At 39.0% G+C, this 104,625-nt stretch overlaps 1 protein-coding gene across 5 annotated transcripts; it reads left to right on the top strand.

Annotated features, from left to right (window-relative positions):
• The first annotated feature begins 235 nt into the window (after positions 1–235).
• coro2ba (coronin, actin binding protein, 2Ba) lies at positions 236–102,745 on the top strand. Of its 5 annotated transcripts, none has more exons than XM_049470975.1 (12): positions 236–416; positions 59,263–59,463; positions 87,223–87,339; positions 88,790–88,939; positions 90,266–90,430; positions 93,213–93,329; positions 95,441–95,545; positions 95,627–95,723; positions 97,139–97,251; positions 98,671–98,761; positions 100,289–100,428; positions 101,229–102,745. In XM_049470975.1, the coding sequence occupies exons 1-12, from the start codon at positions 402–404 to the stop codon at positions 101,394–101,396; spliced, it is 1,479 nt and encodes a 492-aa protein (XP_049326932.1). In that variant the 5' UTR covers positions 236–401; the 3' UTR covers positions 101,397–102,745. The 5 variants fall into 5 exon arrangements, with proteins under 5 accessions (XP_049326932.1, XP_049326931.1, XP_049326929.1 ...); XM_049470974.1 differs by lacking the exon at positions 236–416 and adding an exon at positions 34,864–35,038; XM_049470971.1 differs by lacking the exon at positions 236–416 and adding an exon at positions 35,322–35,399.
• The last annotated feature ends 1,880 nt before the right edge of the window (positions 102,746–104,625 follow it).

Raw genomic sequence — 104,625 nt, 5'->3', positions numbered from 1 at the left:
GAGAAAGAAGGAGAGATATGCATAAAGACAGAGAGTGATGAAGAGGAGTGTGTGTGTGTGTGTGTGTGTGTGTGTGTGTGTGTGTGTGTGTGTTTAGTGACTGCAGTGCTTTAGTGTAGAGCCAGAGCACCTGATAGGCTCCTTCCCATCCCATCCAGACAGCAGAGCAGCAGCAGATCCCGCCCCATTCCTCTCTCACCCACCCACTCTCTCTCTCTCTCTCTCTCTCTCTCTGCATCTACTGCTCACTCTGCTGCTCAAGAGGCTGTAGAGCACTCACACACACACACACCATACACACACACACACACACTCTCACTCTCCTCTCACACACTCTCACACTCAGATCCACTCAGTGCAGATTCCGGGGACAGCGCCGGGAACTCTCACCCAGTCTCTGCATGACTGTCACAAAGGTAAGAGTGCTGCAGAGGGGCGGGGAGAGGCTCCACTGCAGTGGGGTGATGCTGCTGGGGCTGCTGTGCTGTGTTAATCTGTGTGTGTGTGTGTGTGTGTGTGTGGGGTTGGCCCATGTGTCCACGCATGTCTATAGGTAGGAGTAGCTGTATGTCATGATGCTGCACAGAAGTAGATAACTTTACAGGTGGACCAACTTTGTGTGTAGCGGTGGTTCAATATATCAATATTATGATATATTGTATGATTTTTTTTTAATTTGCGATATAACTGATAACTGATGCATGGCATCTAAGACAGCTCTGAAAAAAAAAATTAAGAGACCACTTCAGTTTCTAAATCAATTTCTCTGATTTTGCTATTTATAGGTTTATGTTTGAGTAAAATGAACATTGTTGTTTTATTCTATAAACTACGAACAACATTTTATTCAGACCTCAAATAATGCAAAAGAACCAAGTTTATATTTATAAAGTTTTAAGAGCTCAGAAATCAATATTTGGTGGAATAATCCTGTTTTTTAATCACAGTTTTCATGCATCTTGGCATCATGTTCTCCTCCACCAGCCTTACACACTGCTTTTGGATAACTTTATGCCACTACTGGTGGTGCAAAAAAATTAAAGCAGCTTTTAGTTCAGCTTGGTTTGATGGCTCTTTAAGACTCGCCCCCCAATTAAACGTTCTAAAGTTCTTGCTTTTGGTTTCAAATTATTTGAAACTGACACCAATAAATCCATAATTCCTGGTATTTGCTTATTTAGGAGTATTTTAATCCTCCTTAGTAACTCAGATGCTGTTAAAAGTATCATACAGAATTGTCTTGTGATATATCGAGTATATAACAGTAGAACAACAGCATTGTGGGCAATATATCATGATAATATCATATCATAAGGTGCCCTATGATTCCCACACCTGTTTGTATTTATATTTGTATATTTGTGTATAAATATATAGAGTATGTGTTATGTACAGGGCTTTATCTTGGCAAGATCTCAGCAATACGAACTTAAAGTATAAAAACACTATTGAATCTGAATAAAAGTAAACTAGACTTTTCATCCAATCCAATCAGACAGAGTGCAACACTGCCACCTAGTGGGCGGGGCTTAAACACAACACAAAATGAACCCCTGTCTGACTGACACCAATCTTTACATCTACACTAATAAACAAATTAATACTGTGTTTCATAATATAGATACAATTTTCTGATACTTCGATATATCAGTATTTTCTAATGTTGCTTTACATTCCTTCTAATGAATGGGTTATTCAGCTACTATAAGTTGCGCAGATTGCTGAAACAGATGTGCAAATGCACCCACAAACACACAGCTCGTCTAGTTCTTAGAGAGAAGTTGTGCCAGTACAATAGGACCATCTGCAGTAGATAAACATTAATCTATGCCAGATGACATAACACATGACACCATGCCTAATGCCAGGCATGGGCAAGAGTATAAGGGCTTAAGAGCTGGTATAATTATATTGAATCTGCATGATATTGTATATTTGAATTAAATGTAGCATATTTATGTAATCAAATGTATTTATTTAAAGGTATAATTATAAAGGTGCTTTATGTATGCTGTGCTCACAGTTGCTGTACAACTAAAAACAGAAAAAGACACATTTTTTTCTTATTTAAAAACAAATCCTCAGAAATACATATTTAGGCCAAAGATGAAAAATCTAGTAGAAAATCTGTGATTTCTATAAAATCTAAAACTTAAATCTGAAAATACATAAAAAATACATACAAAATATAAATGTATGAATTTACCATTAATCATTAAATGTTTAATCAAATCAATAATAGATAAATAGATATACAAAATGTAAAAAAAAAACAGCTTTTATGCTCTGTAGCGTTGAAGCTTTTAGAGTAGTGGAGGAACTGTGTTCTCTGGAATGATGGTGCTCCATCCAATACTTGTGGATGGGATGAGATCCCAATACTTTTGTCCATACAGTGTACATGTATATATTTATATATAGCTGATCTCTCTCTCTCAAGGTATTGATTGCACTAGATTTTTTTATGGATTTCAGAGTGAAGGGATCTGAATACTTTTCCACATCACGCGTTTCAGATTTTTATTTGAGTTGCAGTTATGTGCTACTTAAAATCTTACTAAAATACATTTACAAGTTTGTGGTTGTAAGGGGACAAAATGTAAAACAAATGCGAGGGGTGTGAATACTTTTGCAAGCCATTGTGTATATACAGTCTGTAGAGCAGGCTAATGTGACTCGGGTCAACACTTTACATGTGAGTGTGTAGTCGGATTGCGTATCAGTGGTTTAACACACTGATTACAGCACAAGCTCTTAATCCAGCGCTGCCCCGTATACAGACTGAACTGTGTGTGTGTGTGTGTGTGACTGAGAGTGTATATATACAGTGTATGAGTGTGTATGATTAAAGTTATCGATACAACTTTAAAATAAGACTACCTTTATAAAGGGTTTATACATTGTTTTTAATTAGTTTATTAATGGTTACTAATTAGGTTGTAAATGCCTTAAAAATCATTAATAATCAGTTATAACACATATGTAAAAAGGTCAACAATGACCTGTTGTTTGCCAAATAGTGAACCCACAGCCATCTATATTGTTGCACTTTCTATGTATGTGTTATAACTGATTATTACTGATTTTAACAACCTAATTAGTAACCATTAATAAACTAATTGTAAATCATTTATACACCCTTTATAAAGGTAGTCTTATTTTAAAGCGGTACCAAGTTATCTGTGTATAGAAAGTTAGTTTAAAGAGGTGTATTTGGTGGGATGTTTATGTGTGTGTGTGGGGGGGGGGGTGGGTGGGGGTGTATGTTTGTGAGTGTGTGTGTGTGTGTGTGTGTGTGTGTCTGACACAGCATGAGCCCATATGAGCCCTGAACCTAGCCAGTGTGTGTGTTTATGTATGTTTGTGAGTATATGTGTGTGCATGTGTGTGTGTGTTTATGTGTGTGTGTGTGTGTTTATATGTGTGTGTGTGTGTGTGTGTGTGTGTGTGTGTGTGTGTTTGTGTATAACCTGTGTGATAAAGCTAATATCCAGACTTATCCCTCAGCATAAACCATCTTAATTAATTAAGGGAGCAGAAGATTAGCTCTGCCAGATACAGCAGTGCTGCTGGAGTTCTTAAACACCTCAGTCCTAGTCCACCAACAGTGTTCTGTGACCACTGATGAAGAACCAGATTCAGAGCTTCTGTCTCTAATTTTACTTTATCTACAGTGTGGAGCAGCCGTAGGTAAGAGTGCCCACACTGTTTAAGAACTCCAGCAGCACTGCTGCTGTGTCTGATCCACTCACTGTACCAGCAGCACAACTAATCACTGCAGTGCTGAGAATAATGACCACCCACCACCCAAATAATAATAATAATAATAATAATAATAATAATAATAATAATAATTATTATTATTATTATTATAGCTGCTCTGTGGTGGTTTTCTGTGAAAAGAGGATAATAATAACTAGAAAAGGTAAAGTTCGTGAACGAACTTTAGGTTGGCTTGGAAAAGAACACTAATAACGTTAAAAAGTTAAAATGGTTGCTAAGCTTTTTCCGTCTGAAGAGTGTGAAGAGTCATTGATATGCTGTTAACTTTTGGCTAAACGCTAAATGCCAAAAACGCTGAAATCTAAAAACATTTGATTAAACGCTGAAATCTAATAACGTTTGATTAAACGCTGAAATCTAAAAACGTTTGATTAAACGCTGAAATCTAAAAACGTTTGGTTAAACGCTGAAATCTAAAAACGCTTGTTTAAATGCTGAAATCGTAAAACTTTTGGTTAAACTTTTGATTGCTAATGTGTTGCTAGGCGGTTGCTATCATTTCTGAAGTGGTTGCTAAGCTGTTGCTAGGCAGTTGCTAATGTTTTCCAGGTGGTTGCTAAGCTGTTGCTAACTGGTTGCTAGGCAATTGCTAACATATACCAGGTGGTTGCTAGGTGGTTACTAGGGTGTTGCTAGGTTGTTGCTAAGGTGTTGCTATGGTATCTGGGGTGGTTGCTAAGATGTTGCTAGGTGGTTGCTAGGGTGTTGCTAGGTGGTTGCTAAGGTGTTGCTATGGTATCTGGGGTGGTTGCTAAGGTGTTGCTAGGTGGTTGCTAGGGTGTTGCTAGGTGGTTGCTAGGTGGTTGCTAAGGTGTTGCTATGGTATCTGGGGTGGTTGCTAAGGTGTTGCTAGGTGGTTGCTATGTGGTTGCTAAGGTGTTGCTATGCGGTTGCTAAGGTGTTGCTATGGTATCTGGGGTGGTTGCTAAGGTGTTGCTAGGTGGTTGCTATGTGGTTGCTAAGGTGTTGCTATGCGGTTGCTAAGGTGTTTCTAAAGTGGTTGCTAGGCAGTTGCTTACGTTTTCCATGTGGTTGCTAAGTGGTTGCTTAGTGGTTGCTAGGCAGTTTCTATCATTTCTAAAGTGGTTGCTAGGCAGTTGCTAACATATTCCACGTGGTTACTAAGTGGTTGCTAGGCAGTTGCTGTCATTTCTAAAGTGGTTGCTAAGCTGTTGCTAGGCAGTTGCTAACATTTTCCAGTTGGTTGCTAAGGTGTTGCTAAGTGGTTGCTAAGCAGTTACGATCATTTCTAAATTGGTTGCTAAGTGGTTGCTAGGCAGTTGCTAACATATTCCACGTGATTGCTAGGTGGTTGCTAGGCAGTTGCTAACATATTCCACATCATTGCTAAGTGGTTGCTAGGCAGTTGCTAACGTTTTTCAGGTGGTTGCTAAGCTGTTGCTGTTTGGTTGCTAGGCAGTTGCTAGCATTTCTAGAGTGGTTGCTAAGTGGTTGCTATGCAGTTGATAACGTTTTCCAGGTGGTTGCTAAGGTGTAGCTAACTGGTTGCTAGGCAGTTGCTAACGTATTCCAGGTTGTTGCTAAGTGGTTGCTAGGCAGTTGATATAATTTCTAAAGTGGTGGCTAAGCAGTTGCTAATGTTTTCCTAGTGGTTGTTAAGGTGTTGCTAAGTGGTTGCTAGGCAGTTGCTATGGTTTCTAAAGTGGTTGCTAAGTGGTTGCTAAGTGGTTGCTAGGCAGTTGCTTTCATTTCTAAAGTGGTTGCTAAGCTGTTGCTAGGCAGTTTCTAACGTTTTCCTGGTGGTTGCTAAGGTGTTACTAACTGGTTGCTAGGCAGTTGCTATAATTTCTAAAGTGGTTGCTAAGTGGTTGCTAGGAAGTTGCTAATGTATTCCAGGTGGTTACTAAGTGGTTGCTAGGCAGTTGCTAACATTTTCCAGGTGGTTGCTAAGCTGTTGCTAAGTGGTTGCTAGGCAGTTGCTATCATTTCTAGAATGGTTGCTAAGTGGTTGCTATGCAGTTGATAACGTTTTCCAGGTGGTTGCTAAGTGGTTGCTAGGCAGTTGCTATCATTTCTAAAGTGGTTGCTAAGTGGTTGCTCGGCAGTTGCTAACGTTTTCCTAGTGGCTGTTAACACATGTGGTTTTCCATGTGGTTGCTAAGTGGTTGCTAGGCAGTTGCTATCATTTATAAAGTGGTTGCTAAGTGGTTGCTAGGCAGTTGCTATAATTTCTAAAGTGGTTGCTAAGTGGTTGCTAGGCAGTTGCTAACGTTTTCCATGTGGTTGCTAAGGTGTTGGTAACTGGTTGCTAGGCAGTTGCTATCATTTCTAAAGTGGTTGCTAAGTGGTTGCTAGGCAGTTGCTAACGTTTTCCATGTGGTGGCTAAGTGGTTGCTAGGCAGTTGCTATCATTTCTAAAGTGGTTGCTAGGCAATTGCTAACGTTTTAGATGTGGTTGCTAAGTGGTTGCTAAGTGGTTGCTAGGCAGTTGCTATCATTTCTAAAGTGGTTGCTAAGTGGTTGTTAGGCAGTTGCTAACGTATTCAATGTGGTTGCTAACTGGTTGCTAGGCAGTTGCCAATGTTTTCTAGGTGGTTGCTAAGGTGTTGCTAACTGGTTGCTAGGCAGTTGCTATCATTTCTAAAGTGTTTGCTAAGTGGTTGCTAGGCAGTTGCTATCATTTCTAAAGTGTTTGGTAAGTGGTTGCTAGGCAGTTGCTATCATTCCTAAAGTGGTTGCTGAGTGGTTGCTAGGCAGTTGCTAACGTTTTCTACGTGGTTGCTAGGCAGTTGCTATCATTTGTAAAGTGGTTGCTAAGTGGTTGTTAGGCAGTTGCTAACGTATTCCATGTGGTTACTAAGTGGTTGCTAGGCAGTTGCTGTCATTTCTAAAGTGGTTGCTAAGCTGTTGCTAGGCAGTTGCTAACGTTTTCCAGGTGGTTGCTAAGGTGGTTGCTAGAGTGTGTAGGGTGTGGTGTGGATGTGTGGTGTGGTTTGAGTGGTGTGGGGTATGTGTGGTGTGGATTGTGTGTGATGTGGTGTGGTGTGTAGAGTGTGTGTGGGGTGTGTAGTGTGTGTGGTATGTGAGGTGTGGACTGTGTATGGGGTGTTCAGTGTGTGTGGTGTGAAGTGTGTGGGTGTGGTGTCTGTCCGTGGGGTGTGGTGTGGAGTGTGTGTGGTGTGGGGTATGTGTGGTGTGGAGGGTGTGGGGTATGTGTGGTGTGTGCGTAGTGTTGGGTGTGTTGGTGTGTGAGTGTGTGTAGTGGGGTGAGCGTGTGGTGTGGAGTGTGTGTAGTGTAGTGTGGGGTGTGAGTTCTGTTGTGTGGTGTGTGTAGTGTGGGGAATGTGGGGTGTGTGTGAGAGTGTGTTGTGGGTGTGTGGAGTGTGTGGTGTGGGGTGTGTAGTGTGTGTGTGTGGTGTGTGGAGTGTGTGGTGTGTGGCTGAAGCTGCGTAAAGCATATTTTCGGAAAGAACACGATAAGTTCTATATGACTTTCGATTTTCGTCTTTGTATCTCAAAAATTGTGAAAAACATGGGCGTTCAAAATTCTCCCAATTCATTGTCTATGGGAAAAAAGTCGTACATTTACGAAGTTTTTACGAAAACCGTGTGATGTATCGCTCCAAAAAGCACAAGCAACCTAAGTTGCTCTGAAGTTTCATGGTTGTAGGTTGAAAGCTGTGGGAGGAGTAGCGTATAGAAAAACGTGGCGAGAATAATAATAAGTAGAATAAGAAGATTACAAAGAACAATAAGTTGGCTTTTCCAAGCCAACTTAATGAAGTATACAGAGAAACAGATACAGAACTACTGTCTGTAATCATTATTATATCCACACCTGTATAAATTGTGAGGTGATTAGTTAAGTGTTGTGAAAATGGGGAGCAGTATGGGAACAGATTACAATGCTGGTGATTCTGTATCTACTGTAACTGTAGAATAACCCTTATTTATAAACAGTGATAAAAGAAATCCAACGGGAATCTGTTACACTCTATTAAACCAGACTAAATTTGTCGAATACCTGGACTGGGAACTAAATTCAGCCCTGAACTTGTTTCTAGACTAACCCACTAAAATTCCCCACACACACCAAATCAGCCCCCTATATGTATAAGTCACAATTACTTGTTATTCATTTATTTTTTTAATGAGAACAATGGCACTGTTTTAAATAACTTCCTTCATCCTCTGTATGTAGTGCACTTAATCAGACCAGATATGGCAGAAGCTCCACTCAGACAGTGCACAATACGTCTGATCTAAAGCTCATGAATAGTTTAGATAACACCTAATTTAACATCTAATGACTATTTAATAATTAAACATTTGTTAATTCATACATAGTGCGATAAGTAGGGAATATATGCCATTTTAGACAGGGCTGACAGTCTCCACTCGCATGGCAGATGGCAATCTACCTATATAGCCCTTCTTTAACTTCCTTCACACTTCATTTTCCTCCAAATTGCCCCTGTTTTTGGGCACAAATGCATCATATACATCAGAAAAAGCAGAAACAGTTGCTATAGCCTCTCTGCTATATTCAAATCCTCCCCACTGGGGATGTGAATGAAGTTTGCTATGTCTGTGATTGGTCCAAAGAATGTGTTCGGCCAATCAGTGTACAATTTGGCTTCGCCTTGTCATGATTTGTTTGCATAAATCACAGTTTTCATGCATCTTGGCATGTTCTCCTCCACCAGTCTTACACACTGCTTTTGAATAACTTTATGCTGCTTTACTCCTGGTGCAAAAAATTCAAGCAGTTCAGTTTGGTGGATTGATGGCTTGTGATCATCCATCTTCCTCTTGATTATATTCCAGAGGTTTTTTAATTTGGTAAACTCAAAAATCTCCTTATTTTTAAGTGGTCTCTTATTTTTTTCAGAGCTGCAGGAGAGAATATGTGTACATGTGTTATATCATACGTCAGCATGATGCACTAATGTGCCTGCAGGGTATTGATCACAGTGCACCCTGTATAACTTACTGCACTGCAGTGCACTGTGTGTGCATGTGTGTGTGTGTGTGTGTGTGTGTGTGTGCATGTGTGTGTATGCATATGAGCATGCTGCTCTGCAGTGGAGGCAGAGAGAGGACGATGAGAATAAGGGCGGGGCGGGGGAGCTGAATGATTGGGGCACCGGAGAACACTATGACCTTGAGGGGTGTGTGTGTGTGTGTGTGTGTGTGTGAGCTGAAAAGGCTGACATACTCTCTCTCTCTGTCACACACACACACACACACACAAACACATATACACAAACACATACTGGGTAAGGCAGGCAAAGATTGCAAGATAGTGTTTCCTAAATGCTGCTTTGTGCATCTGCACACACACACACACACACACACTCTTACACACCTGACTGTACCTGGCTCTTGTTACAGTTTATACATTCATAGCTGTGCATTTTAAAGTGTGTGTGTGTCTGTGTCAAAGTTATTATCGTTAACTAAAACTAACAAAATATCGAAAACTGAAAGTGAAAAAAACATTAATTAAAAGAAAAAAAGGTAACTAACTAAAACTGTATTGAGTGTTTATAAAAAAACTGAAATTATATGTAGAATACGCTTCATTTTCATGTTTGTTTGTGTTTCTGAGTTTATTTATGTTTTCCTGCCTTGTGTGATGTGTGTGTGTCTAATGGATAGGTTTTTATTTTCATGTTCATATGTGTTCTAATCTATTGGCTATTTTAAGCAGCGGTATTACATACATTTTGCACTTTTATATTTTGCAGTTTTTTGGACAGTTGGTTGTTTAACGATAACTGAATATTTATTTATTTTTTTTTGTTGTTGAGTTTTTATAACACAATATCTCTTTTTGAATCATGCACCTCACAAATAACCCGAAATTTGAAAAAAAAAAAAAACTGAAACTAAACTAAAAGTAATAAAACGAACCTAAAACTAAGCATTAGTGTGTGTGTGTGTGTGTGTGTGTGTGTGTGTGTGTGTGTGTGAAGACAGACGGACAGGATATCCACTCTGGCTGCAGGGACAGAAAACAGTCAGCAGTCCAGACGTTTGTCTGTAGAACAGGATGCATCTCTCAGCATCTCAAACAGCCTCACACAACGTGTCCAGATGTTTGTGGACAGTCTTTAAATAAATGCAATTACGTTACAATAACGTTCAGTGTAACGTTTAGCAGTTTAATATTTTGACCATATCAAGCTAAATTAGAAAATACAAAACTGGGTATAAAACATAAATATTATTTATTATTATTATTTATTACTATTCTTATTATTATTTTTTCATTCAGTATAGTGAATGTGTAGTATAGAAGGAATGTGTTTTTATCCATTTTCTTCAATTATCTATTTTTTTTTTGTTTCAGCCTTTCACAAACAAAATTTTGAGAAAAATTAAAATCTTAAAATTTGAATCTTCTCTCAATTTTCCAATTTTCCCATTTTTTTGTATTGTAACACAAATCTGATGGTATAATCCAACTTGCAGAATGCAAAAATCAAAAAATGTAAAAATAAAGACATTTTTCTTCCTGAAATTCTGATTGTGAGGGGCAGAGAGGAAAAAACTAAAATTGAAAAAAAAAAATGAAAAAATATTTCTTGTACACTGCACTACATATAAAATGAAATAATTAGTTTTTACATCAAATTTTCTGTTTTTGCATTTAGCCTAAAACAGTCAGGAAATGTAATTAATAATCGTTACACTGACAAATAACCCTGGTGGTTTTTAATCACAGAAATCATGCATCTTGGCATGTTCTCCTCCACCAGTCTTACACACTGCTTTTGGATAACTTTATGCCTTTACTCCTGGTGCAAAAATGCAAGCAATTCTTGCATCTTTTTTTCCGGAGCTGTATATTACTATATCAATATTTTGTACAATACCTAGTAAAATTACATGTACTTTATTGTAATACATGAAATTTATTATAATAATACAGTTTTTATAATAAGTGCATTTATTTGATTTGCCAATTTATTAGGCAATAATGTATTACCCACACCCTCTCTGTTCACACTGCTCCACACAGCTCTGCCAGAATATTACAGGACAGCAGGAGACAGGATGAGACAGGATGAGACGGAGAGTGTCTGAGAGCGTGTTGGCTGTGAGTGGAGTCTGTGTGTGTGGGAGGATGTGAGTAACTGAGTGGAAGGTAGAACACATTATTAGGATGCAAATGGATGGCTGTACTGAAATGGAGCTGTTCAGACAATAGAGATGTGCTTATTGTCCTTATATCCTTATATATGCACACACACACACACACACACATATATATATATATATATATATATATATATATATATACTGCACAGTAATATATAAGGTTTAATGCACGTTGTTCTATAATAATTACAGACTGTAGTCCTGTATCTGTTTTCTCTGCATACTTTATTATTATTATCCTCCATTCACCTTGTTGGTGTTTAAAAACTCCAGCAGCACTGCTGTGCCTGTCGCATATATTGATAAATGTGTTCACATTAATTATGTAGTAGTATAGATCATAGGGTTTAAAACACTTGAAGCATCTAATCAAGCTTTTTATTTTATAAGTAAAAGTGTAAAACCTTTACTTGGTTTCAAAACTACTTAAAGTATAAAAGTAAAAGTAATGTAAGGGGAAAAAATAAAGCCATTAAGAACAAAAGCTTAGGCCACGGCCACAGAGTCCTTTGTTGTTGTTTTATTCTATAAACGACAGACAACATTTCTCCCAAGTTCCAAATAAAAATATTCTAATTTAGTGCATTAATTTGCAGAAAATCAGAAAAGTCTTAAAAAAACAAAAAATAATAAAATAAGATCTCATATGGTTTTTAATCACAGTTTTCATGCATCTTGGCATCATGTTCTCCTCCACCAGTCTTACACACTGCTTTTGGATAACTTTATGTCTTTACTCGTGGTGCACAAATTCAAGCAGTTCAGTTTGGTTTGATGGCTTGTGATCATCCATCTCCCTCCTGATTATATTCCAGAGTTTTTCAATTTAGTTAAATCAAAGGAACTCATTATTTTTAAGTGGTCTCTTATTTTTTTCTAGAGCTGTATGGAAGGCGTGAAAATAGACTGTTAGCGGGGTGTAAGAAAGCAATGAGCATCACAATGCATCTCGTGCATTGTGTAAGACAGGGCCCTAAGAATCAATGAGCAACAAGCAGGTGTCCCAATACTTTTGTCCATATATTTTGTGCATGTGTGTGTGAGTGTGTGTGTGTTCCATTGACCTCCTGATATTGCCTCCAGCCTTCAGCTGCTCCCACCTAATCGTTTGATGTTGCATGTAGAAAAGTTGCAGGTTAAAAATGTTTTTCTACAGCGAAGGAATATATCAGCTTTGCCTTGAGGGGGGTGGGGGTAGTGAGCTTTCCAAAACTCACTACTGACACACACACACACACACACACACAGTACATTAGGTACACATTGAGATCTTTCCGCTTTCAGTGAACACACACACACACACACACACACTCAGGCTACACAGAAGAAGCTTATCCCAGCCGTACCCACTTGGTGCCCTATCGACCGTTGCCTACGGTTACCTCAGTGATTCCCGCTTGGCTTGGAGTTTGAGTGTGTGTGCACACGTGGCTCAGGGGACTGAAATAATGGACTACTGCAGAGATACACACACACACATCCACACACACACACACATACACACACACTAGAGCTTACCAGAAATAATGTAAACTATGTCTACAAGTAGGGGTGTCACGATTCTCTAAATCCTCAATTATTTCTGATTTTAGGGTCACGATTCGATTCGATTCTCAATTTTATTTTTTTTTATTTTTTTACAGCAGAGAGGCCTATGGCAGTTTTAGATTAGTCTATGGTCAGTCATTGGTTTGATTCATCAAATTTACAGTATCTTATTTCAAAAGGTGGGCTTGATATAATTGATGCAAAGTGATACAAGTGATCTGTAATACACCACATTAGGCACTAATGGTCAAATTTAAATAATTTAATTAAGATATATATGTAATGCAATCTAGTGGCTTTTTTGGGTAGCAGCAGTGTGCACTATTAAAACAGCAATGTGCAACATAACATAAATAAATAATAAAAAATACAGGAACAGACATGTACAAAATAATAGAACAAATAGAGCCTTAACAAACTGAACTCTATCCTACTATAACAGTTAAACATGAAAAATAAGACTTGGTCCTTGAAAATGACGAGTTTTTTTTTCTTTAATAAAGATATATTATTAACTTTATCTGAGAGAAAGATGCTCCTTAAGGTACCAAAACTATTAACATATTTGAGGCTAGACTAAACAACTGTTATTTTTATATTTTCAAGTTTTTCTTTAAGAAGATGAGAATGTCCACTTCGATGCTTGAGACCATGACATATTTTCGACACCCCTATCTACAAGTTTATTTAGGTTGTATTTAGGCTCAATGGCTCAATTCCATTTCATCCCTCACCTCTAAAACCTAGCCCTACCCATAAATGAATAGACTCTTAGTTTTTCTCAGCAGTTTTAAGAAGATTTTTAAAAATGTTTCATGTAGGTTCTCCTATAACATTACAAAAATATATGTTTAGAGAACGTTCTCAAACATGTGAATTAATAATGGTTTGCATCGAAGTTATTAGAACATTTCTCTCTTAACATTCCCAGCTAGCTAAAAAAAATGGCTGCTTACCTTATGGCTTATGAAAGCGTTAAAAGTAACATTTCCAAAAGTAACAATAAAAAAAATTACACACCTGTTAAAGGTCGGCAATATGGCTCGAAAATAATATCACAATATTTTTTTTTTTTTTTCGTGATTACGATACTCTTGACATGATATGACAAAACACTGAAAAAATAATTTCAAAAATACACTACTACAACAAAAAAAATAATAATCTATTTTATTATTGCATATATGATGTGATATGGCACACCCCTAACTAAGATATTTTAAAAAATACAAGAAGTTTTTTTTTTTTTTATCCTCAGAGAGTTCTTTGCCATGAGGTGCCATGTTGAACTAACAGTAACCAGGATGAGAAAGCATGAGAGAGATAACTCAGAATTTAATGGGTCTGCTTCCCATTAACACCTGAGACCATGTAACACTAATGAGTCACATGATACTGGGGAGGGAATACGGCTAATTGGGCACAATTTGGCCATTTTCACGTTTGTACTCACTTTTGTTGCCAGTGGTTTAGACATTAATGGCTGTGTTGAGTTGTTTTGAGGACACAGCAAATGTACTCTGTATAGAAGATGTACACTGACTACTTAGCATCATATCTTCAGTGTTATTCCATAAAAAAAGATATACTAAAATATTTTCAAAAATGTGACAGGTGTACAAACTTTCGTCCACATTTAATGATAAGTCTGTGTTGTGCAGCACCAGAATCCCTATGAGCAAATCTGCAAGAGATTACTGAACAGCTCCACATGGTTTGAGGCAGGCGTGTAATGATGTAGACCTGAATTTTGCATGTTGCTAATTGGTGAAGTATGAGCTTCATTAGCCTTGTTAGCTACATTAAGCTTGTAGCTCCAGGGCAGAACTAGACTCACACGCTGGGCATCTGTCATCTTGGAGTCTGACGTGATGTGAATACTTAACATTGCAGAAAACTGACTTTACACGCAGTGAAATGCTAATAGTTTGTAAAACATGCACGACCAAGATACAGTATTATAAATATTATATATATTCCTGGTATGAGTGGATCAAATAGTGCAGCAGTGCTGCTGGAGTTTTTAAACACTGTGTTTAATCACTCAGTGTCCTCCACTCTCAATAATTACACACTCCTACTAGGGCTGCGCGATATTGGAAAAAAAATTTACATTGCGATGTATATACACGATATATATCACAATATTAAACAATGCATGGCCCGTGATGTCATCAGCCCCGCCCTCACTCACACGCTGTCTCATGTTCGGACCGATCAAGAGATGAGTCAATGCCGAGCTCTCAAAACCTGAGGAAAATAGCAAAACAACAGTAATCAGCCCTTTAATCAGACATTTAAATGGCTTTTTAAAGATTAATAGGAGCATTTTTTTCTGGGATTAAAAGCATGAATTCAGCTGTAACTGGAAATATCTGCACTGCAAAACTGTGCTGAACTGAGGAGCACAGCTTTCAACATGTGCTCACGTTTACAAGCACGTGCCCAACCATGTGGATGAAGGCTATGCGGTTACCTTGTGTTTATTCCTACCTCCCCCTCGTGCTTCTCAGGCAGAAGCAGCCTGTCACTCACACAGACACAGAGACAGCGCTGTGTATCTACTTCTTGTGTCAAGGATCAATTCATTGCAACATGATTTAATTTGATATCGTACATCCTGCAGTGTGACTGTTGCATCCACTGGTTGGTGGACTGTTCTGAATACTGACACCCACTGATACCAATATCCCATTTTTAATGAAATAGAGTTTAAACTGTCACAAGAGAGACAACCACGACTATAGATAAAGTAATAAAAGGCTGTAAAAAATGTTACGCCCACACATTCACTTTCACAGCCATTCTCTCTCAATCTATAGCTGAAATATACAGCCAGAACCACCTCTTCTCTCTCTCTCTCTTTCTCTCTCTCTCTCTCTCTCTCTCTCTCTCTCTCTTTCTCTCTTTTATGCAATACCTATCTGTTCTGGCCTCTATTTTAACCAGCAGTAGAAACCTGAAATTTAGAATATATGAGTAAAAACTTGGCTTGTTAACCATGCCTATAGTAGAGTATAGCAGAGTTATACCATGTTGCAGGGGCATTGCACATGGTAGGCGGAGTCCAAGAGATTGGGCGGGTTAATTTGCTAAGCTGCTTTTTGGGAAGAAAATGGTGTAGCTAATAAATTTACATAAACCCATTTTTTCCCCCACATTTCAGCTAATATGGGCTCTGAGTGGTCCAGCAAACAAAGCAGCTGCCACCATAATCCGAGGATCTTCCGGAAATACCGGGTCATGCTCCTCGCCATCAGCAGCCAGACTCCGAGAGAGCACAGTTTTCTATGCTCTCTCTAGGTGTGATGGGGAAAGAGGCATGCATTTGTCTTTACCATTCGAGTGTCGGGAGCATTGCAGTGATCCATATAGAGGAAAATTCATTCCTATTTTTCTGTCTGTAACTACAGTTGGATTTTTATGGATCTGTGTTTCAATGTGTTTTAATAATTGTTAGGTGGAACATAATTTAAAACAAATAAAGATAGAGAGAAATACAGAGAGAGAGTGAGAGAGAGAGAGAGAGAGAAAGAAAGAGAGGGAGAGAATAAAATTGTTAGGAGAGGATGTATTTCCTGTTTGGAGGCCTTGAGTTGGTGAATGAAGAAACTGAGACACAGATAACCAGCAGCTGGACTGCAGTGTGTGTAGAGTCCCCATATCTTTATATCTAATTCTGTCGTTCTCTCACTCTCTCTCTCTCTTTCCTAAACTACATCTTATTCTCTACACCTTCCAATTTCACTCTTACTATTTCTCACTATTCATGTCTATCTCGTTTAATCTCTTTCTCTCCCTTTCCCCACTTTCTTTCTCTTGCTGTCTTCTCCATCCAGTCTCTCTTCTCTGTATCTTTTTCAACTTGTCTCCCTCCCTTTCTCTTCTTCCCGTTCTCTCTCCCATTTTTCCTCTCTCTTTTCCTCACTCTTTCTCTCTCCCATCCTCAATATTTTTGTCTTTCTCTATCTCTCTCTCTCTCTCCCACTCTTTTTCTTTCTTTTTCTCCTCTTCTCTCTCCATGTCACTTACTCTCCACTTACCTGGTCTCCGTCTTTCTCCACCTCTCTCCCCCATTCTTCATGCTTTTCTCCTTTTTGTCGTTTTTCCACTGTGCAATGTTTCTATCCTAAATGTTAGTGTCTCATACTCTCTGTCTTTCTCCTCTCTCACCCCTTATTATTTCACTTTCTCTCTTTCTCTTCCCCTTTTCCCATATTTTTTCTTTTTCTATCTTCCTTCCTTGGCATTTCTTACACCCCCCCCCCCCTCTCTCTCTCTCTCTCTCTCTCTCTCGCTCGTGGTGATGTTGAGTGTAATAGCTGCAAATACTCTAGTCAGTCAGGGATTAAAGCTGGAGTTCAGTCAGCAGAGCTGCTGTAGATCTGGAGAAGTGTGTGGAATGGGCAGTTTGCTGACCGGTTCTGGAATAGTGGTCAGTGTGATGACGGCGCTCTGGAGGGATGATCCGCTTCCACTTGCCGGCTGTTGGCTTTTGATCTCGGTCTGTGGGGTCATGATGAGTTTCACTCAGAGCAGATCTATACAGTGCTTTTTTGTTCTTCAGTGGAAAAATACAGCTGTACTATACTGAGAACCCAATAAAAAAGAGGGGAAGAAAAAAAAAGTTTATCATTTTACTATAGGAAAAATACAGGGGTTGGACAATGAAACTGAAACACCTGGTTTTAGATCACAATAATTTATTGTGGTGACGGACAGTTCTGGTGGAAAAAGGAGAGTTGAGGTGCACATTGAATTCTGCCGTGATTTGATCAGCCGTGGTTTTATGTGTTTTGGATACAATCCAGTTTAGCACCCGAACATTCCTTTTAGACAGCTTCCTCTTACAGCGTCCACAGTTAATCCTGTTGGATGCGGTTGGTCCTTCTTGGTGGTATGCTGACATTACCCTGGATACCGTGGCTCTTGATGCCTCACAAAGACTTGCTGTCTTGGTCACAGATGCTCCAGCAAGACGTGCACCAACAATTTGTCCTCTTTTGAACTCTGGTATGTCACCTATAATGTTGTGTGCATTGCAATATTTTGTGCAGAACTGTGCTCTTACTCTGCTAATTGAACCTTCACACTGTGCTCTTACTGGTGCAATGTGCAATTAATGAAGATAGTCCACTAGGCTGCTCCAATTTAGCCATAATCCCTCTCACACTAAAATGACAGGTGTTTCAGTTTCATTGTCCAACCCCTGTATAAAGGGCACCACAGAGGCCAGGTCTTGGGGGGGGGGGGGGGGGGGGATACGAGTCTGTCTGGCTTGTTTAAATCATTAGTGACGAAAGATTATTACTCAAGTATTGAGGAAAGGATTTGGAATGAAACTCAGGCATTGGCTTTGAAATAGCATAGTTTCTCACATGTGGTGTGTGTGTGTGTGTGTGTGTGTGTGTGTGTGTGTGTGTGTGTGTGTGTGTGTGTGTGTGTGTAAATGCTCAGAGTTTGAGCGAGCTCATTTCAACAGGGGAGAGACGAGACTATTTTTACAGGATTAGAGCTGTAGGGTGTGTGTGTGTGTGTGTAGGGTCAGTAGTGGAGTGCATCACCACAGAAGGAAGCATTTCCGCCTACACAGCACAGTAAATGTGGGAGAGATAGAGAGAGAGAAAAACAGAGAGAGAGAGAGAGAGAGAGAGAGTATTCGATAAGTGTTTAGTATAAAGTGCATTCACTCTGTATTTTATTTGCTACATAAAATATTCCTATATATTGTATATCACACAAATACTCAAATAAAAAAAATCGTATTTATTCTTATTTGCAAGTAAAGGATTATTTTTATTATATCTTAACAGGAAAAGGAATCACTCTTTTTTATCTCTAAATGGAAGTAAATGTAAAACTATTTTATACTGATTTGCCACAATGCTGCACTGACATGTGGGATATGTGTGTGCTTTCTAAACCACACTCAAATTCAGGTGTATTCAAATGTAAGGCAATTATTCTGTAAGTACATGAACATATAGGAATTCTTATAAAATAGAAGATAGATTTTATCTGCTGATTGAGAATCACATGCAGTGCACAGCAGCACTAGCCAGCAGACTTCTTCTGAGGGAGGGATCTGTCCCTACCATCTGTGACAAGTAAGCAGATGTCAGAGATGTAAGTTTTGTACTTTTATCCCATTACAGTTAATAAAGGGTGATTTAAGTAGAATATCTTACATTTTGTTTGCTGTATTATTTAACCTTTCATTCATTCTATTGAAAACAAAGATCAAATTTCTACTGCTCTTCCTCATTATCATTATGATAAGTACTTATTATAATAAGCATTCATCATCATCAGCAGCAGCAGCAGCAGCATCATTATCAGGGCTAAGCACATAAACAGATTTAGATTTAGTTTCTGATTAAAGCTCATCACATGACTTTTACAGTGCAGCTCCTGATCAGAGTAAAAGCTGCTGGAGGAACGTGAGAACATCATGTACCATCATGGCTGCTGTAATAAGCCCATTTAGATGCAGCAGAAGAGAAATACACAGTGTCCTGAGGTTTAGACTAGGAAATCTAGTCTAATAAACAAGAATGTTGACCAATATATGGTCCTCAAAAGAAAAAACGCACAGCAAACTGATCATTGTTACTCTGGTATAATTTCAGCGTTAGCTAACTCTTGCAGTCCAAGCCAAAGCTTAGTTAGATACAGTTTAGACTCGTCTATTCAGCTATTCCAGTGTTCTGTGCAGAAAACTGTCAAATAGTCATCTGAATTCCCACTGTAGTCCCTATGGGAACCCAGTGGGATGTTTTTTGGTTGGATCGAAACCCCCCAAAAAGCACAAAGAGCTCTGTATTTCACAAAAGATCACTCCAAATCAAAGTTCATTAAAATGCGCTGCACTGACGGCTACATGAGAGGAGCTAGAAAGGCGGTCTTTATTCCCTCATGGCGCCTATTGTGGTGCATGTATTCTTAAATCCTGTACACATGCCAGAGGACTGTTGGATGATAGCGAAAAAAGCAATTATTTATTCATAAATACACTGAATATGAAAGAAATAATAGTTGCATTGTATTGTTGGATTGCAATACTATTTGGAAGGAAGATAAAGGTTACCAGAAGTCATTTAAAATTAAAACTCATACTTATTTATCTACCCAGAAATAGAGTGTGATGCATGTCATCGCTATCCATTGAAAAACAAGTATCTCCAAAACAGCAACTTTACAGGAGAACGAAAAAATCTTTAAAACTATCAATGAAAGTCAAAGTACATTGAGTTTATTTCAGGTTATTTTTAAGTATTTCTATTGGTCTGTTCATCAAGAAATTTGTCCACAGTGTTCAAAAAATGAAGATACTTGATTTTATTGGACAGCAACGATGTGTAACTCATGTGTAACTCATGTTAAGTGTAAGCAACATTCCAGACATCTCAGCGTCAGAGTTCCTAATGGAGTCCTAATACAGCCTGTACATTTTTTAGTAGTGGTGAATGAAAGTATTGACAGCACGTTCAATTACATCCCACACATTTTCAATCAGGGATGCATCTGGCACTGTGATTGGCTATGACATAGTATCATATAGTGTCTTCAAGGCAAGCTCTTGTGATTAATACAGTATATGGATGAGCATTGTCCTGTTGAAAAATCGAACTGGAGTGTGCTTTCAGAAAAGGTAGGGCCACTGGTTGCAGGACATTGTCAAAGTGCCTGTAATAAAAAAAAAACAACGGTGGTTAATTTGGCATTTTAAAACACTCCATGACCATTTGGTGCAACTACCCACCAAGGTTCATTCCTGTCAGTTGTTTCCTTTTGACAACAAATGTGATTCACACCTTAAACCATCAACCTACCTAAAAGAAAATGTTATAATAACTTGTGCAACATTTTAAAAAAGTTCCAGGAAGGTTATCCTGTAAAATTACAAAAATCATGTTCCAGGAACGTTCTGAATATGTGCGACACAAAAATAGATAACATTATTGAAGCTTTCCCACCAAAACTACAAATTAAATCTTTGACACAAGTGATGTTGCAGCGATGTTACAAAAGTGTTTAAAAACATTAAATAAAACGTTAATTTTTTTAATTTATTTCTTCCCAATTTACAAGGCCACTTACCCAACTGACTCATTAGGACTCCCCCTATCAGTAGTGATTCCCCAACACCAGAAGGTTAAAGACTAGCACATGCTTCCTCTGATACATGTGAAATCAGACTCCACCTCTTTTTGAACTGCTGCTGATGATCACAGCGCATTCGGAGGAAAGCGCAGCGACTGGGTTCCGATACATCAGCTCACAGATGCAGTCTTGTTCTCATCGACACCACCCTTTGGAGTGATGAGGGGAGAGAGAGCGCCATCTACTGTACCCACCCAGAGAGAGAGCAAGACCAATTGTGCTTTCTCGGGGCTCCGGCAGCTGATGGCAAGCTGCATGAATGGGATTCGAACCAGCAATCTCACCAGCGACCGTAGTGGCAGTGCTTCAGACTGCTGAACCACTTGGAACTCTCAAATAAAACGCTCTAAGAACATCAGTTGTAAGCTTCAGAAAACGTTCTACTAATCAAAACTTGTATTAAATAGAAGGTAGAAAAGAGCACGTTGCTCCAGATTAACTGTCAAACAGGAGAAAGGCCTCCTTTTCCAGCTCTCCGATTGAAAACACATTTTTCCTTTTGTAAATGGGATCTGCAGTCCTGAGAAAGACGGAAAAAAAAAATCGGCCGCTCACATCATCTCTTATACAATGGTAGGATTTAATGGGCTTAATGTAAAAAAGTAAAGTATATATTGAGGCTGTGTGAAGTTGGACTCCATCAGGCTGTTAATGGAGTGTAATGGTTATCTGGGTGGTATTGCAGTGTTTGTAGTGAGGGTAGGGAGTGTGTGTGTGAGTGTGTGTGTTCTCAGAGACAGAGAAACTGAGATCAGTGAGGGTTCACATTCCTCCTCAGCATTCTCTGGCTCTTTGCTCTGTTTTTGAAGCGTCCTGCACCTTCTCTCAGCGCCAAGCCATTTATTTTCTGTGAGAAAGCATCGGCAAGAAGGAGAAAAAGAGTAAGAAGAATGCGTTAAAATGTGTGAGAGTGTGTGAGAGTGTAAAACAAGGGAAATACAACAGATAGCAGTTGATTAAAAACAGCATTTTTCTATTAGTATTTCTGGAGAAAGTGGAAAAATGGGATGACAAAATGCTGGTATATTCATTATTTTGCTAGTATTGATGGAATTAGACTATTACTTATTTTACAATGCGGATATTAAAAAAGGTATCAGTGGATATCAATCCTATATAGTGATAAGAGATTAAAAAAAACAAGAAAACAAAAAAATATATGCCATGTAATGTAATGGGATGATTTTCAGCTCTTTGGTGACAGAAAGCTGTAGTTCCTTGTTCAACCGCTAAATTGATCTCTGGAGCTGGTTTACAGCTACAGACACTCACTAACAGCCAGTGTTTTAGTTCTATAATAAAGACTTTAACCCCTTTAACTGGATAACCCTCTCAAGAGTGCATCTTTCAATCCATACAGTGAGTAGTTATTAGCAAAGCAGCAGTACAGCTAACAGCTAACAAACACCAATATCACTATGGACCTTTGAACCAGACCCTATTTGCTTCAGTGATACCATATAAAGCATGGCTGATCTAAAAAAAAATCATTTACATGGACAAATGGCTAGGAAAAATTCTGATATATTAGAATTAGACTATTACTTATTTTACAATGCGGATACTGAAAAAGGTATCAGTGGATATCAATCATATGTAGTAATAAGCAATGGACAATTGATCTGCTAGAGTGGGACGATTTTCAGCCAAATGATGTATAATCAAAAATATTTGCAAGTTAAGAATTACAGCATCCCTGTGCAAGACTCATTGTCGCGTGACAGGAAGCTGCAGTTCCTTGTTCAACTGCTAGATGGATCTCTGGAGCTGCAGAGACTCATTAACAGCCAGTGTTTTACTTCTATAATAAAGACTTTAACACCTTTAACTGGATAACCCACTCAAGAGTGCATATTTTAACCCATAAAATGAGTAGTTATTAGAGCAGCAACAGAACTTATGGCTAACAAACACCACTATCACTGACCTTTGAACCAGACCCTATTTGCTTCAGTGATACCATTTAAAGCATGGCTGATCCTACAGTATGACCATGGCGTATTATATAAAAAAAAACATTAACATGGACAAATGGCTAGGAAAAATTCGGATATATTAGAATTAGACTATTATTTATTTTATAGTGCAGATATGGAAAAAAATAATCAGTGAAAATTAATTAATTGTAGTAATAAGAAATGGAAAATGTATCTGCTATGTGTTAGAATGGGACGATTTTCAACCAAATGATGTATAATCATCATGATCTCTGGAGCTACAGACACTAACTAACAACCAGTGTTTTACTTCTAGAATAAATACTTTAACACCTTTAACTGGATAACCCTCTCAAGAGTACATCTTTCAACCCATGCAGTGAGTAGTTTATTAGCGCAGCAACAGATATAAAATAAATATAAAATTAAACATATTTGTTCTACTGTAATTCAAGCAGGCAGTTAGACAGTTGCGCCACTCTAGAGCTGTTAATATGCCATATAGATTTCTGTGTTTAAGAAAGAAAGGTACATTTATTAAGAACAGAGTTTTATACAATGTAATTTCATAGCTTTAGACCGGCCCTACTGTCTAACTGCATGTATACCAAGTATAAGTGCGGTATCATCAGTTTCGCAACTATTTCAAGGTAGCCTGGTGTTTTATTATTATTTTTTACAGTATGTAGGGAAAACCCAAGCATCTGCAGCATCCCCCATCTCTCACTCTCTCTCTCTCTCTCTTTCTCTCTGAGTTAACAGTAATGGGTCTGACAGCAGCCTCTGGGGCTGCAGCTGTGCCGGGTGTAGAAGGTGCTGAATGGTCAGTGTGAGGAGACGGGGAGTGTGTGGTTTGAAGGTGGTAAAGCTGTATCCACTGCTGTCATTCACATGCTAAATCTGTGACCTTAGTTCTGCATGTGGGATTCAGACTGTCAGCCTAAAGCAATGGCTTCAGGGAACAGTTTCAGAGTGATGTTTAAGATACAGTAGCGCTCCCCCATGTGATCCCAATCCAGTGTATTTTATTATTGGATTTATATTTCAGACCAGGGTTCAATCCATCCTTTGCCTACAAAGAACACAGATTTGTTCCTTATATCAACTGTTGCAAAGGTGAAAAAGCAGTCTAGCAGTCTCTATCACACCACACACAGCATATTTCTTTGAGTTTTTCTTTTTTTATTTATTTAAATCAGCAATTTTGGACTAAAGTTTAATCTGTAAAAGCAAGTTGGGTTTATGTTTTTTACAATTATGTGTTGTTAGATCATTTGTGTTATTAGCAAAAGTACATACCTACATATATATATATAAACTTTGAAGCCTAATACTCACTGTCTTAAAACATGACCCGTTTTCATTTTTCACCAAATGATACTAAAAAAAATATTTTTCTAACTCAAACTCATTGGCATTGGCTCATTTTTTGTGAAAAAGTGTAGCACTTTTTGAAAGAAATGTAACATAAGAAAGGTAAAGGGCAAATATTAACCATGTAAGCTGTTTATATTGCTTGCAATTTAGGTGAAGCGAGCATGTGTAAAGCATTTTAATGTAAAATTGCTTAATTTTACTGAATTAAATACAAGTAACAAAGTAAACGAGTAACAAAAAAAATGAACACCACACAAGGGCTAATGAATCTGTTCATTTATAAAGAAAGAAAGGTCCTGCAGTTACATCAGTTGCCCAAACATCTTCTGAAATAGAATGCCCCATCCATCATGCACCCACTATCATTCCCGCTGAACAGTGTTTAACTTCATTTACAAGATAACACCTTACAACTTATACAAGTGTGAGTGTTCCCAAGCCATCCCATGAATTTACACTCAATGAAAAAGTGAAATTATGCTTTCAGTGTATAGAAGCTTAGTTTTGGCCATTATCACATATTTAATTTAAAGCATGTCAAAATGATAATACTTTCCATTAAAAACACATTAAATACATTAAAAACATAAATTTAAGAAAGAATAAAGCAGCAATTGGCCCATGGTGCTTCTGCCAACACCCCGGTTGCCAAGTATAATATGGGAATCAACATGATCAGTGCTGAGTCTCCAATGCCAATGCTGCCATAAATCAGTCGATCTCAGACATAGCATGATTCTTCATGCTATGTTTTATTTTTTCCACAGTTGCAGTGCGTATACACAGGTTACACTATAATTACCGATCGTTTTTGTCGCTTTCTGCAAAAAGGGAATAAAAAAAGACAAAAGCTGAGGCAGACCAGCACGACGGCGTCACTATTACAGCAGGGAACGGCTCAATTAAAAATTCCTCACTCCAGAGATCGAAGCAGAAGAGGGTTAGGTCACATGGCAGCTGATGAAAGTAGGACACATTCACACACAGGCTGATTTACAATGATTATTCTGAGAACTGATGAGATCAATTTTTACTTTAGGTGACCCACGTGCACGGAGGATGCATTATTCACTCATGAATACCACCAGCTAACCCCCGTTCTGCTCAGGGGTCGAGCATACACTTTATAACACTTTATAATGTAAATGGGGGAACTGGCATGTTGACCCAGTCAAATCCTTAAAGGAAACGTAGCTCTTAGTCCAGAGATATGATTAATATTTTATCTTTCAATTTCTTTATATTTCCCCTGGGCAATGAACCCACATTCATCTGGGACATCTTGAAATAGGTCAGATTCACTGAGCACTAACCTCTGCGCCCCTTCGGGAATAGCTGTGATTGAAATCAGCCTCAGTGGCCACATATGGTGGCGTGAAGACGCATCTGTGCCTTTGCCTTTATTGAGGCGGGAATACTCTTCTACTGCACTGTTGGAACTAAGACTGAGCAATATATTGTAAAAATTGAGGTATTCATAACAATTTCATACAACATATGAAAAATATGTTTTTCAATATTTTTCAATCCAATAAAAATGAATTGATCTGACCTTGGATAAAGCTCTTTTTTAACCCTTGTGTGGTGTTCATATTTTTGTTACTCGTTTACTTTGTTACTTGTATTTAATTCAGCAAAATTAAGCAATTTTACATTAAAATGCTTTACACATGCTTGCTTCACCTAAATTACAAGCAATATAAACAGCTTACATGGTTAATATTTGCTCTTTACCTTTCTTATGTTACATTTCTTTTAAAAAGTGCTACTTTTTTATTAGTTTTTCAATAAAATGTAAAAGAAAATGAATTAAACTCAAGATATGAGTAGAAAATGTGTTTAGTTTCAAATTTACAAATGAAGCAATGTTTATTAGCCCTTGTCCAAACATACTGTATGTAATATAAATGTGTGTGTGTGGGGGGGGGGTGTACAGTGTGTGTTCATCAAAAATGTGTTTTGATATATGTTTTTCACCACAAAAAATGAGCCAATGCCAATGAGTTTCAGTTAGAAAAAATATTCTTTTAGTATCATTTGATGAAAAATGAAAACGGGTCCCACAGACCCGAACACCACACAAGGGTTAATCACGATTAATCACAATTTTCCTTCTTACCTCTGAAACATGTAGTCATTGATATTTGAAGAAAGAATAATGCTGCAAATGGCCTTCTGTCAACACCCTGGTTGCCAAGTATAATATGGGAATTAACCTGAGCTTTTCATGCTGACTCCCGGTTGCTGAGTATAATATAGGAATCGATAGTCAACCTGAGCCACTTGTGAAGTGTATAAACCACATTCTGTCCAATTCTGCATGGTTGGAGTTAAGTCTTTTTTTGTTTTGTTTTGTTTTTAATTGTAAAGTAAAAAAATCATCATGTGAAATAATCAAAATAGGATTTTATGTATATTCAGATATGTCTGTTTATTTGTATCTTTTTTAACTTTTAACACAGATTGTCCTTAAAGTAATTATTAATAAAACATAAGAGAAAACTTCACAGAAGCAGCAATAAAAGTGTGTGTTTCGATTAAAATAAGTAGTAATCTACCATCTGATCTTCTTCGCTGTAGCAATGCTAAAAAACGCTGAAAACTGCTAATTCTTACTGCTAACCATCCTGTGTAAACAGAGCGAAACACGGCAGGATATTGGAACCAAAATGGGTAAAATGATAAAAGCATAAAAAATGAATGCCTTACCGTGTGTTAAAATAACATAAAAAAATCATTCAAATATATATATATATAGCAGATTCAAATACCCCAAAAATAGCTTTTAAGTTCCCTATTGAAGAGCCACCAAGAGATTCTACTGTTTAATATTTATTATCAAAGCAATATTTAGATACACAGTTAGATATTTACAGTTTAAATATACAGCATTTTATGTTCTTGGTATTTAAAAAAAAAAATACCCCCAAAAAATACTTGTGAATATCAATACTAATGAATTATGCTTGATCACATTGTATGATATTTTTTTTTTTCTGCACTTAACACCCAAAATATAATAGTTGCTATGCGGTGGTCTCTCTATCCTGTGGGGTTCTGAGTATTGAAGAACAGAGTGAAAGGAGGATAATAATAATAATAAAGTATGCAGAAAGAAACAGATGCAGAACTACAGTCTGTAATTATGATAGAACTACAAAGAGTTCCTATACAGTCTGTGTAGCTGAGAAAATGGACAATAGGTTTAGAAACAAAGAGGTGGTCATAATGTTATGCTTATTTGTTTAGACATATTGACATGGCCCAGCCCTTTTTGTAATGCTGTAAACTGCAGATCTGCACTGTGGCAGCGCTGCATAAAGTGGGTATTCAGCAGCCTGGTCTCAGCCGTGCAGGTCCTGTGGTTTCACAGCTCCAGCAGCGTCAGCGAATACGCAAGTGTCTCCTCCGGCTCGAGGAAAATCAATTATCCTCTCTTCTCCTCCTTCCAGGACCAAGTAAACACAACCATATGGAGCTTGCAGCTTCTGTGTACCAATAAACTGCAGTGTCTGAGGGTTAGGAGCTGGAGGTGTTGGGCTGGTTGAAAGGCTGTGGCTGAAACACCCTCTATTTAACTTTTATTTTCACTTTTATTAGCTGTGTCTGTTAATAGGCAGCTGTACGGTAAAGCGCTGGCTGTGTAGTTAGTAAGACTTGGTCAGTGAAGAGCTTAAAGCTTCCAGATCTGTCATTTTGCTTGGTTTTAAAGTTTTCCCCTAAGACCCACTTGACTTAGGTAGGTGTGGCACAATGGGCTCTATCGTACACTCTGGGCAAGGTGCATTGCTAAGCTCATTGCTATCTTACACCCCATCAAGAGTCTATTTTCATGCGTTAAGCCTGTGCCAATAAAAAGCCTGTGTCAGAGTTTAGGAATAAATCTACACTGATGTATTTGGTGGTCTGGAAGTGAGGTGTGTTCAGGTAAATTTCTGCTATGTTTCTTGTATCTTGATGATGGAAAATACAGGTGCGCCACTGACTGATTAAAACCCTGACAACAGTCAACAGTCAGCCGCCATATCGTATCTTAATCAGCGCACGTACAGCTTTTACTTCAACAATAAACATAAAAAAGAATAAAATTACATTGCTGTTCCTTTAAATGAGTTGCTGGCGTACCTTCACAGCATGAACACGCAGGTCAGTATTCTCTGCTAAGATGCACGTTTTGCCCGTTTTAAGCCGTAGTTTTTGAGCTTTCACAATACCAAAGACACACCAACATGCCCTAAATACAACTGTGCAATGCGCAATTGACTGGTATGCTTAAGATCGCTAAAATAGGGCCAATAATATTGATTTCATTTTGATATACTCTGGAAAAAATTAAGGGACCACTTCAGTTTCTGAATTAGGTATATGTTTGAGTAAAATGAAGATTGTTGTTTTATTCTAACTACAGACAACATTTTCCCCAATTTCTCAAATAAAAATATTGTCATTTAGAGCATTTATTTACAGAAAATGAGAAATGGCTGAAATAACATAAAAGATGCAGAACTTTCAGACCTTAAATAATGCAAATAAAACAAGTTCATATTCATAAAGATTTAAGAGTTCAGAAATCAATATTTAGTGGAGTAAACCTGGTTTGTAATCACAGTTTTCATGTATCTTGGCATCATGTTCTCCTCCACCAGTCTTACACATTGCTTTTGGATAACTTTATGCCTTTACTCCTGGTGCAAAAATTCTAGCTGTTCAGTTTGGTTTGATGGTTTGTGATCATCCATCTTCCTCTTGATTATATTCCAGAGGTTTTCAATTTGGTAAAATCAAAGAATCTTGCTTTGCTGCTATGTTACTATTAACATTTCTATTATGTTAGTGTTCGTCTTGCTGGGAAACATTCTAACAATGTTTTATGACGCAAACCTTTAATATATCGCACTTGTATATCACAACGTTCCTGTAAATTTATTTCTGTATCATTACAGGCTAACCTTATTGGAACCTGTTCTCTGTTAACTGGGATACTGTTGCTACACTGTTGCTTTAAATCAGTATCAGTAAGCGAGGAGTCAAACTTCCCTTCAGCCAATCCAATCATTAGCCCTCTGTTGAAGCATCTAACCTCTATCTGCTCTACTGCTCACCACTAACCTGAGCTTGGTTCTAAGAGCACCTAGCCTTAGCAGAGGCTATTCTTAGCCGCGAGTGCTGCGCTAGCAGTGTGGATGAAATAGGACACTGCTAGCACTGGGAAAAAAAAACTCAGAGGAGATTAGCTGCGCAGGAAGACAACAGGCTAATATGACATTGAGACAAGAAGTGCTGTCACTGTGGAAGGTCAAAACGCTTATTAGCATCTGAGTAACGATATTATGGCCTGGCTGAGGCTTTCAAATCTGTTTGCGGATGATCCTGGACAGGCCTGTGGCCAGTGAGGCCAGTGATCTGTTTGTGTACATCCTAGTAAAAAAAAAAAAGGGGGGGAAATGAGAGGATCGTCTTCAAAATAAATAATTTAATTCTTCACCGGTTCAAGATGCTTAAACTGATGTTCCTTCCTCACTGTTGATGATGCACTCAGCGAATTCCAGGTAAAGAATGTGTAAGCAAACCATTTAAAAAAACAGGTTGACCTCGCATGATAGGGAAAGGTGTGTTCTGAGGAACAGATGTGAGCTCTGGCTGCATGGTCCAGGGCAGATGGTGAGTTTCTGGGGTAACCCAAGGCCCCGCTGAATCCTCTCCTGCATGAAGAACCAGCCTGTTCTCTCGCACCGTGAGCCAGGAACGGCAGGCGCAGACAAATCTGTCTCGTCTGCGCAGCACTGCTGGGCTTTAATCCAGTTTGGAAAGGGCGTCCTTTGAGGGATAGAAAGTATACTGGTGGAGATGCTGGTTGACTACTTGAAAATACACCTAAATGGGGCTCCGAGTGGTCCAGCAGACTAAGGCGCTGTCACTATAATCAGGGGATCACCTGTTCGAATCCTGTTTATGTAGCTTTCCATCGGCTACCCGAGCCCGAGGAGAGAGAGAGGACAATTGGCCTTGCTCTCTCTGGGTGGGTATAGTAGTTGGTGCTCAATCCCCTCATCACTCCTAGGGTGATGTTGATCAACACAAGGCTACGTCTGTGAGCTGATGTATCAGATAGGGCTGCAACGATTAGTCGATATAATCAACAATGCTGATAATTTAAATTTGTCGACTACAAATTTCATTGTCGACTAATAGTTAATTTGTAACAGTACCACATCACGCAAAGTGCTTGGGACAGAAGTGAAATGGGAGATGGGTAAAAAAATCTCACTCACACAGGTTACACTCAATTTACAACTTAATTCTGTGTCTCCAAAAGTGTCCAGCAAAATCCAGCAATAATGATGGACCAGTTTCTGGCATGCTATTGTAGTGCTAATGTAGCTGCAGTACTAAACCAAACTGATGCACTATGAAAAAAAGAGTGTAAAGCACATGGATAGACTGTATTTTACCACAGTGGTGCAATATAACGATGCTGCATTTACACTTGCAGACAAACCAAGTCTCCCTGATGCTGCGGGAGTCTCCCGCATTTCGGTAGCGGCTCCCTGATGCCTGCGAGTCACATGTAATCTCCCGGAATTCAGAACGAGTGCCCCAAGAGTGCACTGCACACAAACGCGCACACAGGCGACAGGCTTTTATTCTCTAATCATGTGTGGGAAGGAGAGAGAGAAAACAGAGAGGGTTCTGATTGGCCTGTTCTCTGCAAAGAGTCTGTGAGACAGCCAATCAGTTTTTAGTGTGGGCGTGCAGTGTTTTTCCCCCCTCCCGGATGGGAATTGTTCAGTGAGTGAGAGAAAGCAGATCATGGCGGAGGCAGGGAAAGCAGAGGCAGTGCCTTCCAAAAAGAAAAAATGTAAAACGCATTTTATACTCTAAATTTAATTTTAAAAAAGTAAAATTAATTAAAATAAAAGTAAAGTTTCGTTATCCTTTGATGTGTGTGCAAGTTTTTTTTTGTTGTTTTTTTTTTGCGGGGGGGGGGGGGATTCACATTTAACTGTGAATCATAACTATATTTATATTAAAAATAACCAACTGTTACATAATTTCAGTGAATTGCACAAGTCAGTGGGGAGGTTAGTCTTCATGTAGCCTTGTGTGTGTTTGTGCTTGTGTTTAGAAACATGCTGTATGTATGGAAGTAATTGTGCAAAGTGCATCTGCAGGTGAATGAAAAGAATACGCAGCGCTCTGGCAGCAGACTGCAGATTACGTGAGCATCTTAATAAACACGCACAAAGAAAATAACTGGACGTTTATCCTTTCACTTTCAGAAGGACACTAAACGAGGGATGACACATTTAAGATTAAATATGGCTTCAGTATCAGCCTCATGCGGTGAGGGCTGAGGTGCACTGGTGTGTGTTCAGGCACGGTGCCACTGCAGACTTTCCTCTTGAGCGTTTGCCCAGATGGTACTCGTTCCTGGGGGGATTCGTCTTTTTGTTGTGTGTGGTGCACAGTTGGCATCAGGTCAGCTCTAACTGTGTTAAGCTCTCAGGACTTTAAGAACCAATAAAAACGGCCAGATTGCAAAGATAACAGCTAATCATTTTATATACTTGAAGAACTAAAACTCCTGCAGCATTCAGAAATAATACAAATAACATATAATACATAATTATATTAAATACAATAATACACTTTATGTATTGGGCCCATGTGCCCAAAGTGTTTTGAAGGCAACCTACAGAAAAATGCATAGTAAATCACCATCACTGATTGGTGGAAACTTTACACTAGACCTCGAGCAGTTTGGACTGTGTGTCTCTCCACTCTTCCTCCAGACTCTGCTCCCTTAATTTACAAATGAAATGTAAAATTTACTGATGATCAGTGATGGTTTGGAGAGACATGTCATCTGCTGGTGTTGATCCACTGTGTTTTATTATCAAGTCTAAAGTCAGTGCAGTTTTGTTTTCCCACAAAATCTTACAGCACTTCATGCTTCCCTCTGCTGCTGACAACTTTTATGGAGATGCAGATTTCATTTTCCAGCAGGACTTGGCACACTGCCCACACTGCCAAAAGTATCAATTGGTCTTATATAATCTAATTTCTGAGACACTGATTTTTGAATTTTCATTGGCTGTGAGCCATAATCATCAACAATAAAAGAAACAAAGGCTTAAAATAGATCACTCTGTGTGTAATACATCTATATAATATATGAGTTTCACATTTTGAACTGAATTGATATTCAAATTTTGAATTATCTATTAGCATGTACCATTCATTTCTATGTGAGATTTCAATAAAAATGCAATGCAATGCAAAAATTCAAATGCAACTAGATTGCAGTTCCTACAGAAAATTTGAGTGTGATCACAGTGCTGATTTGTGGCTGGTTTCTGCACGTTGCACATTGCACAAATACATTGTGTGGCTATGAACGCTAGGTTCCTCTGGACATGTGTGGGATCTAAATTTTTGACCAATATCTGCTTTATCCAATAGCTCCTCCATAAACATACACAGTACTAAAGCGCTGCGCAGACTTCGACTCTTGGGCCTTCCATTCATTCCTATGGGGCTTTTTGTACAACAGTTGTATGGAAAGTGCACATTATATTGTTTTGTACAGCATATTTTATTTGGTCTTTATATTTTAAAAAATGGGCAGAAACTGGACATGAACGAAGCTTTTACGAAATCCGTATGTCCAAGTAAAAAGTTGTATACAAGCCCTCCATTTCCGATCATTAAGCACGTTTTACAGTTGGAACAGAGACGTTATCTCAAAAATTACGGCCTGAGTTAACCGGACAAAAATCTGGAGGAAAAAGAATAAAATAGAGGAAGTAGAAAAAGTAGAAAAATCAAAAAAGGCGAATACTGTGATTGCCTACTGCTATTACACTAATAATAACTGTATGTCTGTACCTAATATTAGCTGAAAACTAGCATTAGCTGAGTCATATCCTGATGGTGATCTGTACCCATAAGAGAACCTCCCCCTCCTCAGTTTCTGCACTTACTTCCACTTCATCTCTCTGGGCGTCCCTTCCCTCCATCCACCATCTCTCACTCAACACACACACACACACACACACACACACACAGACACTATAATCCCCGTAAGTCCATCTGTTACCCTGCTCATGACACACACACTCACACACACACATACACACACTGACCCCGCTAATGACTTAAAGCAGGACACTCCACCAAAACAACAAAGACACTCACACACTCCCAGCTCTCCAAGGTGCCGTCTCTCTCAATCAATACCACCAGCGTGTTAGAGGCACTTACAGAGAGGCCAGAACGCTTCAAAACACACACAATTAACTCAAACCGCCTCTTCCAGGTCCAGTTCTTTTTGCTATTTTTTTCTGGCTCTTTCTAATCCTGTTGTGGGAGCTGTGACAGGACCTAGTAAATGTGTTTAAAAATGAATTTTTGCCAAAACAGAATATTGTTTATTTGGATAATAATGCTATTTAGGGGGGTAAAAGTGCTTTATAAGGTACTTGTTAAGTACTTACACTAAAAAGGACCAATTCTGGACTGGTTTGGGGTAGGGGTGGGTGATATGGCTCTTAAATAAAATCACAATATTTCAGGGTATTTTTGCGATAACGATATACTTGGCGATATAGGAAAACTAATAATGATTCATTCATTTCAGGAATATAGCATAATAATATAACAGAATCATCATATTGTGGGAAAATAAATAATATAGCATAAAATAATATAATGCAGCAAATAATATTGCAGAATATTTAGTGCATGCATATAAACTGCAAACTAAAACAATTCTTCAATAAATACACCTAAAGCTTCACAGTAAATAATAGACTACTTTTAAGACAGAACATCCCTATTATCACAACATGGATTTTTAATATCATGATATTTTTGTGTCACGATATATTTTATACGATATAATATTGCCCACCCCTAGTTTGGGGGAGGGGTTATTTATCTCTGGTTTGTTTTTACACACAATAACTCTTTCCAAACTGTGCAAAAAACACACCTAAGTAGATCATATGAAGTTAATAGTTTGTGCCAAAAGTTGTACACCTATGTTTTTTATTAATAAATGTTGTTTGGTTCTGTTGTGTTGAAACAAATTCAGTCTCAGGACTACGATACCCAGAATGCACCCCACACTGACATCACTCCTTAACTCGATCACATGACACTGCACGTGACACTACCAGGAAGCTCATCACCTGAATATTGGCCACACCTGTTCCACTCACTATATATACACCTCCACCTCCACTTCACTCACTCTGCGTTGAGTATTGTTGGTTCTCCACTTTACAAAGCGTTTATTTCTTGCCTGTATTAGCCATACCGTTATGACTTTGTTTTTGTATCTCTTCTTTTATCCCTACTTCATTTAGTAAAGTATTTGATTTGCGTTTGTGCGTATGTGTCTAAGCCCTTTCCAGCCATGAGAATGGCATTACAGACAAGCACGTATATAATGCAAATATAATCTGTATAATCTGACTTTTGCACTTGTGCTCATTGAGACAATGCTGAATAGATACTGTATACTGTGCATTCTGAATGATTATAACTGATTATAAAACTGATACAGATTCAGCCACTATATGTTTCCCTACATTCTGATGCACCACTATTAACCTTATATTCCATTATTCTCCAATACTAACCATAATTAAAGCTACCTGTTCTTTCAGAGCATAGAAAACATAGAAAGGTAGAGTAGAGTAGGCTGTTGATACTGTGGGTGGGGATGGCTGGGGACGGCTGACAGACTTATCACAGACAGACAGACAGACACATGTCAGATATAGGCCTTGTGTGAGCAGGAGGGAGGGAGTGTCCCAGGCTCAGTCTCTGATAGGGAGGATCTTCATCTTCATTCATGCCTGAGTGACTCCTTCAAGGTTACAGCGGGTCTGTCCTTGACTGTGAGCTCAACAGAAAGCTTCCACAGCTTTCTGCCTCTTTGTTTCTTCTTATCTAGGTCTTTTATTCTGCTTGGAGGACAGTGTGGATGTCCTTTATTGTGGGGGGATTTTGCAGCCTGTTTTTTTTGTTGTTTTTGGGGATTTTTTTTTTAGTCTCCTAAAATGATTGAGGGATTTGTCCAGTTTGCATCACACGTGAGTTCTTTGAGTTGTTGTTGTTGTTTTGCTCTGTTTTAAATGTGATAAGGATGCACCCCACACTGACATCCCTCCTTTACTCGATCACATGAGACTGCACGTGACACTACCAGGAAGCTCATCATCTGAATATTGGCTACACCTGTTCCACTCACTATATATACTATATATCCACTTTACAAAGCGTTTATTTCTTGCCTGTATTAGCCCTGCCGCTATGACTTATCTAGGCCTTTTATTCTGCTTGGAGGACAGTGTGGATGTCCTTTATTGTGGGGGGATTTTTGTGTTTTTGGGGATTTTTTTTTTTTTTTTAGTCCTCGAAATGATTGAGGGATTTGTCCAGTTTGCATCACACGTGAGTTCTTTGAGTTGTTGTTGTTGTTTTGCTCTGTTTTAAATGTGATAAAAAATGCAACACATGCCTCGTCAATAGTGCATTGATTTCAGTATTGCTGGGAGGGATAAGTGATGGGCTTCCTCTCTCTCTCTCTCTCTCTCTCTCTCTCTTTCTTTCTCTCTCTCTCTCTCTCTCTTTCTCTCTCTTTGTCTGTCACTCACTGATAAGTATCTGTCAGGAGGATGCTGGTGTGGTCTGACTGCACCCATCCTGTGTGTCCGACTCCACACTGCTGACTAGACAGATCATTCCGGCAGCTGGCTGTGATTGTTCCCCAAAAATAGACGTTTTATAATTTTTTTTTGTTGAGGAAATACAGCATTTACTACTGATTGATTCAGATTTATCATAGTAATTAAACAATAATACACTAGAGATTTGTGCTATAACATGTAATATAACGTAGATCAGCACAGCAATGCCAATATTACACCTAATAGCACGAACCTCGAGTAAATAATTGCGATTATACCACAGTTCCATTATCGCTGTTTATTTAAAGTTTTCCAGTTAAAGAGGATGAGAAAATGCGATCTGTTTGGTTATAAAAACTCTAAGTTTGGTTATAATTTCCATTGCTGCTCTGTTTGTAGCTGTGTTTGGCTTGTAAGCGCTGCATTTTTGCTAGTTTACTTATATGTGGCGGAGTAATACATGGAGAGCTTCAGTTACAGTGCATTACTGGCTGATAACGGCACTCACAGAGCACCTCTCAGCCAATCACATTGCAGGGACGGAACTAACTGTGTATAATACATGATATAGAAAATCATTGTAGAGCATTTGGGTCTTTACTGTCCCTACAAACACTCCAAGCATGAAAAAAAATAAGCTATCCATTCATATGCTTCCTTATTCTCACCTCGCAATAAAAGGAAACCTGCATAAAACCTCCCTGGCACCACCCCTCACCTATAAATCCCCACCAGAACCCCACCCACTATATCAGTAGAAGATCCACCATTTAGATACACAGTACACAGCAGGATTAGCCAGCAGACTTCTTCTGAGGGAGGGATCTGTACCTACTGTCCATAGCAGCAGATAGTCAACAGAAAAGGAAAAATGAAATTACTTTCAAATTTCAATTAGTTTTTAATGTGTTTCTAATGCAGATAAGCATGGCCTAGCTTGTTTGTGTGTTTATTTGTGTCAATTAGCACAAGCTAACACGTCATATAACGTGGTTATAAGCGCTCAACATAAACATGCCATGGCCAGCAACAGCTTACTTGCATAAAAGTGACAGAGCCCTTAAACGGCTCGTTCTAAAAAGGACTGAAACTGGCAAAAATAGAGCTGTGAGATCTTTTTATTTTTATATGAGAGTAATTTAGAGTAAAGAATGTACTTGTGTTCTGTTTTGTATTGGCCATAGACCTATTCTAACTTGTGCCCCCTTTAATAAAGCATGTAGTGGTTTTATCTTGTGGGGTCCTGATCATTGAAGAACAGGAAAGAAGAAAGGAGGATAATAATAAAGTATACATAGAAACAGATACAGGACAACAGTCTGTAATTATTATAGAACTATAATAATCATATGTCCTATATGATCAATGCAGCTGATATACTGGAAACTAATTGTAGAAAAAAAGGAGGTGGTCATAATATTCTGGCTGGAATGTCTATTAGGCGTCTTGTGATCCCATGCTAAGCCTTTTTATCCTTACAAACAAACCACAAACATGTCCAGATACAATAAACTCCACTCAATCTGTAATCATGGTTATTAAGCTCTACCTCTAAGCGCTGTCTCAACAGCCTCCCACATCAAACCTTAAAGAGACAGAGAGGAATTTCAATTCCTTTAGGCCTCGACTGAAGTCATCCTGATCTGCTGCACTCAATTGACTTTCACTAATCCGTATCACTGTGTGAGTGTTGCTTTAGGCACTGTCGCTACAGCACGATATCAGCTCTTCACACAGGAAATTTCTTTATTACTCTGAGTACAGGACTAAACCACATTTCATGGAAAGCTATTTTTTTGCTTGTTTTTATGTATATAGGTATTTACTGCATAGCATTTGCAAGGCCTTATGCAATGAAACAAAGCCAATACATTTTTATTCGACCATTGTTTAAGACTTACTTTATCTCGTATAAATAAATTGCTACTGTAGTATTAAAGCTGTAGAAAACCGAAAATAATTATTTTATCTACCTACATTTTAAATCACATACTCCTTACAGTATATTATTTGGGGGAAAAACTAATATCTTGTCAAATAAGAGCCATTTCATGCTGATAAATTGAACTTTTCCTGAGCTTAAAGGTCCTTATTTTAGCGATATAAAGATGACTCATAAACCGTGCACCGCGCAGCTTGATTTAGTATGTTAATGTGTCTTTGCTATCGTAACGACGGGAAAAGTACAGCTTGAGCAGCTCAAAACACAAAGAAGGCGTGTACTAATTCTCTTAATTAATCATGGGTGTGTTTTGGGCATAACGTGAGAAAATTCAAGCAGTGGTCATTTGCCATTCCCTTTAAGAGCCAGGTGGACTCTGACCTTGGGGGATTGCTATCTTAACAGTGCAGCACTACTGAGCTTCTCCGCAGAAAACTGATCTGCTCGTTCACGCTGTGAAGGCGCGGGATTAGTCAGCTAACAAAAGTAATATGACACTGATTTATATTTTGTGTTGATGTACAATAATGTCATTTTATTTTGTATAAAAGTTTGTAAGCATTGAGGATGCGCCTATGTTGACAATTCACTGCCAAGATAACAATGAACGTCTGAGTGATATCTGTCTTGGTTGTATTTTAGGTTGTCGGTGGATCACCTTGTTTTTTTGTTGCGAAGATAATACACCAGGCAATAGACCAGAAATTTACCTGAACACACCTCACTTCGAGACAACCACGCCCATCAGCGTACAGTAGATATATGCAGAAACACTGTTGCTATTTAAACAAGGCAGGCAGAAGGAATGAAAACAGACTGTTGGTTAGATTGTTGCTTTTAAGATAGCCATGATCATTCTCAAAATGATTTTAGCCATCCATCCATATGCTACTTTGAGGCATTTGGATGCTTCCTTATTTTCACACCACAATAAGGAATCCTGCATAGAACCTCCCTGGCACCACCTCTCACCCATCAACCCGCACCTGTGCCCCATACCCTACTAGATCAGATAAAGATCCCCCATTTCAGACAGTACACAGCAGGATTAGCCAGCAGACTTCTTCAGAGGGAGGGATCTGTACCTACTGTCCATAGCCATTCAGCAAATGATGGAGATGTAGATGAAGTACTAGTTTCTGTCGCAGTTAAGCATGAGCTTAAGCATGAGATTTTTTTTGTGCCATTTAGCACAAGCTAACACTAACGTGTGGTTATAAACTCAGCTATAAAGAGCTTAGTTGCATAAAAGTAACCAAGCCCTTCAACAAATGTATATATATTTTTTTGGGACTGTGAATGGTTTTAAACCTCAGAGACCGATTTGTGTTGTTATGTTAGAAGGCTCTCAGCTAATTCATGAAATTTCATAAAAAAGAAATTTTGTTTTGCTTGTTTTATATTGGTATTTACTGCGTAGCATTTTCAAGGCCTTATGCACTGAAACAAAGGCAACATATATTCATTTAACCATTGTTTTAGGCTTAATTTGTAGTATGAACGCTGTAGTAAATCCAAAATATGTGTTGTATCTACAAACATTTTTAATCACATGCTCCATACAGTGTATAATTTGGGAAAAAAACTAATATCTTGTCAAATAAGAGCTGATAAATTTAAATTTTCTTGTTCCAAGACTGTTAAGTGTGCCTTTTAAGGTGTTGAAGGGCCCTTATTTTTGCGATCTAAAGGTGAGTCATCAACCCTGTGCTGTGCAGCTTGATTTAGGGCTCGTAAATGTGTCTTTGCTATCGTAACGACAGGAAAAGTACACTTTGAGCAGCTTGAAACACAAAGAATGTACAAATGCATGTACTTATTCACTTAATTAATCATGGGTGTGTTTTGGGCGTAACATGAGATAATCCAATCAGTGTGTTATTTGCCATTCCCTTTAAGAGCCAGGTGTGCTCTGATTTTGGTGGATTGCTATCTTGATTCCATGATTTAACACATGGATTAACCAGCTAACAAAAATAATATGACACTGATTTATATTTTGTCTCAACAGCTTATTTGCATAAAAGTGACCGAGCCCTTAAACGAATGATTTTTTGGGGGGGCTGTGAATGGGTTTAAGCTTCAGAGGCCGATTTGGGTTCATTTTAGAAGCCCCAAAGCTAAGATTGAACGATTTGTAGTACCAGAGTGCTGTACAATCCCCAAAGTCCATCACTCCTGCACCCCCATACCGTACTGTACAGCCAATTGGCCCCATCTCTGAACCATTAGAGCGCTAGCTGGCATTAGCTGGCTCCATTCCAGCTGTAGCTGATCTTGTGAGAGTGTAGCTCCAGGCCACAGCTGGATCAAACGCTGCCAAAACAGCCGGCGGGAGCTCCGGTTCTGTGTTAGTTGTCTCCTGCTGAGAGAGAATGCCACAGCCATGGCCACGAGGAACCGAACGAGAGAACGGCCTGAGCTCTAAAGGCTCCAAACAAAGCCCAGAACATTAGCACTGCGAGAAGTCCACCAGAACACCATGAGCGACCCGTGGAGCCGCAATGTGGGCTTTTGAATCGCTTCGTTTGTCCCGTTCTGAAGACAGAGGACATATGCTTCCTTTCTTGGACGCTTCTGGAATTCGAATGGCACTAAATGAGAGAGAGATTTGATTTGTGAGAGAGCTTCGAGAGAGCCAGGCGATTTTATGAATAACATTTATGAATGATTACAGGCTTTGACAGCCAGTCAGGGAATTAATAAATTAGCTCTGTGCTTCATCAGCAGTCAATTGCTTTGATTGCCGACAGGAAGGAACGAAGCCTCGCCAGCTCTGAGAAGTTTTGTTTGCTTACCCAGAATGCAGTAGCTGTATTTGTATGCACGGAATCGCATGAATTACTGTAGTTCTTAGTCTAGGAAAGTGGACCATCCATGAGCTGAACACTGACATGATTGACTAGTGCATCTCCAAAAATTAAAATATCATTGAAAAGTTACTTTCTTTCAGTAATTTAGTTCAAAATGTGAAATTCATAAATATATATATATAGATGTATTAAACACAGAGTGATCTTATTTAAGCATTTATTTCTTTTATTGTTGATGATTATGGCTTACAGCCAATGAAAAACCCCAAAAAATCTGTGTCTCTAAAAATAAAATTGGAATTTGACAGCTGATATTTTCCAATATACAGTATACTGCATTCAGTGTAACAGAGATGCATGAGTTTAGATATATAGTAATAATCTGGGTAATAAATCAGGTTGAACTGCACCTGAACAGACAATGAAAACCCGAAAATCAGTGTCTCAGAAAAACAGAATATTATATAAGACCAATTGGTACTTTTGGCAGGGTGGGCAGTATGCCAAGTCCTGCTGGAAAATGAAATCTGCATCTCTATAAAAGTTGTCAGCAGCAGAGGGAAGCATGAAGTGCTGTAAGATTTTGTGGGAAAAAACTGCACTGACTTTAGACTTGATAATCATTGGCGTAGGAACCGGGGGGATGGGTGGGACATGTCCCACTCAATATTAGAAACAGGTGGATTTGTCCCCCCCAAAAATGATTAATGAGGAGACAGACCGGACCAATCACGGAGCCAGTTCATGTATTAATTCCCGCCTCTCAGTAGAAACAGCCAATCAGCTTGCTGGTTTTGCGACGCGGGGAGGAGAGGCAGTGTGCTGGTGGTGGAAGCCCCGCCCCCTCGCTGTGAGATTTAGCAGCGGGATCGGGCTGCAGCAGCAGCTGATTTAAAAACAGATCTGGATATACGGAATTAAAAAAAAAAAAAAAGGTAACGGTAGGCTAACCACGTCAACAGTGATGATATGTTTCTGATAGCTGGTTATAAATACACGTCTCTGAATCAGCAAAAAGTTTAATCCCACTGTGATTAATAAACTACAGCTGTGTTAGTGAGTTAGCTTAACTTTGGAATTAGTTATATTGGGAGTCAAGGTTAAAGAAAAAAAACTATATATGTAATGTTCAACTTGCCCTGTACCTGATTAGCTAATCGCTATTTCATTTTGTCAAACTGTGTTTATTAATTTAGGATTACAGGACTTACTGTGAGCTATAATGAACGAAAATTCATTTAGTTAACTAGTTTGCTAGAAGCCAGATGTAGTGGTTAGCCAGAATATAGTACAGTACTTTATGTTTTAGTTTAAAGCAGTTTCTTAACCCTGATCACTTCCCTAAAATTGTGTTTTCCACCTGATCCAGCTGATCGGCTAATAAACAGTCATTTACTGAGTTTACCTGTTAAAATCTCTTAGCCCCCTATGGATCCTAAATTAATCATTTTGCCATAATGGATCGCGCCAGAAAACGCGGGGGGGGGGGGGGCGTGAACTGTATGAGGTATGCTTGGGCACAGTTCTGTACTGCTTGAGTGGGTCTCAAGCGTAAACCCCCCCCCCCCCCCGCAGCAAGCTGAAGATGGATATAAGGGAGGTGAAGGGGTGGTGGTGGGCGCGAGGTTGAACGTCACAATGGTGAGGGGAAACAGGGAGGTATATATATGTATGGCCAAGGGGAGGAGCTTGTAATTGAGGCGTGCTCCATATGCCAAAACTCTGTTAATACTTAACAACACTTTGCCATAATGGATCGCGCCAGAAAACGCGGGGGGGGGGGGGGGGGGCGTGAACTGTATGAGGTATGCTTGGGCACAGTTCTGTACTGCTTGAGTGGGTCTCAAGCGTAAACCCCAAAACAATGGAAGAAGGTATGGCAACTAATGGGATTAAGGAAAGACAGAAGCTAGAAGTTCGTGGGCAGTGAACAGGTCTCGGGCGTGAGTGCGGATGTAGCTGTGATAGACATGGGAGGACCAGCGGCCGAGGATCTGAACGGTGTGGTCAGGTATGCCTTGGTGAGAAGCTGTAGTGGCTGCTCCGATTCTGAAAGAATGGGCGGAGAAGTGTGCGGGGTTAAATCCACTGAGGGAGAGTACGTTCTTGAGGTGAAAATGAAACCAATGACTGGTAGCAGGGGAACCGGATTCATTGATAAACAGGGGGTCGTGAGGACGAGCACTTTGGGAGAGACGGAACTGGAGGTAGAGCTGGAGAGGTTCGTAAGGACTGAGAGATGAATGAAGTCTGAAAATGTACACTGGAGTATATATGCCAAATTGGTTAGTTTTGCTTCTCTTGATGTTGAAAATGAGGGTGTCGGTGTCCAGGATGGTGATATCAGACAGACAGGGGTGGAGAGAGGGATGATGAGTGGTGGAAGGAGTGGTAAATTCTGAAACTCGGAGAAAACCAAAGAAAGCTAGCAAAAACATAGCTTCTAAGGTTTGAGAAACGTAGAGTGGAAAGGCAGCAGGAGAGAATGTGAGAGGTTAGGGGAAGACGTTTGTGAGTAAGAGGAGGTTCGCTCCTTTTAATGCCTTTTAAAAGCAGAGTGATCTGAGGATGACTAACGAAAGGATGAGGTGAGCCATGGAGGAGTTTATGAAAGAAGTTGATAGCTGATAGGTAAACTTTGAGGGAGGATGATCGAATGAAGAGGCGGGAGCTGGTAAAGGTGAGGAAGTTGGCCTTGCTAAATAGATCAAAGGAGGGAAAGGGGATTGAAAGAAAAACATGGAACCGACGAAAACATTGCCATCCTGTCCAGTAAGTAGAAAGAGTGTTGGGGGAAACGGCGTTAAGAATGAGGTCCTGGGATTGGAGAGTCAAATTGTAGAAGGCGTGTGCAGCGGGAAGATGGTGTCCAAATAAGGTGGAACTGGGGTTGGATGTGGGTCTGAGAGTGGAGCCAAGGTCCTGAATTTCTGAAATTGGAAACGAGACAGAGAATCAGCAATGGAGTTAGATGAACCAGGAATGTGAACAGCTTTGAGAATGAACTGATGCATGATGGAGTGCCACGTGAGCCTCTGGAGCAATGGCATTAAGGACGGGGAATTTGACCGACCCTTGTTGATTGCGTTAACTACGGCTAGATTATCAGAGTGTGTGAAAATGACGCGTCGCGTCCATTCGTGTCCCCATAGCAGGGCAGCGACGATGATGGAGTAAAGTTCACGAAGCACGGATGAATCACGAAGATCTGAGGGGAGCTGAAAAAATTCGGCAGGCCATTGGGAGGCGAACCATCTGCCGTCGTAGAAACCGCCAAAGCCTGAAGAAGGTGCGGCGTCCGTGAAGAGATGAATATCAACAGGATTGGATACTGCGTCGTTAAAGAAAAATGAAATGCCATTCCAATGAGAGAGGAGTAGGAGCCAGAAACGTATCTCTGCTAGACAAGCCTCATCCAGGGTGACGAACTGAAAATAGGATGTAGCTGAAGAAGCGAGGAGGAGGAGATGGGAAATAAACGCGCGACCTTGTGGGATGATGCGCATGGCGAAATTCAGATGCCCGAGAAGCGACAGGAGCTGCTGCTTGGTGCAACGAGGCTGTTGCAGAAATTCTGAGAGAACTTGGGAGATGCGAGTTTGCTTATCGCGAGGAAGAGAAGCCTGAAAGTTGACGGAGTCCAGCAAAATCCCCAAAAATTCGAGCGATGTAGACGGACCAACGGTCTTTTCGGCGGACAGCGGAACGCCCAGGCGGTGAAAAAACTGATGCTAGGGAGGTGATGCAACGAGCGGGTGGAGAAGACGGGGCGTCGAGGACCAGAAAGTCGTCCAGCAGGTGCACGACATAGGGAATGTGACACACGTTGAGCAGGATCCAGGACAGTGCCTCGGCGAAACAGTCAAATATCTTGGGGCTGCTCTTACAGCCGAAAACGAGCCGGGTGGCGAAGTAGTAACGCCCCTTCCAGCGCACGCAAAATAGGTGCCAAAAGTCAGGATGGATGGGTAAGACCTTAAAAGCTGAGACGATATCAGCTTTGGCCATCCAAGTGCCGCGCCCGACGAGTTTGATGAGGGAAATCGCATCATCGACGCGGGCATAGCACAGAGAAAACTCGTCGCTGGGCACCAGGCTATTGACAGAAGGAACAGAAGAGCCATGGGGAGCGGACAAGTCAATGATGAGGCGTTTCTTCCCCGAGTATTTGCGCGTGGCAATGCCGATGGGATTAATCCGAAAAGTAGAAAAAGGGGGAGAGGAAAAGGGGCCGACCATGAAACCATCAGAAACCTCCTTGGCGAGGAGAGAGGAGACAACGTCGGGTTCAGATTGTGCTGACAGGAGGTTGGGAGCCGAGAAAGAAAAGTCCGGCAAAGAAACGAGCCCAGGAGAAAAACCGAAAGTGAAACCATCGAGGAGGTAGCGTACCGATACAGGGTCAGGGTGAGAAGACAGGCAAGCAGCGAGTTCGGGTACGTTTACCGGGGTTGACAGATAGCGGAGCAGTCAGCTCCGCCCGAACTTGGGGGGATGGTGGGGGCAGGAAGGGCGGGCGTGAGCCTGAGCGCAATAAGAGCAGATGTGCAGGAAACGACACGAAGATGCGCGGCACCCGTTCGCGATAAAATTATTGCACACGGCCTGATTCCCAAGAAAATAAAGGCGCCTTCCGCGCGAATCGCGAGAACTGCAGGTAGTGAGACGCGGTGCAGCTGAAGGTGCGCCGGCAAAAGGGAGTGAAAGGAGAGAGGGGGGGGCAGGAGAAGGAGCGGTGACAGGAGCAGAGATCACCAGTGAGCAGGCTGAGACGGGGTGTGACGGCTGACCGCACAGTTCGCAGGAGAGGGAAGGACGGCCGGCGAAAATACGGCAATAAAGCTCGAGATTCAGGGAGCCCCAATAGGTAGCGATATTCCATTGCTGCAGGCGCGCAGCTGCCTGTGCGGAGAAAAGGCGATGGTATTCATAAAATCCCGAGCCACCGTATCGCACGGCCATATCAAGGATGATGGACAGGTAATCATCGAGTTCCTGCCGGCGGGCAGGGAAAACAGCGCAGATAACGTCGCGGAAGGTGGAAAACGCGAGAGCGAACTCGGGCACGGTAAGGATCTTGGAGGCGCGGGATTCAGAAGATCCGAGCGTGAGCGATACGCCCCCGACATCGAGAAGGCGGGGCGCCGCAGCGGCAGCTGATGGACGGAGGAGAGCGGAAAGGTCCACATGCGCACCTTGCAGGATTCGCTGGCGTAGAGATGGCTGAACCAGAGGAGGGCAGAAGGAGCGGGCACCGGCTGGAGGCGGGGCGGGAGCTGCGGTGGAGAGGGAGAAGGAGCCGTCGTGGACCTGAGGAGTGGGGAGGAGGGGCTGGGCGGCTTGAACACTCGGAGCGCCTGAGGAGAGAGTGAAAGGAAGAGAAAGTGATGTTAGCTGCTGAACGGCCTGGGGGGGGTCAGAGGAAACGGGAACAGGGGGAACAGGGGGGGCTTGGGGAACTCGGGGTGCTTGGGGAACTCGGGGGGTTTGGGGAACTCGGGGGGTTTGGGGAACTCGGGGGGTTTGGGGAACTCGGGGGGTTTGGGGAACTCGGGGAACTCGGGGAACAGGAGCATGGGGAACAGGTGGGTCGGAGGGAACAATAACGGGGGAAACATAGGGTGCTTGGGGAACTCGAGGAACTCGGTGGACGGGGGGGTTGTGGGCGGGAACGGGAACCAAGGGGGCGGAAACAGAAACGGGGGGGAAAAAAGAAGAAACGAGGCCACTGGCGGGAAGAGTGGAAAACTCGGGAGGGGGCAAAGAGGAGAGAGAAGGAAGAGGAGCAACGAAGGGAGGAGAAAGGCGGGAAAAGACAGAAGAAAGAGTGGTAATGGGCCGGGTGGAAAGGAAGGGGCCCGCCTCACCGGCGGGGGTGGTGGAGCGGCTGTAGGGAGTGTGGGCGGGGCGGCCGCGCCGCCTGGGTGAAGTAGAGGTGACGTCATCGCGGCTTCGCGGAAGCCGCGCGGGGGATCTTCGAATGGCGGCGTCTGAGGAGAGTAAGAGAGAAAAGAGAGTCCTCTTAGGAGCGGAACGGGCGAAATGGATCCTGCGGTCCCTGAGGACCTTCTGCAAACCAGCGACGGTCCACTCGGACATGGAGCGGGCTGGAGCCGGAGAAGGGGAAGGCAGCGCACGGGAGGTGGAGGCCACGGGGGAGCTGCTGCGGCGAGAAACACGCTGGGAGCGCCGAGCGGGAGGAGGGGAGGCCTGAGATGAACGGCGGGAACGTCCAGAGCCGGGGTGGGCCACGCCGGAGCGGCCGCGCCGGGCCGGGGAGATATCACGCTGGGCTGGGGGGCGGCCACGCCGAGCCTGGGAGCGGTGGTGTCGGGACGGGGAGAGATCACGCTGGGCTGGGGAACGGCCTCGCCGAACCTGGGAGCCGGTAACCGCCGAAATAGCAGGGGCATCAGGCACGGAGACGACGGATCGCAGCCTTGAAGTGGGGCGGGATGAAGCAACGGACGAGGAGCCGGAAAACAACTCCGAGTCCGAGGCAACTAGATCCAGATCCATGGTGAGCGAGTGATGTGAACTTCGAACAGGTAACTTGGCAGTCACGCGAGGTTGAACGTCACAATGGTGAGGGGAAACAGGGAGGTATATATATGTATGGCCAAGGGGAGGAGCTTGTAATTGAGGCGCGCTCCATATGCCAAAACTCTGTTAATACTTAACAACACGTATATCCAGCAGTGTATTAAACACATCATACCACCACTTACTCTATTAAATGCCTTTAAAGCAGAGGAAGCTCTAGAATATGGAGAACAGTGTTAATATGCAGTATAACATGTAAGAACAGGGTTGAGAAACACTGATCTAACCTGACTTCTGTTAATTTGTAGCTCAAAGTGACCACATGTCTATGAAACGTAAAGTTACATTCTTTTACATAAAAGGACACCATCTTAAGAAGAGCTCTCAGTAGAAAAAAATAAAGCGCAGGAGAAAACGTAAAGATATGACAGAATTGACATGCCAATACATAATAATAATAATAATAATAATAATAATAATAATAATAATAATAATAATAACCAAATTTGTTATATTACTTTAAATATTAGGTGATAACCAATCATTTTTGTTATATGCATACAATTCAGACATTGCATTCATATTCTTTTCTAACAACAGTAACTGTAACGTGGAGAAACATGTTTAGGTTGTAAAATCACCTTTTAATAAAAATTTACTTTTAATTAAAAGTAATTTCCACAAATGTTGTTCTAGGAAACTACAGGGTGGGCTTGGGTTCATATTGGCAAATGTGTCCCCCCCAATATCAAACCCGCTCCTACGCCCTTGTTGATAATAAAACACAGTGGATCAACACCAGCAGATGACATGTCTCTCCAAACCATCACTGATCATCAGTAAATTTTACATTTTAAATTTCATAGAAATCAAGGGAGCAGAGTCTGGAGGAAGAGTGGAGAGACACACAGTCCAAACTGCTTGAGGTCTAGTGTGAATCAGTGATGGTTTGGAGAGTTAAAATAACACTTTTGTTGTGAAAATCAACTCTCAGCTGTTTAGCACTGAAATATTCCATTTTTTGTTGTGTAATATGTATAATGCTACCACCACCATGCTTAACAGTTACAGGTACAGTGTTCTTATTTTGAACCAGACTTTGGTTCAGTTGATACAAATACTAGATTGTGGTTCATGTCACCTTTCACACCTACTATTGTGATAGTACTTTTCTACAGGGACTAGACAAGACAAGATTAGAGTGATTTTAAAGCATTTTTATTAGTTCTTTCATCATAAGTTTGACACAAAATAAAAAAAAACCAACATACAGCTCTGGAAAAAGATTAAGAGACCACTTCAGTTTCTGGATCAGTTTCTCTGATTTTGCTATTTATAGGTTTATGTTTGAGTAAAATGAACAATGAAATATTGTCATTTAGAGCATTTATTTGCAGAAAATGAGAAATGGCTGAAATAACAAAAAAGATGCAGAGCTTTCAGACCTCAAATAATGCAAAGAAAATAAGTTCATAATTATAAAGTTTTAAGAGTTCGGAAATAAATATTTGAAGGAATAACCCTGGGTTTTAATCACAGTTTTCATGTGTTTTGCAGGTTCTCCTCCACCAGTCTTACACACTGCTTTTGGATAACTTTATGCTGCTTTACTCCTGATGCAAAAATTCAAGCAGTTCAGTTTGGTGGTTTGATGGTTTGTGATCATCCATCTTCCTCTTGATTATATTCCAGAGGTTTTTAATTTGGCAAAATCAAAGAAACTCATTATTTTTAGGTGGTCTCTTATCTTTTCCAGTGCTGTATACAGTGATTAGGTAGGACACCCAAGTTGGGGTTGGGGTTGTGCAAGGTGGGGTTTGTACACTTGCCGAACTCGAGATAGTAATAACACAGATGGCGATCCCCTGCTACTCCCTGAACATTTCTTATAAAAATGAAATGACTTCTGCTCTGTTTTGCATCCTAACACTGTCCTGCTGAGATAAGGGAAAAGATGGAGAGAGACAGAGAGAAAGTAAAGAGGGGAAACAGCGTAGAAGCAGTGCCTGCAGGCAAGATGTGAAAAAGTCAATAAACAGAGAGAACTCTCTGGTGTCTTCTGCCCTCTAACACCCATTTTCTCACCCATCCATCAGAAAGTGCCCTGACAGTACAGGGGTCACTATCGTTAAATAGGGTATAACAGGCCTTTTGTACATTATAGAGATTTACTTTAAATAAACACATTGTTACACTTATACATATTAATTTCACTATAAATATTTTTTTGCACATTTTATAGTTAATTTGTTGTTCTTTTAATATTCTAGACATTTTAATTATTTATTTAGCTATTTTTATATTCTCACATGACATTCCCAACTAAATGAATACTAACATCATGGAAATGTTTCATTCATTCCTTCATTGGTACAGTAATTCATTCATTCATTCATTCATTTGTTCATTTATTCATTTGTTTGTTCATTCAGTCCTTCGTTCATTTTTTCCTTTGTTTGTTCGTCTTTTCGTTCAGTCATTGATTCATTCATTAATATATTTGTTCATTCATTCATTTTTTGTTCGTTTGTTCATTCATTCGTTTCGTCAATTTGTTCAGTCATTCATTCATTAGTTAATTAATGTGTTCATTAATTCATTCGTTCGTTCATTTGTTCGTTCATTCATTAGTTAATTAATTTGTTCTTACATTCATTTAGTCAGTCGTTCATTTGTATGTTTGTTCGTTCTTTCATTTATTAATTTGTTTGTTCAGTCGTTTGTTCCTTCATTTGTTCATTCATTCATTCAGTTGTTTGTTCGTTCATTATTTAATTTGTGTGTTTGTTCATTCATTTGTTCATTCTGTAATCCGTTCCTTTGTTCGTTCAGTCATTCATTTGTTCATTTATTCATTTATTCGTTTGTTCGTTCACTCAGTCCTTTGTTCATTTGTTCAATTGTTTGTTCATTTATTCCTTTGTTTGTTCGTTAGTTCGTTCAGTCATTCATTCATCAATTCATTCATTTGTTCATTCATTCATTTGTTTGTTTGTTCATTCATTCATTTGAATGTTCGTTTGTTCTTTTATTCATTCAGTCAGTCGTTTATTCATTTGTTTGTTTGTTCATTCATTTGTCCGTTTAGTCATTCGTTCCTTCGTTCGTTCAGTCAGTCCTTTGTTCTTTTGTTCAATTGTTAGTTCATTTATTCCTTTGTTTGTTTGATAATTCGTTCAGTCATTAATTCATTAATTCATTATTTGTTCATTCATTCGTTCGTTTATTTGTTCTTTCATTCATTCGGTCAGTCGTTTATTTGTTTGTTTGTTTGTTTGTTCATTTTCTTTCATTTGTTAATTCGTTCTTTCTATGTTCGTTCAGTCATTCATTCATTCATTAATACATTTGTTTGTTCATTTATTCATTCGTTCATTCAGTTGTTTGTTCAGTCATTTATTCATTTGTTTGTTTGTTCATTCATTTGTCCGTTTAGTCATTCGGTCCTTCGTTCGTTGTCAGTTGTTTGTTCATTTGTTTGTAATTTAGTTCATTCATTTGTTTGTTCGTTTGTTCATTTGTTAATTATTTCACCCATTTGTTCATTTGTTTGTTCGCTCATTCATTCAGTAATTCAGCCATTCTTTCATTCATTCATTCATTCATGTGTCATTCTGCTCGGGCATGCAGTAATAATGAGCACCCTGTTCTGATACCTGCTGTAAATAAGTAAGCATAGCTTTATTCACACTCTATTTCGTTAAAACTCACCCTGTAAGTCCTGGATCTGCTGATCTGCAGGGTTGGGGGGGTTGGCAGTGTATTTGCGGAGCGGTCTGGCTGGACGCCTGAATGCACCCTGTAGAGTGGAGAGGGCCAGCGAGTTCAGAGCTGCTCTGAGAATAGAGAGAGAGGAGGCTGTGAGAGGATGCTGGGAACATCCGATGGTATAACAGCTCTGCTTCTGCTGCTAGAGCATCTCTGTTAAAGCTAGAGCCTACTGTTACTGAGATCACCGAGCACCAAAAAAAGAAGAGAAAGAAGGGAAAAGGATTGAACAAAAAGTCTAGGGAGTCTATTCAGGCAAAGTATTGGGACACCTACACATTACCTTACCTCCTACTGGAGCTTCCATGAACCCATTCCATTCTAAATCCATAGTCATTAGTGTGGAGTCGCTCCCCTTTGTAGCTCTAAAAGCAGGTGTGGAGCTCTGGAGCCCACTTTATTTGGTACACACTGAAAAAAATGATGCGTAAAATTTATTTTTAAAAAGTTTGCAACTTTCTGCATTCGCTTTTTTTAAGTAAATTTAATTTCAGATAAATTTAAGTAACTTCAACTCGGTAACCCTAGAGTAAATAAGTGAACTGAACTTCAGTCAATCCTTTCTTTTAGTAAACTTTACTTCATTTATTTTTGCTGAATCAATCCTTTCTTTTAGTAAACCTTACTGTATTTCTGCATACAATATTACCTAATCACAATTACTTAATTTATACAATATCACTTAAATAATTTATAATATATAATATATTATAATTCCTGAAATGTAAATATTTTTAGTTAAAACACACATATTACATTGTCTCAACACATGGATGACATGTAATACATCTTTTTAGTATACTTTAGTATAGTATAGTATAGTTTAGTATAGTATAGTATAGTTTAGTATAGTATAGTATAGTTTAGTATAGTATAGTATAGTTTAGTATACTAAAAAGAATGTTTAACATGCCATTCATGTGTTGAGACAGTGAGACTTTTTTAAGTAATAAAAAACTTTAAGTAATTTAAGTAATATTGTATAAATTAAGTAATTGTAATTAGGTAATATTGTATGCAGAAATTAAGTAAAGGTTCTTAAAAGAAAGGATTGATTCAGTTCACTTATTTCTCTATGTAACATTTAAGTCTTGAAACCGAGTTGAAGTACTTCAATTTACAAAAAAAAAAATGTACTTAAAAAAAAGCAAATGCAGAAAGTTGCAAAACTTTTTTTAATAAATTCTACGAATCTTTTTTTTTTTTTTGTGAACCATAACATCACAAGCTTTTTACATTGGTCAATAAACAGACACTTTTTATCCTAATTAAATATAAATAACAAATGTGAGCAATTTGGGAAAAAAAAATAACAATCTGGATGACCAGTAAGATCAGCCGTTGTTATGTAATGTTGCTGAAGCTTTCTAGTAGGCTTCCTCTTATGTGATGTAATTTCAGTGTGCAGAAATAAGTGTTGCACTTTTATTCATGTTTTATTTTACTACTTGGCAACTCCATTTCTGAGAATCCAATGGATTTCAGGGTAATAATAAACCACCATTTGTTTAAGAGTGACCACATAAAAAACATAGTAAGTTCTCCAGAAGAATTGCTTGCAGTTCTCCTAGTCTCGCTTGGTTGAGGAAAATTTGACATCACTGTGTTCCTCAGCCTGATCTTACACTCAGCTTTATGTATTTCCAATGTCTTTACTAATTCCTCTAGCTGTTAGCAGAACATTGCTAGAAATATCAACCCTCCTAATTCCCTCTGATTTAACTTCTTACAGCATAAATGACGACACTAATGGGTGTACCACATTTTTGGCAGGACATGAAGCAGCGCAACAAACCGTATTCAAGCAAATGAACAAGACTTTTCTTAGCTGTGTGCCAAGCAATCTTCTAAAAGAGAGTTTTATTGGTTTGCTGGTTTTGGTTCAGGGCTGTAAGATGACGTCAAGACCCATGGAACTGGGAAATGCTCACAGCATTAAAGACATTCTGTTTAGCTTTAACATATCTGGCTTATTCCTGGACCAGATTACTGGACTTTTTAAATCTTGAAAATGTTAAAAATGTGAGAGTTTCAAACTTTGTAGGAGTGTCTCACAAACTGTTGCATCATGGGAGTATGTGGGAGTTTCTTGCAAACTGGATGTTAGAAGGATGACAGTGATACTAAATCTCAATGGTACAGAACTCTACTAAAGCCTGAGTAGACTGATAAATCACTGTAATGATCAGTTTTTTTATCTCAGTGTTATTGATCTCTATACTAAAGCATGAGTAGACTGATAAATCCCTGTGCTGATCAGTTATTTAATATCTCAGTGTTACTGAACTATATACTAAAGCCTGAGTAGACTGATAAATCACTATACTATACTATACTATACCAAAGGATGAGTAGACCGATAAATCACTGTGTTGATCAGTTATTTAGTATCTCCCTGTTACTGAACTCTAATAAAGCCTGAGTAGATTGATAAATCACTGTAGTGATCAGTCATTTAATATCTCAATATTATTGAACTCTACTAAAGCATGAATAGACTGATAAATCATCTTTTTAGTGCTATTTAGTATCTCAGTGTTACTGATCTCTATACTAAAGCCTAAGTAGACTGATAAATCACTGTGCTTATCAGTTATTTAGTATCTTAATGGTACAGAACTCTATTAAAGCATGAGTAGACTGATAAATCACTGTGCTGATCAGTTATTCAATATCTTACTGTTACTTAACTCCACTAAAGCATGAGTAGACTGATAAATCACTGTGCCGATCAGTTATTGAGTATCTCAGTGTTAAGGAACTCTACTGAAGCATGAGTAGACTGATAAATCAGCCTGGTTATCCTTCAGTATGGGCGAGTTCATATTAGCAAGAAGTGCTGCTACTCTGGCTTTGGGATTGGGCTGGGGCTGTATCTGCTCAGGAATAGAGGGAGGGAGGAGAGGGAGGGAGGGAGGAGAGTGGGAGAGGAAGGGAGGGATAGAGGGAGGGAGGGAGGGAAGGAGGAGAAGTCTAGGAGGAAAGAGGAAGAAGGAAACAGATGCCAGTGAGAAGCAATAGGCTGAGTCTGAGTGGATGGTGTTTGAAAGGCGGAGAGGATACAGGCTGGTTTCAGAAGCTGAAAGTGGAGTTGAGCAGGCCAGGCCAAGCAGCTGGAAGGTGAGGTGCTGAGTTTTTATCTGGTGGGCATGGAGGGTTTGATGATGGGTTTGATGTGTTTTAAGAGAAGATTTAATTGTTTTGTCTTGATGGCACGTTGAGGACTGATGTTGAATGAAGTTTTTATGGATTTTCTAGAGCAAACTAGGCACTGGTGAACAGAACAGCACTCAAACTACTGTAGTATAAAAGCAGGATATGTGTGAGTACTGAGGATCATGAGTGTGTTTGTGTGTGAGGGGGTCTTTGTGCCAGTGTCTCTGTGTGTGATATCTCATGAATGAATGTCCTTGTGAGCTGAGTTCAATAACATGCTCCTCCACAGCCCAAGGCCTCTTTGACCGTAAATCATTAATTGATAAACAGGCAGACGTTCTGCTCTTTCTTCAGGACAGTTCACATGAAATCATGTGCATGTGTGCACATGTGAGTTCATGCACATATACACCTATTTTTTGCTTTGGAAAAAATAAAAAGACAACTTCAGTTTCTGAATCAGTTTCTCTGATTTTGCTATTTATAGGTTTATTTTTGAGTAAAATGAACATTGTTGTTTTATTCTATAAACTACAGACAACATTTCTCCCAAATTCTAAATAAAACTTTTGTCATTTAGAGCATTTATTTGCAGAAAAATAACAAAAAAGATGCAGAGATTTCAGACCTCAAATAATGCAAAGAAAACAAGTTCATATTCATAAAGTTTTAAGAGTTCAGAAATCAATATTTGGTGGAATAACCCTGGTGGTTTTTAATCACAGTTTTCATGCATCTTGGCATCATGTTCTCCTCCACCAGTCTTACACACTGCTTTTGGATAACTTTATGCTGCTTTACTCCTGGTGCAAAAATTCAAGCAGTTCAGTTTGGTTTGATGGCTTGTGATCATCCATCTTCCTCTTGATTATATTCCAGAGGTTTTTGAATTGGTAAAATCAGAGAAACTCACAATTTTAAAGTGGTCTCTTATTTTTCTTCAGAGCTGTATACCAAACTCATCCACACACACACACAGGGTTGGGATGTATTTTAGATTCTTTAAATATCGCTTGTTTAGATTAGACAGTTTTGCACATCTTGGCTGGATTCCTTCAGTCACCTTTATGAGGTAGAGTCACCCGGAATTCAGGCTTTCAGTTAACAGCTGTGCTGAAATTGTCAAAAGTTAATTACTTGAATTTCTTGAAGAGGTAGTGTTGGTATACAGTGAATATCCCTATTTGAATAATGTTCAAATCCAAAAACGACTTTAAGAAATGAAGGTCTGTCAATCAGAAAAAAAATCAAGAGATTTGAAAGTATACTTTCAAAGTAGTGCAGTCGCAAAGACCATCAAAAACATTCCAGTGATGAAACTGGCACTCATCAGGACTGCCCCAGGAAAGGAAGAGCAAGGGTTTCCTTATCCGCATAAGATAAGTTCACCAGAGTTACCAGTCGCAGAAACTGCAAGTTAACAGCTCCAAAAATAAGAGCACCTAGATGCTTTTTCACAGAGTATTTTGGTTTGTTTAACACTTTTAAGTCACTACATGATTTCTGATGTTTTCCTATATTCATAGTCTAGATGACTTCAGTATTAATTTACAATATAAAAGCACAGAACATGAATGCATGTGGAAGGAAGACAATGCTACCCATAGTCCCACAGAGTGGGGTCACCCTGCTGGAGCGTCAGTGATGAGGCACGGTGATAAATCTCTCTGGTTCACCACTTCCTCCCCAACTCTGCTATTCTGATCTTGAGTCTGAGCCGGTCCTCTGTGGTTCTGGAGTGGCACAGTCTCACCCTGATTAGTGCCAGAATCCCACTTACACATGCTCTGAGGGAGAGCGGTGGCTCTGTGTTAGTCAGCTTTTACTAGCTGCTCAGTTCTTCCTGTGGGAGCAGCTGGGTTTGGCCTGAAGCTCAAAGGCAGAGCATGCAGAAAACGTAGTAAAGTGAAAATGTTGCATGCTGGTGGAACAAATAATCATTTTTTTCCCAACATAGTAACCATTCACCCTGGTGAAAAAAGTAGATTAAAGTATACTAAGCATTATTATGCTATAGTGCACTAAAATGTACTTGTAGAAACATTATTAATCAGTATATTTATATAGTATATTTAAAATGGAACAATATTTTTGTACTTATTATACTTTAATTGTATTGTGCTTGAGATTGAGATTGTGCTAAGTGTACTTAACTGTACTAAAATGGAACTATTTTAAATATACTTAAGTAACATTTAAACATTTAAACTACTTCATGTACTACTTCATATTTTAAATATGCTTGCAGTAAAATTATTATACATTTAATGAGTATTACAACAGTATAATTTTTATACATCAGGTATATTGGAAATTTACTAAGAATTAATGTTAAATATATGTGATATATTTGCATTAGAGAACAAATATGCTTATAAAAATATATTTTAAGATACTATAATACAGATTTTTGTGAGTTACAAACATACTTTAATTGTTTAATTTGACGTTTAAATGTTATTTAACAATGTATCCAATAATTAACTTTTCCTAATTGCAGAGCATTAAAATACACAATTCATTTTAACTGTTATATTAATCTAATACCTAAATATATTTAAATTTTTATTTACCAAGATAGTAATTTAATTTACTTTCTAAAAAGTTATGCAGACACAACAAAAACATAAAAAACTCAGCCCAGACAGGGACTGAAATAACAAAAAAGATGCAGATCTTTCAGATCCCAAATAATGCAAAAAAAAAAAAAAAAACAAGTTTATATTCATAAAGTTTTAAGAGTTCAGAAATCAATATTTGGTGGAATAACCCTGGTGGTTTTTAATCACAGTTTTCATGCATCTTGGCATCATGTTCTCCTCCACCAGTCTTACACACTGCTTTTGGATAACTTTATGCTGCTTTACTCCTGGTGCAAAAAATTAAGCAGTTCAGTTTGGTGGTTTGATGGATTGTGATCTTAAGTGGTCTCATATTTTTCTTTTCAGAGTTGTATATATATTTAAGATACAAGTAAATTTTTTTGCATGACAGCAGTGATATGAATGAATGATAATAAAATAGCCAGCACACACGTCATAGGCTGGAAAAATGGATCTGAATAATCTGCATCTGATCTATATGGAGTTGATTTAACATTCCATACATGGCAACTGCTGGTCTGTTAATGGTTCGGTGAGGAAGGGTTAAAGGAGAATTCCAGCAATTTTCCAGTACATTTTTGTAGTGATTCCGAATGCTTTGATGTGAAATGGTGCACTATAGAGAATTCAGGAATCTAGGAATTCATTAAAACTCAGATCTTAGATGTTTGGATCCATAAATCTACAGCTCTGAATAAAAATAAGAGAGCACTTCAGTTTCTGAATCAGTTTCTCTGATTTTGCTATTTATAGGTTTATGTTTGAGTAAAATGAACATTGTTGTTTTATTCTATAAACTACAGACAACATTTCTCCCAAATTCCAAATAAAAATATTGTCATTTAGAGCATTTATTTGCAGAAATAAAAAAAGAGCATTCAGACCTCAATAATGCAAAGAAAACAAGTTTATATTCATAAAGTTTTAAGAGTTCAGAAATCAACATTTGTGTGGAATAACCCTGGTGGTTTTTAATCACAGTTTTCAGGCATCTTGGCATCATATTCTCCTCCACCAGTCTTACACACTGCTTTTGGATAACTTTACACCATTCCTGGTGCAAAAATTCAATCAGTTCAGCTTGGTTTGATGGCTTGTTATCATTCATCTTCCTCTTGATTATATTCCAGAGGATTTTTAATTTGGCAAAATCAAAGAAACTCATCATTTTTAAGTGGTGTCTTATTATTTTTTTTTTTTCAGAGCTGCATTTGCTGTTTGGAATGACTGGAACATCTGCTTATTTTTTCAAAGCTTTAATATTAAAAGAATTAGTTTCCTTTGGATTCTGTTTTGCCTCATATAGTCTTGTGAAAAAATGAAACATGACTTATAACCATTTAAAAACCATACCATTTAAAAACACACTGTATTGACAGTACCAGCCCTCCCAGTGGACTGTGTGGCACTGGTATGATGTAATTACTGGTAATTATCTATAATTACCAGTTAGCTTTATGAGGAAGGGTTTTGTGTTTGGGCACTTGATTGATATGAGTGTGTCAGACTGAGTTTCATAGACAATAGGAGATGGGCAGCATCTATTGTTATCTTATAGACATTCAACACAATTCACATATCCCACAGACTGCTAATCATGGCTAAGATATGCAAATCTGTGGCATGCATTTTTATTATTCCAATATTTTTAGATGTTTGTTTTGATTAAAGGTGATAAAGAATGCATTTATTGACTAGTTTTGGTTGTTCCTTGAATATATAAAAATCTGATAAATGCTACAAGCATGTACACAACCCTGTTTTTTGAATCTGAATAAATCATGCTGATTGTTATCAAGGGGTTTGTGTAAAAAAAAGCATTATCTCTCTATGATAGCTCATAGAAGCCTCATAGTACCTAATTTTATGAAAGAAATGATAATTTTCACAGATTGTGTTGCTTTCCCCTCGATTTGTCCTCTCAGGACGATTTGCTGTTAGCAAACTCACAAAATATAGTCAGTTAGCTTTTAGCCTAGCCACCTCTTGCTTTGCCAGGTTTGACTTTCTCGAGATTTACTAGAAATTATTAGGCCAGTCTTTTGCTTTATGATACATATTTATCTTCCCTTTGGTTCAGCTGGAAAGAAGGCTGGTGTTAGCTTTTAGTCTAGCGCAATTATGTCTTTGCCTCTTTTGACAAACTCTTTTACACTGGTTTACACTGGAATAGGACAATTCTGTAGCCCTATAACTTTCATAGCATAAGGGGTGATGGGTTGCTCTCCAGTATCAACAACATTATTTCACCATGATGTTTTACTGTTTGCCAACTTTCACTAAGGCAGTTGCAGCATTTATTCAAGGGGAAAGATGAATTACCAAATGTTTAAGTAAAGTTTTTATTCTATTCTATTCTTAGACTGAGACTCAAACTATTCTGAGGTTATTCCAGAGTTGGGGGGCTTTAAAAGATAAGGCTCTTCCCCCTGTTGAAGTGCTTTGAATTCTGGGAACTAATAGGAAACCAGCAGCCTGTGATCTAAGTAATAGTGATTGTTCACTTCTATGGTTTTGGATTTGATTTAATTGGGTTTTCTTGTTTGAGGGAGGTCACAACAAAAAATACAGTTGTCTAATCCATCCATGGTCCTTTTTGCCTACAAAGATTGTAAACCTCAGTAAATCCAGGATGTTTTTCATGGTAGCTACTGAATAAAAAGTGCAATAAGTTATACATACTAAACAAACATTTATAAGTGTTCTTATGAACACCATTGAGTACCATTGAGTTTATGAGATCCATTGTTTGACCTTCCCCTACTTATCTTTCTCCTTCTTCTTCTCCTTGTCTCCCTGCAGATGTCATGGCGCCCGACCTACCGAAGCTCCAAGTTTCGAAACGTTTACGGCAAAGTGGCCAACCGGGAGCACTGCTTCGAAGGCATCCCCATCACAAAGAACGTCCATGACAACCACTTCTGCGCCGTCAACAGCAAGTTCCTCGCCATCGTAACGGAGAGCGCCGGAGGAGGGTCCTTCATCGTTATCCCTGTCGCTCAGGTAACCGCAGAGATCGCCCGCACTGTGCCAACACCGTGCCAGCATTAGCATTCTCTCTGCCCATTCATCTTACGGCCACGGCTGAAAGAAAGGGCAGCACAATGGGGGGAATTAAACTGCAGAAAGAGAGCTACACTCAATTCACAGCAACAAAGAACTACAACACGAGGTGTTTGGGAGATTTGTGTGTATTTCTGTCCGTTATACTGGATGTGAAACAATCCTCTCTGAGCAACAGTCAAGTATCCGTAACACTGAAATGAATGGGGGGCAGCTGTAGGTCTGCTGGGTCAAGTGCTCCATCAGACAGTATTCTGGAACAGGAATGGTGTTCAGGGTCAATGGCTGCCACATTCTGTTTAATGGCTCTTGTTTCAGACCTTTTCCAAACAAACAGTATCTGTGGAGCAACTCCTTGCATACCAAAAAGATCCTCTAGTGATTTCAGATTTAGCGCTAAAGTGTGAAATGAACAGATTTGGGTGGGAATCCAGGAGACTCAAATACAAAATCACTATGTTTTTTTAGCCTGCTTTACCTTCAAAAGAGATATTCGTATCTTTACACTACACTTAAGTAGTATTGCAAACTGGGAAACACTTTCGAAATAAATGTAAAATAACAAGGCAGAGTGAGGCAGATTAGAGTAAAGTAAGGTACAGTGACGCAGAGTGAGAGCAAAACATGTGAGGTAAAGAAAGGTATGATAGTGTCGTGGAGTGTGGACGAGTATGGTAAAGTTTGGTATAGCGAGGTAGAGAGAGGTTAAGTAGACTGACATAGTGAGGGAAAGTGAGGTTAAGTGAAAAAGATGGAGACTTGGGCCAGTTTCCTAATATACTGCACAACTGGGATGTTGCCATAAGCCACACCAATTGGGCCACTTCCTATATTATACTCAGCAACCGAAGTGTTGGCACATGTGGCTTGTGCCAATTCCCATATTCCCACACTCCACAACTGGGATGCTGGCACATGCCACTTGGGCCAATTCCCATATTATACTCGGCAACCGAAGTGTTGGCACATGTGGCTCAGGCCAATTCCCATATTATACTTGGCATCTAAAATGTTGGCACATGGGGCTCGGGCCAATTCCTATATTATACTTGGCAACTAGAGAGTTGGCACATGTGACTCGGGCATATTCCTATATTATACTCGGCAACTGGAGAGTTGGCACATGTGACTCGGGCATATTCCTATATTATACTAGGCAACTGAAGAGTTGGCACATGTGGCTCGGGCCAATTCCTATATTATACTTGGCAACTAGAGTGTTGGCACATGTGGCTTGGGCCAGTTTCCAAATATACTCCACGACTGGGATGTTGCCATATGCCAATTGGGCCACTTCCTGTATTATACTGGGCAACTAGAGTGTTGGTACATGCAGCTCGGGCTAATGCCCATATTATACTCAGTAACCAATGAATTGGCCTATGCAACACTTGTCCTGGATGTGAGCCAAGCATTTGGGCCAGAATCTGGTTAATATTTGGTATTTAAGATGGTATTTGGTCTAGAAATGGCCAAAGTGATTTTGCTGTCTGAATATAAGTGCTATAAGTGGTGAATTACTAATATTTGATTATTAGTTCTGATCCTATGCACCACTTTAGCTCATCCCAGTTGTATTGGATGAAGCTCCATGGCTCCAGAAAATGTTATGGTGGTCTTAGGCTCAGGTGCTTGGCTTATTACCTAGATGCTATCACCTCTGTGCCTGAATGTTATACCAGTGGGTGCAGCTCACCTAGAAAATGCGCCTTTGGAACAGTAACTGTATTGACTTAAAGTTTAGAATCTGCATTTACAATAGAATTTCTGGGCAGGTTCATTGACTTACAGGCACTTTAAAATATCAAAGTACTCCGCAGATATCGAATTACACCCCGTTAGCTCTCGCTAAGAGCTAGTCTGGAGGTGCTGAGCCTTTCCAGCAGTGGGGTTTAACTCCTCCCTAGATGCAAATCCTTGAATCCGGGGTGCAGGCCAAGGCAAACTCACTAAAGAACAAAGAGGAGGACCTATTGCAGTTATCTCTGGCTCTGCACCAGTGCAAATTGAAGACATTACGGAGGAGGCCGAGGCCTTTTGGCCTCTTCTCACTGATGACTCTGTGAGTGAGCCAGTAACACAAATGGAAGACAGAGGACAGAGTGCAGGAGCTCTTCTTATCTCACTAATTGGTGCTGAGAAAACACAGAACTCCAGATGCGCAACTTCAGAGAGTTTCTACACCAGAGTTTTGGTCTGTTTTACAGGGCAGTTAGTTCAAAGTGAGCTCCCAGATGTGCAGTGTCCCTGGATAATCACCCAGGTTCCAAACATGGTGCATCCAATCATGTACATCCAGTGTGTTCCAAGCACCAAGCATTCCTAAAGCATTCCACCTAAAGTAGTTTTCACAATCATGTACAGTATATGTAGCATACAGCGTAAAAATAGCACTGACCTGAACTGAGGCAAGTGAGACCAGTTTATGTGTTATTCTGCGTTCTTTTGTGACCTCCTGGATGAGTTGTCCATGCCCTTTTGAAGTCATTTCAGTAGGCTGGTTACTCCTTGTTCGGAGTAATCTCGATTTTCGGCCAGTAACTCCTGGGAAGGTTCACTAGTGTTCAGTAGTGTTTTCTCCATTCGTGAAAATTAGCTGGAGTCCCAAAGCTTTAGCAATGCCTTCGTAACCTTTTCCAGATTTTGTTTTCTTGTCCGTTCTTGATTTTTGGTCAGATTGAGGCATAATGTTTTGCATTTTAAAATATTTTCTGCTGCTTTATTTTGTCAGACAGATTCTATTTAAGAGATTTCTTGATTCTACAGGACTGGTGGTGGTAGTCAGCCTTGGTTGATTCTGGTGAAATTGAACACTTTTTCCATAGGACCCTTAATAAATAAATCATCATCTAAAAAATGATTACATTTTTTTTATCCATTTTTTTATGACATGTTTGATAATCTGAAAATTTATTATAGTATTGCAATATATTGAATCGTAACCCCTGTATCATGTAGGGTAGGGTATGACCAAATTCTCGCCAATTTACAGCCCTAGTCATTGTTGCAAAACGACTAACCCTATCCCCTAAAATATCATGATATTAATTTAGTCCCATATCGCCCACCCCTATTTAATAGAAGCACATTAAATTTTACTTCTATTAGAAGTGTAGCTACTCCTGCACAATTACACACCAGTACAAATCCACAGCCACAAAAGCAGACAAAGGTCAGTGACCGAGACGCCCGCTGGCCATTAATAAACACCAGCGTGATCTCTGTCTGCTCTCTTCATCCTTCTATCACTCCCTCTTTTCTCCTCACCACTGTATCCGGTCACACTGCCCTGCCCTGAGGTCCTGCTGTTGGAGACCCCCGTTTAGCTCCAGCTCAGAGCTGCTATGAATGACACTGTTGTAAAGAGGGACTGGAGTCAGATAGCTGATGTGCTGCTCAGACTGGCGGCTCTTCCAGGCTTTTGTCTGGTCAATGAGCTCATTCTGCATGGCATCTGCCTCCAGCCCGGCCAATCGGGCTTCAGCTGGACCAGGGCATGAGGAGAACCAACCGCTGCCCCAGTGCTGCTTATTTCCGCTGGGGTTTATCGTTTTTCTGCTCTCTGCGGGAGGCGAGGGCCATCATTCGCTTTGTGTTTCATCCAGCCCCAGTCTCTCTCTCTCTTTCTCTTTCTGTCTCTCTCTCTTTCTCTGTTTTGTCCTCTGGAACTCTTGCTTAATGTGTTTTTAGCTTTTATTGAGCTTTTATTTATTTTTATTTCTCTTTATTTCAATTCAACTTGGCTTTATTAGCATGACTCTTTTTGAAAACAATGTTGCCAAAGCACATAAATGTCAAAAACTGAACATATATTAAGAAATCATTGAAAATATTAATAGAAACATCAATAAATAGAAACAAATAATATAATAACAATAATAACAATAGTAATAAACAACAGTAATAATAGTCAGTATAATTAGAGTAGTTAGAATAGTCAAATATAATAATGAATTGTGGTTTGGGGCATGTTGCCACATATTTCTATATATTTCTATATAGTGTTGCCACTCTCTCTCTCTCTCTCTCTCTCTCTCTCTCTGTATCTCTCTCTTTATCTTTATCTTGCTCCGTGTGTTTTGAGCTTTTATTAGGCCGTTATTTCTCTCTGTGTCTCTCTCTCTCCTTCTCTCTGTCTGTCTCTCTCTTTCTCTCTCTCTCTCTCTTTCTCTCTCTTTTCTTAGTTTTTTTTCTCCGAAACTATTACTCCATGTGTTTTGAGCTTTTATTATGACTTTATTTCTTTCTGTATCTCTTTTTTCTCTCTTTCTGTATCTCTCTCGCCCTCTCTCTCTTTCTCACACTTTCTCTTTTTCACTGTTGCATTCTCTGTCCTGATATCTTTATCTCTTTCTGTTTCTCTCTCTCTCTCTGTTTCTTTGTTTCTGTCTGTCTGTCTCACTCTCTCTCTCTCTCTCTCTATCTCTCTTTCTCTCAATCTTTTTCTTTTTTTTCTCCATGTGTTTTGAGCTTATTTCTCTGTTTCTCTCTGTGTCTCTCTGTCTCTGTCTCGTCCTCTCTTTTGCTTTCTCTTTATTTCTCTCTCTTTTCTTAGTTTTTTTTTTCTCTGAAACTATTGCTCCATGTGTTTTGAGCTTTTGTTAAGACGTTATTTCTCTCTGTATCTCTTTTTTCTCTGTTTCTTTTTCACTGTTGCATTCTCTGTCATGATCTCTCTCTCTCTCTTTCTCTCTCTCTCTCTCTCTCTCTCTCTCTCCCTCTCTCCCTCTTTCCGAGTCACTGTAGGCTCTCTGCAGGCTTTACACAGTCTGAATACTGAGCAGAACCTGATGGATTTAGTTTGGTGAATCATGTATCCAGTGCCAGAGAGGAGAGACTTTACTGCAGTTCTCTGGTGACACTGTAATGAAGCTGTATTGCCCTCTATATTATCAGATATATTTAAATAATAATTGCATATTTTGATATATGAATTGCCAAAACATTGATGCATCTAAAAAAAAAGTGTAGGGTTGCTGTAATGATATTCAGAAGGAAGATAAAGAAAGGTTACCAGGAACAATAAATCATTAAAAATGCATATGTTTGAGTTTAATTAACATTAATAGTTGAGCTTCGCTTGTTGCAGTTGGCTTTTGGCACTGTCTATTTGCATACTGGGTGTGTCCCCAGTGTGTTTTTTAACACTCACTGTCAGTGTGTAGTCATTCCCCCAGGCTACCTTATATAAACTTGTAGCTCATTAGAATATTTGGCTTCAATTTATAATAAGTGTCTCTAATAACTCTGTAGTTACACATGAAAAATCCATGTATATATTACTGGCCAATGAAAAACAAGTGTCTCCAAAACAGCAACTTTACAAGAGAAAAAGAGAATAAACCTTTTAAACTTTCAATAGAAGTCAAAGTTAATGTCAATGTTAGTTTATTACAGGTCATTTTAAATGATTTATATTGGTCCATTCACCAGTGAATTTTGGCACAGTATAAGGTACAGCGTGTCTGTTCAAATTATGTAAGAAACTAAAAATTAACAAAAATGGAGACACTTGTTTTTCATAGGACAGCGACGATTTAAAGGTCAGTTAGACATAGCATTTTTTTTTTAGTCTTCCCATTATGAAATTGGAAACATTTTTGTATTAAAAACAAATACATATCATACAAAAGCTGTTGAAAAAAACATTAATTCATACAAACTTTATTCTATACACACTTTTACATATAAAAAGTCACACAGTTGAACACAAGTCGAAATTGATGATAATGATCCTAACGTGAATGCTTTTTGTTTTTTTAAAGAGGGATTTTTGCGACTGATCTGAATTTGCCTTTCATATTCTAAACAAAAAAAAATTGGGTTTCTGCCTTTTCCTAAACATTATATATGACAATTACATGTACAGTAGCTTCATTGAGCTGCACGGCAAGGACATACTGTAATGAAATATCTATCTGACCTTTTGCCTAAAGCTAGTTTAGCAGTGTGATTACTGAAAAGCCATTTACTGAGTATAGATCAGCATTTCAGTAATTGACCTATTTATGCTTGTGTCCACACCATGCACTGGTTTAATTCTAATGTTGCATCATTTTGGACACTGAAAATATTGTATATTGCAAACAAAAAAAGTGAACAAAATTCAAATATTGTCGAATGAAAGATATTTTGATTAACAATTAAAGCAGGTCTGTAGCAATGTAAATAAATGAGATTTAGAAATGGATTTTATTGTTTAGTATAAATTACTGTCATGATTGGGTATTCAGTATTCACATATTCACTTTACAGAACTATATTTGTTACGTATGCATATTTATATTTATATTTATATGGCACATCTTTTTCTTTTGAGCAGAATCGGTTGCCAAATATTCAGTGCAGTCCTAGAGTGCAACCATCAATTTAGTTCATTAAATGGTGCAGAAAATAGAGCAGCCCCCAATTACACAATTACATCACAATCTGTCAGTTTTGGACAGAACTATTAATAAATGTATTTTCTTTTTTATAAACTGACATTCATAAAAATCAGATTAAAGCTGCATGGCTTTTTGGAACTGTAACCTTATAATAACTGGAAAGGTTCATGCTAAATTAGTAAGTCAGACTCTTACCTATGATTTTCCAGAAGTATTTTCCACAGGCGTTCCACATTTGGAGTTATTAATAACATATCTTGGAAACTCGTGTGTCTTTTCTCAAAACTCCAATAAGAAAATTAGAGGCAGGCGTACCTGGCCAGCTTCAGTGAAGACCATGAAAACGTCTGGCGTATCTCTAAAGCAGGAGCTTATTTTCACACCTCGGCTGTATATTTAAAACCCGGTAGCTGAAAAGTTTCCTAGACAGTTATCAGACGGCTAAACCGCTCTGCAGCTGTTCCTAAATCAGAGCTGCACATTGTGCTGGAGAGAAACACACACATGGGATTAATATAGCTTCTGAACTGAGAACTGCTGAACGCTGTCCCATGCGTGACAGAAGGTCTGGGATTATGGAATGGAAATGGAATGGAGTTGGAATGGGAATCATCATAATATGGCCAGGAGAGAAGAGAAAGAAAGAAAAAAAGATAGAAAATACTTAAAAAAGAAATGTGTGGTATTTATGATGTCATCAGAAATCATTTAACTGTGTGAAACTGGTTATATAGTATGTACAGCTCTGAGTACAATGAACATTGTTGTTTTATTCTATAAACTACATAAAACATTTACCCCAAATTCCAAATAAAAATATTGTCATTTAAAACATTGATTTGCAGAAAATGAGAAATGGCTAAAAAAAAAAAAACCTCAGACCTCAAATAATGCAAATAAAACGAGTTCATATTCCTAAAGTTTTTAGAGTTCAGAAATCAATATTTGGTGGAATAACCCTGGTGGTTTTTAATCACAGTTTTCATGCATCTTGGCATCATGTTCTCCTCCACCAGTCTTACACACTGCTTTTGGATAACTTTATGCTGCTTTACTCCTGGTGCAAAAATTCAAGCAGTTCAGTTTGGGTTGATGGCTTGTGATCATCCATCTTCCTCTTGATTATATTCCAGGTAAAATCAAAGAAACTTTCATTTTTAAGTCGCTGTCGTTCCCAGTCTCTTTCACTGTGTTATAATAATATCACTGACAGTTGGCTGTGGAATATTTAGTAGTGAGTAGTGAGGAAATTTCACGACTGGACTTGTTGTAGACGTACTGCTTTCTATCACGGTAGCACAGTGCTGGATTTTATTCACTGAGCTCCTGAGAGCCTGAGACCCATTCTTTCACTAATGTTTGTAGAAGCAGTCTGCAGCATAACTTGTGCTGCTTTTATATTATACACCTGTGGACATCAGAGGTTCAACTGGTTTCAGCATGGGACCCTCATGGTCATTGCTTATGGTCATTAAGTCGCGATCCACTATACTATATAGAATACAAAACAAACTCATTTATTTTTACTAATTTTACTCATTTTTATTTTTAACGTTGAATTTAAAAGCATTTTTAAGAAGCTGAGGAGGAACATGACAACTGTATGTATGAAAGTTACTACAATAAAATTTAATATCATACGATCACAAAATAAATTAGATATTTTACTTTTCTGGCTTTTTCTGCATTCAAAGGACATCAGTATAACATTCTCTGTCTTTTCTGGGTCTTTTCCCCAATATAAAAGATGAGTGCAACGTTTTAAAAACCTTAATTATTTTGAATTTTTTATTTTTTTAAAATGTTTTTATTTTTTACAAGCTGTCCGCGACCCGCAACACACACACACACTCCACGTGAACTCAGGCCATCTGGAATGCTGACAGGAGACTGGAGACTACCAGCCAGGCCGGACCACTTCCAGGTGCCAGGCTGTAATGAACCTGGAGCATTTTCCACCAACCTGGCACACATTTTACCCTAAATATCACACAGTATGATCAGCCAGCTTTACTGCTTTCTCCTCCTCTCCTTCTTCATCGCTCCTGTGGAGCTTCAGGACACTCGGTGATGAAAGCAGTTCACCGCAGCGTGTTCCTGCCACTGTGTCTCGTCTCGGCTGCTCCGGCTGCTCTGCCTGAGAGGAAGAAGGCGGCGTGTTAATTAGCAGAAAGCATGACGCTCACTTTCCAGCCTCCTGCTTTATCCCGCCTGCAGCTCTGTCCTGCACTGGTTATGAGCAGACCTTCCTTTATGGACGACCTGCCTGCCCGCCCGTCTGTCTGTCCTCCCGTCTGTCTGTCTGCCTGGCTTTCTGGGTCCTCTATGTGGAGATATTAGCTCTGATTACAGAGCAGTGTGAAAGTCAACCACATGCAAATTGAAATTTCTATTCCGGTACATTGTTTTGTTTCTTAACTAAAGTACTAAAGCAGTAGATGGGTGAGAAATTGCATTTGGAGCAATTACAGATGGAGATCCACTTATCGGAAACATGGCGTCAATCAGCCATGACTAGTTTACATTTATAGTTATGTACACTGAAAAAATGATGAGTTAAAATTACTTTAAAAAGTTTCGCAACATTCTGCATTTGCTTTTTTTCAAGTAAATTTAATTTCAGATAAATTTAAGTAACTTCAACTCGGTTTCAAGACTTAAATGTTACATAGAGTAAATAAGTGAACTGAACTTCAGTCAATCCTTTCTTTTAGTAAACTTTACTTAATTTCTGCATACAATATTACCTAATTACAATTACTTAATTTATACAATAGTACTCAAATAATTTAAGATATAGAATATTTTATAAGCCCTTAAAACACACATTCAAATATTTAAGTCTCACTGTCTCAACACATGGATGGTATGTAATACATTGTGTTTAGTAAACTAAAAAGAATGTATTACATGCCATCCATGTGTTGAGACAGTGTAGTATGTGTGTTTTAACTTAAAACATTTACATTTCAGGAATTATAATGTATTATGTATCATAAATTACTGATTGCATTAGCCAGCATAGTCCAGATTACTTTAGCTAACCTTGCTAAGCTATCTAGCTGCACAGAGACCACTGATGTGAATGTGAACACTCGTTTTTCTATTAATTTAAACACCAGTCCTTACTAAGCTAATCTTGTGGTTGTGATAAAGTACCTGACTGAATTAGCTAGCCAGTTAGCTTACCTGTTCACGAGAAAAGTAGCAGCTCTGTGTTGTACTTACTTATTTTTCTGTTTTGTTCCTTTTTTGGTCACTGAGGTTTTTTAAACATGCCGAGGCATTTTAGGCTGCATTTTAGCCCGGCTTGCTAGCTTCCATGCTGCAGCACCGCTCGCTCACTGTTGTGTACTGGCCTGGTTGTGACAAGCGCTGCCAGTGCTTTAACCTAACATGTTTCCTTAATATTTGATGATACATTCTGATTATTTAATCATTTACTACTGAAAATATAATCCCTAATAATCCATTAAAACTAATGTTGCTATCAATTCATGGAATCTACTGTATATTTGGGCCAATACATTAACACTCCACCCTCTTAAATAATGTAAGGTGCACATAATAGTTTTATAATAACTACTGAACGGGTGGATCCACCGTTGCTGTTCTGAGCAGACAGTTATGAAGCAGTGGGCAGTCAGAACCAGTCTGTTGAGGCTGTAATGAGTCAGTAAAGTTTGTGGGCTCTTAACAGCAGTCTGGATCACTGCAAGTGTATTTTTTATAGATCTGGACTGTGTTTGGTCTTTGTTTTTCCCACAGATGTTGTAAAAGTTAGAAAATGGATTGGGTGGAGTCTAAAATCGCAGGTTAATAATGAAAGATATTACTCAGATTTTCCAAATAAAGACTTAAAGACATAAAGGTTGCATGTTAATTATATACTTACATAACTGCTTATGCAAAACAAGAGTTAACTAACATAAAAAAAGTACATTCTGCTTGTGCATTCTGTACTGTTCTATAATTTACATACATTTCTTTCTCTCTCTCTTTCTTGAGTATCTCTTTTTTCTTTTCATACCTCTAGTTTGTTTCTCTTGTACAAATCAGTTGATATGTTTATTTATCATTGAACGTTTTCCTCCTTTTGATTTAGGGCAGGTCAGTGTGTCTTTGCTATCGTAACAACGGGAAAAGTACACCTTATGCTGCTCGAAAACATGCAATGGGCATGTGCTAATTTGCTTAATAAATTAATCATGGGTGTGTTTTAGGTGTAACGTTTAATAAACCAATCAGCGCGTCACTTGCACTTCCCGTTAAGAGCCAGGTGCGCTCTGACTTTGGAGGATTGCTAGTTTAATGGCGCAGATATCTGGACGTGGTGAGTGTATGCATGTGGGACATGCACATGTGTTGAAAATTCACTGCCAAGATAGCAATGAATAAACATCTGACTGTTGACGTCTTTCTAGGTTGTATTCAGTTAGTGGTGCACCCGTGTTTTCCAATGCCAAGATAGCACACCTAATTTCGAGAACACTACACCCATCAGCATAGATATATTCACAAGCACTGTTACTATTTAAATGACGCAGGTGGAAAACGTGAAAATAGACTGTTGGCGGGGTGTTAGATAGCAATGAGCATTGCGACACACCTTGCACAGGATGTAAGATACATAAGATACCTTAAAACTCCATGGTATACCACAACAACCACCTAACAACCCCTTAACAAGCATTTCTTTATAGTAGTAACATTTAATAGTAGTCATAATATCTTTCTAATCCCTCTGCAAACCATTTTTTACCCTCGTGAAAAGTTCACAATGTAGCAACAGCCTAGCAATCCTATGGTATACGTATATAAGTTATTAGATTTAATTAGCTATTACAGCTTAGGGCTGCACAATATATGGTTTAATGTTCACATATGCAATATTCAGAACGTGCAATGTTTTATATATTGTCAATATACTTATTTCAAACCTTTTTTTGCTGTGCAATACAAAGAAAAATCCACACTGTTATAATTTTATATGATGTTATCTACCAGATTATTGACTGTATATATTATAGACTGTGTGTAGCTGGACAGAGCATAGTCTCTCAAAAGTGAAGCCCCCACAGGTCGGGCGCCCCCTGCTGTTCGGTTGCAGAAAGCTGTGTAACCCCACCCATCCCCATAGGTTTCAATGGGAAAACAGACAACTCTCAATCACGTTTTTTTTTTTCCAATATACTTTAATTTTACCTCCATTATTTAAATGAAACAGCTAGTGTAACCTCTGCTTATATTGTTCAGTTTTTATATCCCCACAGAATTCATTTTTAAAAACGTTATTCAGCTCTATTCAAAAAAGGTGTGGTTATTGTAAAAGGGCTGGGTTACACCTATAGCCGGGGGGTGGGACCAATGACTGTATGGGCGGGACCATAGACTGTGTGAGCTCTGTGGAGACGGCCCTCAGGGGGGCGGGGTTATTTAAATGAGTAGGCTGTCTCTCCACAGTCTTTCTCCCTCCTCTGGTCTCTTTACTGCGCAGACTCGGGTTTCAGGATCGCCAACATGGAGGAAGATTTTGGCTTCGTTTTCATTGAATGAATGGGAACGACGACACGGCATCCATATTTTTTACAGTCTCTGGTATATACCTAATATCCTTAGTTTTACTGCATTTGTTGATGCACAGATTGCATTATTAATATTATATTTTTTAACCCTTGTGTGGTGTTCGGGTCTGTGGGACACGTTTTCATTTTTCCTTAAATGATACTAAAAAAATATTTTTTCAAACTCAAACTCATTGGCATTGGCTCATTTTTTGTGAAAAACATATATCAAAACACATTTTCAATAAACACACACTGTACACCACCCCACCCCCCCCCACCCCCACCCTACACATTTATATTACATACAGTATGTTTGGCCAAGGGCTAATAAACATTGCTTCATTTGTAAATTTGAACTTAAACAAATTTTCTACTCATATCTTGAGTTAAATTTTTTTTTTTTACATTTTATAAAAAACTAATAAAAAAAAGGGTAGCACTTTTTGAAAGAAATGTAACATAAGAAAGGTAAAGGGCAAATATTAACCATGTAAGCTGTTTATATTGCTTGCAATTTAGGTGAAGCAAGCATGTGTAAAGCATTTTAATGTAAAATTGCTTAATTTTGCTGAATTAAATACAAGTAACAAAGTAAACGAGTAACACAAATATGAACACCACACAAGGGTTAATACAGCCACATTTACACTAATATCACAATATATAATTGTTTTTTAAATATCGTGCAGCCCTAGTCCAGCTCAATATCACTCATATCATATCATTTTAAACTATAAACATCAGGTAAAGACTGAACAAAGTGTGCTGCAGTTCCTCATTAGTCTGAATGAGGATCTTGTCCACTGTCCAGTTGTCCAGTTGCTATGATACAGAGTGTGGATAAGTCAGTTTTGGTGGCACTAAATCAAAGAAAGTAGATGATCTCATCCCTCACAGTATCTCACAGCAGCTGGAGCTCCTGCCACTGAGCTCCATCCAGGAGTCTAGACTCTCCCAGTGATGCTGTGATTATAATAATCACCAGATCCCTCACATTCCTCTGTCCTATTCACAGTAATGAGTGTTGACCGAAATCATTAGCATCCAAATCGGCGTGTGTGTGTGTGAAAGCCACAGACGGCTGTCAGGAAGAAGAGTGTGTCTGGTGAGCACCCGAGTGAAGCAGCAGAGGATGAGCTGGTGTCCGGCCAACACATCTGTGTCACCCCTCTCTCTCTCTCTCTCTCTCTCTCTCTCTCTAACTGACTCACTTTCTCTTTCTCACTCTCTGTCTGTGGTCTCACTCTCTCTCTCTCTCTCTAACTGACTCACTTTCTCTTTCTCACTCTCTGTGGTCTCACTCTCTCTCTCTCTCTCTCTCTCTCTCTCTCTCTAACTGACTCACTTTCTCTTTCTCACTCTCTGTCTGTGGTCTCACTCTCTCTCTCTCTCTCTCTCTCTCTCTCTGCGCATGCGTGGCGTTTGTGGAGCGTGTGGAGTGAGTGTGTGTGTGAGAGCGACTGTTTCCCTTTCTTTTGTGTTTATTTCTGTTTTTCTTTGGTTATTTGGGGTTTAGTTTAGGTTTTTGGGTGTAAGGGGGGGTAGTGAGCACAGGACTGGGCGGGTGGGGGCTGTGGGTTAGGGGTTAGTGGGGTTTAGAGGGGTTTAGCGGGGTTTAGCGGGGGTGGACGCCGGCGTGCAGCATGGCGGGGGTGGCGGGTGCAGGTGTAGGTGTAGGTGGGAAGTTTGACGGGCTTTCTCGCCGGCATGGCGTTAAAGTGCCGGTCGGGGTTGATTTTTCCGTTGAGGAGGTCAGTTTAAAGGTGGGGGCTGTTGTGGGGTATGACTCCATTTTATCAGCCTCCCGGATGAACAGTGCCGTTGTTTTATTTTTGGACAGTGTTGAAAAGGTGAATCAGCTGGTGGTGTCGGGGATTTCATTGAAAGGCACACACATCACTGTGTTTCCCCTGGTTAAACCAACCAAAAAAGTTATTCTGAGCAACGTCCCTCCTTTTATTAGTGATTCTGTTCTGACCCGCGAGCTGTCCCGGCATGGCCAAGTAATGTCGGGAATAAATAAGGTTCCTTTAGGCTGTAAATCTCATCTCCTCAAACACGTCGTTTCTTTTAGGAGAAGGGTTTTTATGGTTTTAAATGATAATGCTGAGGAATTAAATCTGGCTCTAAGATTTAAGATAGACGGTTTTGATTATGTTGTGTTTGCTACTACTGAGACAATGAAGTGTTTCGGTTGCGGGGCTGAGGGGCACCTGGTGCGGAGCTGCCCGGAGCGGGCAGGGGGGGCTCGGCCTGAGTCTGCCGCTGCTGACGCTGCTCGGCCCGCGGTGAGCCGGGCGGAGGCTCCGCTGGCCGCGGAGCGGCAGCAGCGGCAGGAGGAGGAGGTGGAGGAGGAGGTGGCGGCGGAGGCGGACGGTGCTGTGGACGGTGCGAGTGGGTCAGATCAGCGCGAGCGGGAGGGGCCAGCAGAGCTCGGCGACACGGTAACGCTCTCTGATTCACAAAACAGTGAATGCAGTATTAATAATGATGAAATGGAGTGCGAACCGAGTCAGGCGCGTGAAAAAGAGCCCGTGTTTAAACGGCCGGCTCTGAGGGAAACCTCCAGCCGCCAGGCAAAAAAGTCAAAACCATCTAAAATCCCGAAACCCAGTGTGTCCTCTCGGCCCCGGGCTGAAACCGGTTCAGCGAGTGAGTCGGAGGATTCTGCTGCGGAGTGCGCGCGTGAATCCTCCGACTCACCGCGCTCTGTTAAACGCGCTCTCAGTAGTAGCAAATACACTCCTGATCAGGTGCATAAATTTTTAAACGAAACTAAAGGTAAACGAAATGTAAAAGTAGAGGATTTTTTCCCTGATCTGGAGATGTTTTTAAAGTGTTCTAAGGTTTTAACGAGGAGTGAGGAGGAGGGGGGGATAGGAGAGCCAGATGTGCACAGGTTGCGTAAACACGTTACAGCTGTGAGGAAACTACTTGGCCATCCCGATGACGACTCAAAGGTATGAACTGCCCTTTTTCTCCGTCTCTGTTCTGTTTTTTAGCTTTGCTTTGTTTTTATTAATGAGTGATTTTAAAGTAGCTTCTTTTAATGTTAACGGAGCACGAGACGTGAGAAAAAGAGCAGTTCTCTTTGAACTTTTAAAAACTAAGCGAGTGGACGTTGCTCTGGTCCAGGAGACTCACAGTGATGGGGTGAACGCGGTGGACTGGCAGAGGGAGTGGGGGGGGAAGGTGTGCCTTTCACATGGAACCTCTAACTCCAGTGGTGTTGCTGTCCTTTTCTCACCTTTTTTTATGCCCCAGTCCTGTGTGTCTGAAGAGGTAGTGGGGGGTCGTCTTTTAAAAGTTACTGTAAAGTTTGAAAATATTTATTTGGTTTTTATTTGTATTTATTCACCAGTAATACCTAAAGACAGGTGTATTTTTTTAGAAAAACTCTCTGCCACAGTAGCACAGTGTGATACACAACACTTTTTAATTATTGGGGGTGATTTTAATTGCACAAGTGATGTTTTAGATCGGAATCACTTTGAACCTGATCCAGCTTCCAGGCGCATCCTTAATCATTTTATTGAAACTCGTGAATTGGCTGATGTGTGGCGCTCCAAACATAATACTGCTCGCCAGTATACTTGGGCGCACGCTAGGGATGGTTTTATTTCTATGGCTAGATTGGATAGGTTTTATTGTTTTAAACATCATTTACAGATTTTTAAGGAATGTTTTATCACCCCAGTTGGTTTTTCTGATCACAGTATGGTGTCAGGGAGAGTTTTTATTAATCATGTTAAACCTAAGAGTGCTTACTGGCATTTTAACACCAGTCTTTTAAATGATCTTAATTTTAGACGTTGTTTTACTTTTTTTTGGGGCACTTGGAGGTCTAAAAAAGTTGATTTTAATTCTGTGCAACAATGGTGGGATGTTGGCAAAATACAAATCCAGCAATTCTGTAAGCAGTACACTCTCAATGTCACGAACAGCATATCACAATCTGTTACCGTTTTAGAGAAGGATATATTGTTTTTACAGAGCACTGCAGAAGCTGGGGTGGACCAGGACCACACCCAGACACTTAAGGGCAAGAAGGCTGCCCTAGCTGACCTGCTCGGCCTTCGGGCACAGGGTGCTCTGATCAGATCTCGCTTTCAAAACCTCTCTGAAATGGATGCCCCGTCGCAGTTTTTCTTCAGTTTGGAGAAGAAGAATGGCCAGAGTAAGGTTATTCACTGTCTCCGTGCAGCCGATGGCAGGGAGCTCTCTGACCCAGCAGAGGTCAGAGAGAGAGCTGTGGAGTTCTACTCTGAGCTCTATTCCCCTGAGTGGATGGAGGACCAGTCGGCACAGCAGCGCTTTTATGACGGTTTGCCACAGGTGTCCCCTGCAGCCAATGAAGAGCTGGAGCAACCCGTGTCCATGCAGGAGCTGCATGGGGCACTACAGGGCATGGCCAATGGGAAGGCTCCTGGGGTTGACGGTCTGCCTGTTGACTTTTATAAGTCTTTTTGGGAGGTGATGGGGGAGGACCTGCTGGAAGTGCTCCATGGCAGCCTGGCTGGGGGGCAGTTACCCCTGAGCTGCAGAAGAGCGGTCCTTGCCCTGTTGCCAAAAAAAGGAGACCTCACGGACATCAAGAACTGGAGACCTGTGAGCTTGCTCTGTGCTGACTACAAAGTTCTCTCCAAAGTACTGGCAAACCGGCTGAAGGAGGTGATTGGGCAGGCCATACATACGGATCAGGCATACTGTGTTCCGGGTAGGTCAATTTTTGATAACATTTCTCTTATTAGAGATTTATTAGAAGTGTCTGGGTGGGGTCCCCGCTTTGGACTGGTCTCCCTGGACCAAGAAAAAGCTTTTGATAGGGTCGAGCATGAATACTTGTGGGATACTTTTAAAGCTTTTGGTTTTTCATCAACTTTTATTTCTATGATAAAAGTGCTCTATGCGGACATTGAGAGTGTACTGAAGGTCAATGGTGGCTTGTGTGCTCCTTTTAAAGTTGGGAGGGGTATTAGACAGGGCTGTTCCCTATCAGGAATGCTGTACTCTTTAGCAATTGAACCCATGCTTCACCGACTTAGAAAAGAGCTTTTAGGTGTTTTTATTCACTCTGAAATTCCACGCTTTTATCTATCAGCTTATGCCGATGATGTCGTTCTTGGCATCACAAGTAATCGAGATGTTGGAATTTTAACTGATATTATTAAAGATTTTAATAAAATGTCATCAGCAAAAGTGAACTGGGCTAAGAGTACAGGACTCCTGGTAGGGAACTGGGAAGGAGAAGAGCCAACCTTGCCAGAGGGTTTAAAATGGGCTAAAGATGGTTTTAAATATCTAGGGGTTTTTCTGGGAAGTGATACTGTAGTTAAAAAGAACTGGGAGGGGGTTTTACAGGCTGTACAGAACAAGCTAGCCAAGTGGCGGTGGCTTTTACCCAGAATGTCTTTTAGGGGAAGAACACTGATTGTTAATAATCTTGTAGCATCTTCCCTCTGGCATAGGTTGGCTGTTCTCGAACCCCCTCGGGGACTTTTAACTGGCATTCAAGTTTTAATTGTTAATTTTATGTGGGATAATCTTCACTGGGTCCAGCGCAGTGTTTTGTTTTTATCAAGGGATGAGGGCGGGCAGGGTCTCATTCACCTTGATAGCAGGAGGGCAACTTTTAGATTACAATTTTTACAGAGGTTTTTATTTGGTTCTTTTAACACTCTTTGGAGACATTTGGCTGGTTTTATTTTGCGTAGAGCGGGCGGGCTGGGTCTGGAGGAAAGTGTGTTTTTATTACGAACTGATGAGTTTTTATGTGCCGGAATGTCTTCTTTTTATGCAAGTGTTTTTAGGGCCTGGCAGTTATACTTGGTGGAGAGACAGGCCTCCAGTATGTCCATGTACTGGTTTCTCCAAGAGCCTGTGGTCCATGGAGCCCGCCTGGCCATCGCGGAAGGTTCCTTGTCCAAAAGACTGATGGAAGTGGGACTAGTTACTGTGGAGCATCTCCTAAAGACTGTTGGGACGACCCTGGATGGTGTGGAGGAACTGGCTCACAAACTTGGAGTACGGTCAGTCAGGGTCGTTTCTCAGATGCTCCACAGGTTTCGGGAGGCGCTGACAACAAAAGAAAGGAACCTTCTGGAAAAATGGACACCTGGGCAGGCGGAGCTTCAGAGGACGGACCCTTTTCCCTGTCTTTGGATCAGGCCCAATTTTAACATTTTAGACACACAGAGCCCTCTTTTATCGCTGGACGGACTAACAGACATGCGGTTTGACGGTCTACATGCCAAGGCCATGTACAGGGGGTGTGTGAAGGTGATCCATCTAGACAAACTGGCCGGGCTGGTCGACACCCCCTGGAGGGCGCACTTTGGCCTTGGCTGTGACGTCAAACCAGCATGGAGAGCACTGTACAAGCCACCATTGACCAAATCTGCTGGAGACTTGCAGTGGAGAATCTTACACGGAATTATCGCTGTGAATGCTTTTGTTTCCATTTTAAACCCTGCAGTGACCTCTGAGTGCCCTTTTTGTTTTGAAAGGGAAACTGTTTTTCATTGTTTTACTCAGTGTACAAGACTGGTTTTACTGTTTAGGGTTTTAACCTCCCTTTTTACTTGTTTTAATGAATGTTTTACACTGTCACTTTTTATTTTGGGTTTTCCATACTGCCAAAAGAGAAAAAAGAAATGTCACTTGTTGAATTTTATTTTGGGGCAGGCCAAGAGTGCAATTTATTTTAGCAGAAAGAAGAAAATAGACTCAGGCCAAGTTTGTGATGTTCTTTTACTTTTTAAACGGTTAATACAGGCCAGGGTGAGGGTTGATTTTATGTTTTATGATGCAATGAACGATCATGTTGGGTTTGAAAATGTGTGGGACTACGAAGGAGCTTTATGTAAAATTTTAAATGGTGAACTCATTTTTAATGATCTTTTAGCTTAAACCAACCTGTGTTTTTATGTAACTGATGGTCTGTTTTAACTAATATTGTTAATAAAGTGTGGTTAAAACTCAACTCTCTCTCTCTCTCTAACTGACTCACTTTCTCTTTCTCACTCTCTGTCTGTGGTCTCACTCTCTCTCTCTCTCTCTCTCTCTCTCTAACTGACTCACTTTCTCTTTCTCACTCTCTGTCTGTGGTCTCACTCTCTCTCTCTCTCTCTCTCTCTCTCTCTCTAACTGACTCACTTTCTCTTTCTCACTCTCTGTCTGTGGTCTCACTCTCTCTCTCTCTCTCTCTCTCTCTCTCTCTAACTGACTCACTTTCTCTTTCTCACTCTCTGTCTGTGGTCTCACTCTCTCTAACTGACTCACTTTCTCTTTCTCACTCTCTGTCTGTGGTCTCACTCTCTCTCTCTCACTCTCTTTTTCTCACTCTCTCTCTCCCACTCCCATTCTTTCTCTCTAATTCTCTTACTTGCTGTTTTCTCTCTCTCCTGTGCTCTCTCTTGCTTACTTTCTCTCTCCTGTACTCCCTTTCTTTCTCACACCCTCTCTTTTTCTCTCTTTGTCTTTTTCTCACACTCTTTCTTGCCTTCTGTTTCTTCGCCTCTCTCACTCTCTCTCTCTTTCTTGCTCTCTCTTTGTCTCTCTGTCTCTCTCTATATATATATCTCAAACTCTTTCTCACCTTTAGTCTCTCTTACTCTCTCTCTCTCTTTCTTACACATTCTCTCCTTTTCTCTCTGTATCTCTTTCTCTGTCTTTGTCTCTATTTATCCCTCTTCATCTCTTTCTCTCTCACTTACTTTCTCTCTCTTTCTTTTAGTCTTTCTCACTCTTACTTTCTTTTTCTCATTTTTTCTTTCTCATTTTCTTTCATTTTTTCTCTTTCTATCTCTCATGCTGTCTCTTGATGTCTCTTTCTCACACTCTTTCTCGTTTTCTGTCTCTCTCTCTTTTTCTCCCACCCTCTCTTGTTCTCTCTTTCTCTCTGTTTCTCACTCACTTCTTTTTCCTCTCTTTAATTCTTTCTCCTTTTCTATCTTTCTCCTTTTTTCACTCTCTGTCTCTCTCTCTATCTCTATTTTTCTCACTTTCTCTTTCTCTCTCATTTCTCTCTTTGTTTCTCTCTCTCTCTCTTACGCTCTCTCTTTTTAACTGTCGCTTCTTCTTTTTATAATCTCTCTCTCAAGCACTTCCTCTCACAAGTTTCTGCTGCAGTAATGTGAAAGTAATGAATAAAACATATAAAGTTTTCTGTTTTGCAGTGATAGCTGAAGTTATTAAAGCATCTTTATACAACATTTCTATAAATCATTCTGATGCTCCTCTCCGATTGTAAACAGACAGTGACAGTTTAAAATCAATTCAGGGAATGGAGAACAATGGGATGGCTGCTAAACTCAGCTTTAGAAACATTACTAACACTGAAGGGAAGGGTGGAGTGGATGTTTATATTCACACATCCAGAGATAGAGCTCAGAACACAGGAACCAACAATCAGAAAGCAGAACTATGAGTACATGGTACAAACGAATACATTACATGATTATATAATGTATACTGAAATAGACTGCTTTATATGAGCTGAAACAATACAGGACAATAGAACAATACAGAACATAACAATACAGTCTTGGGCTCCTGTGGGGTTAGTGGTGGCTCGGTGGTTCGAGCCCTGGGTTGTGGGTAGGATATTCTGGTTTGGCAAGCTGCCTGTGTTGGGCCCTTGAACAAGGCCCTTAACACTTACTGCTCCTCAGGCCGCACAATAGTGTATGCCCACCACTCTGGACATGTGTACTTACTGTAGGTTACTGGACATATATACTGGTACTCCACCACCTTGTGTTACAGTCATATGAAAAAGTTTGGGCACCCCTATTAATCTTAATCATTTTTAGTTGTAAATATTTGGGTGTTTGCAACAGCCATTTCAGTTTGATATATCTAATAACTGATGGACACAGTAATATTTCAGGACTGAAATGAGGTTTATTGTACTAACAGAAAATGTGCAATATGCATTAAACTAAAATTTGACCGATGCAAAAGTATGGGCACCCTTATCATTTTATTGATTTGAATACTCCTCACTACTTTTTACTGACTTACTGAAGCACAAAATTGGTTTGGGAGCCTCATTGAGCTTTGAACTTCATAGCCAGGCATATCCAATCATGAGAAAAGGTATTTAAGGTGGCCAATTGCAAGTTGTTCTTCTATTTGAATCTCCTCTGAAGAGTGGCATCATGGGCTCATCAAAACAACTCTTAAAATATCTAAAAACAAAGATTGTTCAACATAGTTGTTCAGGGGAAGGACACAAAAAGTTGTCTCAGAGATTTAACCTGTCAGTTTCCACTGTGAGGAACATAGTAAGGAAATGGAAGACCACAGGGACAGTTCTTGTTAAGCCCAGAAGTGGCAGGCCAAGAAAAATATCAGAAAGGCAGAGAAGAAGAATGGTGAGAACAGTCAAGGACAATCCACAGACCACCTCCAAAGAGCTGCAGCATCATCTTGCTGCAGATGGTGTCACTGTGCATCGGTCAACAATACAGCGCACTTTGCACAAGGAGAAGCCGTATGGGAGAGTGATGCGAAAGAAGCCATTTCTTCAAAAGCAAAAGCACACCTCAGGCGACTCTGTTTGTGTACAATAAACCTCATTTCAATCCTGAAATATTACTGTGTCCATCAGTTATTAGATATATCAAACTGAAATGGCTATTGCAAACACCCAAATATTTACAACTAAAAATGATTAAGATTAATAGGGGTGCCCAAACTTTTTCATATGACTGTATCTTCATTTCCTGGTTCCACTAATCACAGACCGAGTTATCTTCCTTCTCCTCCTCCTGTCTTGCTAAATAATCACAAGCTGGTGGCATATTCCACTCTAACAAACCACCCACTAGCTACGACTCCCTACGACTCCCCCATAACACCCTGCTACGAGCAGTGGGAGGGTGAAGGCCAGTCTGAGCTTCCTCTGAGACATACCGACTGCATGAGAATAAACCTCTAGGCTGTTTTAGTGTGTTTTTTTTCTCTCAGTTTTTGTCAGTTCCTCTTTCAGGTCTTATAACACAGTAATTATATCAGACAGACACACGAGCCCTGATCTCTTTTACTCCAGAAGACATACGGCTGCTCAAAAATATAATCATTTAAAATGTAAAAGGAAGCAGAATTCTTATATTTTCCTGGAACTGATCATGTTTTGGTCAAAATTTTACCAAGCGCCTGTTTTTTTTTTACTTATTTTTGAATGTATAGACTTTAAATATATTCACACCTAAGATATCTTTTCAAAAATGGTTAGTTAAGAGAGTGTTTATGAGTTATAAGAAAGCATGAGAATATTGATGATAGTTCATTACATGACTTATTATTACTTTGACTGAATACATGGAGAGCATCAGGCAGAAACACCATATAAATATGTTTGAAGCACTAAAGGTAAATATTAAATATTGTTTGGGGAAGGAGATTTTCTCATTTTTTTATGTGTTTTTCTCAATGGGTTTCTTGTAGATTTATCTTTACCGCACTGGGATATCATCACTATTTTTAGAAAGAGTAAGTTCCGCCCTTTCTAACCATATATGGATAATGTTTATAGGTGAAGGGATTCCTGAGAAATTAAGCTGAGAACACAAGGTGCGATTTTGGATGGAAAATCTGTCCATAGGGTTCTATGGGTTAAAGCACGACTCGGTAGTGTGAAAGGGGTAATCAAGTAGAAGATGACATAAGAAATGATGACTAAGACCCTTAATAGTCCACTTCCTATGTATAGGCCTCGTCTTCTGAAGTGTGTATGCCCGATCATTAGCATTTCTTTGCGACTGCTAGAGTATGAAGCATAAAGGGAAGCACAAAAGGAAGAAATAGAAAAAATGACAGACATTTAGAAGCAGACTGTGACTCTCCCAGGCCCTTTGTCCTCCTCTCCCCATGATGGGGGTCTCTCTGAGGAAATCGCACAGTCCCACATTATCCCCACAGACCACCACATCCTGCAGCCCCCCGGCCCCCTTGGCTCAACCGCCACCATGTCCTGACCTACAGGAAGTAGTATCATGTCCCATGACTTTTGGCACATCAGTCCCTTATCTCATGTATGCCTAAGAATGTTAAGAATGTAGGGATCCAGACTATGAAGGAACACATAAGGAATCATGTAGTAACTTAAAAAAAGAAACTCTTGCTCTTCCTTGCCTAAGGCAGTCCTGATGAATGCCAGTTTCATCATAACATTTTTGATGGTCTTTGCAGGAACTGCACTTGAAGATACACTTTCAAAGTTCTTGAATTTTTTCAGGATTGACCGACCTTCACTTCTTAAAGAATTTGAGTATTTCGAACTAGAACATTACTCAAATAGAGCTATTATTCACTGTATACCTGTAACTCTACCTCTTCACTACTTTACAACTGATGCTCTCAAACTAACATTAAGAGGCAAGAAATTCAAGTAATTAACTCTTGACGAGTTCAGCACAGCTGTTAACTGAAAGCCTGAATTTCAGGTGACTTCATATCATAAAACTGACTGAGAAAATTCAGCCAAAATGTGTGAAACTGTTTAATCTAAACAAGAGGTGCTACTTTGAAGAATCTAAAATATAAAACATATAGCTCTGTAAAAAAAAAATAATAAATAAGAGACTACTTAAAATCGATGAGTCTTTGTTTTTACCTAATTGAATATAATCAAGATAAAGATGGATGATCACAAGCCATCAAACCAGACTGAACTGCTTGAATTTTTGCACCAGGAGTAAAGCAGCATAAAGTTATCCAAAATCATTGTGTAAGACTGGTGGAGGAGAACATGATGCCAAGATGCATGAAAACTGTGATTAAAAAACAGGGTTATTCCACCAAATATTGATTTCTGAACTCTTAAAACTTTATGAATATGAACTTGTTTTCTTTGCATTATTTGAGGTCTGAAAGTTCTGCATCTCCTTTGTTAATTTCGGCTATTTCTCACTTTCTGCAAATAAATGCTGTAAATGACAATATTTTTATTTGGAATTTGGGAGGAATGTTGTCTGTAGTTTATAGAATAAATCAACACTGTTCATTTTACTCAAACATAAACCTATAAATAATTTCAGATGATTTTACAGATATTAATTTACAAATGCAGAATATTTTAAAATAATGAAAAAATAGTATTAATCAGTATTGCTAAGCTCGTGTCCACTGCAGCCTCAGCTTTCTGTTCTTGCCTGACGAAATTGGAATTATTTTTCCTATTGGTGAACCTAGTAGATAAAGTAAGTATTCCTAATAAAGGGCTTTGGTGAGTGTGCAGTTGCAATGGCAGCCTATGGAAGCCTTCTACTTCTACACCAGCTGTTTGCATTGTTTAATTAGGCTGCAGATTGCTGTATCAGATATCTGTGCATATGAGGTTGCCATGTTTTTCACCCCAGCAGGGGGGGTTCTCTCTGGATGAGTCTCTGCAGAGACTGGGTTCCTGTTTGTGTTGCTTGATGATGTAATTTGAGCTGAGGATCTTTTGTTTTGGGGCAGCCAGTCCACAACCCATAATTTCACTTATTAGCTATTAAAGGCTATTCTCTGATGAGCAATATTATTTCATTTTAGTGTATAGTATTACTTTGTCTAACATATCTACCAGATCAGAGTATCCTCTTTTACAAGATTATCATCCATTTGCATTCAGTTCTTCTCATCATTATTATATTTTTGTCTGTCCCGCTGGGTTCTGACCCCCTGTGGGAAATCAGCGGAAATCTTGTAGATGTTATTCTGTGAAAGACTCTAAAATGAACGATGCCCTTGAGCCATGTCTGCGCTAATTTTATGCGGACATGGTAAAAAAAAAAAGAATAATTACTGATTTTCTTGGTGTCGTGTGAATATGAATGGAGAAAAAGTGCAAATCTGTTACACACAATAACTGGCATTGTGTCCCATGACTTTTGCCATTTCCCCATGTAAGCTAAAGAACCAGGAGTGGCATAAAATTATCCAAAAGCAGTGTGTAAGACTGGTGGAGGAGAACCTGCCAAGCTAGAGAACTTGTGGAATATGTGTGTGGGGTCTCCTATACTGAATGTGGATGTTATTTCAGCCAGAAATAACAATTCTAGCCAGATATGCCACTATAATCAGGAGCTTGCCGATTCGAATCCCGGTTATGCAGCTTGCCATCAGCTGCCGGAGTCCTTAGAGAGCACAATTGGCCTTGCTCTCTCTGGGTGGGTAAAGTAAATGGTGCTCTTTCCCTCCATATCACTCCTAGGGTGATGTGGATCATCACAAGGCTGTGTCTGTGAGCTGATGTATCAGAACCGAGTCGCTGCCCTTTCCTCCGAATGCTTTCTCTGAGTGATGCTACTCGGCAATGCTGCATCAGCAGCAGTTCGAAAAGAGGCGGAGTCTGACTTTACATATGTCGGAGGAGGCATGTACTAGTCTTCACCCTCCTGGTTTTTGGGGTATCACTAGTGATAGGGGATTCCTAATGAGTGGGTTGTGTAATTGGCCTTGTAAATTGGGGAGAATAAAAAATGTGATAAAAATTTGAAATATAATTTTTTTATGATATTTTTGTGATAGTCATGTTGCAATTTTTTTTATGAATTTCAAGAATATACGCATACAACTCTGGATAAAAATAAGAGATCACTTAAAAATGATGATTTTATTTGATTGAAAACCTCTGGAATATAATCAAGAGGGAGATAGACAATCACAAGCCAACAAAACCAAACTGAACTGCTTGAATTTCTGCACCAGGAGTAAAGTCATAAAGTTATCCAAAAGCAGTGTGTAAGACCGGTGGAGGAGAACATGATGCCAAGATGCATGAAAACTGTGATTAAAAATGGGGGTTAATTCACCAAATATTGATTTCTGAACTCTTAAAACTTTATGAATATGAACTTGTTTTCTTTGCATTATTTGGATCTAAAAGCTCTGCATCTTTTTTTCGTTATTTCAGCCATTTCTCATTTTCTGCAAATAAATGCTCTAAATGACAATATTTTTATTAGGAATTTGGGAGAAACGTTGTCTGTAGTTATAGAATGAAGACAATGTTCATTTTATTCAAACATTAACCTATAAATAGCAAAATCAGAGAAACTGATTCAGAAACTCTAACATAATCTGCTGAGCTCTGCATATCAGACTATCAGCTGTGCGCTGCAGTCTGGAGAATCCTCAGTAACACACTCCATCATCACACACTCATCATCTACAACCTAAACTACACATCCCACAGGAGCACAGAAGCAGGTCAATGGACTTAAGTAACATCAAACATTCATGACATCATGACCGACATTCAGGCAGAGCTGTGGGTGAGTGGGTGGGTGGGATCTGAGCGCTGTGCAGCAGCTCCACCCTGTGACTGATGGAGTGTATTACAGTATCGCTGGGTAAACAGCTGATATTGAGATACTATGATAGTACTGCGATATCTGTTTGTGAGAAGATGACACCCTGTATGAGTTCATATACATTTATATATTAAGGTTTGGATTATTAAGATAGGATATATATATATATATATATATATATATATATATATATATATATATATATATATATATATATATATTTAAAACTGAGTGGGAGTTAAAAGGGTGGCACCCCACCAGTGGTTATGATTATAATATGAATAATAATAGTATTATATATGTAATAGATAATATGTCAATGGTGGCACAGTGGTTTGAATGCTGTGTTATTGATAAGTAGGTTTGGTACTCAGTTTCATTTACCATTTATTCACATAAAAATATTAATCCTAAATAATAATAATAATAATAATAATAATAATAATAATAATAATAATTTGAAGTACTTTAGTTAGTATTGCTTTAATTATCTGATCACTGATTATCAACAGACAAACTGTGCCAAAATCTCTTGATGAACAGACCAATAGAAATACTTAAAAATGACCTGAAATAAACTCTTTTTACATTGACTTCAAAAGAAAGTGTATAAGGTTTTTTTCTCCCTTCTGTAAAGTTGCTGTGTTGGAGATACTTGTTTTTTATTGGACAGCGACAATGTAAGACATACATATACAACTCTGGAAAAAATAATAGGATTTATAGCTATTTATAGGTTATTTATAGGTTTATGTTTGAGTAAAATGAACATCATTGTTTTATTCTATAAACTACAGACAACATTTCTCCCAAATTCCAAATGAAAATATTGTCATTTACAGCATTTATTTACAGAAAATGAGAAATGGCTGAAATAACAAAAAAAAGAGCTTTCAGACCTCAAATAATGCAAAGAAAACAAGTTCATATTCATAAAGTTTTAGGAGTTCAGAAATCAATATTTGGTGGAATAACCCTGGTTTTTAATCACAGTTTTCATGCATCTTGGCATCATGATCTCCTCCACCAGTCTTACACACTGCTTTTGGATAACTTTATGCCTGCATTCCTGGTGGAAACATTCAAGCGGTTTAGCTTGGTTTGATGGCTTGTGATCATCCATCTTCCTCTTGATTATATTCCAGAGGTTCTCAATTTGGTAAAATCAAAGAAACTCATCGTTTTTCAGTGGTTTCTTTTTTTCAGAGCTGTATGTATTACACTATTTGTTCACACAGTGTATCATCCAAACCATTGTATAACTATAATACAACATCTGATTATATTTTATTTATATGTTTTTTTTTCTAAGATCTAAAGTGTAGCTTCTTAGTGTTTTTCTTTACAATGTATTAAACCTAGAGGAACAATCAAAAAGACCTATATAATCATAAAATATGCTCTGTGTTTTATTGTACATTAATGAGCGTTTATCTTCCACAGGCCGGACGCATCGACCCTCACCACCCAAAGGTCTGCGGTCACCAGGGCAACGTTCTGGACATCAAGTGGAATCCTTTCCATGAAAATATCATCGCCTCCTGTTCTGAAGACTCTTCTGTAAGTGGAATTACAGAAATCAACATACAGTCAATTTACAGAGCTCCATTCAGAATATACGACGTACTATGTACAGCAGGTCATCTAATCCAGTATAAATATACAGTAAAATATACTGTGCAGAGTTCAGAGAGCAGCTGCTTCAAATCTTAATCTAAATTTTGAACTTTTTCAATGAAATGGGTCTGGCTTTTGATAAAGTTGAAATCATGAATGGGGGATTTCATAGATCTGAATTCTAACAGTGTTTTTGTGCTTTAAACTTGTGAGGTTGTGAAATTTGTTGTTTCACACTTCAGAATTTCATACCCATAAATGTTCAGATTTAAAAGATTTAGATACATACAGTAAATGTATTTTTTTATTTTCACTAAAAAAGGTATATGGTGTTTGAATCTGAACTATTTAAATCAAAATGTAAAAAAAAACATAAAAGCACTGTTAAAGTTTTACATTTATGGATTACACCTTTTAAAAATTTGATTTAAATATTATAATTATAAATATTATAATTAAATATAAGTATACATAAATATATAATAAGATTTTACTTAATAATACAAAATTCTGATTTAACTACTCGTATACTTAATATACTAATAAGTATAGGTTTGTAATCTGAAAAAAAAGCAGAAAGCATCCGTTTTGCATAAAAAAGACACAGAAACCTCAACAAGTATATTTAATACAATATGTTTCAGCATTAATGAGTCCAGACTTTACCATTCCTCCATATTCTACTCAATTTGAAAGGCCAATTACTTAATCTCCTGTTCATATGGACTTCCCCTATAAGACTCCGCCTTTTTCCTGGATAGCCAATGATCCAGCTCAGACATCCACACTAGGATTCAAACCAGAGAATACATATATACATCAGAGTTCATTATATATATCCGCTTTTATTATATATATATCGCTTTTATTATATATTTCCTGTTTGACTTGCCATAATTATATATATATATATATATATATCTATACATATAATGTATACTGTATAAACTGTATATATACAAATAGTGAGTAAAAAAATCCTTACACAATAATATAGTAAATAAAGCTTGTCAAAAGAGAATTTCAGCACTCAAAACAAACAGAAAACTCACAAGCTGAAGTCACAAAGCCTCTGTACATGTAATAGTCCGTGGTTTTCGGCCGGTCGCTCTATAAAAGATAAGCTCTCCATATTACCAGCATAATCCTTTAAACCCTGATGCATCAGCTGCATAGATTATTCTCTATTTAGATGTTTTTTGCCTTCCTGCTGGCTGTTAGAATAGTGTGTAAGTGTGTAGTGAAAGCTGGCAGATGTGTAGTGTGTGTAGTGTAGAGGACGTGATGTAGAGATGCATAGACTACATTAATAAATGTCTTTCTCTTTAAAATTGTCGTTTCTGTGTGGCTTTTTAAACAATTATTTATGTGTGTGTGTGTGTGTGTGTGTTAGGTGAGAATATGGGAGATTCCAGACAGTGGTTTGAGGAGGAATATGACGGAAGCCATACTGGAGTTGTATGGTCACAGTAGGCGGGTGGGTCTTATTGAGTGGCACCCCACCAGCAGTGGCATCCTCTTCAGTGCTGGATATGATTATAAGGTAATAAGAACACTGGGTGATTCATTATTATTATTTTTTATATATATTTTGTATATATTATTATTTATGATTTAAAAATATTTAAAAGTTATCTGCTAGTTATTTATTCGATCAAAAATGTTTAGAATATGAGGTAATTGAGTATATCGTTTTATTATTAGTTAGTATAACTTATTTGTTAGTGTAATTGCAACTGGCAACTTGGCAACTACCTGGCAACACTTATACACTTAAACCAGCACCTATACCTTAGTAACAACTTCGCAACCACCCAACAACCCCTTAGCAACTGACTCCTATACCACAGCAACACCTTAGCAACCAACTTGTAACAGCTTAGAGACAACCTAGCAATATCGCCTGCATTAAACTTTAAATCTAAATCTAATCTATCTAAAAATGATTCCAAATTTTTTTAACAAATCGTACATTGTTTGCATTCTCAGATTAATTTTGCAATTTCCTTCCATCCATCCATGCATCTATCCACCCATCCATCCATGCATCCATCCATCCATCTATCTATCCATCTAAAAACGATTCCAATTTTTTAAAACAAATCATGTTTGCATTCTCAGATTAATTCTGCAATTTCCATCCATCCATCCATCCATTCATCCATCCTTCAATTAATCTATCTATCTATCTATCTATCTAAAAACGATTCCACATTTTTAGAAAAAAATCATACATTGCATTCTTAGATTAAGGCTGCAATTTCCATCCATCCATCCATCCATCCATGTATCTATCAAAAAATGATTCCAAATTTGTAGAACAAATCATACATTGATTGAGTCTGCAATTTCCATCCATCCATCCATTCATCCATCCTTCAATTCATCTATCTATCTATCTATCTACGATTCCACATTTTTAGAAAAAAATCATACATTACATTGTTAGATTAAGATTTGCATCCATCCATCCATGTATCTATCTAAAAACGATTCCAAATTTTAAAACAAATCGTACTTTGTTTGTATTTTCAGAATAATTCTGCAATTTTCTTCCTTCCTTCCATCCATCCATCCATCCATCCATCCATCCATCCATCCATCTATCTATCTATCTATCTATCTATCCAAAAACGATTCCACATTTTTAGACAAAAATCATACATTGTTTGCATTCTCAGATTAAGTCTGCAATTTCCATCCATGCATCCATCTATTTATCAATTTTGAACAAATATTACATTGTTAGCATTCTCAGATTATATATAGAGTTTCCTTTGAAAGGTTCTGTTTATCCATCCATTAGGGTCATTAATTCATATATATATAAAGTTGACACCAGTCTTATCCTCTTCACTTTCTGCTGCAGATCTTGATCTGGAATCTGGAGATCGGGGAGCCGGTGAAGATGATCGACTGTCACTCAGACGTTATCCTCTGCATGTCCTTCAATACTGAGGGAAGCCTGCTGGCCACCAGCTGCAAGGACAAGAAGCTGCGGGTCATCGAACCTCGGACTGGGCAGGTGTTACAGGTGAGAACATCGACCACACAGACACATATAACACACACAAACACACACACACACACATATGTATATATACATATATATATATATATATATATATATATATATATATATATATATATATATATATATATATACACACAGACTATAAAAGACATAGAGGTTAGACCTTATTTGGGATCTCACTGTGTCTGTATTGAGTCTCTGGTGTCTGCAGGCCTCAAAAGATCTAACCCCCAGTGGACGTCATTACGACTTCCACACCCAGTCTTCTCCTGATACACTGAGGACTTAAAGCCTTAAGCACAGGGGGGGTGAAAACAGAGCACCAGCAGACAATAGCAGCCAGACTAAGGGTGTTTTTACACCAGCACTATTTATTCTGGTTAAAAACGACTTTCTTGCTTTTGTACTTTTGATGCGGTTCATTTTAGCTGGTGTAATAACAGTAATTACACTCAGGTGTGCACCAAAACAACCGATTTGAGATTTATAAGAGAAACTTATCCCAAACCATCTCTAAAGCAGTTTATTTGTGGTTAGAATGTGATCCAACCTCAATCTGATCAAACAAACTATCAAATATGCTCCTCATGTTTCAGCTGAACGGCTGTTCAGGTGCAGTTTAACCTGATTAATTACCCATTGATATTTACTACAGTTATTTATTAATGCTGTCTCTGCTGCTTCAATAAAATCTGAGCCAACCAAAAAAAGGTTTTTCACACTGTGAAAGAAAAGGAACATGGTTCAGTAGATCTTTCTGGAACTGATCAAATTTTTACCAGTCTTTTGATCCGGATTGTGTTTCATGGCACCTTTCACACCTGATACTTTTGTTTTTTGGACTAAACTAAAAATGCGAAAGGCATGGCTTAAAAAGCTCTGAATTAAATGAAGCATGACTCATCCATATTACGTTTGTTTCAAATTTCGCAACAATCAAAGGAAGTTAAGGCAGACAATTATCTCCCATTAAACACCATAAAACTTAATTAAACAATAGAAGAAGAAAAATAACCAATCTTGTGCTGAAATCCTACTTCCCTTAATGTGCAGATTACGGTGATGGTGATTCTGTATCTACTGTAGCTGTAGATTAACCTGTATTTATAAACAGAAATAAAAGGAATCTAAGAGAAATCTACATACATTACATTAATGCATTTCTGCAAATAAGTCAGACTCTGGCAGGGTGGTAGAATTCAGTACAGCACCTGGAAAATCAACCAATCAGTGTGAAGTATAGCAAGAGACTCCGCCCACTAAGAGGTGATGACAACAGAATGTAGTAGTCATTTAGTTCTTTCAGTCACTAAACTAAACAGTGTGAAACCAAAACTAACCGAATTAAACAGACCAAATACTGTGTAACAAACACATGAACTGTGATTCAGACTCTGGTCCAAACTTAAAGGTGTTAAAAATGACTTAATTGTTTGGCAAAGTTCCATACTTGATCTTAACATAATCCTTCAGTTTCTTCAAAGAGCTTCACAGATCAATACCACAGCCCTGACCTGCCTTAATGTTCTGCCAAAGGTCAACTTTTACCGAAGCTTTTAATAATTCAGTATTCTCACGTAGGTCACTTCTCTATAGGACTGAATCTGTAAGAGATTAACTAAAAATCTGAAAAGTAGACAAAAAAAAACAGGCTCTCAGGTTTTGTAAAATTGCAGTAATTAAGTGGCAGCAGTTTTCTGCCAGCATTTAACAGACAGGGCATTTAATGCATAACACAGTTTAATGCAATTAGCTGTTTTCTAGAAGACGTGTGCTGAAATGCTATAGAATCTACTGAAAAAGGAAACCATTCGCAATTTATTATTACCTTTATTTGTTTCAATTTCATCCCATATTTTAAGTTAAGAAAATGGTAGCTTACTCTTATTGCCCACAACAATGTTTTCAGGTAGTCAACCAAAATATAAAATAATACTGAGGGCCCAAGAGAAGTAGGGCTGCAACTAATGATTATTTTGGTAGTCGACTAATCTAATGGTTATTTTTTTCGATTAGTCGATTAGTTGATTAGTCAGCGATTATTTCTGCCATGTCCTCCACCTCTAAAAATGATTGGAACAGCTGAACATGAGATTTAAAAGCCATTTAAATGTCTAGATGTTGTTTAAATATAGAAAAGTACTGATATTTAGTGAGTAATTATGTAATCTGTTGAGTTTAGGCACTTTTAGAGACACAGATTAAGTTGAGTGTGAACTGTGTGAGTGAGCTATTTACCCATATCCCATTGCACTTCTGTCACCAGCACTTTTTTGAAATGCAGTACTGTTACAAACTAACGATTAGTTGACACTGAAATTTGTAGTCGACAATTTTAAATAATCAACAGTGTCAATTATATCGAATAATCGTTGCAGCCCTAAAGGGAAGGTTACCCTAGTGAGCACGACTACACAATGATGGTCAGTGAAGCTACACAGCTAATTCACACAGCATCTCTCTTGCTAACCGTAATAAACACTGCATGAAGAAGTTCAGCTGCGCTGCCATGGAGAACAAAACTATTTTTTTATTTATTCAGACAATTGTTTTCTCCAGCATTTTAATTTTCTCGGTAATGGGGTGTTTTTGAATGTAGCAAAGTAAATTACTTGTGTCAAAATAAACTTGAGTAAAAGTAAAATTACCTAATTTAAAAACTACTTTAAATGTACTTATAAAAAATACTTCTAAAACCTACTCAGTTACAGTAAAATGAGTAAATGTAATTAATTACTTTCCACCTCTGGTCTTCAGTAGTATTTATTATGTGTTTCTACAGGAAGCGAACTGCAAGAACCACAAGGTGAACCGCGTTGTGTTCCTGGGCAACATGAAGCGACTCCTGACGACGGGGGTGTCCCGCTGGAACACCCGACAGATTGCACTGTGGGATCAGGTGAGAGGGACCACCCCTGCTTCACAGAGAGGTGTAGGTTTGTCTGTCTGAGAGATGAATTCCCTCAACTCAGAATAGGCATCAGTGCATTAAAACTAATGATTTGTATAGCAGCTTTTTATAACTGGTATAGCTTTACAGAAATTAGTAAATGCGATAACCCACATATTTAAAGCATAATCTGGATTTTTTGAAATATGTAAAACAAAAAAAGAACACAGATTAATAAGAATTTTACAAAATTTGGCCCAATCATCCTCTCATAGTTCACACTTTTTACAGAGCCTGTTGATGTGTTAGCAGTTTTACTTGGCTACTTTTGAGTTCAGAAGGTAGATTACAATTTATTTAAGGTAAAATCTCTCTCTCTCTCTCTCTCTCTCTCTTTCTATAGTAGTTTTATCCCTCCCAAAAATACAGAGATGTACTTGCATTTAGACATTTTAATCATACACACATTTTATCATGATTAATTAAAGAATATTGTTGTGATTGGTAAACTTTACATTGAGGGTACATTCATTAATAGTACTTGCAACAGAATGTCCCAACTAAATATTAACTGACATTAATGTGTATTAATAGACGCATGGATTTTAAGTTATTATTAACTAATATATGTTACAAGATACTTAAGCATTCATTGTGTAATAAAGCCTTAACTAGGGTTAACTAATAATTAGTTGAGACATTACATAACAATTTAATAGAAATTATTAATGTTTTAATTACTCTATTATTTGGTACATTCATTGTTCATCGAAAGGTGAAGAAAATTGAGTTCAGAAGGTACATTACTATTTATTTAAGATAAAATACGGATTAAATCTCATTACTAACTCTTACTCTTACCCCTCCCCCACTCCCTCTCTCTCTCTCTCTCTCTCTCTCTCTCTCCCTCTCTTCCAACTCTCTCTCTCTATGTCCCAACTAAATATTATTTGACATTAATGTGCATTAACAGATAAATCAAAGTCAAAGTCAAAGTGTTTTTTATTGTCATTTCAGCTATATACAGAGTACACAGTGAAACGAAACAACGTTCCTCCAGGGACCATGGTGCACATAAACACAGTGTAGACAGAACAATAAGTGCAACAGTACAAAAGTGCAGACAGACAATACAACACCATACAGACAAAGAATAATAAATAACAAGACAGTGTGCAAATTATGCAGTGTGCAAAAAGTGTGCAAAAAAGACCAGTGAGGTAGTAATTACTCTATTACACAGTGTGCAATAGAGTCCAGTGAGGTAGTAGGGTTTTTAGTGCTTTCCATTTTCTGGGGTAAGTGGGGTAAGAGTGTGTGTGCATGTACAGAAAAACCATCAGTTCAGTCTCTGCAGTTGAGGAGTCTGATGGCTTGGGGGTAGAAGCTGTTGCAGAATCTGGTCATGCTGGACCGGATGCTGCGGTACCTTCTTCCCGAAGGCAGGAGGGAGAATAGTTCGTGTGAGGGATGAGTGGGGTCATTCACAATGCTGGTTGCTTTGCGGATGCTGCAAAGCAACAGCAAATAGCAAATAATAGATGTTACAAGATACTTAAGGATTCATTGTTTAATAAAGCATTTACTTGTGTTAACTAATAATTAGTTGAGACATTACTTAACCATTTAATAGTGATTATTACGAATAACATTATCATTGTAATTACTGTTAATTGGTATTTTCATTGTACATCTACTAGGTGAAACAGGTTGAGTTCAGAAGGTTGATTACTATTTATTTAAGATGAAATATGGATTAAATCTCATACCTAACTCTCACTCTACAACTGTTTTCAGCTCCTTTCCAAAAATACAGGGATGTACTAGCATTTAGACTTTTTTAAATCATGAATTTAATCATGATTAATTCAAGAATATAGTTGTGTTTGTTAGGTACAATTACAGTTTACATATAGTTTACATATATTAACAGTATTTACTAAATGTCCACTAAGTAAATATTGAATGTAGAAATATCATGTCACGCTAGATCAGTGTATCTGATAATATTATTTGTAATTTCACTGTAATTAATGTACTGCTTGTTTTGCATGGTGGTAACGTCTTAAGCTTTACTAGCTTTATTACATTACTATCATTTTTATGTCTCTAATTATTAGGAAGATCTGTCCATTCCTATCAAAGAGGAGGAGATAGATGGGTTGTCAGGGCTACTGTTCCCTTTCTATGATGCCGACACACATATGCTGTATTTAGCAGGCAAGGTAATCAATGCTGACAAACAGAATATTCAATTTTTTTTTATAATTTTTTAATGAACCAGCACTAAATGAGTTTAATTTCAGGGGGATGGGAACATCCGTTACTACGAGGTCACCACTGAAAAGCCCTATCTGCAGTACCTCATGGAGTTCAGGTCCCCTGCTCCTCAGAAAGGACTAGGTAAGTGCTGGCTCTGAGGTTTCTAGATGTTCCACAAGCACCTGACCATGGGTGAGAAATTACAACTTTCTCTGACTGACCAACACCAAGTTTTACCTCTACATAAAGAATCTATCTCAAATATTATATAATTTATGGTATCATGCTGGTAAATCTGTTCATAAAAAAGAATCAGTGTTTGTTTTAATCCCTGCATGATCTATAATATTCTTCACACTATAATGCGCGCTTAAATGTTCCCAAAACTTTCAGTTTAATTCTTCAGCACGAGGCTGGAGCAGTATTAGCATTAGCCGCTAACCGCTATTTCCCCATTCAGAGCTCAGCATTATCAGCCTGTAGCCTGCAGCTAACCCTGTCTAGCGCTGCTGGAGCAGCATTAGCATTACCCACTAAACGCACTAGCTCTTTTGCTGTTCAGAGGTGAGAATTATCGGCCTGTAGCCTGCTCCTAAACCCGGTTAGCACTGCTGGAGCAGCATTATCATTCAGGAGAAAAAATCTGTGTAGATTAACATCCAGTGCTCGTTTGACTTTAAAAGAAAATATTTTTATTACAGTTTTGTTTACTTAGCTTAGCTGTAGTTAACTAAGTTAGCAAGTGAGTGTCTTCCACTCTTCCAGGAAGGAGGTTTAGGAAAGTGTTTATGGACATTTTTGACCATGCTTCCAGAAATGCATTTGTAAAGAAATGCCACTGATTTTGGATGTTGTTCCCACAAAGTAGAATTCCTGGACAGTCTTGTACTGAACTGTACCCATCATTATATGAATAAGTAGTTTCTAGAAACAAGAGGTCATACTAGACAGTAAGTGTTGAATAGCAGTACAGGGTTTGAACAATGAAACTGAAACACCTGTAATTTTAGTGTGAGAGGTTTCATGGCTAAATTGGAGCAATCTTCATTAATTGCACATTGCACCAGTAAGAGCAGAGCATGAAGGTTCAATTAGCAGAGTAAGAGCACAGTTTTACTCAAAATATTGCAATGCACACAACATTATGGGTGACATACCAGAGTTCAAAAGAGGACAAATTGTTGGTGCACGTCTTGCTGGAGCATCTGTGACCAAGACAGCAAGTCTTTGTGATGTATCAAGAGCCACGGTATCCAGGTTAATGTCAGCATACCACCAAGAAGGACCAACCACATCCAACAGGATTAACTGTGGACGCTGTAAGAGGAAGCTGTCTGAAAGGGATGTTTGGGTGCTAACCCGGATTGTATCTGAAAAACAAAAAAACACGGCTGATCAAATCACGGCAGAATTCAATGTGCACCTCAACTCTCCTGTTTCCACCAGAACTGTCCGTCACCACAATAAATTATTGTGGTCTAAAACCAGGTGTTTCAGTTTCATTGTCCAACCCCTGTAAATGCTATAATATAGTTCTGTTCTGTTTTGTATGGTAGGTGTAATGCCCAAACATGGCCTGGATGTTGGAGCCTGTGAAGTTTTTAGGTTCTACAAGCTGGTGACACTGAAAGGACTGATCGAGCCCATCTCCATGATTGTGCCAAGAAGGGTAAGCTAAAGCCAAGTCGCTACAAGTAGCATTCTGACTGTCTAGTGCCTGTAAAAAAGCACTGCTAATAGAACAGGCCTTTCCAATTAACAAATACTGTATGACCAATCCTGGAGAGGGTAACTCAGAAATCTCCTTTATTTGTGCCATAGTATACTTCCAAAATAAGTGTTGTGAAGATCAATTTTTTGTAAGATCCCTGTTCTTTAAAAATTGGTAACACACACAGCTGATTGTCTTTTCATTGGTTAAAAACACCTAACTTTGATTTCGCCTTCAAACTAACTGCTAATCCAAAAGGTTCATATACTCCATATCCTCAATAAATAAATAACCAGGTATAATATTTTGTCTCATTTGTTTAACTGGGTTCTCTTTATCTATTTTTTGGAATTATAGAATAAGTACAGAAATTTCTAAGAGGCTCACAGACATTGCTGTAATGCAAGCAACGCTGTATGTCTGTTTATTATTTAGCACTAGCGCAGGGAACAAGCGCTAGCTATATAATTATACTGACTCCGAGACCCCCGTCTCATTCCCTGATCATTACACACACACAGAGATGCTAATGTTAGGGTGCTGTAAAACACACACACACACACACTCTCTCTCACACAGACACACAAACATACACACACATATTCACATTCATCATTCATCAGGGAGTGGTAGCTTGTCTTATTACTGAAAAGATTCAAAAGCACGCAGGAATAAATATAGCCTAGCCGCTACCCAGAAATATGCCCCACATTGTATACTCTACATTTGGTTTGGTTAGTTATGAGTTTGTGAGGTGCTTTGCTTTTTCAGGTGTTGTGCTGAATTCTAGCTCTCTGTCAGAATCTGACTCCCCTTCTCTTTCGGTCTGGACCGTGGTTCACGCCCCTGAAAGATTATTGATCTACTGTTTGAATTCTGATGTATCTGACGTGATACGTCATAAAGAAGAAAAGGAGATCCAGTCCAAAATTGTAGTTCCGTCAGATTTTATTCAAAGAATCTTCTGAGCAAAACAGTTTTTTGGATACATCAAAAATTGAATAAAAAGATGATTAAAAATGAATTGAAATTAAAAAGGTGAAAATAAGAGGAAAACCCCAAAGGTGAGAGAAAGTTGAGGTTTCCAGAGTTCTTGGCTCTGTGACCAGGACTTCCCGCTTTCACACCTGATACTTTGGTTTTAGACCCAAACTAAAAAAAGTCAGAAAGTCAGAACCAAACAAGGCAGGTGTGAAAGCTCCCTTAGAGGAAAGATTTGAACTACTTCTCTTTGTAACTCAGTATATTAGACACTTGAATAAAAGGGGTAGGGAAAGGTACAAATGAGAAATAGGATTGGCAGTAAGTAAAGGATAGGGGTTGAGACATATCACAGCCATGTTTTATGTATTAAGTGAGTTTGTGCTGTTTTTATAGTCGGAGACGTATCAAGAGGACATCTACCCCATGACTCCAGGAACAGAGCCTTCTCTCTCTGCAGAGGAGTGGCTGAGTGGCATTAACCGAGGTAAAAACTTCAAAATTTACATTTACTCTGGTACACTTTTATTGCACTTGAGGGAATAGATAGGAGTTCATCACGCTGCAGACTGTGCTTTGGTGACATAACTAGGCTGGAGGCAGAGTGAGATAGAACAAGGTAGAGTGAGGTAGAGTGAGGTAGAATGAGACAGAGGTAGTTGGTGTGTGGTTGCCCAAGGTAGAGAAAGGAGGAGTGAGGAGTGTAGAATGAAGTAAAGTAAGGTAGAGTAAAGAAGAATGAGGTAGAGAGGTAGAGTAAGGCTGAGGGTGGTAAAGTTAGAGTAAGGTAAAGAGAGGTACAGCAAGGTAGAGTGATGCAGAGTGTGGAAGAGCGAGGTAAAACAAGGTAGAGTAAAGAAGAATGAGGTAAAGCGAGGTAGAGCCAGGTAGGGTGAGGCAGAGTATAGTAGAGTGAGGTAAAGGGGTAGAGTTATAGCGTGGCAAAGCAAGGTAAAGTAAGTGTGGTGTAGCACGAGGTAGGGAAAGGTAAATAAAAGAAGAAAGAGGTAGAGTGAGGTGGACTGGGGTAAAACAAAGGTAGAGTAAGGAAGAATGAGGTAGAGAATGAATGAGGTAAGGTGTGGTGGAGGGAAAGAGAGATACAGCAGGGTAGAGTTAGAGCAATGTACAGTTAGAGTGAGGATGAGTGATGCAGAGTGTAGTAGAGTGAGGTAAAGCAAGGTAGAGTAAGGAAGAATGAGGTAGAGTCAGGCAGAGTATAGTAAAGTTAAGTAAAGCGGTGTAGTTAGAGCGTGGCAGGTGAAGTAAGTGTGATGTAGCTCCAAGTGGGGTGAAGTAGAAAAAGAAAGAGTGCGGTAGAGCGAGGTAGAGTAAGGAAGAATGAGGTAGAGCATGGTATGAGGTAAGGTGTGGTGGAGGGTGGTAGAGTTAAAGTGAGGTAGAGAGAGGTACAGCAAGGTGGAGTTAGAGAAATGTACAGTTAGAGTGAGGAAGAGTGATGCAGAGAGGGGTAGAGCAAGGTAAAGCAAGGTAGAGTAAGGAAGAATGAGGTATATAATGAGTATAGTAGAGTGAGGTAAAGGGGTAGAGTTAAAGTGTCGCAGAGCGAGAAAAAGTTAGAGTGATGTAGCGCAAGGTAGGTGAGGAAGAGCATGGATGAGGTAGAGTGTGGGGAAGAGTGGTAGAGTAAAAGCAATGTACAGTTAAGAGTGAGGAAGAGTGGTGCAGACTGGGGTAGGGCAAGGTAAAGGAGGCAGAGTAAAGTAAAGCAAAGTAGAGTGAAGTAAAGTAAAGTGAGCTAGAGTGGTATAAGAAATGCTCAGCGCAGTTTTTGCCGTGTTCCATTTACCTCAGAGGTAAATACCTCGTATGTCTAGGAAGCTGGTAATGGCAAATCTAACCAAAATATGTACCATTTTGATTATTGCCGAATTATTTAAGCTATTAAGTCACAAAATAGCCTTGTTTAAACTGGATTATTCCAACCAGATCAGATCAGTTGTGTAACAGTTAATATAAATCAGATGTGTATGATGTATATGCTGATCCACAGGGCCTGTGCTGATGTCTCTGAAGGAGGGCTACAGCAGACCCAGTAAGCTGGTGTTCAAGGCTCCAGTGAAGGAGAAGAAGAGCGTGGTGGTGAACGGAATCGACCTGCTGGAAAACGTGCCTCCCCGCACAGAGAACGAGGTGATCTGTCTATGTGCACAGAATTAATAGGCCTTATTACAGGTCTGTAATTAGGAGCTGTTTCAGTCCTCTGAACTCTAGTGCTCCGATGGATGTGTGTGGGTTAACCCCTTATAGAACCCCTTACAGAACCGGCAGCGGTTCCAGATGCTGTACATACTTTTCTTTACATTTTACATATATATTTATTAGCTACCAAATAATTATGTATGAGAATAATAAGCCTGCTGTTTTACAAGCCTATGCTGTTATACCCTTTAAGAACCAGAAGCACTCTGACTCTGGCACGTTGGTATCTCAGCAGAGGAAATTGACCTCATTTAAGGGAACAGCAATGATATTTTATTTTTAATTCAGTTTATTGTTGATGTAAACACTGGATTTGGGCTCTGCAGCTTGTTTATTTGTGTGTGTAATGAGCTGGTGGCAGCTCACTGTTGACTGTTGTCAGGGTTTTAATCAGTCAGTGGAGCACCTATATTTCATGCTGCCAAGATACAAGAAACACGGCAGAAATTCACCTAAACCACCTCACTTCCAGACCTCCATGCCTCATATCATCAGCCTAGATATATTTCTAAAATCGGACAATAATTTAATAGCGTGGGCACAAGGCGTGAAAATAGACTGTTGACCGAATGTAAGATAACAATGTGCATTGCCACATGCCTTTCGCAGAGTGTTCAATAGGGCCTTATGTGTTACAAATATATTGTAGCAAAAATAGCAAACCAGAAAAAGGAAAATGCAGCAGTTTTTGTTTGGAAATCGTGTGTAATAATCCTGCGTGTTCTCTGCAGCTCTTGCGGATGTTCTTCAGGCAGCAGGACGAGCTGAGGCGGCTGAAAGACGAGCTCGCTCAGAAGGACATTAAAATCCGACAGCTGGAGCTGGAGCTCAATAACCTGAGAAACAGTCCAAACATCAACAACAACAACAACAACAACAATGATGAAGACAGCATGTGAGCTGGGCGGAGGCCACACACTGGACCCTCAGCGCTGCTGAACTTCTACACGGCTCCGTCCAATCCTCCACCCTGTTACCCTGTTACCCCTCACCCTTATCCTATAGTACCCACTGAGCACCCTGTCCCCACTAAGCAGTCCCCACCCCACCCCGACCCCAGTTATTGATGCCTTTAATGCCGTGTCAGTGACCGAGACTTTCGCTGAAGTGAGGCTCCGCCCCTCACTAAAACCCCTCACAACTATGGCCGACATGGAGTGCCGTTTCACCGGCACTACGGAAACACCTGAGGCTCACATTTACACACAACATAAAACAAAGGTTTTACTGAGGGAACCTAGTTTAAAGGGACACGGAGTGAATAAATAAGTTATGTATAATAATAAAAGCAGTGCAGGGCTTCTCTCTTTTCTCTTTTTAGTTCTTTTAGTTTTAACAATTCTTTATTAACTGTATACATTTTCTCACACGCATATAGACCTGTCATGATAACTGTTTTTGTTTGGATGATATACAAACCAATCAAGACTGCAGCTCTGGAAAAAAATAAGATATCACTTAAAAATGATGAGTTTCCTTGATTTTACCAAATTGAAAAACTCTGGAATATAATCAAGAGGAAGATGGATGATCACAAGCCATCAAACCACCAAACTGAACTGCTTGAATTTTTGCACCAGGAGTAAAGGCATAAAGTTATCAAAAAGCAGTGTGTAAGAGTGTGGAGGAGAACTCTGCACCTTTTTTGTTATTTCAGCCATTTCTCATTTTCTGCAGAAACTAAAGTGGTCTCATATTTGTCCAGAGCTGTAATGAAAATGTTTTTTTTCAGGAAATTTGTAAAATTCCTGTATTTTATAGTATCGCAATACATAGGCAATTGCAGAACAGCAAAATATTGCAATGACAGTTTTTTTTCAACATCATGCAGCCTATATTCATATATTGTATGATTTATATCTATAACATAATTATCATACCAGGTCTACACACTTACAGCTTACATGCACACATGAGCACTTCTTTATTCTTCTTCTACTTTTCTTTTTCTCTTTTCTGAATGTGTCGGTTGCCAGATGTGCAGCACAGAACTGAACTGACTGGAATGGCTTCGATAGATGGATTCGGTACAAGCCATTAACTGTATTATCATCTACTAGTGTTTTCTTTTTTTTAAGAATCTATAATAATTGTAATTATTTATTTTTGTTATATGTTTTCTCCAGTTAGTCATCATTCGGATTAATTGCGCTCATTCATCTCACTGTTGTAACCATGGATGTAGAGACAGAAACCAGTAGCTAGTCAACCAAATACGTCCTATAAACTCATTTCACCTGTCTGCTCATTTTTGTTGTGGTGTTTTAAAGGTATAAAAACTAATGAATTGCTAAGGAATTGTGGTAACGTGTTGCACAGGTTAGCTTCTGGCAAGAATAACTGACAGGCAAAATGTGTAAAATGTACTTTAACTGGATCTTTAACTGGAAATTTAGGACTGTTTGTGGTGGTATTGCAGTGCCAAGTTCATATAGAATACATTCAGCACAGTAAACATTAAATTTAGTTTAGAAGTTAGTTAGGAAACAGCCAATATCACATTTATTGTACAAAATCTGAGAGTGGTAAAAGTAAATGTATCTGAAGGTGATGTCACTAAAGTAAGTTTTTTTGGGGGGGTATAATACATTTTTTTAAAGAGGCATTAATCCCTGACTGCAAAAATACATTGGCAAAAAACTAGACAAAATATATTTCATTTTAGCGAGACATATATAATTATATTAAGCAAAAAAGCTTTTTTTTGTAAGATTTCTTAAAATATGCCAGCGCAAAGTCTCAAAATGAGTGAATTATGACTTAAAACAAGCAAAAATCACAGATTTTTTGGTATACATTTGGATACAATAATTAAAATAACTTGTGAAGTTAAAATAACATCAAATTTCTAAATAAGACTGATTCAGCATTATTCCTACAATAAGCAAAATAATCTTGCAATTAAACAAAAAAATCTTATCCGAGAAAAATTGAAGATTTATTGCCTTGAAATGAGATAATTTCACAAGATTTAGTTTCTTTTGCAGTCTGGGAAACTGCACCCTATTGGTTGAAAGGCAGTAAATCCAGCAACACTGGTATAATTTTATATTTCCCTTTTCTTGTTTTATAATGCACCTCCATGTGTTCTGATGTCATCGCACTCTTATATGTGGTGCTGCTCCCTATGACATTAAGCTTCATGGCAGTAGAATTGTATACCTATGAACCCTATACTTTCATAATGATTATTTCTGCAAAAATATTTGAGTTTATTCACTGTTCGATATGTCATTGTAATAATCTCTCATTAGTTTATCAGTCACTACCTGTGTTATATTTTAGCTGAAACAAACTGAGTGTGTTTAAGAAAACTAAAAACTCTCAACAAATTAGGCTGTGCTATTTTAGGACCAGAATAGAAAACCACTGATCTACTTGATTCAGATGATAAAGTTACATCAGTAAAATAGTTAGCTTTATGCATTATATTGATTTACAGTGTAAACAGTACATACTTGTCAATGGGAAAAATTGCACATCGTCCCCTTCAGACATAATAATTTGCTCCATTTTGGAAAAGCACTTCCAATGTCGTCAGTATATGAAGTTTTGTAGCAGTACTGCTTTGTTTTCCTCTTGTTTGTTTGTTTGTTTGTTTTGACCACCACAGCAAAACAAGGTTCTGATAATCTTTTTCCAAGTTTGTTTAGCCAATCAGACGTAGAAACAGGTAATGGGAATAATGGTGCACTGGCGACTGTCCCCAACATCCTGACAGTAGATTATAAAACAGGTTTTCTACGGCACATAATACACAGGCTGAATCATGGGTAAAAGGTTGATTATTTCTTTATGTTCCACATATTTCCCGCCATCAGATCAGAAAAGTACAAGGGAGAGTAAAATGAATGGGTATTTTAGATGCATCTGTACGTTGAAATTAGGGTATTTTATTTAATTTGTATGGTATTGTAGTTTTAAATATACTGGAATTGCTTTGGAATCACTTTGTGATCCAGTATAAGTGATTTTTTTGGTATGTTTACACTATTCTAGTGCTGTTTATGATCCCTTGATAGTTATTTAATATAATAAACCCACTTTTCTATACCTAGATTAAGACTTACCACTCGCTCTACAGTTTAGTCTCAAACTAGGCTTCAAGCTGTTGGTTTTACTTAGTTC

Source organism: Astyanax mexicanus, chromosome 23 (assembly GCF_023375975.1).
Source record: "Astyanax mexicanus isolate ESR-SI-001 chromosome 23, AstMex3_surface, whole genome shotgun sequence".
In the NCBI taxonomy this organism is placed as follows: Eukaryota; Metazoa; Chordata; class Actinopteri; order Characiformes; family Acestrorhamphidae; genus Astyanax; species Astyanax mexicanus.
The sequence above is the reverse complement of the archived record's forward strand: the minus strand, read 5'-3'. Positions and strand labels throughout refer to the sequence as shown.

Bases quoted from the DNA above. Each gene is read 5' to 3' on its own strand.
- coro2ba (XM_049470973.1), top strand. From the start codon at position 53,738: ATGGTGTTTGAAAGGCGGAGAGGATACAGGCTGGTTTCAGAAGCTGAA. The intron at 87,340-88,789 runs GTAAGTGGAATT...TGTGTGTGTTAG, and splicing joins CCTGTTCTGAAGACTCTTCT to GTGAGAATATGGGAGATTCC. The intron at 97,252-98,670 runs GTAAGCTAAAGC...CTGTTTTTATAG, and splicing joins CCATGATTGTGCCAAGAAGG to TCGGAGACGTATCAAGAGGA.